This window comes from Ixodes scapularis, unplaced genomic scaffold (assembly GCF_016920785.2).
Source record: "Ixodes scapularis isolate PalLabHiFi unplaced genomic scaffold, ASM1692078v2 PGA_scaffold0__279_contigs__length_252992795, whole genome shotgun sequence".
Lineage (NCBI taxonomy): Eukaryota > Metazoa > Arthropoda > Arachnida > Ixodida > Ixodidae > Ixodes > Ixodes scapularis.
The window spans coordinates 83241696-83385874 of NW_024609835.1; the positions used below are offsets into that span (position 1 = coordinate 83241696).

The 144179-nt window shown below is 45.4% G+C and overlaps 2 protein-coding genes and 2 pseudogenes across 2 annotated transcripts; all 4 read left to right on the forward strand.

Annotated features, from left to right (window-relative positions):
• The first annotated feature begins 23034 nt into the window (after positions 1 to 23034).
• On the forward strand, positions 23035 to 39304 carry LOC8042708 (putative ammonium transporter 3). The gene is made up of 9 exons (XM_029983096.3): positions 23035 to 23061; positions 23194 to 23440; positions 25489 to 25709; positions 26512 to 26834; positions 29860 to 29931; positions 30036 to 30095; positions 31360 to 31436; positions 35526 to 35842; positions 39113 to 39304. Exons 1-9 carry the CDS (start codon positions 23035 to 23037, stop codon positions 39302 to 39304), a joined length of 1536 nt encoding a protein of 511 aa, XP_029838956.2.
• An 11240-nt stretch (positions 39305 to 50544) lies between these two features.
• LOC8042707 lies at positions 50545 to 85973 on the forward strand (annotated as a pseudogene).
• A 1774-nt stretch (positions 85974 to 87747) lies between these two features.
• Positions 87748 to 106733, forward strand: LOC8042711 (annotated as a pseudogene).
• Positions 106734 to 117567: 10834 nt separating this feature from the next.
• On the forward strand, positions 117568 to 138222 carry LOC8042705 (putative ammonium transporter 3). Its single transcript, XM_029983095.3, has 7 exons — positions 117568 to 117652; positions 120286 to 120829; positions 123534 to 123605; positions 127894 to 127953; positions 128041 to 128114; positions 132750 to 133069; positions 137770 to 138222. The coding sequence occupies exons 1-7, from the start codon at positions 117568 to 117570 to the stop codon at positions 138220 to 138222; spliced, it is 1608 nt and encodes a 535-aa protein (XP_029838955.3).
• The last annotated feature ends 5957 nt before the right edge of the window (positions 138223 to 144179 follow it).

The window sequence follows — 144179 nt, forward strand, 5'->3', positions numbered from 1 at the left end:
TTGACCAAGTGAAGACCAAGCTTGACAGTGTAATTTCTGTCGAAGACTGGGAATGCGAAGATGTCTGGACAGAAAAGGCTGAAGAAACCAAGGCTGGGGACTGCATACTATATTATGTAAATGGGTTTTCGAGTGAAAAGGAAAAAAGCTACAGGCCACCTTGCATGCCGATCCGCTCTCAACATCGACAACAACACATCTGTTGAAGCAGCACTGACAAACGCGAAGAACAAAGAAAGCCTTATTGACCCAACACGAACCTTTTCCAGCTACTGAAGAAAGAAAACAGGTCTTTGTGAAAAATGAAAGTCACCAGACTGTTTACAGGGACTTAATAAACAGTGTTCTTGACGCATGCTGAATAACGTTTAACTTTTACATGCGCTGAACACAAAGAAAAAACAATTGCCGAGTTACTCCACAAATAAAAAAACAATTGCCTAATTGCTCCTCTACTGCATCAGCATGCTAATGCGACAACACCGTCGACGAACGGAACCGAGATCGAAGTCGACGAACGGGACCGAGAGAAGACAGCTTTCGTCACACCGGATGGGCTGTACGAGTTTAAGGTGACGCCCTTCGGACTATGCACGGCGCCAGCAACTTTCCAGCGTGTCATGGACACCGTACTGGCAGGACTGAAGTAGCAGAGCTGTCTCATCTCCCTCGACGACGTCGTAGTGTTTTCCAGCGACTTCGGCGAGCACTTGCGACGACTCCGAGCTGTTCTCCAAGCCATACGGACCGCCGGACTCAAACCTCAAGCCGTCAAAGTGTCGGTTCGCCTATGACGTGCTGAAGTTCCTAGGTCACGTGGTTAGTAACGAAGGCATTCGTCCAGACCCAGAGAAGACTTGCGCCGTCGCAGCATTTCCAGTGCCAAGAGACAAGAAGGCCGTGCACAGGTTCCTTGGGCTATGTGCCTACTATGGGCGCTTCGTTCAAGATTTCGCAAGGATTTCCGCACCGCTCACAAACCTCACGAAGGACGCCGAGAAGTTCGAATGGGCCGAGGAGCAGCAGCAGTCGTTCGACGCGCTGCAGCGAAGACTGCAGGCGCCTCCTATTCTTGGACATTTCGACCAGGATGCGGAAACCGAGATTCACACGGACGCAAGTAACGCAGGACTTAGCGCGGTACTGGTTCAAGTACAAGAAGGCACCGAGCGAGTCATCGCCTACGCAAATTGGACATTGTCTAAGGCGGAGCGAAATTACTCCACGACAAATAAAATGAATGCCTTGCGGTCGTCTGGGCGATCACAAAGTTTCGTCCGTACTTATACCGAAGCCCGTTCCGCGTAGTCACGGACCACTATTCGCTCTGCTGGCTTGCGAACATCAAGCACCTGTCAGGACGCCTTGCGCGATGGAGTCTCCGACTACAAGAGTTCAACATGACCGTAGTCTACAAGTCAGGCCGCAAGCACAGTAACGCCGACTGCCTGTCCAGAGCTTCCGTCGAAACACCTTACGACAGCAGCGACGACGATGACGACGAGTGTTTCCTCGGCGCAGTGAACACCGACGACATGGCCCGACGTCAACGAGACGATCCTGAGCTGCGCGCACTAATAGAGCACCTGGAAGGGCGTGGGAGTGCCATACCACGTGTTTTTTCACGAGCCCTGCCGACCTTCGCCATTAGACAAGGTGTTCTCTGCAAAGAGAACTTCGGCAACAAGAACTCGACGTGGCTGCTGGTAATACCGGCCGACCTTCGAGACAAGATCACCCAAGCCTGCCACGACGTCCCGACGTCCGGACACCCTGGTTACAGCCGGACACTGGCCCGTATTCGTGAAAATTATTACTGGCCCAAGCTCCCCAAAACCGGCCACCTATACACACGATCATGCCATGAATGCCAGCGACGAAAGAAACCTCAGACGAGGCCGGCCGAACTCTTGCAGTCAATTCTTCCGCCAACGGCACCCTTCCAGCAGATCGGAATGGATCTACTTGGCCCTTTTCCGCCGTCGACGTCGGGAAATCGCTGGATCAACGTCGCCACAGATTATCTCACGCGGTACGCCGAAACAAAAGCCCTTCCTTCCGGAACTGCTGTGGAAGTTGCAAGGTTTTTCATTGAATCCATCGTCCTCCGGCACGGCGCTCCCGAAGTCCTGATCTCAGACCGTGGATCCTCGTTCATGGCCCAGCTGACACAAGAAGTCCTTCGTCTCAGCCACACCAGCCATCGTCGCACCACAGCGTACCATGCTCAGACCGACGGGCTGACGGAAAGACTCAACAAGGCCATCGCCGACATGATTTCCATGTACATCGACGTGGAGCACAAGACATGGGACGAGGTGTTGCCGTACGTCACCTTTGCCTACAATACGGCCGTGCAAGAGACCACCGGGGTTACACCCTTTCAACTGGTTCATGGTCGCAAAGTGACGACAATGCTGGACGCAATGTTACCCCACGAACCGGCTGTCGACGGAAGCGACGACGCCCAGGTGGTTGCCCAACGGGCAGAAGAAGTTCGTCAGCTCGCCAGACTCCGGATTCAAGCCCAACAACGCATCGACACTGGCCGCTACAACCTTCGTCGCTGGGACGTCCTCTTCCAGCCCGGAGACAGGGTGTGGGTGTGGACACCGATCCGCCGCCGTGATCTCAGCGAGAAACCCCTGAAGCGCTACTTTGGACCCAACAAAGTGATTCATCGACTCGGGGATCTGAACTACGAGGTGATGCCCGACGGAACACGGACGTCATCACGCCGCCCTCCACGACCAGAAGTCGTCCACGTCGTGCGCATGAAGCTGTACTACGCTCGATAGGACAGTGGACCTTACGTATTTCAAATGACTCTTTAGTTTATTGGGTTTTTTTGTTTGCTTTGTTTTCTTTTGTGCTGCATCGGGGCGATTCACTTTTTAAAGGGGGGAGTAATGCCGCGCGCGCACCTGGCCAAGCAGGCAGCGCGCGCGTGGCCTAACAGTTATCGTGCCTGCCTCCCACGCGAAAAGCCAGGGTTCGATTCCTGGGAGCGCCGCATCTTTTGTTATTCCTGCAATTTAGTTTTCAGGTAGATTCTAGAATAATGTTGCGTATTCGAGGTCCGAATGTTCTACGCGTCGAACGTTCTGCGCCGATTATTCCAGAAGCTCACGCATGTACTATCGCGGACAATATGAGCTGAAACAGCGCTCCGGCCGGCGCACGGTACTACCTGCGCCGCCTGTCGCCATGCTCCGCACACATGACGCACCCTGAGTTCGACATAAATTCTCACTTGCACTCGCTGCGCACTGCGCTCTTCCGGCCATCTGCAAGCGAGACGGCGGGTGCGACAGCGGGCATGTGTGTGGTAGGGCGGCCGGGGGAACAAAACATTACACTTGTCGTTCCTCTTTTGGAATTGATTAACTTTACTCTATCACGCAGAATCCCGTACAAAAAACGCTGACTGGTGAAGAAAAAAGTATTGAAGTGTCTTAAATTTCAGCTGCGATTATCGTTTTTGAAAGTCACATCAAACGACGTTGGAGGTTGTTGTTCTTTGATTATAGGGGCATGCACAATGTAGGACATCGTAAAATATAGGCCAAAATGTGTATGCCGGATTTAGTCCGGCTCCAAGGTATTTACTTTTTTTCTCTTTTTCATTGATCACATATGTTTAAAAAAAATGGTAAGCGTACATGTTACTGAGAAGGGTTTGTAACCTTGATTGGTATGAAAAAGTTCAAAAATATAATTTCTTTATTCCTGGGCCCACTTGTTTGTTTCAAACAAAACAAGTTGCTGACAAGACACCAGTTTGTTTTGTTTACAAATTCCGAGTCTTAATAAAGTGGGACAAACAGTCATATATTTTCCCGAAGAAGGAGATATAAACTGAAACGAAAGAAATTTCCAGACGACAATGCAAGGTACAAAAGATTAATAACCGGCACGGAAGTTAAACTGCACTATAAAAGAAGATCGCGATCAAGGAGTCACCACAAAAAAAGTATGCGTGGTTAACGGCGTCAAAGAGTGTGTCGTAACCGTAGCATCAAGCTTTTTTCCTATCGGCAGAAGTACGGTTCAGGGAGTCCTGAGGCATAGTAAAACTCACAAAATAATTTAATATCGCGTCATTCTCCTTTGACCCGCGACCACGGCTCTCATCCTCTCTGGTAAGAAATCATAGAGCGCGGCTACGAAGTCTGGCTCAGCCCGACGCCACTCCTATTCACCTACGATTGCTTTCCACAATTTGTGGGCAGTGGCGGGGTGGAGGGGACGCCGTTACATGGATACCTTGATGCGCCTCCAAATGTTTTCGATGATATTCAGATCGGCTCCTTTTGGGGTCCAAGGCAGCTTCGTCAGGCAGCGCTCCTCGAGGAGATACGAGCGTGACAACGCATTTTCCACTTCGGCGCTTTCTTGAACTGCACTGAAATGCACGTTAGCTGAAAACGTAAACATTGGGCTACACGGCACATGCATCGTGATGGTGGTTCCGTCGGCCAATATTTTCGCTAGCAGACGGCCGGAAGAGCGCAACGGCCTAGTGAGCGCAAGTGAGAATCTCGCCCTCAGGGTGCGCCGTGTTTACGGAACGATGCGACAGGCGGCGCAGGTAGTACCGTGCACAGGCCGGAGCGCTGTTTCAGCTCATATTGTCCGCGACAGTACATAAGGGGCGCCGCGTGGTGAACCGGACTGAGTTTTCGCCTCAGCGTTCGATCCTGCTGCTTCACCGCTTACGACGCCCGCGACGCTCTGTTGTTATTTCCTTTTGCCTTTTATTCCTGGGCACAAGTTCGCCCCATTAAACGTTTCAGTTTTTTCAGTTATTTTGTTGTTTTGTCACCTTGTCATTCGTGACAATACTAACTTGAGTATGAACAAACAAGCTCAAGAAAAGAAATCAGCAAAGCAGTGCTCGTCTTAGTTTAGGAGCGTGTGCAAGAAACACAGTGTGTAACAAATGGCGTTCTTTGGTATAGCATGCAGTTAATTCAGCTTTTGTGTACATTTTAAAGAAAAAATATTTTTAGGGATTTTTTCTTAACTGTAAGACGGGGTGACACAATATTGTGAGTGTATAGATGAAAAGTGACTTGGGTCCTATAACCGCTACTACTGTTTGACTTTCAGACACTGTGTCATCATTTCAGTCAGTATGTAATCATACTGTGTCATCATTTCAGTCACTATATCAACACAAATAAAAATGTTTTCCATTGTATGTACCACAGTACCAGTTGACATCGTATGAATAAACATTTGTAGTGCTAATACCTTTCTGCACATGTAAAGAATTATTTTGGTCCCACTCTGTGACAATATTACAATTTATTTTTGCAATAAGAATGCAGGAGCAATCTAGAAAAAAATCCGCCGACCTCCTATAAAGCCACGAAATGTGTGTAAACAGTTTACGGAACTGTTACCAAACATGCTGTTGGACAAAACTTGCTAGCACGACCCAGCTCTTTAGCGGAATTATATTAAATTGCTCTAAATTAATGAAAGCCCAGTACATTGTGTCGGGAAGTTTTATGTTTATACGAGTACTTTCGTCACGTTGAGTCATCGTGGAAATGTTCTCGTTTAAAAAACAGTAAACGCACGGGGGAAAAGGCAATTAGTGCCAATGCGCCGACATAAATCCATCATTTCATCACACAGTACAGAGAGACCGCGTAAAGAATGCATAATTTCCTTCACAAGCCCTCTATACAAGCTATAGAAGCCTTCACAAGCCCATCTATAGACCAGTGTCTGCTCCGTTCCATGGGCGCCGCCATTTCCGTTTATGCTGACGTCATGACACAGAAGGGGGGCTGCGTTTTTGAAAGGCTCAGTTTCTTTTAGAAACCTTTGCCCATAACGTATACTTCGTTTCAGCCTAGGCCCGAGCGCGGCCGATGTTATGAGCCGAAGGGCCAATCAAACAACGAAAAAGGCACAACGTCATGGTGTGCTCTCTGCAGTTGATAGGAATAGCCGGTATTCGCCGTCCCTCTTTGCGTGCTCCTCTGGCGGCTAGTCCTATCAAGCGCAGGGAGCACGCCATGACGTTGCGCTTTTTGCGCTGTTTGATTGGCCCTTCGGCTCATAACATCGTCCGCGCTCGGACATAAGGTGAAACGAAGTATAGTGCAGGAAGGTAAGAAATGCACAGTCACGAAGCTCCAAAAACCGCACCGACGCCAAGAGCGTTGTAAAAAGCAAAAATATTGTTTTATGCGCAGCCCCCCCCCCCCCCCCCTCTTTACAAGAGCCTGCGTTTGAGATTATTATTTCCCATTTTTATCGCTGGGGGCTAGGATATCGGACACTGGTCTATACACTCCGTGCGACGCGACTGGCGCGCCGCCGCGCGGCCGGTACCGAAGGTGGGCAGTGAGAACTCCAGAGAAAACGAAACCGAAACCACGCCGCGTACGTTGGTACGCATTGAAGTCGGAGTGGTGGGGTTGCGCCGGGTTCACAGCATGAAGTGCTGCCTGTGCTGCGTCATTAAGTTCTTCAATAGTTATACGTTGTATCTCGTGGAGACAAAGTTTCACAGTTTTTCACCTCGCCGATGTTTTGTGGGGCAGCGATAACGATGGAGCCGTGCCGTACGACGCGAGAAATTTGGTGTCCCGATCATGTCTGCCACTTCGTCGGCACGGCTGACATATTCTATACTGCCGCTTTGCGCTTTGCGTTTGTTTTCGTACCAGTAACGCCTACATGTGTCAGCGCCGATGGGACGAACTGAAATGCCATCCCACACTCGCGGGTATGCAGTGAAAATTTCGTTGGAGGAACGCCCTCCAAACAAGTTTCGTCCCCATCGTACGTGTCGATGATATTTCCGGACAAGTATGGCACGCAATCTGCACTTCATCTAGAAAGATTCGAACAGTAAAAAAAGTGACAAATATAAATCTAAAGAAAACAACAATGAAACTCGGGATCACTGGAGAATCGGCGTTTGAATATGGAAGTTTATGTGGTGTGCTTTCTTTCTTGATCAGCCTCCTTCTGGATGTGGAAGCGCTGACACCCTGAGTTCTGTAGACAACATTTTTTTTCTCGGCTTTAGAGACACCTATCGCAAACTGGTTCGAACTGGAAGTACCGTCCACTGGTCCCTTCCTACCAGTAAAGTGTGCACCTCCCACGATGAGTGGTAATACTGACAGCCTTTGACGGTAAAAGCCAGTTCTCATTTAGTTACGCCGCCCAAACTAAATTTCCACCTGGTTTCGCTATGCCAACTATTTTTGTTATATTAAGTGTTGTGCCAAGTGACGGTCATGTCAAAGTACCTGTGCGCCGAAAATCAGCACCTCGCATAACCGGTTATTACACAACAGCTGACCGCAAAAGCCCTTGGCGGCCAAACCGTGTGTTGGCCGACAACTTTGTTTTCTCGGCTTTGGAACCACCTTTCATAAAGTTGTTTCAATTGGAAGTACAGTCCACTAGTCCCTTCCTACCTCTAAAGTATCCACCTGCCCCGACGAGTGGTATTCGCTTGACAGCCTTTTCATGGTCAAAACCGGTTCCCATTGATTTACGCCGCCCAAACCAAACTTTCACCTGGTTTCCCTATGGCACCTTTTTTGTGTAATAAGTGCTGTGTCATGTTACTGTCAAGTCCAAGCACCTGTGAAAATCTGCACTCTGCACAGCCCGCTATAACACAACATTTTGGGTTCAATATTGGATATACCGTACAGCTTTATTTCTTTATTCGTTAGAAAAATAACTTTCACACCTGCTGTGTATATGAAACTTGGCACACTTCGTGCACAAACTTAGTGAACATCTCACTCGCCTCCAATATTGCCGCGCGCAAGGCTGAGAAAGCAACGCTCGGTCACGGTCCTCCAGAAAGTTCCCGTTTATTCATGTACCGCACGTAACCTCTATCATTTAGCTCTGCTTTTGTTTTCTAGAAAGTGCGTGTTCATTCTCGCCCCGATCACGCGACGCTCGAACCGCTTTCGCCGAATCTTCGAGATAGCGGCGCACTCTAGATAAGAGGCCGCCCGCGACCTTGTCGAGTCAGTCTCGCCCTAGCGTTCGATTCTGCTGACACGCCGACTTCGACGCCCGCGACGCTCTGCTTTCTTCTGTTTCCTTCTTTATTTTCGGCACAAGTTCGCCACATTAAACGTTTATTTCTCCCTGTTTATTTCCTGTTTGCTTTTGGTCACCAACCGTGACATTTTGGTGGAGGTGCGGGGTACCGCATGCCCGTACAGCGTTCCCCTCCCGGGGCCCGCAGTGCAAGCCCGATTCCAAGCCCTGTGACAAGACCACTCAACGCGGAACCTGAAACTCGGACCAGTCGCCGAACCCAAGGTCTACACCCGGAATACGGACTTCTGCCACCCAGGACCAGGCAGCCTACGAGGCCGACGATGGATGACCAGCAATCGCAGTCCCCGACCGCCGCCGCCGTCGTCTACCTGCCTGTTGCCCAGCGAAACCCGACGACCTTCCATGGCGAGACCCACGAAGACTTAGAGGACTGGCTCCTGCACTACGAACGTGTAGCACGCCATAATGGATGGACCACTGAGCAGCGCCTCCAAAACCTCTACTTCTCCTTGGAGGGTACCGCGAGGCAGTGGTTCGAGAACCACGAGGCGTCATTTACGTCGTGGGACACCTGTACCGCTGGCCTGAAGGAGACATTCACGAACCAGACACGACGACAGCGAGCGGAAGACCTCCTTCAAGTACGAACTCAAGGGCCCAACGAAACGGTAACCAGCTTCGTTGAAGACGTCCTCCGCCTGAGCAGCCGCGCCGACCCTCAGTCCACCGAGGAAAAGAAGCTGCGTATCCTGATGCGCGGCGTGAAGGACGACAATTTCGGTGGCCTCGTACGCAACCCACCCACGACGATTCAAGAATTTGTAACCGAGGCGACGAACATTGAGCGTGCACTGCAATCCCGAGCCAGCCACTACCAGAGGCTACCCGGCGTCAGCGGGGTTCCGCCGTCCGCTTGTGACCTTGGCTCCAGCATCTCCAGCATTCGCCAGATCATCCGGGACGTCGTCCGGGAGGAAATTAAGAAGCTCCTGCCTGCTACCCACCAGCCGGCTTCGGTGTCAATAGCCGAAGTTGTCCGCGACGAGGTTCAGCGGGCAATTCAACTGGAGGCTCCTGCCAACGTAGCTGCACCCGAGGAGCCCACCGTGACCTACGCCGCAGTGGCCCGACGGCCACCGCCTCCTCCTTGCGCCTATGTCGTGCCGCCCCGACGCCAGTCTCCTGCGCCGCAGCACGACCGACGCCGCGACGACCAGCCCCAGTACGCCAGCCAGGAGCCCCGTGTACCCCGGAAGACCGATGTGTGGCGAACGGCCGACCGACGCCCGCTCTGCTACCACTGCGGGGAAGCCGACCATGTGTACCGCCGATGCCCATACCGACGACTCGGGCTGCGCGGATTCCACCCAAACGACCCGCGCCCCCGGTATGGTGAACGCCCTCGGGAGATCGACGAGTACCTGCGACGACCCCAGTCCCCCGAGCCTGCGTCCCGCCGAGAGTTCCGGTCGCCATCGCCCCGACGTCCAGCATCGCCGATGCACCGACCCCGACGTGAAAGCCTGTCACCCCTCGCTCCTCACCGGGGAAACTAGGCGCGGCAACCCCTGGAGGTGGAGTTGCCGAAGACAACCGACGTAAAGAGCCTCCAAGAACGACGGAGCGCTCCCACTCTCCCGACCCCAAGCATCACAACGACGCTCCTGCATCGGTGTCTAACAACCTGAACGTTGTGATCGACGGCCTCGACGCATCGGCACTCGTGGACACCGGAGCAGACTACTCAGTCTTGAGTGGGAGGCTCTCCCGCCGCCTTCGAAAAGTCATGACGCCGTGGGAAGGACCCCAAATACGAACCGCCGGAGGACATCTCATCACACCAGTCGGGAGATGCACTGCTCGCGTCGACATCCACGGTGAAACGTGCCCTGTCAAGTTCGTCGTTCTGCAAGACTGTTCGAGGGACGTTATCCTCGGAATGGACTTTCTCTGCGAGTATGGCGCCGTCATCGATCTCGGAACAAACCGGCTGACGCTACGAAAACCTGCTCCACCAGCGGAGGGACCCCAAGCGACGTCACCCACGGTCCGAGTCCTCGCAAACCACGTAAACCTACCACCGCGGTCGAGTGTTTTCGTACTTGTCGGGATCGATGAAGCTTCCTGTGGCGAAGTTCTTCTCGAGGGAAGCCTCCAATTGCTCCTGGGAAGAGGCATAGGCGTCGCAAGGGGAGTAGCTGAACTTCAGGACGGGCGGACTGTGGCCCTCGTGACGAACTTCCGAAACGAAACGCAACACCTCACAAAAGGTGCAGCCGTGGGCCACATCGAGAAACTCCGAAACCCCGCCGAAATCACCGCGATTACTGACGAATCCTCGCCGCCCCAGCAAGACAGTACGTCGCCAGCGCAGCTCGACATTGACCCTAAGCTTCCGGACCCTAAACGGCGTCAGCTGGCTAACCTCCTGGCCGAATACCGCGACTGCTTTGCGACGTCGTCGAAGATGCGCCAGACCGCGGTTGCCAAGCACCGCATCGTTACCGAGGACGACGCGCGCCCTGTGCATCGATCGCCGTACAGAGTCTCCGCTAAAGAAAGGGAGGTGATCCATCAGCAAGTTCAAGAGATGCTGAATGACGACATAATCCAACCTTCAAGCAGTCCATGGGCCTCTCCAGTCGTGCTGGTTAAGAAGAAGGACGGAACTCTTCGGTTCTGCGTGGACCACCGGCAGCTCAACACGGTTACGAAGAAAGACGTCTACCCACTCCCCCGCATCGACGACACTCTAGACCGGCTGCGCCACTCTCGATACTTTTCATCGATGGATCTGAAGAGCGGCTACTGGCAAATCGAGGTCGACGAACGGGACCGAGAGAAGACAGCCTTCGTCACGCCGGATGGACTGTACGAGTTCAAGGTGATGCCCTTCGGACTATGCACGGCGCCAGCAACTTTCCAGCGTGTCATGGACACCGTGCTGGCAGGGCTGAAGTGGCAGAGTTGTCTCGTCTACCTTGACGACGTCGTAGTATTTTCAGCTGACTTCGACGAGCACTTGAGACGACTCCGAGCTGTTCTTCAAGCCATTCAGACCGCCGGACTCACACTCAAGCCGTCAAAGTGCCGGTTCGCCTATGACGAACTGAAGTTCCTTGGCCACGTGGTTAGTAACGAAGGCGTCCGCCCAGACCCCGAGAAGACTCGCGCCGTCGCGGCATTTCCAGCGCCGACAGACAAGAAGGCCGTGCGAAGATTCCTTGGACTTTGTGCCTATTATCGACGCTTCGTTCGGGATTTCGCAAGGATTTCCGCACCACTTACGAATCTCACGAAGGACGCCGAGAAGTTCGAATGGGCCGAGGAGCAACAGCAGGCATTCGACGAACTGAAACAACGACTCCAGACTCCTCCTGTGCTTGGACATTTCGACCAGGATGCGGAAACAGAAATTCACACGGACGCAAGTAACGCGGGACTGGGCGCAGTACTAGTCCAAGTGCAAGAAGGCATCGAGCGAGTCATCGCCTACGCAAGTCGGACATTGTCCAAGGCGGAAAAAAATTACTCCACGACTGAGAAAGAATGCCTTGCGGTCGTCTGGGCAATAACGAAGTTTCGTCCGTACTTGTACGGGAGCCCGTTTCGTGTAGTCACGGACCACCACTCGCTCTGCTGGCTTGCGAACCTGAAGGACCCGTCAGGACGCCTCGCTCGATGGAGTCTTCGACTACAAGAGTTCAACATGACAGTGGTCTATAAGTCAGGCCGCAAGCACAGCGACGCCGACTGCCTGTCCAGAGCCCCCGTCGAAACCCCTTCCGGCTGCAGCGACGACAATGACGACGAGTGCTTCCTAGGAGCAGTGAACACCGACGATATGGCACGACGTCAACGGGACGATCCTGAGCTGCGCGCATTAATCGAGCACCTGGAAGGGGGCAGGAGTACCGTGCCACGTGTCTTCTCACGAGTACTGCCGACCTTCGCCATCCGACAAGGTGTACTCTACAAAGAGAACTTCGGGAACAACAACTCGCCGTGGCTGCTGGTAATCCCGACCGACCTTCGAGGGGAGATCTTCCAAGCATGTCACGACGACCCGACGTCCGGACACCTTGGATACAGCCGGACACTGGCCCGTATTCGTGAAAAGTATTACTGGCCCAAGCTCCCCAAGACCGTCCACCTGTACACACGATCATGCCACGAGTGCCAGCGACGCAAGAAACCTCCGACGAGGCCGGCCGGACTCCTGCAGCCTATTTCTCCTCCAACTGCACCCTTCCAGCGGATCGGAATGGATCTACTTGGTCCTTTTCCGCCTTCGACGTCGGGGAACCGCTGGATCATCGTCGCCACTGATTATCTCACGCGGTACGCCGAAACGAAAGCTCTTCCTTCGGGGACTGCTGTGGAAGTTGCCAAGTTTTTCATTGAGTCCATCGTCCTCCGGCACGGCGCTCCAGAAGTTCTGATTACAGATCGCGGATCATCGTTCATGGCACAACTGACCCAAGAAATCTTCCGACTCAGTCACACCAGCCATCGTCGTACAACTGCGTACCACCCGCAGACCAACGGGCTGACGGAGCGACTCAACAAGACAATCGCCGATATGATCTCTATGTACGTCGACGTAGAGCACAAGACGTGGGACGAGGTGCTGCCCTACGTCACGTTCGCCTACAATACGGCGGTTCAAGAGACCACTGGATTCACCCCTTTCCAGCTGGTACATGGTCGGAAGGTAACGACCATGCTGGACGCCATGCTGCCCCATGAGCCATCTGACAACGAGAGCGACGACGCCCAGGCGGTTGCTCAACGCGCCGAAGAAGTTCGCCAGCTCGCCCGACTCCTGATTCAAGACCAGCAACGCGTCGACGCCGGCCGCTACAACCTTCGTCGCAGGGACGTCCACTTCCAGCCCGGAGATAGGGTGTGGGTATGGACGCCCATCCGTCGCCGCGGCCTCAGTGAGAAACTGCTGAAACGGTACTTTGGACCATACAAGGTACTTCGTCGCCTCGGCGAGCTGAACTACGAGGTGATGCCCGACGGAACACGAACATCGTCACGCCGCCCACCACGACCTGAGGTCGTCCACGTCGTGCGCCTGAAGCCGTACTACGCTCGATAGGACTGTGGACCTTTTGTGCTCCAAAAGACTCTTTAGTTTATCGTTCTTTTTTATTTTGATTTGTTTTACACTGCATCGGGGCGATGCACTTTTAAAGGGGGGAGTAATGCCGCGCGCAAGGCTGAGAAAGCAACGCTCGGTCACGGTCCTCCAGAAAGTTCCCGTTTATTCATGTACCGCACGTAACTTCTATCATTTAGCTCTGCTTTTGTTTTCTAGAAAGTGCGTGTTCATTCTCGCCCCGATCACGCGACGCTCGAACCGCTTTCGCCGAATCTTCGAGATAGCGGCGCACCCTAGATAAGAGGCCGCCCGCGACCTTGTCGAGTCAGTCTCGCCCTAGCGCTCGATTCTGCTGACACGCCGACTTCGACGCCCGCGACGCTCTGCTTTCTTCTGTTTCCTTCTTTATTTTCGGCACAAGTTCGCCACATCAAACGTTTATTTCTCCCTGTTTATTTCCTGTTTTCTTTTGGTCACCAACCGTGAAAATATCATCGTTCCAGCAGTCCTACGTTTACAGCGACGAGCGAAATGAATTTCCCACTCAGAGCAATTATCGTGGCGGCCGTCTTGCTTTTCGGAAAATCGCTTCAACTCCATTTTTGGCTGCAACTAGAGAAATTACCCCCAATAACGGGGGTAATTTCTCTAGTTGCAGCTTTCTAAGTGGAGAACAGCTAAATGCCTTTCTTAGATCTGCCCTAGCACTCATGCAACGTCACCCTCAATATATCGGCTCAAAAAGCAAAAGTTTCGTCCGTGCGCGCTTCCGCCGCCACAGCTTGGCATGCGAAAAGGCGCCGCAGGCTGCTGAACGCGCCTCGCGGTCGAACGCCAGCTCCTCCGCTAGCGGCGCTGCGCGCGTTTTTCAAAGCGCCCCCTATAGTTCCCGCACACACGAGTGAAGCGCGCTCGGTGCGCCGAACATAATGAGGTCGCCGCGTCGGTCAGAGAGTCATCACCTAAATGTGTTTCTTCGTCCTACAAGGGGCCCAACTTTGGGTTCCACTAAGAAACTGGGACACCCAAGACAGTAAAGGTTGGCGTTGAAGGCCGATAGATTAGGGGTTTTGCAACATTGTGCAGCGCGCTCACGTTTGCCGCTTGCAGCGCCAATGCAGATAACGATCGTATTAATAAAAAAATAAGACGAATAAAAAATATAAAAAAATGTGCGCTTAGCAAGTACTTTTTGTTTACAAATAATGGTTAAGGTAAATCCCAATCAAGCCGGCTAAAACAAGAAGCAGTCTAAAATCAGTATAAATGTTGGCCATGTGTTGGCTGCATTCAGCCGAAACAATCCAGTGCATAGCGCTATAATTTGGCGCTCGTTCTCCGATTTTTTTGGGCGTTGCTGTGCGCTTTGACCGTCTGTCGCCGAAACTTAGGCCTTCAACTATGCCGAAACTGAGACGAACGTGAGCGAGCATACTCTGCGAGCAGCTGCTCTATTTAGATCTGAGCTGGAGCGACTTTTAAGCCTTGAAATACTAGTTTTCAAGCTGCAGGTATCGTGCCACGAACGAAACCTACTCAGAGCCATGGAGTAGCAATACGTTGCCATCTCAATGGTTACCGTGTCTCTTTAGGCTTAGGAACGGCCAGAATCGGGGACGATCCCTAAAATAAGGCAAACCCACCGGTTATTCCTTGTGACTCGTGCGAGGTAAAGCAAAGTGAAAGCCAGTTGCACCATTCATTTGCATTGAAATTTGCTAATGCTCTAGGGACCATGACGAATATGCTCCGAAGCGAGCGGGAAGGGCGCCTCCATGTTTGCCGACGCAACCCGGCCCCAAGCAAAAAGGGGCCCTAGGCTATTTCTGCAATTTCGCGTTGGGGGGACCGCCAACCCAAAACTCTAAAAGGAGTTTAGGTTCTGTGCATGCAGAGTGGTGAGCCCCTATTTCTTTGAGGCCTCCAAGCTTTGTGGCCTCCCATTCTAAAACTCTCTATTATGGTGAGCGATAATCAGCAAAAATTCAAAAAAAAAAAAAAGAAAACCTAACAAGACATTGAAAAGAAAGCCAAGAGTACTCGAAAGGTTATCTTTATTTTACGCGGATTTTCATACGTTGCTGATGAAATATTATTGTGAGCGATAATGAGCAAGCAATGATAAAAGCTACCAAAACGTGTGAAAACGATGGCCGAATATATCTTCAGAAGATTATTTTCTTTACACAAATTTCTTCTCGTCGCTAATGCAATCTTATTGCGAGTGATAATCAGCGAAAAATGTTCAAAGCTACAAAAAGACGTTGTAAAAGGTGGACGGCAGTATTCAAAGGTCATTTTTGTGCACATATTTGTTTTATTAATTTGTGATGTAATAATATTGCGAAATCAGAAAAGAAAATTATCAAAGATACCAAAAGACGTGAGCAAAGATGTTAAGCAGTGTTCAGAAGGTTATTTTCTACACAGCTTTTTTATTTGTTTTTAATGTAACATTATTGCCACTGATAATTGGCACCAAATGGTCCAATCTACCAAAAGAAGTCTCGCTAAACTTGTGGAACACAAATATTCTTTGCGTTATGAGGTAGCAGGGGAGTGGCCGGAAGAACGCGCAAAGTTTTACAGCAAAGCTGTTTAGGACTCACAGCTGGATTTTTCCGTGTCCGGCGACAGAAAATCCATACGCACGCCTTTCCACCGTTCGCGGACGCCTTATCATAGTTAAACTTGAGGATGAAACGAGAAAGGACGGTTGACACTTGTTTCAATAAGAAAGCCACAAAACAAATGTCAAAAGCACGTGATAACTGATGAGGCGCGCACGAACGATGATAAACACGTAGCGCTCCCCGCATGCGTTTTCCGGTCAAGATTGCTGCTGCATTAGCTGAAGCGGCAACGGCACAGTACGAAGGGTGGTGGGATGTCACTAGCCCCGCCAACCACGCGAAGCACTTAGCACTCCCGGCATGAGTTTCTCAGTAAAGATTGTTGTTGCGTAAGCAGCCGCGCCAACACCAGCCCTACGAAGTCTTTTATATATAAAAAAGTTTTGCTGCAGTGCATTTACTTATTTTAGAGCGCAGCTCTTAGGCGCTTGTTTCCGGCTTGAGCGGCGTCGGCGTCGACGTCGGCGTCGCCCCCCCCCCCCCCCCCCCCCTTAGCCGCGCGTTGCATTATGGGGCGTTTCCTATATTGACGTCACACGGGACGTCACATCTGGCGTCACGAGGGTCACGAGGTAGGCGAAGAAGAAGGAAGGAATTCTTTCCACTAAATTTGGAGGAAAAATTCCCCGCTAAACTTAGCGGGAAAATTCCCCGAGAAATTTAGCAGAACTATTTCCCCGCTAAAACTAACAAAACTTTTACCGCTAAATTAAGCAAGACATTTTTCCCGCTAAACTTAGCGGAAGGATTCCTCCGTTAAATTTAGCGGAAAAATTTCCCTGCTAAATTAACCAGAAAATTTTCCCGCTAATTATAGCTGGAACGCGTAATGCAGGTGTCACGAGAGAGTGCTCCGCAGCCATTCGCTTCCAAGGGCCACTCATTTCACTGCATCGGCAGCTTTTGCTTCCAAGAGCTGCACGAGGCATGTACCTTGTGCAGTGGCGCATTTGACGATGATTGCCAACAGAAACCCGTCAAGTGGCTTTAGCCGGAGGGGGTTTTGCACGCCGGCAATCTTGGAGATTACGACCCTAAGGTGTGCTAGTTAACATGTGCCGCATTCGGCGAAACGTGGTTAGTAAAATTCGATCGCGAATATCGCGTTGTAATTCTTTTAGAAATACACTGAAATTAAAAAAAAGAGTGCCTACACTCTAAAAAAAGTTTGTGCGTCTACTTTCACGCACAACCCTCGGAAAGCCAATCAGCGCAACTTTTGGAGGCAGCTCAGCGAATGACAATGCCGTAACATATGTTTAGACCAAAAAACGCAGACTGAGTTGTGACATTAAGCAATGCAAAACGTCACGCTTGCATTGCTTAATGTCACAACTCAGACTGCGTTTTTTGGTCTAAACATATGTTTCGGCATCGTCATTCGCTAAGCTGCCTCCGTAAGTTGCGGTGGTTGGCTCTCAGAGTGTTGTGCGGGAAAGCAGACGCTCGGGCTTTTTTTAGAGTGTAGATGGGACACATGCTAATATAAAATATGCTACGAAAGATAAAAAGTTTAGCAAGCAATATGTACCCCACCATACGCGGTATAGGTGGAAATCAGGACCGGCTCCAGGACCTTCCCACAAAACGGTGATGCCGCCCATTACAACTGGATTGGCTTGGCTGTTTGGCCGCACACGCTCGCAAGCGTGATATCTTTTGTCGCGACGTCCGGGGCGTCTAATGGGCTGTCTGACACCGGCTGTGAGTCGCGCGGGTATAGTGCCTGGAACGCGTGCTTAAATGGTGTGTATAACGGTCTATGGCGCCCATACATCAAATGTTCTGCCGAAGTGACAAGAAATGGTGTCACAGAAGCCGGGAGTGTCGTGTCATGCTGTTGAATTTCGCGATCCTGGTGGGTGGTCGTAGAAACTTTGGCGGAAAGTGCGAACGAACGCGGGTATAGCTGTCGACGAGGCGTCCCAGTTTGTTTTTTCCGTAACTTAAGTGGGCTGTCAATCTGGAGAGCGACCTGCAGCGGAACAGGGGTCTGTCTCATCCACTACCACTGTTATGACACAGCCAGTGCTGCGGTTGGCGACAGTATGACACTTTTATGGCTTCATCAGGCGCAAATTGAACAACCTGGCACCACAGGGGCAAACATACGCTCTGCAGGATACGTATCGTCTGCTATTAGAACCCACTTTACTAAAACCTGAAACGCCCGCGAGACGCGACCATAAAAGCGCCCCTCTAATGTGTGTGTGTTTTTTTTTTTTTTTTTTTTTTTTGCATGGCGTTTTGAGCAAGGTGGGCGAGCGTCATGACGCACAAGTAAACCGCGAGTTACAAAATATTCGCTTTCGCATGACAGGTGCACTGCAAAACTTTAGAGCTACAGGCATTCTGAAGCAAAATGACGGGAACATACATTGACAAACTTGACGGGAGGTGAAGGCCCGATTGTTTCCACCCAAATGACTCGCAAATTATTACCTATGAAGGTATCTTGTCAGTACCGAAACCATGGTTGCAATCACGAAGCTTGCACAATTCACTTATGCAGCGGAACCGCTTTTACGGGTACCGACATCTTCATTCTATCATCTACATGCGCACATGACCAAACAAAGTGAACTGAAGCAGAAAAGTGAACGTTGGATACTATGCACTTCGGCTAGTTGGTGATTATTATTTCTGAGGGTAAAAGCACTAAAAACAACGGTCAACTAAAAAAAAAAAAACGAGCACCACAGAGCGCTACTTGCAAGTGAAGTTTATTCTCGGAAAACATACATATATGTACACCGTGAAATCACGACATGTGCGACAGAAATGCGACATCATCCAATATGTGCTTGTCCTATCTGCTGTCTACTTTACAAAAGTATTTTTAAAACGCCACCTCAGAGCCAAACAGGGCTATCGATGGAGTGCTGACACACGTGCCTTCAACGCACTCCGTTATGAAAAACGCTTCGAACATCCCCCTTGCCTTTTTGTTTCGGTTTTGAGCTAAGATAATAGTGTTGTCAAATTTCGAGACACACCCACATCTGTCACAGGGCACAGTGCACAGCCTGATTTGCCGAGAGTGACGATTTGACTGACAGTGCATGCTTCCTGAGCCTATCATTTATACAACGTCCCGATTGGCCTATGTATACTTTGACACGTGATAAATAAATCTTGTAAACCAAGCCCTCACTACACTCCACATACCTGGTCTTATGTTTCTTCTGATAGACATTGACGCGTGTCTCCCCTCGCCCCACTTTTCCATATAATCTGCCCAATGTTTGAGGAGCTGAGAGTAATACAAGAAACCCTAGTGTTTGCCCTACTTTCTTTATATTGTTGCTCACCTTATGCACATAAGGTATTACAACTTGTCTACGCCTTGGCTTCTCTCTTACAACACCACATCCTCCACGAAGTTTCTTTATCAGGCCTTCTGCCACCCCCACGAGAAGTGTAGGCGGAAAGTTTCCTTCCTCTAGCTTCCCAACCTGGAACATAAAGTTGTCTTCTATCTTATGTGGGCAGGACTTTGTTCAGGAAGCCCTCAGGCCTGTAGACACAATGCCCATCTTAATTACCTTTGAGTGATTAGAATCAAATGTCAGTTAGATCGTCACCCTCGGGAATTCTGGTTGTGTACTGTGACAGATGTGGGTGTGTCCCGAAGTTTGACAACACCATTATCTTAGCACAAAACAAAATGACAAGCGTGATATCCGAAGCGTTTTTTATAACAGAGTGCCTTGAAGCGCACGTGTGTCAATGCTCCATCGATAGCCCTGTTTGACTCTGAGGTGGCGTTTTTTTAAATCGTTCGTAAAGTAGATAGAAGTTAGACAAGCACTGATTGGATGGTGTCGCATTTCTATTGTACATATCGTTATGTCACGGTTTATATATATGTATGTTTTCTGAGAATAAACTTCAATTGCAAGTACCGCTCTGTTTTGTTCATTTATTTTACTTGTCCGTTGTTTTTAACGCTCTTACCCTCGGAATTAACGTAGGATGCTAGGCTTATACGAAAGTCCAAGTACGAAAATAAGCACCCGCACAACGCCTCTGAAAGCGTGTACTTTTGACAGTTGTTTGCAGAAAACTTCGTCGGTTAACGGGATCTTTCTCTAAACAACTCGGTGAACATGAAACCACTCGTGCTCACAAAAATAAATAGAGACCTCAACGAGCTACGTGATGCATGAAAGCGCTCTGAGCAAACGCAGGCAGTCATGTTTGTTATCGTTTGAAACCGAAGCGGAAAAGGCAATCTCTGGATATTTTATTTTTTTTACACTAATAACCCCCTTTATATTATTTGCTTCTCAAACATAAAATGCTGTCTATTAAAATACTATTACACCAAGGAGAAACACTTTGAAAAAATACAGTTCACACGTCGATGATATATCCAGTGAATGAAAGGTATAAGAACTGCGTAACCACTTGGTGGGGCTAAATGGCCGTGACCTCCACCTTCACCACCTAAATTGCGTATGGCGCCGTACATATTGCGCCAAGAAAAAATATTTATTTTGAAGTTTTATGAAAATACGTAAGTACGTCCCATATACGCCCTCAAGAATGTTTTTCAGTGTATTCTTATTTGAATGAGGGGTATGGCCCCAAATAATGAAATAGGCTGTGGACAAAAAAATGTCTGAATGTACAGAAAAGTTTGCCCAACTAAAATATAACTAAGATATATGCTTTACTTAAAAATAAACATTAACATTTTTATACACTAATTACAAACGGGCAGACGCGTTACAGCCACTCGTGAGTCTTCACACGCGACTTGCTCATCCGCGCCGGCCCGCTGCCATTCTGCTTTCCGATTTAAAGAAGCACGACAGACAAGCACTGACTCTATGCAATCCGATCGATGGCAGAACTAAAACAAGATTAGCAGATTTCTCGGCCTCTGTGTTAAATTTTAAGGTTGACAGTTTACTCCTTACATCGAAATTTTTATTGACCCGTCTTCCTACTTTTGGGACCTGTGTTTTGCTTGTACGTTGACGTTCATTTTTTGATTGGGGAAGTCATTCAAAAATTTATACGTTAGGATCCACATTTAGACGTACCGTGAAACATGCCGGAGAGGTCTGCACTCTTGCTTAGCGAATGTAAACTTTCCCCGAAATGTATTCTAGTGCTCAGTTTTATTTTCTAATATACCAAAGGCGTTAATCTCTTCCAAAAAAGAGTAAAAACCAAATCATTCGACACTTGCACTTCGAACCCACCGATGCAAATGCCATGTGATCGATCGAGAGACGTGGCGTAATTTGAAGAACTCAGAAAATGTCGTAACTACCATAGTCAATAAAATTAAATATAGTATTCGCGTAATTCAACTTATCTCTGAAAGTAAATCTGTAAGAATAACAGTTTTGGAAAAGCGAACATCTAGAAGCAAACAGGCTACCGGCGCTTGTCTCGCCTGTATCGTAATTTTTTCTTTCGTATGGGTTGATGGATGGATCAACATGGCTCAGAGCCGTATATGTAGAGAGTTTCGCCATTCGTTGGGAAGTATAGGAGACAAATAAGCAGGCACCGTTGGCCGAAAGCGGGCTGGGCGTGTTCCAGGGCGTCTTCAGAAATTCAAATGTTACCAACCAGAAGCCGGAAATAATACCCTGGTGGTGGTCGCGAAAAACAAACCTGATAAGTTTATCGGAGTAACTCTCTGTGACTGAAAAAAGGGTACACGTTATATTTCAATCACGCTCATCCAAAATGATGGTGGAAGAGTGTGAGTAGCGGAACGATCGACATAATCCTTACGCCAAGCGCCGAGGGCCGGGAATCTGTCGTTCGAGCGGTCACACTCTGTCCGAGCGAAACAGAGTTGAGCGGCACATTCGTTTCTTACGTCTTTCTGCATGATCATGATCGAAACTTCACGTGCACTCTATTTTCAACCACGAAGAGTTGCTACACTCCACTTTTACGCGCTTATTAAAACTATGTACGAACATAAACCTTTGATCAGAACTGTTTCTCGCTACCACCGCTAGGGGATTCTTTTCGGCTTCTGGTTGGCCAAGAGAGCGTGCCAAGCCCTCTTTCCGAGTCTGGTGCACGCCCTGGCTCTGCCCGCGCCTCCCATTGACCGAACTCTCTATATACACGGCTCTGATATGGCTGAACCCTTTTAATCGAGCTCGTGATTGCATCATTTAGCTTTCACATGTGGAGCCACATCTCAACAGAAGCAAATATGGAAGTCCACCGTCTAGGTCTGTCAGACGTTGTAATGTTCAAAATCGCGTGGTCACGTTTTGCTGAAAGAAATTTGGGATGCAAAATACTGCGATAATATAAAGCTTTTGATAAAACATTTACGCCGCTTTAGCGCAGGTACCGTCTTGTCCGGATCACTCTACCGCGCATCCGAATGTCGATGCCCAGCTTATATAATTGAGAAAAAAAAAAGTGCTGTATATATTTGAGGGGAAGAAAGTGTGCTGAAAAGTATTGGCGCGTAGCTCCCGCATGGTTTTGTGCCCAGCAGAAGAACGACCATAGATGGCATGCCTATTTTTTGTCGAGCTGGTTGCTCAAATTATCTGTGTTTGACAACGTGGAACCCCTACCAGAGTGGGATGCTTGTTTGAAGATCTAACAGGCATGAAATATTTTTGAGAGTCCAAACGGCCATAACAAAGGGCATGTGATTAATTTTTAACCGATGTGTGACTTCTTCACAAAAAACAAAGTATTGCCATGTGCGTGTCCAAAAGCCCTTAGTTCTCCAGCAGAGGTATTGGGTTCGGGCCACGACGGCCAAGCATTTTAGTTTGCCATTCGTTGTTTTTTTGTAATCTTTAATTTCATTCTCTATAGTTTTCGTCTGTTTTAGTTAGAACCTTACTGAATATTGAACGTGCATAAAAGCAGCCATAGCGCGCTGCGTCGAGGCAGTCCCACTTCCGTCGTAGTTCCAGTATCTGGGTTTCCCCTTTTGTTGACGTAGAGGCACAAGTTGCCAATATTAAACGTAAACTTTCATCTGCACTTTTTTATTTGTGGTAATATATGGTTGCCTCTCACTGGAAGGGATGACAGTATTCTGTGGAAATATCGTTATGTGTAATCTTTTATAAAAGAAAGAGTATTATTAATATTAAACACGTCCTTACTGAACGGGTTCTCTCAAATCACTGGTGTCCTTATATTGAAAAGAGGGGGTGAACGACTAAAAAACAAAGTATAAATAAAAACGAAAGCTTTGGACATATTAGCGCACGATCAAGAATGGTGCAGGTGCATTTTAGCACGAAGGTTCGCAATTTTAATAGGTTAGGCTGATGACATCAATAAATGAAAAAAATCCCCACGAACGTCATTTGCCGAAAGCAAGTATCGTAACTATGGCGACCATAGACACAATCTTCCTTTCCCTTTCTCTCGCAGCCGGATTTTTTATCGTGTCTTTTCTGTCTCAACGAGAAAAAAATCAATCGGAGAAAACCCGTGGCTAAAGACATTCGCCTGGCTCTTACTTCGATAGAACTCTGCGCGACCCGCAAGAGGGAAGCCCATTTTGTTCTTGGTCAGCGAGACATGGAACGGAATGAGACCTTGTTTGACAACAAAGAAGATGCCAACGATGTCGTTTGGATACTGACCAGCTCCTTTCTTATCTTCACAATGCAGTCCGGTGAGAGATATCGTGAATCGCGCACTAAAAAATGCCTGCGCGTCTACTTACCGCCAAAACGCTCAAAGAGTGTTTTGCCGGTAAGTAGACGTAATGACGTGACGGTAAGGGATGAGGTGAACATCCGTTCAGACCTAAGAATAATGTCTGCGCTCTGGAATCACGTAACGCAAAGCGTCATGCTTGCATTGCGCAATGCCACCATACAAAATTTTGAAGTCAAAACAGACGTTCCGACTCCTCATTTGCTGAGCTGGTTTCGTAGATCGCAGAGATTGGCTCTTCGAGTGTTTTGCGGGTAAGTAGGTGCGCAGGTTGTTTTTGTTTTTTTTCAATTTAGCTTTCTTTTATTTACGAACTCAAAAGTTTAACGCTGATTCGCAGCGAAGGCGCTTTTTGTATAGTTCAGTATGGCGCCCGAAGTTTCTTTAGTGGCATACGCTTTTCTATCGTCTCACTCCCTGCAGTGTAGATTGCCGACAGTTATTAATGGATTGACCTGTTTCTTTCATAGACAGTTAGCTTTTGTATAATCTTAGGCATCCTTTGTGGTGCTAATACGGTGTTAGGATAAATATTGCCTAACTCCCGCACAAAACAAATATCACACCAGCATGAAAAAAGGGGTATTAAGTAAGGCTTGCGAATTCAAGCCGTAGTCATAAGACCAGAAATCTCATTATATCCTTGGCGACTGGAAACGCTATCTACATGGTATGAGTTGAAGTCTCTGAATATAAAAATTCACAAATTAGAGGGTTTTCTCAAGCGCTTCTCATTTGTAAAAAAAGTTCGTATTAATATAAGCTAATAAGTGGATTCTTATAAAACTTCCAGAAAAATGTCTTTACGAAGTGAATTTCTCCTACTCAAATTTTGTGATTATAACCTTCTAAGAAAAATGAAGAGAAGAAACACGTTTCTTTATGCACAGAGAAATGCTTGAAATTAAAATATATAGGGACAGAACGAGTGGGTTGGTATGGATAAGTAAACTTGAGGAAGAAAACGAGAAGGGACGGACAAACACAAACTTGTTTGTGTTTCTACGTCCCTTCTCGTTTTCTTTCTCAAGTTTAAAATATATGTTTGCGTTGCGACGGCACCACCTAGAAAAGAAACGTAAAAGCTTCTTTGAGATGAATACCTTAAAGCATATACAGCGAATTTGAGCGTATATGGTACTCTCTGTGCGTAACATTGTGACATTCTTACTTTCTTCCTGTACAAAAGACACTCATTTTTATCTCGCATATTTTTTTTCATAAACTCGCACTCACAAAATTTTTATCATAGTATATGCACCACCTGAATATATATTTAAAAACTTCAATCGTAATTTGCTCATTGGCGTATTCATAGACTTTTTTTACAGCTGAATTCGCTTTGTAAAAGAATGTGCATAAGAAAAGCCAGGCAGCGCATTCTCTACCCAGCAATACTTAAGGATATATGTGACTGTCGTGACCTCCGAGAGCCTCGGCGTGCAACTTTCTAATTTAATCAACATTATAAAATGTTATTTTTATGTAGACATTGGTGTTGCTTTTCTAGTTATTGCTCCTATTTTTCTCCTTGCTGTTCGTCTATAACTTCTTGTTGTTCTTGTCTTTTTTTTCGTTGTTCTTGTTGTTGCTGTTCTTTATGCTCCTTGTTCAGTTTGATGTTGTTCTTGATGTTATTTTTGGTGTTCTTCTTGATGTTCTTTTTGAGGTTCTACTCATTGTTTTTATGTTTTTTGTATGTTCTTCTTGTTCTTATTATACTTGTTATTCTAGTTGTTGTTGTTCTTCGTCTTGTTCTTCTTGTAGTTGTTGTCTGTTGATTTTGTTGTTGCTGCTGCTGTTGGTGCGATTGTTGTTGCTGCAGTTGTTGTTGTCTCTTGTTGTCATCGTCGTCGTCGGTGTCGTTGTTGTTGTTGTGAAGATTTTAACACAAAAACTGAACAGAGTTCCCTGCGTGTTCGCAAATAGTAAAAAAGTGAGTGTAAAAATGAAAAGTAAAAGGTGTAAAAAGAACTCGGCTCAGTTTATTTTCCAAATTTGCAGGTTACGGCCTCCTGGAGTCGGGGTTTGTGTCCCGCAAGAACGAAGTCAACATCTTAGTGAAGAATGCAACCACTGTTTTGTTCGGGGGACTTGTATTCTGGGCATTCGGTTACGGTATCGGCTTTGACGACATGAAAAATCCTTACTTTAGCTTCGGTGAGTTTTTCACTAGCGCCGACGAGAGCCACATGGGACAGCGCTATTCCCGATTTGTCTTTCAGGTATGTTTTAATTTCACTGTAGCATTCTATAAAGCATCAAAAGAACTTGCGTTCTGACATAAATGCTCTGACATTAATAATCTGTAGTAAAAACTGTGCTCTGTCTGTGCTTAGAGAGCTGAAAATTAGTCCCAGTGAAATTCTGGTGCTTCCGCTCTGAGATGAGAAATGTTGCGAGTGCAGTATCACTGCTAGCCTGGGGTCTTTAGCGCGCATTATGTAACAGTGCACACCACCGCACACCGCTATGGTGCGGAAAGGCGTGCGTATTAAACCCAGGATCCTTGTGTTCTGCAGAACGAGCTTCGGCTCCACGTGCTCCGAGCTGCGGTGCGCTAACAATCCGCCATGGGTCAACCATGCACAAGCGCAAACGGTCCGCCGATGCAGCCGGATGGGACAACAGTGTGCACCCAATTGATGCATCCACTAAATAACCTTATAAAACTCTTCGACTTATAGGAGGCCGCCAGGTCCACGTGAAATGAAAAGTGCTGGACACGATGATTACGACGCGTGTTTGCTTTATAAAAAATAGATTGATTTTGCTTTATTTTTTTTTATTCACCTAAATGTGCGCATCATCGACAAGTTTGATGTTTAGGTCACAAATCATACGCAGCATAGTAAATTTTAAAGTTTGAAGAAGACAATGTACGTACAAATATAGAGGGGTGTATTCAGTGAGTAAAGGTGCATATGGCCGGTGATGTTATGACGTGTGCATAATGAGTCTGCACATTATTAACGTTCCTACGTCGCGGCACAACCTATTTTATTCCTGCGACATGCTTCGATGCAGCTGGCTTACGCCACCACCTCGACAACGCTGGTCTCCGGGGCAATGGCGGAGAGAACCAAGTTCACGGCGTACTGCCTCTTCTCCGTGCTGAACACGGCCATGTACTGCGTTCCTGCGGGGTGGATCTGGAACCCCGGAGGATTTCTGGCCCGCATGGGCGCTGTAGACATCGGTGGCTCCGGCGTTGTTCACCTGCTCGGGGGATGCGTGGGGCTCGTGTCAGCCATCGTTCTGGGGCCGAGGCTAGGCCGGTATGACCTCGGCACAGCGCCACTGCCGCTAGGAAACCCAACCAACGCTCTCTTGGGACTCTTCATGCTCTGGTATGTACAAGCAGCAGGAGTCCAACGTAATTTGTCTGTTAGAGCAGCACCGTTTTTGTTTAGAATATGCTTGTCGCAGTAGACACTCTCTTTCACAACGCATCTGTAAACTGCCGGCTTAGGAAGCGAAAAAAATATTATAGTATTTCTCTTTTATTAATTCCTTTATATGCTTCAAACAATCATATATTAAACAATGGGTATTGGTTCCAAAAGTTATATATATACAGGGTGACCCTAGTCATCAGGCTCGATCTAAAATGGACCGTAAAAATCGAAGCCTGCACGTAGCGGTTTTTTCTTGTAAAATTACAAAGCGTAGCTCCCTTTCCGTAAAAAACTGGACCAAAAAACTTGCCAGGGTAAACGGCGGGTGGCGACGCAGACGGTCAAGTCGAGTTTCGGAACGCGTTTGGCGCGCGTATTAATAGATGGCGTCGGGAGCAGCGTCAGAAGATGTAGCTGACCAGCGAAAGAAAGCAGACGACACGAAGACAGAATCCGTTGTCAACAAAAGCGCCGTCATTATGCAAATGCTTTTTTTTAAGTTTTGATTTTATTGTTTGCATTTTTTAACCAAAGCCATTACAACCAAGCCATTTAAAAATTACAAAAAAGATTATGTTCATCTTAATAAACCACGGTGGTCGCGAGCAGTCTCGCCACGCTACTCGACTTGGCCGTCTGCGTCGCCGCCCGCCGTTGACCCTGGCAAGTTTCCTGGCCCTATTTTTTACATAAAGGGAGCTAATCTTTGTACTTTTACAAGAAAAAACCGACCTGTGAAATACAGCTCTGACGATAACTTTGGATTCCTACTTGCTGGCGTCGATATTTGCGGTCCATTTTAGATCAAGCTTAGGGACTAGGCAGACCGTACATATATTTATATATATCAGGACTTCAATTTTAATTCGAATAGATTTATTCCAAAACATTCGTAAAAGGTAAATCATACCATTTGTGTAGGTGAGTTATGCTGTCAGGGGGTCATTATGTGGGTGTCTAATCTTTGAATTAAGTCGGCTTATTAATAAAAATGTGTCAATTAACTTTTGTAGTTAGTGAAAAAAGAGATCCGCGTTCCGCAACTGCTAGCTTTGCGCCTGCTGCACGAGTGTTAACTTTGGTGCGCCCTCGAGTTTCCCATGGGCTTCAAGTCGTTCGAAAAAGAGTTGATTTGGTGGTTTTAGATGATGCTCTCTAAGTTTCCATTTGGAACCATTTATCCGTTTTCACTAATTAGAAAAGTTAATTAACAAATTTTATTTAATTAGCCCACTTATCGCAGAAGTTAGCCACCCACATAATGTCCCCCTGGCGGTATAACTCACCTGCACAAACCATATTAGTGGATATTTTACGAATGTTTTGCAATAAAATGGAACACCCTGTATACATACAGGGCGTTTCACGAAAGGGGGACAAATTCTATATTTTGAAAGCTACGCGTCGGAACAAACAAAATCTTGTGTCGTTTTGGTCCTGGGCCAGGGACCTATTTAGGAAAGTTATACAAGTTCAAGATTATTAAGTTGTTAATTATTTTCGCGTAATTAACTTTTTAATATTGTGTTTAAGGGCATGGTTTCAATTAGAAAATTGCTCAGCATCATCAAAAAACACTAAATCAACAAATTGCCGAACGATAGAAGGCACGCGAAGCATTTCACAGCTTTCTGAAAAAACGCACAAATTCGACTTGGTTTTAAGTTTCGGTTTGCAATCGGAGCGCATCTCGGCCCCGCGGCACCGCGCCCCGTGAAGACATAGTACAACTAGCATCTGCTGCGCTGTCATCGCGCGACGCAGCAGAGGCTGGTTGCACTATTTCTCCACGGGGCGCGGTGCCTCTAGGGCCGAGATGCGCTCCTATAGCAAACCGAAACTTTAAAACCCGTCGTATTTGTGCGGTTTTTTAGAAAGCCGTAAAATGCTTCGCGTGCGTTCTATCATTCAGCAATTTGTTGATTTAGTGTTTTTCGATGATGCTGAGCAATCTTCCAATTAGAACCATGCCTGTAAACACAATGTTCAAAAAGTTAATTACGCAAAACTAATTAACAATCTAATTATCCCGGACTTTAATGACTTTCCTAAATAGGCCCCTGGCGTAAAACCAAAGCGACACAAGTCTTTTTTTTGTTGTGACGCCTAGTTTTCGAAATATCGAATTTGTCCACTATCGTGAAACACCCTGCATACAGTTATCTCTCGTTAACGTGTACCCCGTTAATATAGACACTCCCGTAATGGACACCATTTTTGGTGACAAACTAAGAATATACATGCAATTTTGTGTCTTTATTGAGGACGGCTCACATTATGGACGATTTTTCGGGAGAAAGGGGGTTACCATACTAACGACACATCAGCTAGTGTATATATATGTATATATATATATATATATATATAGCGCAATTTTCTTTTGTTGTTTGCTTTAGAACGTCGAATAATACAATCGTAAGAATTCCTGTGCCGTACGGGGCTGATAATAAAATCCACCTAAGCCACCCCTCCCCCCCTCTCCGCCCTTTTCTGAATGATACAGCAAAACACTCCAGCCGAATGCGACTCAGGACAGCGATAGCGCAAGTTTGCACTGGATATTCGGGGAAAACGCGCACTCGTCACGCACGTAACTGCTAAGGTAATAACCAAGTCCACGGGGTATAAAAACGACACGAATCATTTGCACTAACGTTCAAAAGTTGACTTCTGCATTGCCATTCGTTTTTTTCGGCGCCCACTTTTGCCGTAATCTCCATCGACACGCGCATGTTTCTTCATTTCATGGTGACTATATAGTCATTAGCAGCTGAAGAAACGCAAGGCGTGGCTTATTAACTCCCCCCCCCCTTTCTTTCGTAAATTGGTATTCGACGGTATTATTGGCTCACGCCACAATCGCATTGACGGCGGAACAATAATAAGATGCCGGGGCCTCGCCGCGCTTCGTGTTTATTCAGCTGTCAATCCAATTTTGTGATTAATTGCTCACAATTTATTCGTGGACACATTGTAGGTGGGGCTGGCTAGGATTCAGCGCCGGAAGTACGATGGGAATCGTACGAAATAAATGGAAGTATTCTGCTAGGTAAGACTAAATTGCAATCTTTTATATTTTTTTTAACACAGCAACTTCCGCGTCAATATGCATTACACGTAACCATTTCGCTCTTGTTTTATGTTCTACTATAGAGCTTCGGTGACAACCATACTGGCATCGATGACTGGTGGGTTTGTTGGAATGTCCATGAGGTAAAGGGCGAGCTTTCTTAAAACTTATTTGAAGTTCACGAACACATCAATATTTGTACGCATTGCACTCGCGATGGCTAACGGGCTTCTTCGGAACAAACCCAGTACCGAACTGAGCGCCGTATCAAGCTAAAGAAGTTAAATTCGAAGATGCTCGTCAATTACTATTTCAGCTGGGAAATGTGGAATTGGTGGATTTTATGCATTTTTGTAAACGACCTAAAGGGACGCATGTAAACAAAATTTCTGCTAAAAGGATTTGTATTTAGCATCCTCAATACCACGCGAACTTGTTGTCAGGGTCATAAAGCGAAGCTCTGGTGCATTGGCCAATGTTTATGAAGTTATGTGGTACTAGAGCAAAATATTCTGAGGTAAAATAACGGTATTCATCTATGCAGATTGTTAAACTGGTTTGGCAGAGGCTTACAAGTATTTCTTGCCTTACCATTAATATTCTACGAACGATTTTCTAGACACACTTAACCAGTTGTTTTGGATTAAAATTTTATGTCACTAAAATATTATATTTGGAGCCAAATTTATTTTTGATATAACATTTCTTTTTCTAGCAGTCTGTTTTTCGCAAGAGTCACTGTAACAAAATCAGATTAATTTTTAAACACTTAAGCGCGTTTTGTCTTCGGTAGTTTGCTGCTTTTCCCTGACTTCATTAACTAACGCAATACGATATATGCAAGATAATTATTGGGACAGATGGCTACGCAACATAGACAATAATCAGAAATTTCTTTGGTAATGATATGTTCTACGCAATAAATAAATTTGGTCTACGAAGATTGCAGTGATTTTCGTCTTTCGTCAGTAAGGTTGTAATTTGGTTCAGTTGGTATATCTTGAGCATGACGAAAACGAGCACAAAAGGAAACAAGGAAAACTTCTATGAAAACAAATTACACACGTCAGATAATTGGGACTTTGTGTTTTGCTTTTCCTTAAAAAAGAATTGCACATTTATTGCATAGCTCCATTTTGAAACGATGCTTCGCTCACTGCCAACGAGAGGTTCCACTATGCTGACATGAGCAAATTTAGAAAACACCACTCAGTAAATACGAAAAAAAAAAGAAATGAGCACGATTATCTAAAGTCTTCGTCCATATTGCTTTGTTTTCTTTCTGTGACAGTCTTCGCTTGATAGTTCTTTAAACAGTAAACTGCAACTAGTCATTTTTTCTCGAAATCACAACTTTGGCTTGGTGCTTGAAGCAAAAATGTGCATTCCGTCCTGCTTTGTTTTCAGTTTCATTCTCAAGAAGGGGCAGCATGATGTTTCTTGGCTCATGAACACAGTCATGGGCTCCCTTGTGGCAATATCTGGTAAGCGTCCGTTAACCATCCCTTCAATGTATCCTGACTAAGAATTCGCAGTTTTAAGTCGGAGCTCGATTTCTTCTTCCCCCTTTACTGGTCCGCTGTCTCAATTGACTCTTGGATTCTTTCCAGTGAAGCCTCCACATAGGTTTTTAGTCCTCTGTGTAGGATCAAAAGGCTGCAGAGCTGAGGATCATTTCACTAGAGCCTCTTTAGCTCATATGCCGGGGGGGTACGTGCTGTACGTACCTGGACGCAGGTTTGTAAGTTACCTAGGTACAAGTAAGTGCACATCTGTAACTGCGTACTTTTGATGTACCTAAGGTGCAAACCTAGGCACTTTTATTTTTTTGTAGCTATACTTGTAGCTTTCGTAGATTTTCGATTAAATTTTAACTTAGTGAAGTTACATTTTTGAGGTACATTTTGTTCGCTTTAGTCCAATTATACAAACTGAGAACAGGGAAGTATTGACGCGTTAAAGTGGAGCTGAAGGGCACACTTAGTCAGAGATAACAAACATCAAGATAAATTCAAGTGGTCTCATGTGCTTGCCCTGCCCCCAAAATTAATACATTAATTTTGCCAGCAGGAGACGACATACGATCGTTAAGAGCGCACTGCGTTGTAGGCGAAAAGAAGTAATAAGATATCTTCCACGTTACTTGCAAGTAAAGGTTCTTAGAAATTCGACAAGAAAAGAGCTTGCTAATTGCTGTCATCTGTCACTTAAAATTTAAGATCGCGTGGATAAACAAAGAAGGTGGAATGCAAGCGCGAATGGGACTATCTTAAAAGTGATCTCATGCGAGTTCGAGTATGGAAAAAGCCCCTCACGCGAGCAAAGTTGTAAAGAAAAAAAAACCTACCAGCATTTTCTTTTTTTAATTTCAAAATGTTTGATTTTATGTGCTCTATGGAAGAAAAAGTTCATTAAACGCACTCAAATTGTTCCAACAAGAAATATGAAATGCCGCAAGCACACGCGACTGCTAAGAAGCGTGTTCTTAAAATTCAACACAGGCCTTCCGAGCAGGGCGGCACTGGTGAGCGTTTTTAGCGTGAGAGGAATAATCGCCACTCTGCGATCGAAAACGTCGGGGCAAACCTTCCGAGGAGGTACTGCTTCTAAAGCCGAATAGTGCAGCGAACTGAAAAAAATATAACAGACAAATATTCCGAGGAGCCGGTGGCTCTAAAAAAATAGAGCAGCGAAATGATAAAAAAAAATATAACATGCTGCCAAGGTTCCATGACTGACTGCTGTCTTTATTTCTGACGGGGACTCACCAATAAAGCAGTTATTTCGAACTTGTGATGCTGTACTTTCTTATTAAAGAAATAGGCCCGATTCAGAATATTTTATTATTATTTTGAGAAGATACATTTGGACATGGATAGACAGTGATACCATGCCATCAACTTTTATGACTTTTAGCAGCGATGGTATTTTTTTATGATTTTTAACAATCCGTTTATTTTTTGCAAATATTGCTCAGAGTTGGCATGCATTTACGTTGCTTGGCACGTCGGGGGCGGGGGGGGGGGGGGGGGGGGGGGATTTTCTCAAATAAAAAAGGCTTTCTGCTTTCCCCATTTTTGCTTTATTTCCTTTAAATGCGACCTTTGCGTTTAAAGGGCAACTCCGCTTCTTTTCCAGAAGTGCAAAACTATACAGTTCTCTTTATTATCATCTACAAAACCCCCATGGCAAATATTACGACGGAATTCCGCCTAGAAGTCATTAAAATCGCTGTCAAAGTTTGACAAGCACGAATCCGCTGGTTTTGGATGAGACGTGCGGGCCAGACAACACTGCCCGGCTGCATTTCCGCTTCCTACAAATTCCTTCTCCCGGCACGTCCCGTGACGTCATCAAGCATGTAGAGCTTTTTTTTCTTTTTTCAGTTTTGTTTTTCTTCTCGGGGAGAGCACGGGGTGGCGCCAGCGCCGTGAGAGACGTGAGTGACGCGCTCGGCCGGCCCGGCGCTCGACTAGACGCGCTCGGCCGTCCCGGCGCTCGGACTATTGATACTACTGATAGGCCCATCGCCTCGTTGAGCGCGGCTTGTGTGTTCAGTGCGCATACTTTTTGAACACCAAGTAAAAGGAGGAGAGGGAAGCTGCTTTTGTAAGAATTTTGATTGACAGGTTAATCTTCTATAATCTTCTGGGAGGAGAATAGCGACGCCAGTGCTAATCCAGGAGGCACAAAGGAGGATCCTGATAAGAGGGGAGCTCCTTCTTCCCCTTGTATATCACGTGGGTGTACATGCTTAGTGATGCCGAATATACAATGTTGTCCGGCTTTGCCACCGTTTCGGTTTTGGTTTGTGATCATGGCTAGAGTAGAATTACACGAAAAATATTTTATTTCTCGCGAAACAAAGGATTGGGGATTGTTTTTGAGTGCTTCAAAAAGCAAAATCAGCCACTATCTCAAAATTTTTGAAATTAAGCGGAGTTGCCCTTTAAAGGAACACAGGTTATTCATGCTCGCTAAGGTATTGTTCGTAAATGACATATAAGAGCCCGACTACCCAGAACACAATTTCCGGCTCGTAAATCGTTTTCTTTCCGCCCGAAAACCACCAATAGATCGCCTGGCAAAACCTAAAAAATTTTTGGAGGGCGTCAGTGTCCTTTTAAATGACCATTGTCTTTCTCTCTCTCTCTCTTTCTATCTATTGTGTATTATCCGTATTTTTGCACATTTCACGATGACTCTTTTAAACCAGTTTTGACTTTGTTTAATTCTATGATTAATCACGTGTTCATTTTTATTATCTCTAAAGCCGACAAAACGTTTTTTTTTTTTTTTTTTTTTTTTTTTTTTATCTACAAAACTTGAACTTGTACGCCATTGGAGTTTGCCATCAACGTTCCGCAAAACATTTTTGTTGGTCGAAGTGATCTTAACTTTCCTTTTTGCCGTTTTTATAAAAATAAAAGCATTTTTAAGTGACTGTATCTGTACTTCGGTGCATTCTTCAATGAATATCTGGATACGTCCCTCAGGTACAATTTTTCATGAGTAACTGTTCTGTATCTTAGGTATATTTCTTAATTTTACAACCTTTACGTGGAGGCATCGTCTTCCACGATGCTTTCTTTGGACATCGCACTAATAAGGACCTTCTACGCGAGAATTCTATTTGTACTCCCCTCCCCGCCCCTGCCCTGTAATGAGGTCTGCGGTAAAGCAGGATAATTCAAAACACCTATGTATTTACAACGCTCAAGTAACAAGTAGAACAAATAGTTAAAAATTTGTTCATATCATTTTCTACTTGCGATAAGAGTAAAAGAAAAGAAGAACTTAAGCATGCTGGTGAATTAACTTAACACGATAAACCCGAGACTCAAAACGAATAAAAAAAATCACATCTCCACGTGACGAATGATGTTGATAGGGGCGAAGCTCTGGTGGTGCTGATGATGCTGATTTTATTGTTCATAGGTAGTGCTGATATTTTTAATTGCTCATAGGTTGAGCTAAGTTCCGGGTTGCGTTTCGAATTCATTATTACTACTTTATGGCCGGTGAAACGCAGAGCCAGTGGTTCTTCTAGCGGATCAGCTTGGATCCGCTGCAAGCCGCAGGAATGCATCTCCACCGCTTAAATCAACGGTCCATGTCAGAAAGACGTGTGGTATGGGACTTGGTTATATACGCATTTGACCGCAGCGCCCTCTCGTCTATAAACGTTGAGCCAATGCATGCAAAGTTTAACGCGATTATATACGCATTTGACCGCAGCGCCCTCTCCTGTATAGACGCTGAGCGGCTACATGCAACGTTTCATCCATGACAGACAGATGGGATGGCAGTCGATGTGAGCACGAACGCTGGACGGATGGACAAGGAGCTTCGCCTCTAAGGAGCGTCACCCCTAAAAACGGACAACCACTCACTCCTTCCAGTGCACTAACCCTTTTCACACCGAAGGCAGATCTGAAAGTGCCGCGTATCCGGGTGTTCGGTTACAAGTAAAAAAAAACCTAGGTAGTCGAAATTACGTTCTCTGGGGCAGGCGATATGACCTTCGTTTTTTTTTGGCACGTGAAATTTCATTTGTGACTTTGACCCTGAAGGTGGCGCGCCCATCTTTCGTCCCTGGGCGGCGCTGACTGTGGGCGCAGTGGCAGCCCTCCTGGTGCTCATCGCCATTCCTATCCTGGACCGACTGCGGGTAGACGATCCAACCGAGACGTTCGCCTCGCACGGCATCTGCGGCCTCTGGGGATTGCTCGCCATCGGGCTCTTCCCCGAGCGTGACCATCTGCTCGACTACACCCGCGGACGCTCGGGCCTGTTCGTCGGCGGAGGTTGGGACCTCCTGGTCATCCAGAGCGTGACCGCGGGGTGTATCATCGCCTGGGCTATCCTCATGTCCGCTGTGCTCCTGGTTGTAAGGAATCCACGCCTTGCCTTGACGCTATAATATTTGTGGCCACATGTGGTGGCCTTGTTGCTGAGTGCACGCATTCTGAATCGCAGATTACACGCCACTGAATTTGTTCTTCTCGGCAACGACAGGTAGGAATGAGCACCACCATGGTGCGATGGCGTCACGTCCAAGCCACGTATACAGCGTCACCACGTTGCACCACGACGTCGAGTGTAGCAAAGGCGACGTAGTGCTGCGCACACAGATACTGATTAGTCGCAGATATCGAGTTTTTGCTTGCCGGCCAGTGAAACGCGCATTCCGTGCTAAGCTGCGTTCGCTGCGCTCAACGTCGGAGTATAACAAAGCATTTACTATATCTCCGGCTGTTGACAAAAAAGTGCGTGCAAGACAGACAGTACGATACTAATTCAATGAGGCAAATGAGCTAAGACAGCTTTTGGAGGTAATTTTAATACCTCTTTATTTTGGCTGCGGCCATATCGAATGATTAACTATGCAGCATCGAAAGTTTACGCGTTCTGTGGGCAGGATGTGGCGAAAAAAGCTATTGGCAATGGTTTTAAATACCCCTTAATTTTGGCTCCTGAAGTATGAAACACTGCAGATTTGACAGGCAGATCAGTACCTTATCTGTGCCGCGAGCCAAAATATGAAACAACCCGGGTGTGTATCAACGTAGAAAATAACACTTGGTTCGACCCTGAAATTTTGATTTGTGCCCAGATTTGTGTTCGTTACTTGAAAAATGCATTGAATTAAAATTAAAAATTACCGAGCCTCAAATGTAATGCATTACCATCACAAATTACTTTAGCTGAAAAATAACGGATTATTTCACTCGTTACGTTAAAATTACATTCACGTTACTTTTAAGTTTTTCCGTACACTTATCCAGGAAACAATGTAAACAATTTCGATAATTTTTAAAAACGTTCTGCTACACTACTTTTCATTTCTCATGCGCCCGTTTTGTGGTAGTTCCTGTAAAAATGAAATATTGTATTTAAAAGAAAGGGTGTGGGTGCGCTCCGTTCGCCTATACGCAGACAAGGCACCGAAAGCTGCCACTACACCCGCCATTCCGCTAGCTTACGGCCTCCAAAAATAATCCCTGGAATTGTACAGACAAAGCTAGTGGTGCGCATGCTCAGTAGCAGCGTCTACCTCCGCTACGAGATTCGGAGCTAAAAAAGCGATCTAGGAAAGCTCTGTTTTGACTCGGATGTTTCGCCTGTTATCCACAAGGAAAGAAAAACTTGGTTCTAACGTTAATATGTATAGCCAATGCATAATGCAGGTTACCCAGCTTACCTTGCTGTGTTTCAGTAGATAAGAGTTTGTTGTTCTTGCGGATGACAGTGCGTGTTTTTTGGCAAAAAAGTATGGACTCATACTCTAGGTTTCCGTTCTCCTTAATGCCCTGAATCTTGAACATTTCATTAAGAGATGGCCATGGAGACGATGAGCATTCCATGACCGAAAACTTGACCAGTCAGAGAAAAAGTGGCGTTTACGTTACGGGTTATCAATCTTTCTGCGGTTCTCACTTCCATACCCACATTCGTGGAGGCTAGGGGAGGGCAGGGCACATAGAGCGAGAGAAGCGGTCGCTATCGGTCTCACAAAACAATAGTATATCACACCACTTTTATGTGTTCTGTCTCTCTCTCCCTTTCTGTCAGCACTCCTTAGATGGCCTAACACCCCCCCCCCCCCCCCCCCTTTATGTTAACAGTCGACTGTAAAGTGAGTGGGCTCGACCACCGTGCCCAAACAAGTAAACCAAAAGAAGTATCGTCCGTACCTCGAAGACGATGCTGTTAGCCTCGCGCCGGGCGCTTTTCAGCCGTGCCTCAAGAGCGTGCTAGAATGCAGTACCGCACATCAAAGACAAAGGGAGTTGGACCCCGTCGCGCGAGGCTGCATCGTCTTTTACGCGAGTTGTGAACTCGCGAATCGAGCGGGTACGGACCCATGTTTGATGTCTGTGCGGGTGGCAGGAGACGTAGAAAAGTTGGAAAGGATGACACGGGGTAAAAGGCAAAAACAAATAAACACGAGAGCTTTTTGCTGCCCGGGAGAAGGAAAACATGATGGAAGGCGATGGAGAGCCTAGTCGGCGCTGTCTTGATCTTTGCCTTTCGTATATTTGTACATGCCTTGCCTGTTTTCCTAGTGGTTCTGCTGAGCGATCATTCTAAAGATTGTTTTCTTTTTAGCTATTCTCCCTTCCATATGTTTTCTATTTTGTGGAACTTCCTCTGCTGCTGAATGTTCTGCTCGTATTGCTCCAGTTGCTGTATTATGCTCAATTTTTTAAAAACTAACGAGTAATTAATGTACGACGAAAATAAACCTGGAGAAGGGGAACAAGAGGGACATAGGACAAACATAAATCTCCAAGCACAACTAGGTGACTGGTGCGCGACCGAAAAAATCCGCCTGGTACGGGAATCAAACCCGGGACCTCTTCATTACAGGTGGAGCGCTCGACAAACTGAGCTAACCAGGGGTTAGAAGTCAGTAGAGCAAACGGGTTTTATCAGCTGCCACCAGTCTAACACCAACAAGGGTGAAGCTTGTAATTTAAGGTAATAAGTATAATGCAATTAAATGCAAAGGTCCAGCCCGCTTGCACCTTTGCATTTAATTGCATTATAATATTTAAAGTAATGCGTTACCAATATTTGTAACGAAATGACATTACAAATTACTTTTAAAAAGTCACGGATTACTTCCCAAGTCTGTTTCTGCGCAACTCGAGACTCAGTGCTCATCCTAGACACCGTAAGCGCACCTCCAACCTTGATGAAACATTTACACGCGAGTTGTTCGAGTTTGTACGAGTCTTCAGGCCCTGAATTATTGGTAAGGAACCTATGCCGCAAGTTTTTTTTTTATCCCTTGAATGAACACCTGCACAACGAAAACCCTCCAGGACCTTAACTCTTCGAACGTGATTACTGAACTAAAAAAAGTTTTCTTTTTGTACTTGAGCATAAGGAAAGCTTAAGTGGGACAGGACAAGTGACATTGCCTATGAATAAGCGTCATCTGAGCAGCCGTGTAACAGAGTGTTCGCCTAATATAAAAGTGATTGTGTGCTCCCCTTCCCCCCCCCCCCCCCCCCCCCCCGCTCCCCGCCCTCGGCATTTTCTTAAAAACAATTGGACAAAAGATTGTCGCCAAGCTTAATGATGTTTTTTTTTCATGGCATTTTATATCGCGCACCCTTAAAAGCTGCTCTTGCTTATACTTGTACTGCAGATTATAAAGTACACGGTGGGACTACGGATGTCTCCAGAGCAAGAGATCCTTGGACCAGATTTGGTTGACCACGAGATTGAACACGACTACAACTCTCCTTTCCTCCAGGCCCTTCAGCAGCATTACTTCGACGTCGAAAAGACAAAGACCAGAGAAACTAAGGTTGACATCTTTAAAAGGGAGCGTCACTAAATGTTCAGATTTCATTTCAGTGTACTAATTGAACAATAAACGTATAACAAAAAATGCCCAATATATATCTAAGTTTTTGGCTTCGTACACCTACAATGTCGATTTGTTTTTGAACTTCTAAGTGATGCACCTTAAGTCACGTACATTGCCGTAACATGTGACAGCGTTTGATCAGACTTAAAAACAGCATGTTTTATAGGTTTACATTTATTAAAGGGAAGCTGGACATTTCCTTGAAGTTGGAAAACGACTTAGAGTTTAATGTAGGTACCTTGAATATTCTGGGTTATGTTTTCTATCAATCTTATTAGTTGGAGCGTCATAATTGCCAATTAACATTAGCACGTAGCCCCGCCCGTTGCGCCGATTTGAGTGCAGGAAAGCGCAAGAGCGGAGAGAGAAATTAGCAGAAGTGACGTCATCGACAGGGACAGGTGACCCTTACTCGCCACTAAACCAACGTTATTAGATTAGCTTTGCTACGGAGCTGCTCATAGACGCTGCATGCACGAGCAGTACCCCCCTCACTCACCACGACTCGCCTGGCGTCGGTCGACGCGCCGGACGGCTGCTTTGGTAATTGCAGTGTATTCTATAGGATAAGTACGTTTCAAAGCACGGCGTCTAGATGGCGCTTAAGCTCTGCTCTTTGGAACGCACAGTTATGAAACGAAAATCTAGATGGCGCTTCGAACGACGGCAGGCGGATTCAAGTGAGTAAAGGGGGGTTACACCCTTCCGCGGGAGTTCCACAACCGAGGTAATCTAGTAACGTTGCACTCAACTGACCCGGGGAAGTCGACAATGTCGTCACGACGCTTTTGACAGAAAACAGGCGGCCGGGAATTTCGCCACATGACCTGAGGAAATCGCTGCGCATACTTTTCAAAACAAATGCAGTTTACTTTTACTACTGCCTAATTCATGGGTGAAAACGCTAGACATGTCCGCTCAGCTTTCTCGAAAAGTGCTTCAGCTTCCCTTTGAGAAATTCGTAAAAGCTACACTAGTGCATTCTGGGCAAGTAAGTAATAAGGCCAGGGGGACATGATATTGCCGCCCGCAGAGCCGAGAAGGCAACCTTAATCACGGTCTTCTAGAAGATTCCCGGTCATTCACGCAGCAGACGTAACATTCCCTCTGCTTTGTTATTCTCGAAAGTGCCAGTTCATCCTCACCCCGAGCGCGCGACGCTCGAACCTTCTTTGCCGAACTTTCGAGATAGTGACGCACGGTAGATAAGCGGCTGCCCGCGACCTTGTCGAGTCAGTCTCAGTCTCGATCGCGCTCTCTGATTCGCCGCCGAATCGCCGCCTGCTTTTCTGCTACTTCGACGGTCTTTCGTTACTTATTTTTGGTTGGCACAAGTTCGCCCATTAAACCTCTCTTTTCAGTTCACCTTTCGCCTTCTCGTCGCCTTAATTCGTGACATTTCTGGTGGAGGTGCGGGGTACAAAACCCCTGCAGCGTACCCCTACAAGAACTCGATCAGCAAGCCCCATTTCCCGACGACCTTCCGTTGAAGACCCGAAACATCGTGCCAGCCGCCGTCTTCAAGGCCAAGCTCCGGAATTCGGACCACTCCCTGCGAGGACAAGGCAAGCGAAGACGACGATGGCCAACCAGTCACCGAACCCCGCCGCTCCTGCCGTCGTCTACCTGACCGTCGCTCCTCGTACGCCGACTCCCTTCCACGGCGAGATCCACGAGGACGTCGAAGACTGGTTGCAGCAATACGAACGGGTGGCGCTTCACAACCAATGGAGTCCCGAACAGCGTCTGCAAAACGTTTATTTTTCCCTCGAGGACACGGCGCGACACTGGTTCGAGAATCGTGAAACCTCGATTACGTCATGGGACCAGCTGAAAGGAGAGCTCCGGGGGACGTTCGCCAGTCATCACCGAATGGAGAGAGCCGGGGACCTCCTTCGGACGAGGACGCAAGGCCCCAACGAAAGCGTCACCAGCTTCGTTCAACACGTCCTGCGACTGAGCGCGCGTGCCGACCCACAAGCCACCGATGACAAGAAGCTGCGTGTCCTCATCCGCGGGGTGAGGGACGACATCTTTGGGGGCCTCGTCCGCTACCCGCCGACCACCGTCGAAGCGTTTGTCACGGAAGCAACGAACATGGAGCGCGCCCTCCAAGCACGCGCCTCCTACTACCAACGACATCCCGGCGTCGTTGGCTCCACGCTGCTTAATGACGACATCGGCGCCCGCACCCGCGACATCCGCGACGTTATCCGGGACGTTGTCCGAGAGGAGCTCCGAAAGCTGCTCCCCTCTGCTGAGCGTCCGGCGTCGCTGTCAGTCGCCGAGATCGTGCGCGATGAGGTACAGCGGGCCTTGCAGCCTGAAACTCCCGTCAACGTGCAAGCCCCTGAGGAACCGAGGCTGACCTACGCCGCCATGACCAGACGACCGCCGCAAGCTCCCTGCCAAGCTATGGGGCCACCACGACGTGAACCTCCAGTGCCACAGTACTCCCAACGTCGCGAAGAACGGCAGTACGTGCGCCCGGAAAACCCAGCACCCAGGAAAACCGACGTGTGGCGAACCGCCGACCGACGCCCGCTCTGCTACCATTGCGGGGAAGCCGACCATGTCTACCGCCTTTACCGGTACCGGCAGCTGGGGCTACGCGGCTTCCACCCCGACGACCCGCGACCGCGCTACGGACAGCGACCTAGGGACATGGACGAATACCTTACGCCGCTGCTGTCGTGGCGCGACCGCGCCACGACAGCAGCGGCGTAACGCTCGCTCGCCCGCTCGCTCGCCTCGCCTCGCCTCGGCTCGCTCGCTCGACACGGCCGGCATGGCTCCGCCAGCTACGCAGCAGGAGACAAGGCTTAGCGGACAGCCGCTCGACAGTCCCCACACGTCCCTGCCGTCGCCGCCTCCGTTCGACTTCGCGAACCCCAGCACTTGGGAACAATGGATTACAGTCTTCGAAGACTTCCGCTTCGCTTCGGGACTACACCACGCCGCCGACGAGGTCCAGGTACGGACTCTTCTCTACCTCATGGGTTCCTACGAGGCTCGGCGCGTACTTGAGACATTCGGCCTGTCTTCGGAAGCGCTACTGTCCTTCGACGCCGTCAAAGAAGCCTTCACACGCCACTTCGTGCATCCTACCAACGAGGTATACGCAAGCGTCGTGTTTCATCGTCGCATCCAAAAACCCGGCGAAAGCGTGGACGCGTTTTTCACGGGGCTCCGGTCGCTCGTCAAGAAATGCGGTTATGCGTCGACCGCAGTTGAAGACCGACTCGTAAGGGACCGCTTCGTCGTGGGGCTTCGCGACAAGGCACTCGTCGACAAACTCTGCCGAAGTCCCAAGCTATCGCTGGACGAAGCCCGCCTCCAGGCTCGTGTCCACGAGGACGCCGGACGTGCACGTGACACGCTCTTCGCAGAGTCTGTTCCTGGCCACGTGGTCGCCGAGACACGCAAGCACGACTCCGAGGGTCGACAACGCTCCGGGAAAAACCTACAGCGCAAGAACACACGCACTGGCAAGCACGCGGCCCGCGACAAGCACGACGGCGACAGCCCCTGCCGTTACTGCGGCCGCACCGCTCACCCCCGTGCGAACTGCCCGGCACGGGACGCCATATGCAGCCGCTGCAAGCGGAAAAGTCATTACGCAGCCGTTTGCGAACAGCGGGGCCGACTTGGCTCTCTTCAGCTGCACGCGGTGACGCCGCGCCCATTAGCCAAGTTCACGCAAGTCTCCGTCGACGGTCACTCCGTGAACTTCAAGATCGACACCGGCGCCGAAGTCACAGCCGTACCCGAGACTTTTCCAGGCCTCCCTCCACAACTTCAACCGGCAGAAGGCCAGCTCACGGGACCAGGAAACCACGTGTTGACCGTTTTGGGCACTCTCGACGCCACTCTCGCGTGGAAGGGAACGACCACAGTCCAGCGTATCTACGTGCTGCCAGCATCGACCACGCCATTACTTGGGTTCCCCGCAATCCAGGCCCTGGGCGTCGTCCGGTTCGCAGATGCTGTCACAAGCTCCGAAGGGCCACAGCAGCGCACGCCTCTTTCCCGAGACATCTTCGACGGGTTGGGCGAACTGCGAGAGGAGTACGTCATTCGTCTCCAACCCGGGACACAACCCTTTTCGTTGAGCACGCCAAGAAGGGTTCCCCTTCCACTCCATGCCGCTGTCCGGCGCGAACTCGCAAAGCTTGAAGCCGACGGGGTCATTCGCCGCGTTGACGGCCCCACAGAGTGGTGCTCCGGCATCGTCGTCGTTCCGAAGCAGTCTGGCGACTACCGAATTTGCGTCGACCTGACCCGCCTCAACCAGGTCGTCCTACGAGAGCGACACATCCTCCCCTCCGTCGAGCACGCCCTGGGACAACTTGGACAAGCCCAGGTCTTCTCCAAACTCGACGCAACGGCGAGCTTTCATCAGGTGAAGCTTGCAGAAAGCTGCCGAGAACTGACTACGTTCATCACCCCTTTCGGGCGGTTCTGTTTCCGACGCCTCCCCTTCGGCATCTGCTCGGCGCCGGAATACTTCCAGCGACAGATGAGCCGTGTCCTGGAAGGCCTCGAGGGTGTGGTAAACATGATCGACGACATATTGGTCTTCGGCAGCACTCAGGCTGAGCACGACCGTCGCCTGAACAACGTCTTGCAGCGTCTCCAGGCAGCCGGGGTCAAGCTCAACCTCTCCAAGTGCGTCTTTTCGGCGCGTGAAGTCAAGTTCCTGGGCGTCATGGTCAGCGACAGAGGCATCAGTCCCGATCCGGAGAAGATCAAAGCGCTCGCAGATCTCGAGGCTCCCTCAGACGTCAGTGGAGTGCGACGACTGCTGGGGATGGCCAATCACTTGGGACGTTTTCTTCCCCACTTGTCGGACACGACAGCACCCCTCCGGGCTCTTCTTCAGAAGTCCAGTACATGGGTTTGGGGTCCTGCACAGCAGCAAGCGTTCCAGAAACTGAAAGGGCTGCTCAGCTCAAACGCCTGCATGGCCCGGTACGACCCTACCTACCCCACGACTGTGTCCGCCGACGCCAGCTCCTACGGCCTCGGAGCAGTTCTCCTGCAGCAGCAACCTTCCGGAGAGCATCGTGCAGTGGCATTTGCAAGTCGTTCACTAACTCCGACGGAGTCCAGATACAGCCAAACCGAAAAAGAAGGCACTCGCCGTGGCATGGGCAGTTGAACGATTCGAACAGTTCGTGCGGGGTATCCAGTTCGACGTCCAGACTGATCACAGGCCCCTCGTCACACTTCTGGGCAACGCCGAGTTAGACCTCGTCCCTCCAAGAATTCAACGGCTGCGGATGAGGCTCCTTCGCTTCCAGTTCCGGGTGCTCTACGTCCCTGGGAAGCTTATCGCCACCGCCGATACCCTCTCCCGGGCTCCAGCCACTACGCAGGTTGCCAGTCTGGAAGTCGACTCAAGCGACGTAGAGCGCTTCGTAAACAACATCGTGAAGGGATGGCAAGACCTCACTGCTCCGGGTCTTGAGCAACTGCGCAAACACCAGGAGGAAGACGGAACCTGCATGGATCTGGCTCGTCTCTGCGAACGTGGGTGGCCGCGGCGAGCGTCGCAAGTTCCTGCCCATCTACGTTGCTTCTGGAGCACGAGGAGCAACATCACAGTCTGCGAGGGGCTGCTGCTCTACAACAACCGGATCCTGGTTCCTGCGGTGCTCCGACGTGACATGCTGACCAGACTGCACGAGGGCCACCAGGGGATTGGCCGTTGCAAGGCACGGGCGCGCGAGTCCGTATGGTGGCCGACACTGAACTCTGAACTGGAACAGCTGGTGGCCGGCTGTGAGACCTGCGCTCAGACTCGGGTACAGCGCCACGAGCCACTCATGGGTTCCCAGACTCCGAGCAGGCCCTGGTTTCGGGTGGGGGCCGATTTGTTTGAAGTAGGTGGACGTCACTACCTCCTCACGGTAGATTACTATTCGCGCTACCCGGAGGTGATTACCCTATCATCGACATCTTCCTCGGCTGTTATTGCAGCAATGAAGAGCATTTTTGCCCGCTTTGGCATTCCCACAGTGGTCGTCTCCGACAATGGGCCACAGTTCTCCTCAAGGGACTTCGCCTCCTTCGCTGCTTGTTACGGCTTCCATCACGTAACCAGCAGCCCCCGGTACACGCAGGCCAACGGAGAGGCTGAACGCATGGTGCGGACAGTGAAGGACCTGCTGGCCAAGACGAAGGATCCCTACCTGGCCCTGCTCGTCTATCGCGACACCCCGAGAGTAAGTGGATGGAGCCCAGCGCAACTCTTGATGGGGAGAAGACTGCAGACCACGGTGCCGAAGCTTGAGGAGGCCCTGATCCCTCGAACGCCTCCAAGGACTCTCTTCCACCAGCGAGACTCGTGTGCACGACGCCGACAGGCACAGGACTACAACAGGCGCCACGCCGCTCGTCCACTCCGTCCGCTGTCTCCGGGCGAAGATGTTTGGCTTGCAGATGTACCTGGAGCTGCGCGTGTCCTGGGGCCAGCAAGACGACCTCGCTCGTACGTTGTGCAGACGCCCACAGGCATACTTGATCGGAACCGTCGTCATCTGGTTCCATTTACACCATCTCAGCCTGCAGTGGAGTCTGCTAGTTCGCCGGTCTCCGACACTCCAGCTGCATCGACTCTACCTCGAGTGCCTCATGCTGCTTCGGCGCCTCCGCAACCCCTACAACGCTCCACTGGGTCTCCGCGGTCTCTGGCGGAATCCCCGTTGCTGGGTCACGCCGCAGTCACCAGTCTGCCCTCAGCAACCGGGCAGAGTTTCCCGCTTCGGGCGACGCATCAAGACGCCCGAGAGACTTAATTTATAAAGACAACAAGTTTGTGTCTTTTTCCCTGAAGGGGAGATGTAGAGGTCGCAAGTGGCGCCCCCTCACTCTGTCGCTCCTCCGTTGCGAGTCTATATAATCGGCGGCTTGAATAAAGCACTTCACTTGCCGACTGGAACCCGATGCGTCTGCGTGTCACTCAACTCCGCGACAGAACCCGGAACGCAATTACTCGACGACCGAGAAGGAATGTCTGGCCGTCGTCTGGGCCCCATCACGAAATTCCGCCCATACTTGTACGGGACTCCTTTTTGGGTGGTCACCGACCACCATTCGCTGTGTTGGTTAGCGAGCCTGAAGGACCCATCGGGTCCTTCAGGCTCGCTAACCTCGTCCCGAGCGCGCGACGCTCGAACCTTCTTTGCCGAACTTTCGAGATATTGACGCACGGTAGATAAGCAGCTGCCGCGACCTTGTCGAGTCAGTCTCAGTCTCGCTTGCGCTCTCTGATTCGCCGCCGAATCGCCGCCTGCTTTTCTGCTACTTCGACGCTTTTTCGTTACTTATTTTTGGTTGGCACAAGTTCGCCCATTAAACCTCTCTTTTCAGTTCACTTTTCGCCTTCTCGTCGCCTTAATTCGTGACAATATAGGAAGGGGATTGTCGCCACGAGTTGAAGAGTTAACGACAATGTTCTAATTAGCTTTTTTAATATGTCAAAATAAACATATGGTGTCAATTAGAAGCTTGCTGAGCATCATTAAGACAATAAATAAGTAATTTTTAAAAATATTTTCAGCGCGAGGGAAGCTCGGCGGTGCGCTGAAGTTCTCTCTCGTGCAACAGTCCCAATGCTGGCGATGCAAAAACACGGATGACGAGAGACGGAAAAACAGCGTGAACGCGTTTTCGCGAACTAGCCTTGCACCTGTTGTACGAGTGGTAACTTCAGCGCATCGCCGTGCTTCCCAAGAGCCCAATGTACATCTGCAATCTACTTATTTAGTAGTTTTCAATGACTCTCGCAGGTGTCTCATTTTTACCTTATATTTATTTTCATTCCTTAAAAGTTATTTAAAAAACAAATGAAAGACTTTTACTATTCTCTGTAATTCCGACTTAGAGCACAGCTCTTAAGGAGGGGTAAGGAGGGAGGGCATGCCATTCCTCCCCCACTGCACCTTCCGTTCCTCCTCTCCTGCTTCCCTCCCATTTAGCGGAAATATTTTGCTGAGTTTGTCGCTAAATTTAGTGAAAATTTCGCCGCTAAAAATAGCGGGTAAATATTCGCGCGAAATTTAGTGAGAAATTTACCAACATTTTCTTGCTAAATTTAGCGGGAGATTTAGCGAAAATATTCCCGCCAAATTTAGTGAGGAAACTGAATCGGTGGTGAGGTCATGTGATGTGTAATTTCCCCGCTAAATTCAGCGGAAATATTTTCTGCTCAATTTCCCATGACGTCACGTGTGAAGTCACGAGGGTAAAATTTTCTGGGTAAGTTTGGCGGAAAAATGTTATGCTAAATTTAGTGGGAATATTTTAACCTCGTGACGTCAAAGGATACGTCGCGTGTGACGTCACTATAGAACACGTCCCGAAAACGGGCGCCTGAGAGCTGCTGTTTAAAAGTTCTGTGAACTAACCGACTTACCGTGCCGAGAGCTTTCTGACTGGCAGCATTAGTGGACATACGTAGAACTAGCTGCTTTTGTCTCAAGTCACATTCGAACGCGTTCGAACTCTGAAGGCTCGCGTCTGGCTTTCGGCGTTCGCGTTCGGTCGCGTTTATAAAGTGAAAAGAGACAGAGGCCTTTGCGTCTGCCCTCTAATAATTCAAATCGGAGCTTGGCTCTCTGACCTCTCCGCGCGCTGTGATTAACTCGTCTCCCTCAGTTTCTGCCGGCATACGGGCTGCTTCGAACGGGGAGTTCTCTGAGCCCAACGATGGAAATTTCTGGAGCAAGGAACGGGACTGGGCCCTACAGACGGTATGAGAGTTGGTCTGCCTTTTGTGTTGTCTGAGCTTCGTTTCGATGATTAGTGGTGGCTTTGGGCCCAGCACCATTCATTGGGCGTGAGCTCCGCAAGAGTCAATTTCGTAATCATGGCGGCTGCACGACAACTTCATCGTGATGCTGGCTGCGAACCATTTATGAACCTGATACTCCGTTGTCCACGCATGCTCCTTGAGGTGTACTTTGTTTAATTTCGGCATGGTGTTTTTATGTGCCACAGAAGGTATACCTCAAAAGTATTTATTCGCACGTAAGTTGCAATCGTTGAAAACGTCTGAAGTTCCGGTCGCAATGAAAAAACAAAAGTAGAGTGTGTGGCACGCGTTATTGTATGGCACACGTTTCTATTTTATGGGCCTACGAGAATAAGCTTAAATATTGCGCGAGCAAGATATGCTACTAAAAATTATGTTTTTGTGTATAAATGACGTTTAGTGAACCACATAGAACTTCGGCAGGTAATTGGATATTTTCCCGTTCGGCATGCCACGCACATTCGAATGTTACATCTTTAGAAAACACTGTATTGTAATGGCGATCAAGTCTGTTTAAACTCTCGTAAAAATCAGTCTCCCTGGAACTCCGGTTTGTCCCTAACACTTCAAAACTGTGCCAGCATGTTAATCTATTCAGCGACTTCTAGTAGGCTGCCTGGTAATCAAAGTTGCATTCCTAGCAAGTGTAAAAAATTCACTAAAAGAGACAATTAGCACCTGACAATCGTTTGGACACCTCGCAATAAATTCTAAAAGCAACTACAAGATGGAAACAAAAAAACTGAAACAGAAATTAGAGGGGGAGGGACGGCGGGTGTGGCGTGTCTAAGACATGTCCCCCTCCCCCTCCTCCCCAAACGTTTTTCTCCTACCTCCCGTGCTGACATATTCTGTCAAAGACAAAAAAAAATTAGATCGCGCATGATTTTTTTTTTTTTGCGAGAAGTTTTTTGTATTGGAATATAGCGGATTTATTTACCCGCTAAATCTAGAGCGAAAATCCCGGCTCCGCTGCAAATGACATTGTCGCGTGACGTGCTACTGTGACGTCACATGACCCTGTGACATGACGTGACACTGGAAATTCACGTGACAAAGTGACGTCAGTAACAGTATGACGTAGCGCAGTACTGTGACGCCACGCGGTCAGACCGATGCGAGCAATGAAGGTCAGTTTCTGTTTCCCATATATGAATCTGTCTCTTTAAAAGCAGTGCAAACCGACGCATCCATGCGACGCAAACCACCTGCCAAGGGCAAAGGCTTGTAGTGTTGTTGCCTTGCGCCTTCGTACTTCCATTCCGAGACTAAACACAAGACGGCTCTCGCTACTAGACAGTATATCAATTGGAATACTCCTTAAAAGGAGTATCACAAGGCGAGGTGAGTCCCGGGTACCCTATTCAGAATAATATATAGCCGCGCCTCTACTTTCTCAAGCTGTTGGTAGACATCGTTTACAATTATTATCGCTGACGCTGAGAATCACAAGGCACTCCAAAGGTAGAGGATTAGTTCCCACCCCTCAGTTTCGGCAATGCAAAGATCTCACATGTGCAAATTGAAGCACATGATTCTGTCTCATATTACAGTTTTGATACCTAGTATATATGTGTTTGCGTCTGTGTGCGCTGTGTGTGAGGCTTTTTACTCGCTTTTCTACGGGGACAGCACCTTCGAACGAACTTGGAAAAGCATCGTGACATTTTGACCGCGACTAATCGCCAGACTGTATACCTATTAACACACTGCTTTTCCTGCTAATGCTTAAGGAGGATTTGTATGACGTGAGCCTCCGCTTCTAAATATCAAGCGAATGTCACGTGAACGCAAAAACAAGTCGAACGTATATTTATGAATAAGGTGCATCATAAGTAAAGAAATCGTTGACAAACTCCCTTAAAAAACAAAAAGGTTAAAGCTTTTTATTAAGCAACGTGGGATTACAATGTTCCCCGAATTCGTACCCGCATTCAGACGCACAATCGATCCCAACATTAAAAATTCTGCTCACAATGATGTCGTTGCAAACAGCATAAATTATTGAAACCTTTGATTCACGTCTGCGCAGATTCGCGACAAATATATCAAAACGAAACAAGAATCACACCACGCCCCAAAACAGCCTACGAAGAATATTCGGTCCAATGCAAACGATATTTGCGCCAAAAAAAAAATAAAACGGAAACAAGCAGGGCCCTACGACTTTTCGAAACACGACATCTAGAGTCACCGTGATCCAAGTTATCGCCTTTCCACGCCCCAATCGAACATGATCGATGTGCAGTTTCTACGTTTGCGTGGCTTTTTTTTTTTTAACTTGGCTGGAGTATACGGCCTGTTTTTTGTGCCAACGAAGTCGCCTTTATTTAACAGGGTCCCTCCCTTTTAACACTTACGGATTCGCGCTCCGTGGCCAGGACAAAAGATGGTGGCGAATCCTCCTGAGATGCACATGTCCGGGGACGCGGTAAAGGACTTCAGTTCAGCCGATGCCACATGGGTTCTGACGGCTTCTATCGTGGTTTTCACCATGCAGACTGGTAAGCGTTCCGATGTCCATACGTGATTTACTTTTTAAGACCATCGCTTAGTAAAGCAGAGCTTCGGTATGTTTCGCCTGCATTAAGATTACAGCGACAGCTGTTACGGGCTTTTTCCCCAACTCGAAAATATGCGGGGCGTCAGTCGTCGCTATTCTCAAGTGACAAAATTGCGTCAAAGAGTCAGAAGTGCGAGGCACACAAGAAACCGTTAGGGTCCGATAAGATACCGCAGCTATTGCTTCGAATGTACCGTGGATTCACACCGGATATCACATTTCGTTTTAAGGAATATACCACCATTAACGGTATAAGCTTCAACTATTACTAGGTACGAAACTTTCGGTACTCCAGAACCGCGCGTAGATAAAGGTTATGTCGAAACATATATATATATATATATATATATATATATGTGTGTGTGTTTAGTTTCATTTGAATTCGATCACCCTTTTCGGGGTGGGTCCTCAGAATTGTTAGTAAAAATAGATTTGAAATCCCAATCCCCGTGATGAACAAAACTGTATTTCAAAAAAGAAAAAAATGTAATATGTAGCTCGAGAGAAAAATTCATGAAACTCTGCCGGGTAGATTGCGTGAAAATCGCGATTCCATTATTGGTCAAGTTTATACGGTATTTGCGAAATAGTGACTTCTCAGGTAGTGATAATAACGTTTACACAATACGTAAGCAATGCGGGTTGTTTTCAGAGGCGGATTTATTTATTTTTCATTTTTGTTTATTTTTTCACAAAAACGAAAACATGCCACCCAGAGTAATTTTGACTAACAGTGGTATAGCAATATCAAACGAACGATAAAAAGCTATGTCATAAGACATATATCAATACGTAGCAATTTATCTAAGTTATCGATCGGCATATAATTATTCTTCATTAAACTTATTGGAAAATTTTGATTTCGCCCCAGATGTGCACAAAAAACAGAAATACGCAAAACTGTGAAATCCATTTCTGAAAATGCCATTCTTTTACTTTCTCTAAATTTTTTACTTGATATCTCATAGGGTGCAGAAACACTGTACATAAGTCTTGGATGTAATATTTGTATTGTATTTTGGTGGACAACTAGTTAAATAAGCCAATTTTAAGCCCGTCCCTCAATCCTTGGTTCAACTATGCTGGCTCCACCACAATGGTACTGGCGGCCTCATGAAAAACAGATGGTTTTAGAAGCCAGTTTGTCATGATGAGTTTGCTGTTATTTATGCTCATGACAACTACAGGAACATCTGAGGCACTTTACGGATGTCAAAATGATCCATTCAAGTTAACAGTAATGCCAACCGCAGTCTAGTGCGGGACGATCCAGACATGTGTCAAACTCTGTCAGGTAAACGTTCTTATCTCAGAAATGGTTGGCTCACAATGTGACATAAAAAAGTGTAATTTCAAAATGAATACAAAATAATCACTCATGAAGCAGCTCAGTATCTCTCTTCTGCGATAATAAAAATTATGCTTTCCACTTCTGAACGCAGGGACATTTGTTTGTACGAACTTGAACAGTTTGAACTATGTATATCATTTGAATTTGCTTATAAGCTCTCATACACAAGACAAATTTCAGCTGACGAAAAAAGAAAACACCAGCTGATAGCATATCACAAGAACACTTTATATAACTACTAATATATCCACGTTATTAGAACACACGGATGCATAGACGTTGATCATAGTGCACAACACTACCCCGTGTGTTCATGTAGAGGCTTTTACAAAAAGTCTGCCATTTGCCTAGATATTTAACAAAAATATACATTGTGAAACGCCATGTAGGCACTAAACTACCGATAAGGTACTTTGCTGAAGACGCACTTCACCTTTTCCAAGTCGCCCCACGTGTGAGATTCGGATGCATTTTTGAGTAGTTATGAATCCCCTTTCGGCTCTCTTAGTTTTCTGGAAATCACTCATATAGTATTTTTTTTAATTCAGGAGAGTGACGTTTTTTACACCCTCTCCCACCTTGTGCACTAAATCCAGTGATGCCTGCGTGGCCTCATCCGCAGACGAACGGAAGTTGTGCACCATCGCCTGATGCTTCAGTAGCCCCAATACTCCATCGCAGGCGTTCTTGTCGTGTCATGAGGCAGAAAATACCCACTTCTCCTTCGGAAGTCCGGCTCCATTGAACTCGTAGAGCTGAAATCTATTCTTAAAATGAGCTGGTGCACCGTCAGTCATATACGTTAATGAAGCATAAACTGGATTACTGGAATATAGTCATTCAGCCAGTTCTCAATGCACTTCAGAGCGAGCACCGCGTGGGGAGTGTCATGGCACAGGTCTTCACACACGACAACGAAACATTTGCGACCTTGCGAGGTCAACGTAACACATGTGAGCACGGAGATTTAAAGCTTGTGCCAGTGGTGCGCTTGTATTTTATGTGGCAGGATCGCCCATCCAGTTTTCCGCAAAATCAAAATGCATGACAATATGTCGTCTGGTCACCCTGCTGTTCTCAATCCGAACAGCTTCCCGTAGACTTCTACGGATGAAGTCGTAAATAGAAAATATTGTGGCCCATTTTTGCACCTTTTTCAAAAAGGCGTTCGAGTCCGCAGTCTTTATTCACCAAATTGCCGTTCTCCCACGTGCAAAATTAAATCTCCTTATCAGGAACCAATTTCAATTCTCATAAGGAGAGTCGAACAATGCTAGGCCATTTTTTGCATTCACCTCGTATAAAATTGGGCGCTGAGTTAGGACAAAGGCACAAAGCGACAATATCATCTGCTGTTATTTTTTCGTCCCGCGCGCTGCTAGAGCAGATAAGCAAAGATCAAAATTCGCGCAGCACACGTATGCACACACGGTTTGGTCGGGGTTCAGTCTAACCCATTTTGGTCGCAGCAAATGAAACATGGTCCATCTAAATTTGGAGTCCGGGTTAGCTTTCTTAAAGAGCTGGTAGGCTTCTCGGATGGGCCTGTCATGTAGCGCTTGACAACGGCTTGTTGTTCCCCATCTTTCATAATGTTCACAACATCCTTTTTGTTGGTGCTGTGCCGGGAACAGTCGAAATCATTTTCGGTATAAACCCGCATAGCTGACTGCACGATGTCTTCGCCTTTCTTAGCGCCTTGGTATACCTCGAGACACCCCCACACGCCAAAACGCTCACGGTCGCTTGGACTTTTTTAAACTATAGCTCTATGCCTCCAGGATTAAATGTGCGACGGAAGGTTCAGCGCCAGAGTTTGATTCGCTCGTTTCCTGGCAATGTGCTGTAGTCAACGTTTTACGTACCTGTCTGCTCTACGACACCTCGATTTCCCGCTGTTTTCTTACCGCATAGCAGTGACGGCTCCTAAATTTACGACCGACGGCCTTCGTGAGGGAGTTGTCTCAAGTCCTTTAGCATATCTTTCTTCGTTAGTGTAATCTACTACTTCATATTCTTCAATTAAGCATGCCGGAGAGCTTCAAGGTAGGTCACTCACCGCACAGTTTGACCGTTGCTCACCAGTGAGGCGAAATCAGTTGTGGCAGAGCATATTCGTCGGCAGCACAGTACCCAGGCAGCAGACAGTATTGCGCCAACATTGGCGGCGGATCGGAGAAATCGGGCCAATATAATTCTGATACTGCAAGTATTGGCGCTGAATCGTAAAGATCGGGCCAGTATTACTGCGATGTGGCTAACGTCGGCGGAACATCACTTGGGTCGGCCAACGCCACGCTGATATACAGTATCCAGCACCGTTTTCCGGTAATTTGTCGGGTCTGAACCGGCTATTTCGGCCGGTATTAGGGATTCTTGACCGCTTCAAAAACGATACTGAATCGGTCAATGGCGCCGGCCAATCGCGGCGGCCGCCGCTGTTGCCACGGGCCGCTCCGAGGTCGTGCCGGGCAATCAGCGGCTGGAACTGTTTTTTTCCGTACAAACAAACGGAAGAAAAACTATTTTTGTAGATGCCTTTATTGGAGATTAGTGCAAAACGGGGGGGGGGGGGGGGGGGGGGGGGAAGGGGGGGCACGTTATGTTTTCTAAAACATTTAGTTTGCAAGGTTTTGCAGTGCAATTAATATTGTTTTCATACAACCATGCCTCAGCGGTGATTTCAGGTAGCGCGTCCCGACCTAGGCGCATCCTAACTTCGGCAGTAATTCGCGGCGCGCCCGCTTGGGAGTCGGAGGTGGCACGCCCCTTCCACCGTACCTGCGTACCTGCTTCGGAGCCAAAATGGCCGATTAAAGCCAAAATAGAAGTCTCGTGCCGTTCCTCGAGTGGCCGGTGCGGGAGAAATGGCGGCGTTGCGGTCGCTATTAACTCGGTTCTCGAGTACGGATCGATGCCACTTTTTCAAAGCAGGCTCTATGGCAGTTTCCCAACTGATCGGTTCTAGTAACGTTGGCTTGGCCCAAGTCCACTGACACTGTAGCGGCCGCGACCATGTTAACCGATATTGGCCCATCTCTCCAGAACTCGAATGATATCGCCGATTTGGCCCATTTTTAGAACGATCGTTAACGGTATTGGCCCAATACTGAGCCATGGTGCAAAATATGAAACTGGGCCAATATTGCGAGCAATATTCCCCCGACGCTGGCCCAGTGTCGGCGTGCTGCCTGGGTAGCAGCTATGTACGGAGGCAGGATTCATTTCAATGCATTTACGTTCAGGTCGGTTACGGGCCAAAAATATCGGTTGCGGTATATCACTCGCTTATGTCTCTCAAAGTAGTCGGCTTAGTACTTCCCTTTAACGATGAAAACCGCCAGCCATGAGTGAAGCATGGATGTACCAAATACGAGTGACCACCTATACTCCCAAGTTCAAACCCGTCGGTTCTTCCTTGGCGAGTTCCTTTACCGTGTTCTTTATTTATCCCCTTCTATTTTCCCTTCTTATTTTTTTAGAATAAACGATTATATGAATTTCATCGCTTAAAGCATCAGCGAAAAAGAGCGCGCTCAATATCATTTCATTTAAATAAAACAAAAGAAAATAATAGAGAAAAAAGGACGATTATAGAATCAGGGAATACACGAGGACAACAAACTGTAGGGGACACGTACAAGATCAAATGGACGAACTTATATTAGATAGCCACCGACAAACATTTCCTTGGTGTGGTGCTTACATGCCGGAGACAGTGGTCTTGCTGGCAACTGTCAATAATCACAGCGGTTACTACTAGAGATACATTGCGACCCGTGTGTAAATAACGTCCCAGGCATTCATGAGATCGCCATGATAACGTCAAACGTCGGCTCTGTTTCTCTCCTCCTCTAGACAATCTTCACTAAACGGAGCCAGACAATTGTTTGCGCAGTGATGTCGTTTGGTGAGAGAAGGATAGTTGCGGAGAGCGAACCAGTCCGGTACACAGCCTCGGTCGGAGGCGCGAGGTCAACAAAGCTTATCGTAGGGCGCAGTCTCTGACCATAATTGCTTTTCCTCGCGCTGATCAAAAGAGACCGGCGTTTGTGGCAGCTCGATGAATAACAGAGTGCTACTTACAAGAGGAACGCATCTCCCACATAAATATAAGAAAAAAACTGTTTTATTATTTTTATTTTTGAAGATAACTCCCTTTGAAGAACGCTCTACGTGGCTGTCACAATTATTTTGTTTCTGATCTTTTAAACTACGTAAACAAATTACAAACAGATATTCAACTCTCTTCGTGAAACGTCGGCGGCCGCTTTCCGAAGCTCCACGTTATCCCCACCAGCTTCGCTCCTGTTCGTGTTTCCTAGAAAATGGGATGACAAGATGCTTCCTCTAGCCATGAAATTCTAAAACAAAATTGCAAAGCAGTAAGAAAATTGAAATTATTGTTCTTTCATTATTGTTCTTTCAAGCTATAACGGCTTTTGCAATACTAGAAAGGGGTTTTATTTCTCTCAGAAAACGTGATATCGTATATCCCATAGGTTGCATACGCAAGTTCACTTAATAGTAATCTGCTGCAATGATTTATTCGGTAAAAATAATTGCCCGCCAGATCTCAAAATATAATGTCTAGCTCGCCCCGCTCTCACACAACATGTGGCATTACTGTTAACATGGTTGATTCGTTTTGCCCTCCGTAACGTGCTTCGGATGTTTCTGGAGTTGCCATGACCATATATAACAGCCACCTGATCATCATAAACTGGTTTCTAAAACCATCTGATATTAATGAAGCCGCCAGTAACATTGTGGTGAAGCCAGCATAGTTAACCGACTTAAAATTGGCTTATTTAACTATACTCGTTTTCACCACAAGAACCGTAGTAACAATAGTCTGCCTCCTTGCGTAGAATTACTAATTTCCCTCTTTCTGTAAATAATTAAGATAATTAAGATATATAATTAATATTTCAACTAGACGTGTCTTACTTTATCAAGACGCATACGTTTCGAACGGCAAAAACATCGCTGTAACTCCGACAACCTCATCCTGTAAGGACTACTTAGCGCGGTGTTTGAACAATACGCAAATCTTTTTTTGTTGGGGTAAAAACGCGTATAGCTGTCTTCAATATACAACAAAAATATCGCACCGAAGACTTATATAAACTGTTTCTACAGCTTATGGGCAATGAAATAAAAACGTTACAAGAAAATAAGAAATAGCATTTTTGAGAAAATTTATACCAAAGTTTGCATATTTCCAATTTTGCACATATTTGGGGACAAATCAAATTTGTGCAATAAATTCGATGGGCAAGAAACATATACAAATCGTCGATAGCCTATATAAATAGTTACGTATCGATACAAGTCCAATTACATAGCTCCTTACGGTTCGTTTGATATAGCTATCCCAGTGTTAGTCCAATTTGCTCAGTGTGGCATGTTTATGATTTTATGTAAAAATAAATAAAAACATAAAATACAACAATTCTCCTCCGAAAACGGCCCGTATTGCATACTTGCAGTGTCAAAATTATTATATTTACTAAGAAGTTCATACTTAGGAAAGACACTAAACTTGAGAAAAAATCTAATCGTGATATTCAAGTATTCCAAGTAGCAGCGTTTATATTTTTTTTTTCTCTTGGACTACACATTTCTATTCTTTTTAAGGCAGTTTTGTTCCTCACCGGGATTGGGATTGCCCATAATTTTTGCAGATAATTCTGAGGATCTACCTCGACAAGGTTAGTCGAATTAAAAGGAAACCACAAGTATATATTCAAGAATGTAGACTGTTCAATAGTTCAGTGTTTACTAGCCATTACACTTTCGCGTGATACGCTTAGGTACAATTTTTACGGAAACCGTAACCATGGATAAACAGCTGCTACCGCGGTGAGATATAGAAGTTCGATCCCCGCTCGAGTCCCTTTCGATCTGGATAAGCGTCCTGCCGACGTGCAGTCGTGTAGTTACTACTGGGCGTTTTCAGATAAGATCGAACAGCCATGTCCGGTGACCGTTCTCAATTTTGATTAAAAAAAATATATATTTTTTCTGGCTTCATGCCAAGAAAAATAAAAACAATACTTGTTTCAGAAAAAAAAAAACTTGTCTTTGCGAAAACAATTGGTAAGCACCCTCTCAGTCACGTGCGCGTTTTGCGTGTCGCACGATGTTGGCTTTTCGGGCGGCTTCACCCAAACAAACTGTTCCGGCTACGGGTCTAGAAATATTTACCAACCCATTAGGCATAGGAATGATTGACAAAGAGTATTAACCACCGAGCATTATGGTTTTCATTTTGAGAAACGAAATCGCAAGTACGGCAGATTGAGCATTAACGCTCTCGATTAAAGACTTGTTTCTCCGTATCTAACAAAGATAAGGTCTTCAAACTTTGCTAGTGTGGAGCCCTGTATAAAGCTCATCTGTGGCTCAAATATCGTTGTCCTGGTCAGTGGGATAAATTTACAAGAATTCCTTACACTGGGAACTTAAATAAAAATGCATTATTTTGAAGATCATTAAAAAAGCCATCTTTAATTTTCTTTCAAATATCCAAAATTAACATTCATAATATCCTAACAAAATATGCAAGAACATAATGCAACATTTGTGTGATTTTTAAGTTATAAAGCAAGAAATATGGCCAAATTGACACTAACGTGGTTGCGATAAATGGGGCGTGATCATAACCATTCTGCACTATTTCATTACGATTAAAAAATGTCAGAATGCTACGTGGTTGTCAGGAAACAACAAATTAGCAGCGCAGAGGTGGACGGTAGTTTTGAAGGGAAAATTTCTAATATATTTTCGTACAACCCACCCAAAAATACCCATGGGCCGGAGCGATCGAGACTCGCCACCCTGTAACATGCTTCGAGGTGCCTGCCTTAATCGCCGGCGTGTAGCGTCCCCGTCTACGCGACATAAAGGAAGAAGACGGAGCGACTCTTCAAGAAGATCAGGCTACAACTTTGGCGCTAACGTGATATAGGAGGTAAGACGCGGCAGAACCTGAACCTGCGCCGGCTGTGAGCGCCAATAGATCCGCCGCCGCGAAGAGCCGCACAACGCCAAAGAAACAAAAATACTAAAACAAAAAATTCAATAGACTGAAATTGTCTGTTTTGGGCGTTTCTAGATAGGATCGAAAGACCATATTCGGTCGACATTTTTTTTTTTCCAAAAGATATATTTTACTTGTTGTGAAACCGCAAAAACATATTCGAACATTTTTTGAGTAAAATAATATTTATCATGAGGAACGAATATCACAAAGTCACTGTCGGTGTATGCGCAAGTTTTTGCGACTTGCGTAAAACCTTCCTTTTGGATATTTATTTAAAAAAAACTGTTGTCGACTTACGATTTATATTTATTTGTGCAGAGACCAAACATAATATAAAAAAGGTAAACATGCATTATCGATTACTAAGCAATTCAGAGCCTTATGGATCCGGATCTTAAAAGGTTGGAAATTCAAATTTTTTAATATGATACGGACTAGTTTGTTTAATATTCAGATAAGTTGCAATTGAAATTGAAAACGATACTTTTTTGAAAAAACAATACACTGAAATGTAGACAGGTTACCGATTTCGCAATAATTGAAAAATCAGTTTAAAATGAAGGCCGTCTTAATTTTTCTTCTACTTTTCACATATCAATGCTCATAATGTGTCCTATTAGGCCCTTCAAAAATGCTTTCCAATATATATATATATATATCAGTGTGTCGAACCGAAAAAAAATACGGGTTCGGTTACGGTTCAGGTTCAGGTAAATTAATTTTGTTCCGGTTCAGTTCCGGTTCGATTAATTCAATCCGCGAACCGGTTCGCGAACCGGTTCGGAAATTATAAATGACAAATTTTAACATCAAAATAAATTACAAATAAAACATCTGAAATCAGCACATACGAAACGGGATACATCGTAGTGTAAGGCTCAGGGATTTCTACCAGGAATAGTTTCTTTATGTGCATTCAAAGGTTACCTCACCGACGTTTACGCATTCGGACTTCATCTAATTGGGTCCGACGCAGTAGCTGTAAAATCCGCGACCTCCTTACAAACCCACTTACAAGTAGAACTCGCTAACTATCCCGCCACCTCGGCGTGTAAGCAATTGAAGGAACAGTGGGGAGAAAATACAGCTTTCTTTATTTGAACTAGCCTTCGGTAACTCAAATTAGACCCTTAAAGAAGTTTTCATTAAGCAAGATACGGAATATGAAAAACACTTCACCGAACTCAACGCCAGAAGGACGTAATAGGATAAATATTAAAATAGAAGAGTTCGCTGTCTCACAAATATGTTAGCTTCTAAGTGCCTATACGAAACCGGATGCCTTGTTATCAAACTCCACAGCCTTTTCTTTTCTCATTCCGATGGAAGCAAGCTTCAAGAACTCGCGCGTTCTAGAAACGTGTTATGAAATGAGCATACAGCAGCATTTAGGATTTACGAGATTGTAGAAAAATAAAATCCCGTGACGCGATTTTTTTTTTTTTTTTTTTTTTTGCACAGCCTTCCAATTTTTTTTTTTCCGTTCAAGCCGCGACCAGCGCAATACTGGTTCCTATGTCAAGATTCATGGATGCAGCGTTTGTCAAGATTCGTGGATGCAGCGTTTATATTCCTAAGATTGAGTGGAGAAGAAAAATATGTAAGCGAGGTGTGTGTCAGTTGACGGCACTTAAAAAACAAATGGCATTGATAGCACATTTATTGTCAACAACGCGTGGCCGAACCGTTTTGACATGAGCCGGTAACCGTTATTTTTTTTCCGGTTCAGTTCCGGTTCGGGTTCATCGCGATAACGATATAACGGTTCGGGTTCGGGTTCAGTTCCGGAAAAAATACCGGTTCGGTTCCGGTTTTCGGTTCGGTTCGGTTCCGGTTCGACACCCTGATATATATATATATATATACATATATATATATATATATATATATATATATATATATATATATATTTCTTTTTTTTCTCTCAGAGCGCGAAATATATGGAATTGCCGTAGCGGGAGTAGAGAAACATAGGACGTTGCCAATTTCAAACAGGGGCAAGGAAGTGGTCCAAGAATGTAGGAAGTCTGTGAAGAGAAAACACTGTAACAGGAGTTCGTGAAAAATAAGAATTCATACAAAAGATTACAGGTGAGTTTGAAGCCTGCACAAGCCAACAATTTAAATGCAGATTTCTCTAATCATTTAATTTCGGAGCCTACATTTCGTAGGAAGGCTGGCCTGCTGATGACCACGTTTCAATTCATAAGAAAGAACACATGTTTAAAGTGGTACAATTAAAACAAGTTTAATGAATCAAGGTCCTGTGCGCACATAAGGCGCTTGTAGCCTGCGTCATTTCTGCCGGAAAGTGACTTGAGTAGGCCCCAACGCTCTCCTGGCACTCCGTGGAGGAACATTTTTTTTCTCCCGTTTTTGCTGTAGGCGATCACTGTTCGTTTCTTCTCAGTGGCACCGCAAGCTCGCGACATCGATCTGCCTTTCGCAGCCGTAGGAGACTTTACTTTCAAAGACATATATTTTCTTCGTCTATTGTTCTTGCTAAAACAGCTGCGGTTTTCGAGATGTCGGACCGCAGACACTACCACAAGTGACAGGAATGAATTCCACGCACAGCAGAAACAGAGTCCTACTTTGCTTTCCTGTCCCTGAACGCTTTAACGTCAGCTTTCGGGAGGTGGCTTAGTTGCACGTTCGGCAGTTTAGTGTTCAGTGGCGAACCATTTCTGACGCCGACTTGATCGCCGACGTGGTGGGCGGTCGGAGGTTGTACAATGTTGCCTGGTGCTTGACACGACCCCCTGTCGCGCACTCTTGCCATGTCCAGTTGCGAAAAAAATCCACTTCGCTGACGTGTACTTGTTGCTCTGCAGGTCGTGTAGGGAGTATTTGTTCTTAAAGTGGCTTGCTGCACTATCAATAACGTAGGGTACATGAGCATACCCAAACTAGATTTCACGACTCATATCAATTAAGTTACAGGCAATCTCATTCAATCGCAATTAATTTTTTTTTTTTTTCGTTGTGCGGTTTTTTACGGCGGCGGATTTATTGGCGCTCACAGGCGGCACAGGTTCAAGTTCCGCCGCGCCCTACCTCCTATAACATGTTACCACCAAGGTTGTAAGCTGATCTGTTTGCGAACTCGCTCCGGTTGCTTCCTCAACGTCGCGTAGACGGAGACGATACGCGCCGTCTGTTGAAACAGGCACCTCGAAGCATGTTACAGGGAGGCGCCTCTCGATCGCTCCGGCTTATGGGCATTTTTGTGTCGGCTGTACAAAAATATATTGGGAATTTTCCCTTCAAAACTCCCGTCCACCTCTGCGCTGTCAGTTTGTATTTTCCTGGCCACCACGTAGCATATTTACGTTTTTTAATAATAATAAAATTGTGAAGAATGGGTATGTGTACACCCCATTTATGTCAACCGCGTTAGCGTCAATTTGGTCATATCGTCGCTTTATAACTTCAAATCCACACTAATATTGTATTAGGTTTTTGCAGCCTCTGTTAGTACAGATAATAAATGTCAATTGCAGAGAGTTTAAAGAAAATTAAAGATGGTGTTTTTTTAAAACGATTTTCAAAGCATTGCATTTTTAGTTAAATGCCCATGTGTGAGCAATTCTTGTAAATTTCTCCCGCCAACGAGGGCACCAATATTTTATGCATGGGTGAACTATATAAAGGGAAACACACTGGCAAAGTTTGAAAACCTTAGCCTCTGTGGATACGGAGAAAAACAATCTTTAATCCAGAGCGTTATTGCTCGATGTGATGTATTTGCTATTTTGTTTCTTGAAATAACGACCTTAAACTAGGTGGTTAATTATTTTTGTCAATCCTTCCTATGCCTAATTTGTTCGTAAATATTTCTAGACCCGTAACCAAAAAGTTTTTTTTTGTTTTTTGAGGGGGGTGGGCCCCCCCCCACCCCCCTCAAAAAACAAAAAAAAAATCTTTTTGTTTTTTTTTTTTGGTGGGGGAGGAAACCCGCCCGAAATGCCAACATCGCACGATATGCAAAACGCACACGTGACTGAGAGGGTATTTACCAGTTTTTGTTTTTTTATTCGCAAAGACAAATTTGTCCTCCAAGACAAGGATTGGTTTTATTCTTCTTAACATGAAGCCAGCAATACTTTTTTTTTATCAAAGTTAAAAATGGTTACCGGACATGGTTGTTTGATCTTTTCTGAAAACGCCCTACTCAGCATGGCCTGAAGTCCGTGTTTCTTCATTGTCCCCGTTTATTCGCGCTTTTAACCTTTTATTCACGTTAAATACTCCAAATTAGCAGCCCCAGTTCACTGGCCAAATGGCTAACCTTAACCTGACTGTAAAGTCAGGGTAGCTTAATGCTAGTGGTTGGGATCTTGTAACTTGGGCTCTGTAGTTTGAAATGGACACGCTTACAGAGCACAGTAGTGCCGGTGCAATTTGTTGGGAATGCGTAAACATGACTGGTTCTGCAGAAGCGATCACTCACTACTTATTATACGTAGAGTACCATGTTTTCAAGATAAAATTAATGCGGTTAAATATTTTGTCAGCTTGCATCTCTACAAAAGCTTTAAACATTCAATGTCAAGGTGATAAAAAATGAAAGACGTTTACAAATCTCTGTAACGCGAAATTAGAGCGCAACTCTTGAGGGGGAGGAGGAAATGTGCCCTTCCTCCTTTTCCGTACCCTCCCCTCCTCTGCTTTTCGTCCTCCCCTCCTTTCCTCCTCCCCTCCTCTCTCCTTCTCCTCCCCTCCTCCTCCTCCTCTCCTCCTCCTCCGTACCTTCCCCTCCCCTTCCCGCGTACCCTCCCCTGCTTCTCCCCCGTACCCTTCCCTCCTCCCCCTGCGTACCCTCCCATCCTCCTCCTCCGTTCCCTCCACTCCTCCTTCATACCCTTCCCGCCTCCCACAGTTTCTCCGCTAAATTTAGCTGAAAAATTTACGCCGAGTGACCTCAGTTTTCCCACTAAATCTTGTCGCGAAACTGAATTCGTTCATAGATGATGTCACATCGTCATGTGACGTCATTACCCCGCTAAATTGAGCGAGGACACTGAATTGGTGTTGAGGTCACGTGACATCAATTTTCCCGCTAAATTTTTCGACGCCGACGCCGCGAAACCCGGAACCGGGAACCTAAGAGCTGCTCTCTAAAATATTGGTCAACACTTCCGCTGCCCGTGAGGTGAAACATTGCGACAGCCGAGGTGTGACGTCGGAACCGTTAAGCTGTAATTTCGGAGCAGATGGACTGAATGAATGTTTAAGGTGCGAGCCCCACCCACCACATAGGCATTTCGTATTAAACCGAGTAACACACCGGACGAAACTTCCACAGCATTTTGGAACCGGCAAGGGTGTATTAAGTAGCGAGCACTTCGAGAACCTGCTAAACAATTTTGATTGGACAGAAACTGGGACTGGCTCGTGGTAAGTGAAAGACACTTCAAAAATCGCGCGCCCAAGTTAGAACTCGAGGAACGACAGAAGTGGATGTGTATGCATGAACCGTTCCCTGTCGTTGGTGTGGCTGCCCGAACATTTTATGCCATGTTATTGTACACGCACAAACACCGCCTTGTGGTTACTAAAGAACACTTCCAAAATAGCGCTATCAAGTTTCAAGCATATAGCTCCACCTAATTTCACGCCCGTGGTTTCGCCGCCTTAACACCCTTCTAGATATATTTCCTTTTATCGCCCGAGAACCTTTCTGGCATTATTAGCGAAAAAGCTTTGTTTTTATTGTTTCCATTATCAGCGGTCTCATGTTTATGTTTAAACCTTCCGTTATGACGTCACGTGACCTCTGGATGTCACGTACCCTCTCTTCCGCCACTGTACCCTACACTCCTCCCACAGTTTCCCCGCTAAATTTAGCTCCAAAATTGATGCCATGGTACCTGAACACCAATTCAATTTCCCCGCTATATTTAGCAGAAAAAAAGTAACGTCACATTACTTCATCTCACGTCACCTATGAACCAATTCAGTTTCTCCGCTATATTTAGCGGCGAAATGGACGTCACGTGACCTCGACACCAACTCACTTCCCCGCTAAATATAGCGGAGAAACTGATTTAGTATAGAGGTCATGTGACGTCAGTTTTAAGGCTAAATTTAGCGGGGAAACTGAATGCGCAGTGTTGCATTATAGGTCTCGCAGACCCACAAGCCAATTCAAATTCTCGCTAATTTTACCAAGGAATGGAATTAGTGCATAGGTCTGTGACGTCCATAATGCAACGCGCGCGGTTACGCCGACGGCGACGCCGCGAAACACGGGAACGAGAGCCTGAGAGCCGCGCTCTAAGAGCTCGTTAAACGGCAACTCCATTCAATTCCAAAAAATTTAGGCTTACATGTGATTCCATTTCCCCGAAGCACTACAAAGCAGCTTTACGCCTTCGGATTTGCGAAATATTAAATATTATTTGTGTAATCTTAGTTTAAACATCAGCAGATAGCGAAACCGACACATTGGTTGCGTCAGCCAACATTGGTTTCGTATCGTCAGAGTCATGTCCACGTCACCAGCGGCGTAGACCTTCCATTTTCCCGAGGGGAGCCGTGCAAGCGTACCGCCGGAACCACGGCGCATGCGCCGGCGAGCACAAATCTAACAAAATGCTTGTGCCAGCTGCGAAGTTGTGGGGGTAGAACAAATGCCCCTGTGCTTCTGAAGCAGTAATCCACTCGGCCACGAGTCTTTTCTTTTTAATGCATGAAAATAAAGCCTGCGGCTGCAGGATATAAGTCAAAAGCTCATTAACAAGACAACGCACAAAACAGTGTTCGAACTCAACAGGATCATGGCCCGGAAGGTCTCTGCCCCCCCCCCCCCCCCCCCCGGATCCCACCACGGGGGAGCACGAGCCCCGACACCCCCCCGTAGACTACCCCTATGCCTGACGTCACGTCAAACCACGTGGTCTTGTGACGTTCGTGGTGGCGAGATACGGGAAACGTGAAGCGGGCAGGCCGTTTTGGATGGCGTGAACGGTGACGGCCCAGGGGAGACTGGGAAGGGGAGAAGACGAAGGAGAAGGGGGGGGGGGGGGGTGAATAAACCGGGCATGGGGAACAATTTGGAACAGGTCGGCGAAGCCAGCCCGACCGGGAAGACACGCCGAGAAAAGTGCCAGGGAGCGTGCTGGAGAGAGCCCGGGAAACAACGCACCAGAGGAACACAGTGGAAAGACCCCCCCACTGCCGTCAGCACCCCAGGTCCCCGAACCCTGAGAAGCCTGAATTGCCTCAATCGCAAGGCCGCTCGCTAGCGTCAGCGCTCCAAGCCCTTGAACCCTATGAGCCCGACCAGAGAAGCACAACGGCCACCCGCTGGCGTCAGCGCCCAAAGCCCCTAAACAGGGATGAACAGTATTTCAAATACTTTGTGTATTTTGCGTTTCTATTTAATTAAAAATTGGGTATTGTATTGTATACTAAAACGTGGGTATTTCAAATACAATTGTAATTAAATACAAATTTGTGGGCGAAAATACATGCTTCAAATTTATTGTCACTGTCCAGAGCAGGAAGAAAACTACGTTCTGCACCGAATGCAGTGTCTCTCAATCAAGCACAAGCGTTTAGTGACTTTGTGATTATGGTGCCAGTACAGGGCAAGAATAGTGACAAAATCGACGGTCACAGGCAGACTGGCTAAATAAGTGCCTGTGACAACTTGTGATGCTTTCCAGCCTGATTTCCATCCATTTTTTGCCTGGAACATTCTAAATGCGCGGGTCGTCCAGATTTTTCGAAATGGTGCGAGTTGCAACAATAAAAAATTCTGTAGCTAGTGCTGCGCGTCTTGGTCGTCTCGGTTCTTTGTTGGTCTATATCAAAATGTAATCAACAAAAAAGCTGCTTGAAGCTCTGTGCTTTTTTTCTTTTATTATGTCCGAGCTAATTACATTTTTTTTGTTATTATATTTCTATTACGTTACTAGAGCCTCGCACACTAACTCCCGAGTGTGCGATGCAAAATTAAAATGAGATACCCAGATACCCGTTGCAGGTGCCCTGAAGTGGCTGACGCAAATTTTAAGGAATGTATTTGGAAAAGTATTTGGAGGGAGACCAAATACATTTGGTTGTATTTGTATCTTGAACTTAAATGCTTTTTTGGAAATGTAATCAGATTTGTAATTAAATACATTTTTAACGAAGTATTTAGTATTTGTATTTCGATACATATTTGCATGTATTTTGCCCATCCCTGCCCTTGACCCTTCGAGCCCCGGAGCCAACTCTCCCAAGCACCAGCGTAGTGACGGACAGTCCGGTACACCACCCCTTCAGAACGCCATGACGATCGGTGAGCTGCGGGCGGCACCAGCACCGACTCCTATTATTATTAAACAATGAATATTGCTCTCACCTCGTCTCTCCTCATCTCAGCGTGGGCACACACAGCGCGTCTGTGCCTCCACTACGAGGGTCGTCAGAGTCTGAAAGGTCACAGGATCCCATGTTCGACGGCGGACTAGCATAGAGCAAACTGCAAGTGTCGTCTGCTCCGCAATTTTCGCCAATGTACTTGGTGTATCAAGGAGTGTCCAGGTTCTTTAAATTGACCGCGAAATTCGGTTTCTTAACGTATCGTGCTACGACTTTGTGCAGCGTTGCCCACAAATGGTGCATTTTTTTCATAAAAGTTACAAACAGCGAACTTACCTGAGAGAAAGGTAAAGAAAGAAAAAGGCTTAGCTCCTATGGAAATGCGGCGAAGCCAAAGGTCTTCAAACAATACGGCGCCATTTCGCACGGGAGACAAGAGATGGTGCAAGCGGTCGCAATGCCAACTGCGCCAACGAATGAGCATACGGCGCCGAGAGCTGGCGTCTTTAGCAGATGATCTTTTCGACTCAAAAGCGGAGCGCGTTCCGCAGGCGGCAACAGTGGCAGTAACAAAAAGCAGGCGCGATAAAAACAGGAACTGCAAAGCAGACGACATCGGTACCCCGAAAAAACAGTACAAATATTCCGACAAACCGTTTTTCTAGTAGATTATGTGTCCATTCAATATGTTTTATCAGTAAGGATGATAAAGTAATGCATTGGCAACTGATATCAAAAAAGATCGCGCCGATTTTGAGTCGAAAAGATCGTCGGCAAAAGACGTCGGCTCTCGGCGCCGTATGCTCGTTCATTGGCGCAGTAGGCATCGCGGCCGCTTGCGCCATCTCTTGTCTCCCGTGCGAAACGGCGCCGTTTTGTTTGAAGGCCTTTGGCTTCGCCACAATTCCATAGGAGCTAAGCCTTTTTCTTTGTTAAATTTTTCCTCGGGTAAGTTCGCTCTTTGCAAATTTTACGAAAAAAATGCACCATCTGTGGGCAACGCTGCACAAAGTCGTAGCGCGACAGGTTAAGAAACCGAATTTTGCGGTCGATTTAAAGAGCCTGGCCACTCCTTGATGCACCGAGTAGTTTACTACAACATCGTGTGGAAACTTGCGGAAGACAACTCCCGGGCTGGTCAACTGATAATTTGAGCAGGCAGGAACACAACGTCGTGACCCTATAAATCTTTCGACATTCATTGCAGCTTAGGCATCGGAGATTTGGCCCTCGCTCGTATCATAAACAAACTGCTCGTAGCTCTCAGCTCTGAGAAGTGCACACAGCAGCGCTAGTTACGTGTTACGGTGATCACGTGGACACCGTTGAGCCAACACCGGGAAGAGAAACTCATGACGTCATCGTCCAATTTTGCTCTGAGAAGTAAAAACAAATAAAACGTGATAATGACGTAGACATGACCCTGACGTAGTGGTTCAATGTTGGCAGCTCCAAGTCCATAGCATTGGGCGCGTTAAGTTAACGCGCTCAAGCGCGCTCCAGCGGTCAGAGTGCACTCGAGCTAAACTAAACGACATCGTCTCACTTCCGGTGCACGCTGGCGGAGCGCGCTCCGCGAGCTCCGTCGTCGGAGCTGGTGCGCGAGAGCTCGAACAGGTCGATTTCCGGTGAGATGACGGCGTTTCCGCTGTCGCGGCCAGTCTCGCGGTTACTCGCGGTGGTTTTACGCGGTGGTCTCGCACGAGACGGAAGAAACATCAAGACCCAAGTGTTTTGGGCTCCGGGCCGGGGCGCCGGGCGGCTCTGGACCAGAGGAGTCGGGTGTGCGCAATCCCTGGCGAGCGAGTTCCCTTCCGAACACTCCGAGGATGCCACCGCGCTCGCCTCGCCAAACCTCGCCAATCGCGACCGCACCAACTGAACCCGGCGGCCGAAAGGCTCCGGCCTAGACAGGAACAGCACCAAGGTAGGCCCAGTCGTGGGTAGGAGCTGCTCGTTCTGCGCTACCATGTAGTGCTCGGAGCTCTCGGCGTCGTTCGTGCTTGCGCCAAAGCCTTTAGGGATTCCCTCGGACGCGCAAGTCGCACCTGCTTGGATGCGTGGATTCTTTGACGGCGATCGCTTGGCAGCTCGTGTAATCGTTCCGCCATCGTGTAAAATACAACAATAAAAAACATGGTGCTGGTGTAGAAAGGTATGCATACATCATTCAAATGCTTGTCGAAGTTCTTTATGTACCTTACCGCAATTTAAGGATCAGGCGAGCCAATGAATTCGGTCATTCAGTCGTCATTCTTTAAGGCTTTTGGGCATTCAGAAGGGGTTCGGCGTACCTTTAATCGCCGCACCAACAGCGTGCAGCACAAATACAAGCTCTTGCTGTTGCCGCCGTCTCCGCGCACTTATTTCATCGAAGTCATCGTCGAAGAAATACTATTTCGACGCGACGGGAGCCATGCTCACGCGCGCCGGAAAGCCAGAAGCAGAAACGTTAAAACAAATAGGCGTCAGATGGCGCCTCGGTACCAGAGTGCGCCGTTAAAGGACCCATGAAACGAATTTTGGGCTGGAGTAAATCAATTTATATTGGGATTTTACTAATAGCACATCGTTCAGTGGGCCAAAAGAACAAAGGTAGAAAGTCAGAAGCCTGACTTTCGCTACGAAAATTTGCAAAACATAGCGGACTATTTCGTACCTCCTTCCCTTCGTAAACTCTCCGCCTTTTCACTGTGATACATCCGCGGACCCCGCAGCGCGTCACCGGGCTACTAGCCACCATAACCGGGCCCCCGCAGCGCGTCACCAGGGCCCAAGCGCACGTCACGCGACACCGGACCTCACTTAATCCCTTTACCCCTAAGCTGACATTGCGGTGGAAGCTACGCGCTTGCCGGACCAATCAGCCGTCTCCCTTTCATCACCTGACCTCATTCTCTGCGGGTCGGTATACGCGAGAGAGCATGATCACGTGGAAAATGTGTGGCTGACCCAACGAGCACGTAGCTTCAACAGCACTGTCAGCTTCGGGGTGAAGGGGAGTGGGGAAAGCAACTAGTCGGAATTTTGAGCGACGGGCTAATCTTCTAGGGGGACAATGGCTGTGTCCGGCTACACGAGCCAGATTACGAGCAAGAGGGGACTCCCCCCCTTTCCGACTTCTTGAACTGCTTGGTACAATGCGCGATTTATGAGTTGAGGAGGAAAGCTAAACAGAAAAAAGTTGAAAAAGCGTTTCATGACTCCTTTAAAGGGACCATGAAATGACTTTTTTACTTTTTCCAGATAACTTTTACATTAAACCGTCAATGTTCACTGAATGCCGAACAGGCACCCCTTTTCGTCTCAGTTTATTAACTTCTACACAAAAAATTAATGAAATATCGACTTTTTCTTGACCGCAAAACAAGCCGTGACGTACGCTGCTTCCGGAACCGGAAGTTCTCTCGGCAGTTGGAGATGGGAGCGTTAGCGGCGACGAGTTGGGGTGTGCTGGTAGGTTTTACTGCGCCGATGTCACCGACGTATTTTCTGAATCGGCGCCTCTCATCGCCGCATCGCAGCTGAGCGAAATTCAATGAGATACGTTGCGCTACAGCGACAGCATGGGACTAGTCCCATACGCCGTTATGCCTGTTGGGAAGTGCAGCGAGTCTTCCGGTGAAGACTCCAGAAGTTAACCCAACTGTCATTGTTGGTAAAAGGCGGCCAGTGTCAGTCGTTTGCAAAGCGACGTAGATGGAAACAAATTGCCGCGGCGTTTTTCGCGGTCTCGGAGATGCAGGAGCGAGCCGACGTTAAAAAAGATACGTTTGAACTACGAGTGTCAGCAAGAGCCACGTAAATACCTGTTCACACTCGGAGCGGACGCGCGCGTTTGATGGAAGTGCTGTATTCGCGCTGTTGGTAAGCGCTTCGGGACCGATCTTTTACGATTGCAACTCGATATTGACGCGACACTCGTCAAAGAAAGGTTGGACCGGTATTGCGCGTATACCTCCCACGAACTGTTACAGCTCGACAGTGACGTGCAGTCTGTCAGAATAAAAATGGCATACCAATAACAAAGTGTACATACCGTGTTACGAAGGTAATCCATACAGCGTTTATTTCAGCTCTATATCACACAAAACAAGAAGAGAGAATTGACGAGGGTCCCTTTTCGACGAGTGTTCGTCAACCCTGCCTCGGAAAACAAGGGGAAGAGATTGACCTCACCTCTTAACCTAAAATTGAGGTCAGCGATCAAACTATAATACGGGAAGGGTCCACAAGGGTAGCGTGGGCATATTCCATTCAGCACGAGAGCCGGTCGTAGGCAGACAGACGGTCTTGCGACGAAGCAACGCTGCGCCGAGTCGGAGTGCCTGCTAGGCCTATATCCTGAGAGCTTCGTAGGAGCGGGATTCGCGGCTGTTGTCGCTCTTCTCGGGTGTTTGTGGATCCAGCGTTCTTGTTCGTCGTGGTCTGTTTTAAGTACATTTTTTTCTTGCTGCTTGAAGTCGGCACGCGCGAGATGAAGACGTAGAAAAATAAACGTTCAGTCAGTCAGAGTTCTGAGAGGAAGGAAACCAAAGGAAATCACCGTTCTGAACTCGGCCCTGCCCAACTGCGCACGCGCAGTGGTTGCTTCGTTTACCACACGATAGATGGCGCTTGGCTCTCAGCATTATCAAATTTGGCAATTTTCGCCACACATCTCTAATTATGCTACAAAATGTGGATCTGAATATTATTTAACAAAACTTTTAGGAAACATTCGCCGGCTATTTATTGTTTACGATCGCGGTGCTGGTGAGGTAGGCTCTTACCCAATAGGCGACCTGGATTTGGCTGACGTGCTCCATTTCCGCGGATGCATCGTAGTGAACAGGCGAAGGAAGGAAGGCGCAAAAGAGTCCAGTTTTCTTTTAAAAGTTCTATAGCAAATAATTTTTTTTGGCTCCCTAGTTTTGTGTTTTTGTGTTTCTTTTCACACCTTTTACGACGTGCGGTGGATGAAATTCGATTTTAAAATCATTTCATGGTCCCTTTAAGCTACGCTCCGAACCCGCGCGCTCGAGCGCAGATGTCCGGGGCATGGAGCTCACTCACTTAACGCGCCCATTGACGGCACTTTTGATTGCGGCTCACGTCGCACGTTAGAGTTAGTAAATTTCGGGGACTTGGCTCATTTGAAAGTTTGCTGGCCAGTTTATTTAATATATAGACGGAATTAGGTCGTAATATTTTACTTGTGGTCTTCCTAAATGATATTGACGAGGGCCGCATAGTTCTCTAAATATCAAAAATGAAGCGGAGTTGCCCTTTAAGTAATATTTAACCAATTACATCAAGCTCCAATTGACTTAAGGCAGCGTTAAACTCTTTGACGCGTACGGTCATACATGTTCTTGGAAATTTTTGCCCATAATTATTGTTTTTCTAATTATTGGAAGGAACTTTATTTGTTTCATTCGTAATTCTGGATAAAATAAACATAGTTATATATTCAACTTTCTTTAAGACAAGATTACGAAGATGCGAACAATTGAAAATTTTCTGGAGAGTAAGGCAATAAGTATTGAAATTTCCCTTAAAATTCACAGTGAAATGAATTCTAAGATTTCACCACCAAAGTAAGACTTGAAAACAGCGAACACTTAGCATAAGATACTTTTATGTTTGTGTCTATAAAAAGGCACCAACTTTTCCACCTGCAGAGCAACATCGTCAATAATCTCCACCTGCAGCAAATTTTCACCTGCAGAGCAACATAGAGACGATATATACAACGCTGTAATCTTGAAAAACTTTTTTTTTTTTTTTTAATTGTGTCGCGGCGCAGTCGTTTTTGAATTATTGATTGCGCTCTATCAGCATGCTTTTTCCTGATAACCTCACTTAGCCGCAAAGACAATGTCTCCTTAGAATATTGTAGACTTTCTGCAAGCACAATAATAACCATATACAATGTATTGGTATTTGAGACCGCAGATCTTAGGCGCCCGCTTCCGGATTCAGCGACGTCGCCGTCGGCATCGGTGTAACCGCGCGGTGCATTATAGGACACATCGCATAATACAACGCGCGGGTCTCACTCGTGACCAGCGCGTTGTACTGTAGACGTTTCCCACAAGTGACGTCACGTGGGTCCCGCGCCTTTCCAATAATGACGTCACGCCTGACGTCATAAGGGTCCCGCGCGTTGCATTGGGGGAAACGTCCCATGCTGCAACGCGCGGGCCACTGGTAACCTGCGCGTTGCATTATGTGATGTTTCTCACAATAACGTAACGCGTGGCATCACAATCACTAATGAAGGTCATGACAAAGGTATGCCTCCTCCTTCGTACCCTCCCCTCCTCCTGCTTAAGAACTGAGCTCTAATTCGGCATTGCAGAAAATTGTAAACGACTTTAATGTTTTTGTTTAACTATTAATTGGCTTCTTAAAATGCTAAGTGCTCCTACTTCAGGGGTTCTCTACCAGTCAATTTTCATGTACTTCCCAACCTCCAGGGTTCGGGCTTCTGGAGTCCGGCTGCGTCTCGCAGAAGAACGAGGTGAACATACTGATGAAGAACGCGGCCGACGTCATCTTGGGTGGCCTTAGTTATTGGGTGTTTGGCTTTGGCCTCCAGCATGGTGAGGACCGAGGCACCACCCTGTTCTCCGGAATCGGTTACTTTCTCGTTGATTCAAGCGGGACCGAGGATATGGGTCTTGTCTTCACGAAATTCATCTTCCAGCTGTCGTTTTCCACAACAGCCACTACAATCGTGTCCGGGGCCATGGCAGAGCGCACCAACTACAGCGCGTACTGCGTCTTCTCGATGCTAAACACTGTCGTGTACTGCATCCCCGCTGGCTGGCTATGGGCCGATCACGGCTTCCTGCGAAAGCTGGGGGCGCTAGACTTCGCTGGATCCGGCTGCGTGCACCTGCTCGGAGGTGTGTCTGCCCTGGTGGCAGCCATGTTTCTGGGCCCGCGGACCAACAGGTTCGAAACGAAGAGGGCTGTGCTTGGGAATCCGATCAACGTAGTCCAGGGGGCTTTCACGCTGTGGTGAGTATAGCTGCAAATACCCTATTTTTCAAGGTTTATTTTATTAGCAAGTAAACCTCTACACGCTGGGCCATCTACTTCGTTGAAAGAGTACACACTTTGCATGCGCAAAATGTTTGTAATCAGGATTTCAAAACATGTGGGCACACGTTGGAATCGACACGACACACCGGTGTTTACGGTTACGTGTTACTATAGTAACGGCATTGCCGGTAACGCGTTAGGTTTTTTCGGTAACGAGTGACGGTATTCGTAACTTTTTCCGAACAGTAAGGGGCAACTTATTTACGTTACTCACTTCGTGTAACGGTTAACGCAGTTACGTTGCTTATTAGATATTTTTCAATTCTTCACAATACTTAAAAAAATAATTACATCTCAATTTGTTTTGTGTTTTTTCGCTAGGCAAATGTTTTAATTTATTTTCTGCTTTTTTGCGTTTTTCCTTTTTGTATTTAGGCGAAATTGCAAAAGAGATAGGGAAATATGTTCACTTTCTGCATGGACATGTTGTTTCTTAAAAATGGCGTTTATGCATACCTGTAACATCAAAAGAGTAAAACATGTTAATTCATAAAGGAAAAAAATAACCGAAATGTAACGTGCGTTACTATTTATTGGTAACGGTAACGGCAATGCGTTCCTTTCATTTGGAGCTAACGTAGGTCCGTAAAGAGCTACATTTCTTTGGAATTAACGAGTAATGTGTTTTGTTAGTTTTGTTTTGATAAGACCAACAACACTGCGTCCACACAGCATCCGCCCAGACTTCGTCAAGAGTTGAGAGAACTATAGCACCCTTATTGCGCTACAAACGTTTTTCCAATAACCAGGCTTGAATGTGCGATTGCTTGTCAAATGCTCTCGGAAAGTAGCTTCTTTTCGAGCTCAACCCCAGACTGTTCCCCAAAACAAATTTGTTAGTGTGTTTTTACCGCAAAAATAAACTACGCATTACGCTCTTTCTCCGCCCGAAGCGCTAGAGGACCGAACCAGATTTTAATGTTTCAGTCCTTACCGGCAATTTATTCAAAAGTGATAAGTGATCTTCTGAAAATTTCAGAGGAGAAATGGTGGTCGACGGAGCTATCAAACACATAAAGTTTTAAGGCGCCAGAAACCGAAAACGGACGAAAATGAAGCCTATTTTCCTATTCACATTTTCAAATAAACACTTTTGACTTTTAAATAAAATATCGGTTTGTGCTGAAACTTTGGCATCTGGTCATAACAATAACACATTTAAGGGGCACTTAACTTGCTTTCTGGGGTCCTCGGTTTATGGTCATCGCTGAATCTACGAGCTCTAAGTATCCTAAAGTATCCAAAACAAAATTCACGCGTGGTTGATTTGCATATAAAAAGAGCAATCAACGATTGCGACAGTTACCGTTGTCGCAGCACGACAGGTGGCGCTACTGAATCTTGATGATTATAGTTAAACGACGGACGGCGCGTGTCAGCCATTCGCGAAAGTTAGGCTCACGCGTGACTGCGCAGCCGACCAATCACGCTCAGTCACGCTAGTGACTGAGTGCCGTCCGTCGTTCGACCATAATTAGCAAGGTTCGGTAGCGCCACCTGGCGTTCTGCGACAACGGTAAGGGTCGCAATCTTTGACCACGTTTTTAAGTGTGCAAATTGGGAACGCATAAATTATTTTTTTTTAAGCTGCTTATATTTTTTTAGTTTGACTTATGACTAGGGGTGTCGCGAACTTTTCTCAAACCTTGATTTTCACGTCGGTTCGACTGGTTCGCCGAACCTTCGACATTTCACTAAAGTTCGAAGAAGTTCGACTCATGGACAGTGTTTCCCGGCTTATACAGGAATGTTTCGAATTTCGGGAAACAAATAATTTAGAAGGTAGTTCCACGGGTAGTTCATTTTATATTTCATAAAATGGTTATCGATGTTTACATCATACAAAAACGAAAATATGCGCTTTTATTGCTCTCATTAATTAGTAATGTGAACCAGTGATGCAAATACACCTAATAAATACTGCAGTTTTCCTGCACCAGGTGAAGTCAAACGTTATCATTTCTTTTTTTTTGCGGATGCGCACAAAAGTCGAACTTTAGTCGAACTTTTGTCAAATACCACTTTGGAAGTTGGAAAAATTCGAACTTGGTCGAACTTTCACCTGAGTAGGTTCGCGACATTCCTAGTATGAGCATAAAACGTGGACTTCAAGAAGCAAATTAGTGCCTCTTGAAAAATGCCAGTAAGTTTGCGTGGATTAAATATTTACTAATATTAAAACACCGAGGAACCCGTATCGTAAGCGGTATGCGTCACGCGTATCACCGCTCGAATTATTTATGTAACGTATTCGACTTTAAATATAAGGCTGTTATATTTGCAGCAATTTGGCGAAACCATGGTATTCCTAAACTATTGTGTGCTGCGGTGTGGTTTCTGGCCAACGTAACACTATTTGTAAATAAATACACTCATGCGTCACACGAATAAGGTTGACAAATCAGATCAATGCACGTTAGAGAATTGTGTTCAAAGCCATTTCGAACGGGACTCACTCTCCGGCGAAAGTATCGAAATGTCGCCATCTCACTCAAAGTCTCGGTCCCACATAGATTAATAGCTGATAATAAATCAATAAATTAATATTAAAGCTATTAATATTGCTAAAACTTAATTCTACGAAGTTCCTACACTTTAAAAAAAGGGTATCACATTACACCCTTCTGTCCCATATAATACACCCCAAAATTTTATTTCGACGTTCAGCGCCTTATAGTCGAACAGACGGTACCGAATTTTACCAGGGGCTTGATAACGGTGCGATAAAACTTATTAAATTGCTAAAGTACGTATCAAAAACCAAAGAAAGAAAACACGGAGCTTTTGCAGTACGGCCAAGAAAACTCCGATAATCTTTTTTGCAGTCATTAATACGTACATCAGCTATCTTAATAAGTTGTACCACACGGCTATCAAGCCCCTCGTAAACTTTGGGGCCGCCTGTTCGATTATGGGGCACTGTACGTCGAATTGAAGTTTTGGGGTGTATTATATGGGACAAGGGGTGTTACACCCTTTTTTCTGAGAGTGTAGTAAAAGAACCGTGGCGACAGCATCTGTAGTGTTACGGCCCCAGGCCGTATTCTATATTTAGGGCAAGATGTTTCTCAGCGTGTTTTCTGTGGCCTGGAATGTTGTAATCTTGCAGGTGGGGATGGCTCGTGTTCAACTGCGGAAGCACCTTTGGAGTAACCAACAATAAATGGAAATACGCTTCAAGGTTTGAGAACCACTTTTCTTGGGCAAAATAATTTGTTCTTTCAGAACCAAGCGAGAAATGGGCGTTTTGTGCATGCGTGCCTGCCTGTATGCATGCAATAAAATTATTAAGAAAATATATTTACAGATTTTTATATATATTTCTGAAGCATAAAGCGCCAAAAAGAAATTCAATCAAGATCACTAAAACAAATTGATAACATTCACAGAGCTGCGGTGAACACTATCAACGCGTCACTTGGAGGTGGTTTTGTTGGTGTGGCGCACTCGTAAGTAATAGAATTCTGTTTTTTTTTTTGTATTTATTTTAGTGCTCGCGATGACAAACTTTACACTATGTTTCTGTTTCCATATTCAGTTACTTCATGCACCAGAAGGTCCTGATTCCAGAGTTTGTAAACGCTGTCCTCGCCGCGCTGGTTTCTGTCACTGGTAAGTTTATCACTCCTAGCTTTATGCAGGGCAATTCTTATAAGCCCCATTGGTAAAACGTGATTTCGATTACTTTATAGGCCATGTCAGGAATGGCCAAATGGGGCTCGCGAGCCTCATGCGACTCGTCGGGGACACAAATGAGGCAGCACGTGGCTCCCTACTTCACTTACGCACACACACAAGATTAAACAGAATGGCAGATAAGAGAAGGCAGCTTGCGTTTTATCATCTTTATGCCACCGTACATGTGTCGAAAAGGTCCTTGTACGAATGGGGACTCGCAATATAAAAAACATAATTAGCACTAGGTTTATGAGAGAAATTCGTCGTGACCAAATAAATTGGCAAGAAAAAAACGTTAGACGTTTACAATTTTCTGTAACGCCGAATTAGAGCGCAGCTCTTGAGGAGGAGAATGGGAGGGTAGGAAGGGGAGGGCATGCCCCTCTTTATTCCCCGCTAAATTTAGCAGAAAAGTTTTAACCTCGTGACGTCACACGTGACATCCCATGCGACATCACGCGTGTCGTCACACGCGACGTCACGAGGGTAAATTCAGCGAGAATATTTTTTGACAAATTTAGCGGAAACTTTTCCAGCTAAATTTAGCGGTAATGTTGGTTATGTTAGACGCGTGCGACGTGACATGACGTCACAGGTGACATCATACGTCACGTGACTTCTATAATGACGTCACGAGGGTAGCCCTCATGAAGGCAACCCTCGTGACCCTCTCAGGGTTGCCCTTATAACCCTCGTGAGCGTAATTCTCGTGACCCTCGTGAGGGTAACCCTCGTGACCCTCGGGAGGGTGACTCTCATAACCTTCGTGACCCTCGTGAGGGTAACACTCGTGACCCTCGTGAGGGCAACCATCGTAACCCTCGTGAAAATAACCCTCGTGATCCTCGTGAGGGTAACCCTCGCTACCCTGGTGATGGAACCCCCCCGACCGTTACGAGGGTAACCCTCGTGACGTCACATGTGATGTCACGTGTGAAGTCATTATGGGAGACGTCCCATAATGCAACGCGCGGGCACTCAAGTCGGAAACAAGCGCCAAAGAGCTGCGCTTTAAAAAAAATTTAAACATGGTTTAAAAGTTTTAGAGCGCCGCCCTTAGGCGCCCGTTCGCGGCTTGCGCGGCGTCGCCGTCGGCGTCGTCGTAACCGCGCGCGTTGCATAATGGGAACAATGTAAGCGGGTGTAACCGCGTGGTGCATTATGGGACAATTTCCACACTAAATTTAGCAGAAAAAGTTTAGCTAAATTTTCCGCTAATTTTAGAATAAAAATTGTCGCTATATTTCCCCGCTAAATTTTGGCGGTAACACTTCCCCGGTAAATTTAGCAGGAAAATTTATCTGCCTAATTTAGCGGAAATATTTCCCTACTGAATGCAGCTGGAAAATTTCCCCACTAAATTTAGCGGGAAAATTTCCTAGCTACATTTAGCGGGAAATTTGGGGGAAAAACATTTTCCGTTAAATTTAGTGGGCAAATTTCTCCGCTAAGTTTAGCAGGAAATTTTTACCGCTAACTTTAGCGGGAGATTTTCCCGCTAAATTCAACGGAAACTTTTTCCCCCTAAATTTAGCGGAGAAATTTTCGCTAAATTTGGCGAGAAATTTAGTGAAAATTTTCCGCTAAATGAGAGGGGAGCAGGAGGGGAGGAGGGGAGGGTACGGAGGAGGAGGAGAGGAAGAGGGGCATATCCTCCCTTCCGTATCCTCCCCTTCTCATGCCCAAAAGCTGCTCTCTAATCCGGCATTAAAGAGAATTGTAAACGTCTTTAATTTTTTTATTGCTGTTCTTTAGTGGAAATTTATATAAATATATATTGGTGATTTCATGTCAAACCGTGCAGGCAAAAACGTCCAAATTCTTAATTTCGCTAAAAGAATTATCTTATGGTCTATAACATTTTTTTTTCCAGCGAAACGACTTTATAAGCCTTATGGCGTCGTTTCTAAAATGCATGCACAGTGGCCATAAACCGCACGTTCTTCAGATTTTCTGCTCTCGGCTTAAGAAGCTTAATAGAGGCAGCGGCGGAAAGCAGTTTTTCACGTCCGTCGTGGGTCGTATGTCTCACTCAATCTCCCGGCAAGGGTTTTCAGTCTGCATTATATTACCTTTCTTGTAAACACCCTGTGAGTACAGTTGAAAGGCTCCGTGCCATGAAATATTTCAGGCGTTTTGGTTTTTCTCCCTAAAGATGTTGGTTGGGCGTCGATCCGCCTAACCGGAAGATTACATGACACCTAGTGCGTTGCAGCTTATCGTAAGATAATAGGGAGTTGTCGTAGACCGTTTCCGCAGTCCGCTAGGTACCCGGATAGCGCTCCGTAATCAGCCACGAAACCTGAACTATGCAGACAAGGCTGGCGGCGCGCATACGCAGCTGCGGCGTTTTCTTGACGGACAGCGTAACGGAGGGGAAAAACGATCCGCTACAACTCCATAAAAACAGAGTATAGTTTTTTTCTTCTGAACGGTATGCGGGCGTGAAAAACTTCGTATAAGTAAGCTAATGAACGTAATGGAGTTCATTTTTTTACAAAGGTATCCTTAGGTACTGCATTTACTTTACTCAAAATTCATCAGTTTACAATACTAAAAATGTATGATGCAAAAAAACTGTTATTTAATTTTTTTGGAAAGGAAAGCAGAAACAAAGCCATCCGGTTGACACTGCCACTTACGCTCGGATTCTTTGAACAAGCTTCAAGGCTCGCGTTTAAAAAAAGGGGTTTCCAGCTTTTGTCGTATGTTCTGCAACTCGTGGGTAGCATTTCTACCCAATAGGTATGTTTCTGTTTGCCATCTACACTCTAAAGAAAAAGGGTAACACCTTACACCCTTTTGTGTCATATAATACACCCCAAAACTTCATTTCGACGTGCTAAGCCCTACACTCGAGCAAACGGCCCCAAATTTTACGAGCGGCTTGATAATGGTGCGATATAACTTTTTAAATAGCTAAAGTATGTATCAAAGACCATATAAAGAAAACACCAAGTTTTTGCAGTAGGGCCAAGAATACCCCGATTATTTTTTATGTAGTCAGTAAAACGTACATTACCTATTTTAATAAGTTGTACCACACCGCTATCAAGCCCCCCGTAAAATTTGGGGCCGTCTGTTCGACTGTAGGGCGCTGGACGTCGAATTTAAATTTTGGGGTGTATTATATGGGACAAAGGGTGTAAGGATACACCCTTTTACACCCTTTTTTCTTGAGAGTGTAGAACCATAGGAATAACGATCTACTATGATCTTATGATCTTGGCTTAAATGTTTTTTTCCAGACACCTATATTTATGCAATTTGAGCATGGTAATTACCTAAGGCCACCTCCATTCAAGGTTTTATTCCACTCCGTTTATTGGTGTGGACCTTCTTTCGGCTCTACTATTCAGACGTTTATTCGCATAAAAACTGGGTGACAGCGGGCTCAGCGTTCCTGAGCACCTTCGAGGCCCTGTTTGTTGGCTTCCTGGGAGCCCTGTTGTCGGCCCGGGTGCCCGCTCTGCTGGACAGGATGCGCATCGACGATCCCGTGGGAGCCGTGGCCGTGCACGCCGTTGGCGGTGCCTGGGGACTCTTCTCCGTTGGGCTATTTATCGACACCAGTCCGGCATTGCCGTACTACGGAGACCGCAAGGGCCTTTTCAAGGGCGGAGGCGTGGGCCTGCTTGCCGTGCAGGGTCTTGCCTTTCTCTCCATCGTGCTTTGGAGCGGAGTCGTCACCTTCATCTTGCTATGCGTGAGTTTTAGTAGAATCCCAGCCAATCGAGAGATTAAGCTAAAGACGCGCACTGTCCAAGGCGACCACTAATTATCCAGAGATGATCGCTCGGGCCGCCAGACAAGTGGCCAGCTCTTAACGCGAAACGTGAATAGCCAGTCATAGGGTCCATGCTTTTTTTTTTTTTCAGTTTCACATGTATAATGCTTTAATAATCTGGTTTCGCCTAGAGCGCCTTGAAACGTTGTTACAAAAACATGATAACACGGACGTGCGACGATCCCATGGTTCGTGCTACTATGAGTCCCATGGCCACGTGACATTAGGGATCACGTAATACACGTAACGTAGTGTCACTTGACGTAACGTAACGTCATAGAATCACTGAAGCCGTGACGTCACGTGATGTTTTCACAGGCCTGGTATCATGTGACCCCATCACGCTGATGACAATGCTTTACCCCCGTCCGCTAAATTAAGCAGGAAAAAAATTATATATCGCCATATAAATCTCCCCGGTCACATTATATATATTTTGAACTTTATACATAGGATCAAGACGATGAATATTTTGGACTGCAAGGAATTTCCAATAATAAAGTTGTCGCGCATTCGCCACCTCATACCTGACGCCACAGCAGAGCTTGCATTCTTGAACTGGACTGGACAACTTCCAGTACAGTTTAAAAATATAAATATTTTTAGAGTTCTGAGGTCAGACGTAAGACATCCCTGTGTTCATGCGTGCTAGAAAGTATGATAAAAAAGGAACTGTTGGGCATTTTCTTGGGAACAGTATGGAAATAAAAAAAGACTATTGCAACTGAAGAGCCCTGGATGTGCACGATTCGTTCCTCAATGTAAGCTCAAATGCCAGGGCCGATATTTGACGATAAAGTTGACGATAGCCGTCGGAGAATCAGCTGTGTGCGCATTATAAATCGTACACCTGACGCTAATATTAAAACACCCAATTAAAACTACTTAGGTTGGGAAATTTTTATCTGAATACCCCTTGTTATTTTTGTGCAGTATCGGCTTGTCTCATTTCGACCCGGGTTTTATAATGCTTTAAATATTACAGCATTTGAATATCTAACATGATGGAAACATATATTATGCAAAGACGTTCACCTTTCTACGGTATAATAGCATATATAAAACTATCACGGAAGTCTGAGGCCGAAAAGTTATGTTTCAGAGAAAATATGGCGCGAGGAGATGCAATGCGTCTCTAACAAGACACTCCGGAAGGCAAATAAATAAAGAAAAACGCCGAGTGAATTTTATTGTAATACACTCATCTAGCCTCAGCGTTTTCGTATATGTTTAATATCTCTTTTAATGTTTACCAAGACCAATTTTGTGAAACCCCACCCAGAAATCTTGGGGCCACGGGACTAGATAAATATTGTAATAAATAATCGTCTGGTCTGATCAGTCGATCCGCAGGGCCCTCTAGCTGGGAGCCAGGCTCGAGCTACCTTCTCTTCATCCTCTTCATGCTGGTCACTTACTAAACAACCCCCCCCCCCCCCTCCCCACCCACGTAGAGCTAAAGCGTAGCGATTAATCAATTTTTTTTTCTTTTTAGGTTCCGAAAACAATGAAAAAGATTAAAAAACCGCAAATGATTTCCGCGGCACAGCTTGAAATAGGAACCGTGAGTGTCTTGGTATCGTGACGGAGGAGGGTGAACGGGCCGTCATGAGTCGCTTGTAGAAGCTTCTTGGCGCCACCGTGCCAGTGTTGTCAGTACCATACCTCGGCAAACCTCACTCATGAGGGCCCTCACTCACCCTCACTCACCCTCATCTTCACAGGTGAGGTGAGGGTGAGTGAGTTTCTGAACCAGGAAAATTCATGAGTGTGAGGGTGAGTGAGGGCCGTGAGGGTCGTGAGGGCCGTGAGGGCCGTGAGGGCGGTGAGGGCTGTGAGGGCGGTGAGGGCAGTGAGGGCGGTGAGGGCCGTGAGGGCGGTGAGGGCCGTGAGGGTCGTGAGGGCCATGAGGGCCATGAGTGCGTGAGGGGCGTGAGGGCGGTGAGTGGCGTGGGGGCCATGAGTGCGTGAGCGGTGTGAGGGCGGTGAGTGCGTGAGGGGTGTGAGGGCCATGAGCGCTTGAGGGCAGTGAGTGGCATGAGAGGCGTGAGGGCCGTGAGGGCGGTGAGTGCATGAGGTGGTGTGAGGGCCGTGAGGGCGGTGAGTGCGTGAGGCCCCCTTCATATCGAGCATCTTTCTCAGCAATTTTGGCGTTAACGGCGGGTTGTTCTCTAGGTTTCCCTAGATCGACACGAATTGCTGAGATCGGGTCCGGCTCGAAATAAGCAAGCAACTCGGAACAATTCGAATACGTTTGAAGCGGCTGCATCTAATCAGGGACGCAAAATTTTCACGTGATACCTCGTGCCGGTGGTGATGACACCAAAAGACTTGGTTCTCGTTTGAAATCGATCGTTTTTTGGAAATAAACTGTTTCAGAAAGGTGCATTAGTATTCTTAACGAGATTTAAATGCATAAAAAAACGTTTATAACGCGTAATTGTGTCTAAATAGTGCAAGAAAAATAAAATTTTATGATGACGATGGCAAATTGCAGCAATTGGTTGCTGCGTGTGATCGCGGGCGGCGCGTGTTGCTGGTGTTGGAACGTAAAGTTTCTGGGCGAAATTGCCCCATCTGAAGCTGGCCTGAGTGGCGTGAGGGCCATGAGTGCGTGAGTGGCGTGAGGGCGGTGAGTGGCGTGAGGGCGGTCAGTGGCGTGAGGGCGGTGAGTGGCGTGAGGGCCGTGAGGGCGGTGAGGACCATGAGGGTGGTGAGGGCGGTGAGGGCCGTAAGGGCGGTGAGGGCCGTGAGGGCGGTGAGTGGCGTGAGGGCGGTGAGTGGAGTGAGGGCTGTGAGTGCGTGAGGGCCCTGAGGGCGGTGAGGGCCGTGAAAACGGTGAGGGCTATGAGTGCGTGAGGGCCGTGAGGGCCGTGAGGGCGGTGAGGCCGGTGAGGGCCATGAGGGCGGTGAGGGCCGTGAGGGCGGTGAGTGGCGTGAGGGCCATGAGTGAGTGAGGGGCTTGAGGGGCGTGAGGGCCGTGAGGGGCATGAGGGCCGTGAGGGGCATGAGGGCCGTGAGGGCGGTGAGTGCGTGAGGGCCGTGAGGTTCAGTGAGGGTGAGTGAAGGGCTGAAGGTGAGTAGGACTGTGAGGGTGAGGGTGAGTGAGGGGCTGAACGTGAGTGTAGCTGTGAGGGTGAGGGTGAGTGAGGGGCTTAGGTGAATGTGGCTGTGAGGGTGAGGGTGAGTTAGGGCGACCTAAAATGCCGACCTCTGGTCAGTAACGCGTTCCAAGTAATGGCGTCACCGGTAATGCGTTACTTTTTTCCGGTACCTGGTAATATACTCGTTACATTTTCAAAGTGATAGCGGGTAAATGCTTCCGTTACTTATTGCGAGTAACATGTAATGTAGTTACGTGACTCGTTACATATTCTTGCCAAGTCTTAAAAAAATTACACTTCAATTTTTTTCGTGTTTCTAGGCGGCAAGCCATAAAAATGAGACTCCGAATGTGCATTCGGAGTCTCATTTTCTAGTAGTGTACTCGGATCATATTGCGCAATAAAGAAAAGTTCGAACGAGCTACCTACAATCTTAGTTTCTGGGAAACACCTTTCATTGAAAGCAGGGTGCGATGATTATTGTATTAATATTTTTTTGTTCTTTTCGCATGATTAAAAATATCAGTATTCATTTCCGTGCAGTTAATCAACAAGTTCCTGCCCATCCGAATGACGCTCGCGGAAGAGATGCTGGGTGCTGACTTCGTGGAACACGGCATCAGGCACGATAACTGTGACTATACAGTCACGCTGCAGTCTCTTAAGGAGAAGGGTATTGCCGTGGACAAGCTGCCTCGCACGGCCGACCGGGCAGTCTGGGACCAATACATCTGTGAACGATTCCTCGAATCAAATGAAGGTCTGCGATCGCTTCTGTCGCCGGACGACGAATCTTCTCTACTGGACGTTCTCAAAAAGAAGAAAGCCTTCAGTGACGATTTCCATCGCCAATGCGGTCGCGGATGTGTGATCTTGTAAGCACTTCAATAGAGTCAGTACACAATTTTACTCTATTTGAAAATCGGAATAAATTTCAACTGCACTATGCGTTGTAAATTTAGTACTAATGTGTAATCATTCGAATATAACTAAAAATTTGTGCCGTAAGCTTAACGTTATTTCAGTACAAAATCGCGAACCAATATATTAGAAAAGCTACAGTCGCAGCAGTATGATTTGTTGTCGAGCCAACTTTAATGCGGCTTGAAAATTAGATATGATTATGAGACAACATAGAAATAATAATACTAAATGTCAAGAAAATACAGCCTCACAAACCTGTATTTGGCTATTTTTAGTTACAAAATTAGGAAGAAATATAACTTTCAGAATCGTATTGATCCTTGGAGGAACCTGTGAATGTTTTTCTTTTCAGACAGCGTGTGCTACATAGGCTTATAATTTGAAGAACGAACCCGCAAGAACGCGAAAGAGCACGAATACAAGATTAAGATTTTGTAGCCAACCTGGCGATCCAAGAGGTTGGACCAGGTTGCCCGTATGTTAAATCGTTTCTCGTGATTTCTACCGCGAGGTGGCGAAGCGTAATTGGCCATGCGAGCGATGCTCCGCCGCTGATAAAAGGCCGCCGGAGAAGTATGCGAGGAGCTTTTCGGATCGTGGCGCGTGGCGATAAAGCCCCGTTTACACACTTGCGACTTCTTAGAACTCTGTGCCCTGAAACCTTTTAAAATCTATTATAATGAGAGGACACACTGGCACACCTATCGGGTAGCAGTGGAATGTTTGGCGGTCCCATATTTTTTTTTTACACATAATTTTTTTAGGCTTGAAACAATTGTGTTCATGTTATAAACGACCACTTAATCATAAGTAGTAAATGCATTTGACCTCTCAAATACCGAAAACCTTTCGTTCAAGTGAAGTGCTGTTCAACGATCACCGCATAGAATAGATGAAGCCAGCGCGCCAGTGTGTTCTTTCGTCGTGTGAGATTTTAAGAGCGTTTAATGCACTCGGTTCCAAGAAGTAATAAATGTATCAACCGAACTTACGAGTCAGTCAATGACTGCGTGTTGGCAAACCGGTGCGTTGTGTGATTCTCCAAGACAGGTAGCAGCAAGGGAAATCCCAGATTTTAACTACATGTGTTAAATTAGTAACAGCGCACGAAATGTATAAGGCACTCACTGTACACATCGGGGTGTGAGTGGAATGTAATTATTAAAAATGTAACTTCCGCAGCTTCCCATCAAACTTTAAAACCGATATGAGCGTGTGTGCATGCGTGTATCAGCCAATAAAAAAAGATCCGATTCATGGAACTTTTTCTAGGTTCAGTCGGCATTCCCCACATCTCCTACCGCGTAGCCACTTGTGTTTGCTGGGTAGGTCTCGGTAATTCGTGACCGAATGAAGGTTGTTGAATGCATCGATTAAAGGAATCGATCAGAGTAAAAAAAAAAGTAAATGCCGGGGTACCGTTACGGTCTATGTCTTTAGCGGTAAACTGGAGATCATTAAACCTGTCCACGAACTACGAAAACGATTTCAAGAACACAATTTAAGGAGAAACCTTAAATATTTAGCTGTGGCGTACATTTGCCAGTACCAAAACAAAAGCAAGAAGTATTGAAAGTAGGACGCCATGCGTCCCACAAAAGGTACCTTTACCATTTAATGCTGTCCAGGTGCGTAAGAAGAGCATCAAAAGAGCAGAAGCTTAAGATATTTTATGGGAAACTCAAAGCAGTCTCAGGGTTCATAGTTATACGGAGCAGCGTTCGTCGCTATGGCAAACAGCCTGGATGTCACGACGGTCAATCCGACATCCCTACCAGACGAGGAGGACTTCACCTACGATGACGCCACCTGGGTCCTCACTGCAGCCATCGTCATCTTTACCATGCAAACAGGTAACACTTGTGCCCCCAGAAACAGGTAAAAATTTATCAACACATATAGTCACGTGAGGTATTTACGGGAGCTTTAATCTCTTGTATTTAATACGGCGATAAATTTTTATGCTTGCACAAAATTGCCTAACTGCATACACAGCGAATCGTTTTGTTTTTCTTCTTTGTTTTAAAATAAATCTAGCGTTTGGCTACTTTTGTCTGTAGCGTAAGCAACTAGCAAAAAAATACGTAGGCACCGACGTTGATCATTTAAGGCAGAAATGTTTGATTCCTATGTTGTTACCGTTGTCTCATTGTCGTGAATAGAGTACACTAACTACCCTATTAAGACAGTATGTGAACTAAAAATCAATTTCCAATTTCCCATTTTCAAGGTAGTTTTAGCTGCACCTGAAGAGGCGGTCGCGCCTTTTCGGCTGCACAACTCTTGATACTAGCATAAGTATTTGGTTTTCAATTTTGCGTAAAGCAAAATTTTCGAACTCAGCAGCATGTGATTAGACGCTCGTAAATTCGAACCCTTATAGTTCGCCAAAACCGTGCACTTGCTATACTTATGTCTGCCAAAAATGTGAGCCCTGATGGCAGAAAAGACTAACCAGAAGCGTTTACTTTTTTAGTGTGCGACTGACTTCTACGAGATCAGGTATACATCTCAATCTATAAATAACATAACGATAATAAGGTCTATGTAATGTTTGGACTCCCACAAGGCTTGGTTCTGTGGTACTTTGTTTACGCTATAACTAAGCTTTTGTGTGTTTGTAGTTTATTTCTTCTACAATTCGGAGCGATCTTCGAGTTGTTATTTTTTTTTAACTCGGCGTTTATTGGAGTTGGTTTTCGTTAGTTGCTGCATTTTGAAAATTCTTTAAGGTTAACATTGCAAGTGTTCTTGTTTTTTTAAACTTCATGGTGCAAATGGATTATATCCGAAAAATAGACGTAGCGTAAATCGGTAAGAGCTCACCCGTTTTCAGGTTTCGGGCTTCTCGAATCCGGCTGCGTCTCCCAGAAAAACGAAGTGAACATCCTAATGAAGAACGCGGCCGACGTCATCTTGGGAGGTCTCACTTACTGGCTTTTCGGTTTCGGTCTTCAGTACGGCAATGGCCAGGGCACAGAGAACGCCTTTTGCGCTACGGGACACTTCCTCGTGGACGCAGAACCAGAAGAAATGGGCGTCGTGTTTTCCAACTTCATCTTCCAGCTCTCTTTCTCCACGACCGCTACAACTATCGTTTCGGGCGCCATGGCAGAGCGGGCAAACTACAACGCCTACTGCGTCTTCTCCCTACTTAACACCATCGTTTATTGCATTCCCGCCGGCTGGGTCTGGGGAAACCACGGGTTCCTCAAGAAGCTAGGTGCGTTGGACTTCGCCGGGTCTGGATGCGTGCATCTGCTCGGGGGAGCGTCCGCCCTAGTGGCGGCCATGTTGCTCGGCCCACGGCGCGGGAGGTACGATGGAACGTTCAACACCCAAATGAGTCGACCTACGAACGTGCTGCTGGGAATGTTCACACTCTGGTGAGAGTAAGGAAAAGGTATACTATGAATGAAGTTAATGTATATCCTTATTAATTGTCGCGCTGTATTCCTTTTTATTCATTGTTTAGGTGGGGATGGCTGGTGTTCAACTGTGGCAGTTCATTCGGAGTACGACATGACAAGTGGAAGTACGCTTCCAGGTAGTCAAGATTTTGCAATGTATCTTCTTGAAAATTTTGAGTCCTAATAAATTACGCTTCATATTTTGTTGTCCGTATTTAAAGCTTATATATACCATGACAGTTAGTGTTACCGTTCTATTTGACGCTGAAATGAAAATTCTATATACATTGTAATTAACGGTTTGTGATTGCTTATAGAGCTGCCGTGACAACAATCAATGCTTCATTGGGAGGAGGCGTTGTTGGAGTGTTATACTCGTAAGTATCTTTTGAAATAGTGCATTATATCGGTAGCTTACGATGATGTCGACCATTATACTAATAAAAGTGGCTATTCCCACACACGTTTTTCACTTTTGATTTGCAAATCAATTTGACTTTGCGTACAACATATGGTACTGATTTTTCTTACAGGTATTTCATAAACAAAAAGTTTTTGGTAGGGGACATTGTGAACGCCATTTTAACAGCCCTTGTCGCTGTCACAGGTAAATATTTCTTGTATTCACTCGTCTTTACCAACAAAAAAGGCAAACAAACGTCACATCTTTTTGTTTCCTTTGTTGACGGATCGTGTTCCACACAGAGAGATGATATAATATGCGGTAGTGTTTTGGAACACCGTTTTTTTTTACTTACAATATAGACCACCTCGTGTCTACAAATAAAAAGGCGGCTATACTGCAGGCACTTTGAAGGTTTCCATGTTGTGTATGTATGGAGCGATACGAGACACATCTCCAGTAATGGGCCTGTCTAAAGCAATCCCGTGTTTCTTCTGCATTGCTTTGCTGTACACGTGGCCAAAATGCACTTGAAGCGCCACAGCCGTGTAAGAGATATTTGTTGCTCAAAGCCTTTTTTTTTTTCTGTTACACACTCTTCCAAAGTCTGGCAGCTGCATAAATTTAAGAAATAACTTGATAGTAATATTTTCAACTGTACCATCTCATCTCATTATTCATATAAAATGTTGTATTTTATTAGTGCCACTCGCCTTACCAAATGCTCTTAACGAGGCAGTAAGGTATTGAGAATATATAAATAAACAAAACCGCATGCTCCCATGGGGCCATATAAGAGTACGTCGTAATGCATTCAACGCCTTGACATTCTGCTCTATCTATTCACCACGAGGTGGAGAGCAATGTTTACTTCGAACGGATGTTTAATTTCTCTCACTGGCGTCAAGCAATCAAAGCTCGTCGTTAAAGTAGCCGCAAATTTTGGTTTCCAAAGCTACTCCCTTTTGGGTGCAAGAAAATGCCATTTCAAACTATAATCACTGTCATCTTAAAGGAACACAGACTGGGTATGTATGCTCTCCGAGTTCTTTATTTCAACATGAGCTATAACAGCCCAACTACACAGAACGCAATTTACGGCTCGGAAAACGTTTTCTCTCCGCCCGAAAAGAGCCGGTCGAGAATTGGCCTGTTTCAGTCGTGCTCACTTTCTCTTCCATGGCTACGTGGCGTTGAAACTATGCGTACCAAATATATACAAAGTCTTGGATAAACTAAAACACACTTCCAATTAAAAAAAAAAATATATGTATATATATATATGTATGAGCCAGGATTTTGTGGCCTCCGAAAAACTGGAAATACGTTGGCCGCAAGAAAAAAAAAAATGTTGCACAGATTACACTAAGTAGTACATGTACTACGTCATTCTCAATATGGTGACGTATCGCGGGCTTAACGACGCGATGGCAGCGAACGACGGATTAACGTTGCGAAAGACGGGGGGCCGCTACCTCGGAACTGTCATTCTTGGTGCCGGCCAACCGATCTTCAAGCGCAAAACATCTAACGGAAGAAATATAAGTGCGAAACAATCACACGACAAACTGTGCACGCAACTTTGCAATCGTCGTCGTGTGCATAACACGCCGGAAAAGCAGAAGACAAAAAAGCGGGGCTGGGTGTAACCTCGTGTTTCCCGGCAACTATCTCCTCCTCTTCATTTCTCCCTTCGACTCGGTACACATCGTCCACATCAGTTCACATGTCACGGCCATAGGCTTCCGTGCTCATGTTTCGGTTTTGCTTTAACCCAGTTGAGATTTCGGCTTTATTAAAACATACCTGACTCTGTAGCAAAATATTCATTGGGTAGTCTCCTGACGCCATATTAATTCACCACAATGTAAGAAGAAACGAAAGCGATAGCTGTAGCACGGTTGCCTGATGCGGGTGGGATGGTACCGTCATGTTTACCTGAGGACGAAAGTGCGACGTGGTAATTCACATAGCCGTCGTGGCTGGCGTCGCGGATGCCACTGGCGGCCTCCACCAGTGCTCGGTGATTCGTGAAGTGGGTAAGCGCAGTAGAAGTTTCTAGGACCATCCAACATTGCGCGTAGCAACTGGATACTGCCAAAGTGGGATTTCGCATAACGCGAGTACTGTTTGAAAACAATTATTTTACGTAGACGACACGAAAGAATACATTCGTCGCGCCCTTATTGGCGGAAGGCCGGGGCGGCCGGCAGAAAAACCCGCCTTCCCTGGCCTCACGTCAAGAGCAGAAACAAGGGCTGGGAGATTGATCGATTAACCTTTAGATTAATCAATTAACGCTTTAATCGCGATTTTCGTTTTACTGCTTAATCGGTTGAACTTGAAACCGGGTGAACCAAACCAAAATAACGACATTCCGTTTTTTTTTTTTTTTTGTTACTTCAATGATTTTTATTAAAAGAAAGTTTCAGTAGATCGTTCCGATGACTCTAATAACGATACATGATACTTCGCTGCCGCATTTGTAGATACATTGTATCATTATCGGGGGTATGGGAGGTATCAAAACGATCTACTAAAACCCTTTTCTAAAACGGAAACATTAATCTGTTTGTCGACGGAAAGCTCACAAATAATACCATGCTTATCCCCAGCTGAAAATGCACATTGCAGTGCTCATCCCATGAAAAAAGCATAAAAGGAACAATATGCTTTTGATTTTCTAACGATATTACGCCTGGAAATTAACATGATCGATTAATCGAACAGTACACCTATTGCTATATTCCCCAAGCATCAAGGAGAATGCAGGGATGGGTGTTCTACGGGCCACACGCGCACGCCTTCCCAGTATAAAAGGTTCGAAGCAAATAACTAAGGCAAAACGTTGACGAACGCGCGTGCAAGATGCCATTTGTTTTAGGTATTTGCTTTAGAAAAGTTACTACTGCTGAGGCCAGCACGTGACGCCCGTGGAACACCAAACCCTGCATCCTCCCTGATGCTTTGGTAATATAGCTAGAGGTCTATCGATCGATTAAACGGCGCCCATTAATCGGGTTAGGAGTTTCAATCGACTCCCAGCCCTGGCCGTAGTGGCGACGACAAGGGGGACGAGGTCGAAATCTCTGCAAAATGTCACCCGTAAGACTATCGCTTTAAAAGAAAAAATGGTCGTGATTGGGGTGTCAGTCTTACTTTAAGAGCATGCTTTGCTTAATATATCTGCCACTTTAGGCAGGCACACTCGCCAAGCCAGGTATAGAAAACCTCAAATTCAAATATATTAATACGTGTAATAGAATTACTAAAATTTTTGGCGCTTTAAGAAGCGTACACGAAGCCACGCTCGCCAATAGACCGATGTCACCAGCCAGTTTTACTACGCCACCGCTGCCGCAGTGCATGGACGGAACTTCTGTCTTTCTGCACGTGCGACAAGCTCGCTAAAGCTTTGCGCGAGTAGAGCACGAGACGACCTGAGTCCTCTTGTGCACTGTCATCCGCCTCCTGTGAACTAAACGTATGGCGGCGTTACGCATGCGCCGAACGTTCAGTGAGATCGGTCTATTCTAGCCGGTTCCGGCTTCTACTCGGCCTACGAGAGCATCGTTGTGGGCGCCATGGGGGCGCTGCTGGCCTGCTGGGTGCCGTCGGCCATGGACTACGCCCGGATTGACGACCCCGTCGGCGCGGTAGCGGTGCATGGCGTCGGCGGGATCTGGGGCCTCCTGGCCGTTGGTGTCTTCATCGACGCCGACACCATCCTTGTCATGTCGTCGGGGAACAGCGGACTGCTGAAAGGTGGCGGCGTGTATCTGCTTGGCGTTCAGGCGCTTACCGCTCTCTGCATCACCGCCTGGAGCGTCGTGGTCAGCTACGTGCTACTCAAGGTGAGAGGCTGAGACAACGCCTTTAAAGGGGCATTAAAGACGTGCTTGAGATCGTGTGTTCTTGATGATCACTCATTCTACTGGATCTTAGCATACCAGGAATCGAAAAATTATTCTCGTACGACGTCTCTTTCCCTACTAAAAATGCGATTGAAATTTTCACTACGCCCCTTTCTCAACGGAAAAATCTGGAGCACGGAATCCAGCGGAGGTGCCGGTGGCGTGACGACGGGCGCGCGTCGGCCAATCGCAAGTGGAGGCGCCGGCAGCAGAGGCGTCGCAGCGCCTCCTCTGGATCTTGTGCTCCAGATTTGTTTGCTCAGAAAGGGGCGGGTTACAAACTTCTATTACATATTTAGTACAAAAATAGACGTCCCACGAGCAATATTTTTTTATTATTTCTTGGAAGTTAAGATCCCGTAGAATGATTTATCACCAAGAACAGACGATCTCAGAAACATCTTTAGTGCACATTTAAGTCTGTATTAAACATTAACATTTTTTTTTTTTTTAAAATCGCCCCTGGCCGGTTTTTTATCTTTTCAGTGTTCGTGCGTGTGGCGCGTCATTTGCTCAATTTCCGAGGGGACGAACATACGCCCTCTGGGCTGAGGAGATCGCACGCTGGGCTGAGGACTTGTATATATCGGAATGGTGTTTAGTCGCTCCCAGTAGTGTGCATCAATTTCCTTCTGTTTAGGTGGATGCCATCCTTAATATACTGTGTTCACACTTAAGCTGAGACTACAGTCAAAGCTTGAAGCGCAAGCTAGCCCGCGCTCCTGGCTTTGAGACATGCAGTGCGGGCGCGAGTGCTCGTTCTGAGGATGAACGCTTCAAAGCAGCAACCTCAAGCTCTAGTGCTTGTGACGATGGCTGAAATCTCAGCTTAAGGGTGATCGGAGCACCCGATTCCGACAGCACGCGCTCACGGGGAAAAATGGAAGAAAATCGCCGATCACAATATCTCGCCGTAGCACAGACTGCGGCACGAGCGCATGCAGGGACACGTTTTTGCACGCTCTTTAGAAGAAAACAAAACAAAAAAGCGCTCGAAACTGAATGGTCACATGTAATCACCTCAAGCAAAGCGCACATGAAGGCACCAGGCTGGTTAACCCTGCCCTCATTGTCTTGCGTTACGTTACGTTACCAGATATTACGTTGAAGTAAGCGAGGCTACCAGTTCAAGAAGAAAGCATGCCACGCAAACATTCCAGCCACGAATGTTTCGGCGACTTCTACGTAACATAATTTAACGTAAGAACATGGGGCAGTGTGGATGGGCTTTTACTCACAGGAGAAAAACAGCAGGGCGCTCGTTACATTTCGTCTTGCCATTGGTTGCATGTGCACGCTCAAAGATCATGATACGCAGAAGCGTTCTCCAAGGTAGGAAGCTCGCGCTGGAGCTGGGAGAACTTAGAGTCACTGAATGTTGCCAGATTATCGCGATAGGCCCGTAGTTCTTAAGTTTCGAGCAGCGCTCCAGGCGAGCAAAATAGAATATTTGTGGCTCGCGTTTCCAACATGCGTCCCCCCATTACGCTTTTCCACTACCTTTTCTTATATACTTCGTTTTGTAAGTGTCAGCGTAGCGGAGGCTAGAAGAGCAATCTCCAAGCTTGCAGTGTCCCTGCCAAGCACGCACGCACGTACAGTGCCAGCATTGTTCAAGGGAACATGGTTTTGCATCTAACTTCGGCTCCGCTATCACGCAAAGTGAAATATTCGTGATGACGGAGGGTATGAAAAAAACAATATGGAGTATTCGCTAGCGGCCATAGCTGTGTTCGCGATTGCTGAGCATGCGCTCTAAACAGCGCCCTTAAATATGGCGTCCAGTGAGTACCGGCTATACAAATAATAATGCATAAAGGAATGCTTCATGAAAAATTAAAACCACAAACTGCGGTTTTCTTTACATTTTTTTTATGGCGCATGGAAAGATGCTGACAGACGCTTGTATTCGAAGGTGGCTCGTGCATAATCGAACGTTATACAGCGCCTCTTTTATCGCCAGGATGGTGCAGCCAGCATAACATGGTCGCGTCTTTCGTAGTCTTTGGGACGGGTTCGTGCCTCCTTCCCGAGAGCAACGGGCCTATAGTGTCCGCTGGTTACTGTTCAATTTTAGCTTTGAACGGCCATTTTGGCGCCAATACATATACAGTGTATAAGGTGTTTCAGGGCGGCCACCAATTCCGTCTCTCAAGCGGACGCGCCGCGAATTACCATCAAATTTAGGACGCGGCGAGGTCCGGACGCGCTACCTGAAACTACCGGTGAGGCAGGTTTGTATAAAAACAATATTAATTGTGCCGCTAAGCCTTGTAAACTGAAAATGTTAAAAAAACATAACGCTCCTGTCACTTTGCACTAACTTCTAAAAACATTTCGTACGAAAAGAGTTTTTTTTTGCGTTTGTTTTTTTGCGGAAAATCGTGCTTCCTAAGCGCTTATGGTGACCACATTAAAGAAAGGGGGTTAGAGCCGCCATCGTGGTGTCTCGAGCCTGGGAGTTTCGGTATTCTGGGAGCATTCAGTAGCTCTAGGAGAACTGAAGGGCCTTTCTGATGTTCTCAGTCTATCAGTGACTCTGGGCATAATTAGGTTTATGCTCGGTGTCTCATGACGCATATCGCATCTCCGAGTCATTACGGGAACTCTGCATTCATTTCACATTTATCAGCATTATCTTCTGTAGTTTAGTACGCGGTGCTGTTGCCATAAGTCACTCGAAGATATGTTCGCGCCCTGACAGTAAAGAGACGCGCGACCAGTATTAGAGCTTTCTAACTTAAAGTTGACTGCTCCCTTAACGAAAACACAAAAACAAAAAAGACTTTCGGCCTTAGGGAGTAAGGTTTTACATAGCGGCATTTAAATTAAGGCGTAACGTAGAAAGACGTTTTGAATATGAATTTGCCATTAGAGGGTTTCTTATTCAATCAATGTAGGTTTTTATTCTTCAAAATTGTAGACCAACAGTGAGCTTCTTGTCGCTTCATCATGGCTATCAACTCTGCCTTTCTGTGACTCTGGAAGTGACATCAGTCTATATCCTAGGTAACAGTCAAACAAGTTTGAATATATCCCAACACATTACTGCACTTTAAGTAAAAACGGAGACGACGCGCGAGCCGAATAGTACAATCAAGCAACACCAGCAGCGCAACGTCACGGCCTTTGTCGTACTTTCATGCTCGTGTTATCGCCGACAAATCTAATCAAATGCAGAGAGAGCGCCCTGACCTTTGGCTTTTTGTCTGCGTGTATGTGTCATCGTCATCTAGACTTTGACAGCGCTCTGACTTAAGGTGAGACAAATTACAGTGGAATTTGACCGAGGACACGTCTTTCTGGCTCTTCTGTCCAGGCCATCGACTACGTGATTCCGATTCGAATGAGCGAGCTTGAAGAGGAGGTCGGCGCAGACCTGATGGAGCATTCGCTTCGCTACCCCGAGTACGACTACGACCTCATCCTCTCTCGGTTTCGCAGCCGCGGCATTCAGACCAGTCACGTGCCCAATCCCCACCACAGGAGCGGCTGGGATCGCTACATCCTGAACCGGTACCTGCTGAATAAAGAAAGCGATGCAGCGGAGCTTAAGGCGAGCTCACACGTACAGCGTTTTGTCACAAGCCTCGCCACCAAAAACGCATCAGTGGTGATTCGTTTACAGAAATGCGTTCTTCTCTGAGACTGATCTACAAAGCGGCGAGCACTTCAATGAGCCAGGAGCAGTTTCTGAAATTAACAAAAACTATATTTACCGTAAAATCCCGAAAAATGACCACCCCCCCAAAAGGTGGCCCACCCTTATTTTTAGCTTAATTTGTTCGTTTTCTTTTTTTTTTCTTCTTTTTTTTTACATCGAAAGATAGCTTATTTCTTTTAATCGCAGTGCTCGGATCAATCATGACCTAGGCATAAATGCTTCCAGTTAGCTGGAGGCGCAGAGCAGCGCGCGGCGCTGCTTAGCATCTCCACTTTGCTGGATTACAGTCGAGGGTAGCCTGAAGAGGCTAGTATCCGTTGCTCTGCGCACGTGAGCGCGTGCTTTTTCTGCGTATAACATCACTTGACCACGACGCTTGACATCGATGGTTACATCAAAGAGGCACTCAACAACTGGCCGTTTTGGTGTACTTCTGCGCATCCCCACGCAAGTCGAGCACGCGGCCGTCGACGGGAATCGCCTTCCACGAGTTACCGGTGACAAGGATACGGAACGACCGGCTAAAGAAAAATTCTCGCCAAGCAGAAGGTGGATCAATAATGCCAGCTATCACGTCATAGCGAATGGCATGACGGAGACCTATGTCAAAAGGAAAATAATAAAAAATAATAAAAAAGCCAGTGTGAATGAAAGTCTTCAAAATATGAATTATGATAGGGAACTTAAATAAAAGTGGTCCATTTTATTTTCTTTTGAGATGGAATAGTTAGTGACTTTGCTCAGTAAATAACGCACACTGACCTTCTGCTGGCTAAGCATCCCCATATCAAAATTGACTTGACTTGTAAACTGAGTACATGGATATTTGATTTTTTTTAATATTTGATAATCATTTATTTTAGTTGATTATTATCTAATTGATTTTTTATTATTTGATTAAAATGTCATCTAAAAAGAAATCGACATTTAAAAAATTTCTACAATGTATATGCCACTCTAATTAGCCATGTGTTTCTGACTCATAACCGAGTGTTGTTTGCGGTTTGTTAATCGTCAGGTAATATTGTTACTTTTACATTGGGCATGCTACATTGTAAACATGTATTTTTTACGGTCGTTGTTTGCGGTGCAATGTTTTTTGTTTTGTTTTTATCATTGATGTCGCTGTACAACATTCTTAATAGTGTTTTTATTCTCCATGTGCTACTGAATTGTGTATCACGTCCCCCAAAGATATGGCTAGGTTTGCTTATTGTTTTATCCTTCTGGTTTTTATAACAATGAGTCTATGACTTCTCTGCAACTGGTTTTCACACTTTGCGTCTACCTGTATTCTTTTACAAACATTCTGGGGATGAGTTAAAATGTGAGACTGCATTGATGTTTTTATTTCACACAGATATGTTGACCCTTTTTCAATTTGTGTGTTGTACTATCAGTAGATCATTAACAAAGCAATTTATTCTTTGAGCGCTACTACTCAAAATAAAGAAATAATAGAAATATCTTCAGCTTGCCTCCATGTCTCATTATCATTAGTACAAATAGTCAAAGTAATGTCTCATAACTTTAATATTTGTAACACACTCAGAATGTTTCCCCTTCTGCATCAAATTAAAATGAGAAAAGCATGTGTTAAGGTCAACATTAATAACTTCGCACAACTAATAATATTAATTTTTATTCTCAAAAGTTCAGGTACTCTGGGTCGCCCGCAAGGATGGGCTTGGGCCCGTTGGCATGAACGTCTGCTAGCCAGGGTGCTTGAAGAAAATGCCGCACAGATTAAATAGTACGGTTATGGAATAGGCTATCACTTATAATAATAATAATAGTGTTTATTTCCACCATAAGATGATGGGGGCGATCAGGAAAAAAAGCTGTATGTAGTCGCCGATACTAAGAGTTATAATGAATCTTACTCGCACGGGCCCAACAAGGCACCTGCCGGCGTGCCACGGTTGCGCCATCAGACCGCGCGGTTTGGGGATTGTACGAGGTGGTGGCGCCTGGCAGATTTTCTGGTCCCCGGATATGGTCACACATGGCCTCCGAGATGACCATAGCCGAGGACCCACTAGTTAATTTTCACCCAACTTTCTTTTCTTTTTCGGTGGGCTATCTTCGGGTATATTACGTAATTTATAGGGGGTATGCGCATTAATGAAAACAAAATGGCAGACCTATTTGTCATTAGGACATGCGAGTAAGGGGGAAAACAAACGTACGGAAATATACTTTATTCAATATTCGCGACTGGTGCACGTGATATTTCAACCGTACCAATGCTTTGCTTCTAGCGTTTTTTAGTCTCATGTTAGTGAAAAAAAAATCTTTATGCTCCGGACAGCTTAAGGAACGCAGAGCGTGGCGAATCCAGAGCATTACATAATGCGGAGTGCAAGTTGGTCTCCTTCTTGCACAGGGGCTGCGATGATGTCAGAACTCCAAGCTCTTATTGGTTGATCGAAAAATATATTAAAAGAACTCAAGCAGGGTTGTAAAAGTTACTTCAAAAATGTACCTAAGATACAGTTACAGTTACTCATACGAAAATGTACCTAGGTGCGTATCTAGCTGCTCACTTAAAAATGTACCTAGGTACAGGTACAGTTACTTCAAATGTACTTTTTATTTTCACGTCAAGTATTTTTCTCAAATTCGTCACATTATTATTGGAATTAAATCCTTTGTATACTGGGATGTAAACAAAAACAAGTTTGATAAACGTGCTTTATTGGTGTCAATGGGAGAAATAAGGCAAAACGCTCACCACAGCATTCGAAGACTGTCTTTTTCACTTGAGTGCTCGATTTTACCTCAGAATCAGGGCTTCTTCGAAATGTTCATCCGACATCTTCGATCGCAGTTTGGTAATAGCAATTGTTCCTCCTATGCTAAAAACGCGCTCCACCGCCGCACCGCTTAGAAGCCCTGTGTTGAACTTTAAGAACACGCTTTTTAGCAGCAGCATGTGCTTGAAACAGTCCAGACTTCTTGTCGGAGCAAGTTTGGTGTACTATACAGTCGGCGAGAAACAGCCACTGGAGGAGCCTCCAACTCAGTAGAAGTTGGCAAATGGCAAAACAGAAGGGCGCGCGGGGGGGGGGGGGGGGGGGGGCAATAAGGTCACTGGAGCGAGGCACGTGACAGCGCTGCACAGATGTCCACATCGGAGTTGAGTCCTCACGTGCCTTACTCTCACGCTCCAATTGGCTCAGCGCGGACACAGCTTCCACTGTTCAAGACGCCCCGCTCAAACTCGCTTGTTGACGTGGCTTGCCCTTCAGCACCAGCACTGGCATCGAAGCCATCGGCGGGCCCTGAAGACGTCGGCCGCATGGAGAAACGAAGAGTCGAGTGCATACGCACCTAACCTTCGCAACGCAACGACGCTTGAAAGCCTTCAAGCGCGCAAGTTTTTTCCTTCGTTTTTAGAAAGTAATAGAATATTGTAACGCGAGTGCGTTTAGGAGCTCGTGTCACAGAAAATACGTCGGATGTCGGAGGTGTCAGTGGCGTGGCGGGAAATTCCTGAATGGTCGATAGGGTCATGACGTCACAGCCACATGACTTCGAGCAGGAATTTCAAACAACCCACAACGCTCACGTCAAACGTGACGTCACGCGTGGAACGAAGGTGGTTAAAGACATACGAATTAATGGTCGCCGCATGTTTCAAATGATCCCACTTAATAAACTGATTATTTTGCCTTAAATAAAAATTTTTAAGAATTTACGCAGGATTGCACCCACGACCCTTCGGCTGCGAGCCAGACATGATACCGATTAGGCAACGGAGGGCTTGGGAATGGCACTGCGATCCTGCCGTCATTAGAGTGCCTCGATGTCTGTTTGTGTCAGGGTAAAGGCATTATCGCATCGAGTGTTGTTAGCGCGTGCCGAGCAAACACATAAATAAACCTTGCGGGGTAAAATCGCATCAAAGCACTGGCAAAAGCTCCTCGATCGCTTCGGGCGTGTTGTATTATAAGAACTAGGTCGTTGTGGGACTCAAGTGCATGAGAAGCGATTGAGAAGGCCATGCGAACGGGACCCGATAACCCTATCGCCTTCAACTCTTAAAGGCGAAGGTTAATCGTCCTCCCAGTTTTTTTGTTTTTTTTTCTTCACAAAATTTTTAGTTTTGTAAAGTGCAAAATTTGAGTTTGATTTATTGAATGGGAACACTCCGTGATGTTTAATTGCTTTACGACTGCAATTATTATTTATTTTCAGTTATATGTTATATTGTATTTTCTACGATTTTGACGAAGTGAATAGAAAAGTACGTGTAAAAAGCAACTTCATTTAGTTACAAATTACTGGAAAATGTACCTAAGATACAGATACAGATACTGAGAAATGAAAGTACATAAGTTTGTACCTCAGGTACAACAAAAGTACCTAGATACCGATTTGCAGTTACTTGTACCTAGGTACTTTACAACCCTGAACTCAAGGCATCTAGCATCGAGGTCCACCCACTATCCTTAATATCAAGACCAATCAAAGCTCGGCGTCGTTCTGACGTCACAGCAACTCCGGCGCAAAAAGCAGACGACTTGCTTTTCGCATAGCTCCGAGGCCAGTGAAATGGTGCATAGTCTCCTCTATACTCGCAAAGCCTGGCAGTTCGACGACGGAGCCATAGAGTGCACGGTCGCGGGTTCGGAGCGCGAGGATCTGGTAGCACAGAGCATTTCTCTGGGAACCTGTAGTCAGCTCGCAGTTTTTGCGGCGGCGAGGACCCGAAACATGGTTTTCAAACCCGACGAGAAAAGAAGCGGTAACGCGAGGAGCACGAGCGGACATTCCATCGCTCGGGAGAAGTGTGTTTCGGCGCTTCGCCGCAGCGGGGCGTCCGTTATGTGACTTTCCTCTCATCCCCTGTCTGTCGCTTTACCTTTTCACTTTCGGCGGCCGCGTCTCGTGGCGATCTGCCAGGCTTTGCCAATAAAGAGGAGGCTATGGATGGTGGCATTAGAAAATAAGAATACCAAAGAGCGAATTTTGAAGAAAAAAGGCTCGAGGTACACCTAAGCACTTCTTATGGATTGTGAATGCGAAAGCATGCGCGCCGTTCTTTCGCATCCGTGCTTCGTTTGTGACGTATTTACGTCAGACGTGCGAGCGCTCTCCCAGCTGTCCTCGCAGCTCTGACTTTGGACACTTCGTGCTAAGGCGCGCTCGCGGCGCGGGCACGCAGCTCCATGGGGCGGCGGTCGTTGAAACTGACCCGCACATCGGCCAGTGGGAACCTCGTCCACGCGCACCAGCCAATGGGATCAAAGGCGAAATCAATCAGCTTTACTCCGCTCCTTTGGGATCGGGTAAACTAGGTGCCGTTGTCTAGGCTTTTCGTGTGGTTCCATAGCTGGGGGAGCTGGCTTCACTTGGAAAAATAATTTAAGGTGTCGTTTGGCGAGCTTCAAAATGATGACGTCGGCTCGCTCCATGGAACAGTTAATGCTTTCGCATTAAAATTGTCACAAATGCATCATGCCCTCTGTTTCTTAAGTTTTCGGTGACAGCAGCGCAACGTCTCATAACCTCTCGATATGCTAACTTCCACAAAAAAAAAACGATATTTAGTTTGTTAACATTTTTTGACTAAAGCCCTGTCGCTTTAGCCATCCCATTGTTTACGTTGGATCCTTACAACTTTGAAATAAGATACTCACACAATATTCAGGTACGAAAATTAGGGTAGTTGCGAAAGGCAGGGGGGTGCTGCCGCTTTTGCGGAAGAGACCTTTTCCAAAGTACTGGCAGTTAAGCATTCAGAATAACTGTTACTTGATGTACAAGTAAACACTTCCTATTCCTTGGTTTAGCGGTAGGGCATACCAAAGACGAACAAGGGAGAGGTGGGTGTGATTCACACTCCCTCCTCTGAAAGCTCCGTGTTTTGTGTACTACGTTGTAGTAGTAAAACAGTGCGTTAAAACTAAAGTGGTTGACCCATATTTCCCTCATTAAAGTTTCTGAAACGCTCCTTTGCTAAAGTTATTTTGGAATTAAAGTAGGCTTTTTTTTTACTTTACGAATTCTATACCAAAATATAAAATTAGCCTAAAAAGTTATTAGTTATAAGTAATATACGACTGGATCTAGTAGCTTATTCCTTTCACCTCAGAAAACAGCAACCAAATTGATAAGTGCGCAGATATGCTCACTAGACACAGGTGTTAAGCTAAAGATTCGGCATACATTAAAAATAAAGCAAATGGTTTTAATGTGGTAAAAGTACACGCTCTTATACCGATGTAGTTGGAAGATAGTATATATAAAAACGAAAGCAACATATTTCATCCACCATACTGTTCATATTATATAGGGTGTTCGTGAAAAAAACGTACCCGGCTTTTCGCACTGCAAAAGTAAACTAGAAATTGCAGGGAGCTCCAACTTCGTCAGAACGTAGCCCCAGCCATTCGAGCAAGATGCCAAAGTTTCAGCACCAACCGTTATCTTTTTCCATAGTTGTAAGTGAATTGTTTTGAAATTTTCAATTTGAAAAGATGGGTTCTAGCTATTTTCACCCGTTTTCAATTTCTGACGCGATAGAGCTCCGTGTATTCAAAAGCTCCGTCGGCCGCCATTTTTTTGTTGAAATTTTCAGAAAATCGCTTATAACTTTTGAATAAGATAACGGTTGGTGCTAAAATTTTGGAATCTTTCCTGAACGGCTGGGGCTACGTTTTGTCGAAGTTGGAGCTCCCCTCAATGTCTAGTTTAATTTTGCGGTGCGAAAAGCCGACGTTGGATTTCTCACAAACACCCGGTACTTCGTATATTGTATGCGCTTCATTACCTACCTAATGCCCGGCGTATGACCGTGAAAGGTCCAGCTGACCTCAACCGTGAAAAGTGACCTCAACGATGGGACGTCGTTTCTGAACTCGAACGGAGATCCTCAGAGGAAGAAGAAACTGTCAAGTATCTATTTTATGATGACTGTAGGAACATTTCTGATTTATTTCACAACAAATAAAATTGATTTCATATTCTGTAATTACTACACTCTAAGGAATGACTGCGCTTCTACTTATCCGCAAAACATTCAAAGAGCCAATCCCAGCGATCTGTGAAATCAGTTCAGTGAATGATGAGGCGGAACATCCGTTTAGGCCAAAAAATGAAGTCTGCGAGTGGAGTTACGTAATGCAAAGCGTAATGCTTGCATTGCGTAATGCCACAGTGCACACTTAATTTTGAGGTATATACAGATGTTCCGCCCCATCATTCGCTGAGCTGATTTCGTAGATCGCAGATATTGGCTCTTCGAGTGTTTTGCGGGTAAGAAGACGCGCAGGCATTTCTTAGAGTGTAGAGCTGGCATTCCCGTCAGATATGAGAAACCCTGAATCTTTTAGGAATTCAAAGATTGATTTGATATTTTATTATACACACCGGCATAATCGTCGGCGTTTTACTAAACGAAGGATAGTGACAGGTGAAATGAAGGTTGGACATTGTAATCGCCCGCGGTAAGCCGGTTTCAAAAGCACAGAAACCCTCTATGTCCCTCCCGTTCAATAAATGAACCCTATCCAATTACGTCGCCAGGAGGTGCAAACTTTGAAACAATTTATTGGAACTCTCATTAAATATTTCAAATGCTATTGTCGTAGAATGAAGACCGGCGACGAAATATGGGTCGCTGAAGTTCACCAAATCACACCAAAAGTCCCCTAATGGCGCCATTCTATTGAAACTAGGCCCAGTAAACCAGAACAGATCGCCACAAAACAAACTTGCAGCCCCCGAAAGTACAAGACGCGGCGCTGCACTTAAGCAACAATTCGAAAAAAAAAAGGCAATTGCGAGCAATTTTCTTTTCATTTTATTGTCGTTTGTCTCGCTCAACAATAAAAGGCGACACTCTACGACAAGTTGTTTACCCCGAAGCGTGTTTGCGCACTTCGACATATTTGTTTTTGGGGATTTTACGAGCGAGAGGCAGTTTCGCACCAGTCGCCTTGCCTTTCTTCAAGTGCGTGTGCACGTGTAGTAAAAGAAATCGTCGTTGTTACCCGATCAAGAGAAGCGTGTCGGTGCCATACACGACTTCCGGTGATGACCTGTTCAATGTTGTTCTTTAACCTGCTTTCTTTTCGCTTGTTATGAAGTGGGCCAGCGACGTGGCTCATGCGGGTTCGCTTTGCCATCGTGACGTAATAGACGCGAACGCACACGTGACGAGGTTTCTGCCTTGTATAAATACGCGCTTGGCCAAGCTGTGGACATCACATCGAGATTGCTTCTAGTTCCAGCTGGCTTCAACCGAAAACATGGTGAGTTGGGCGAGTCCTATTCTGTTTTAATTATTTTATAGGGTCATAAAGCTTAAGTAACTTAGTTTCCTTGTGTTGAATGCTAAATGTATAGGCAATGGCAACTCGCACATAACAAAAGAAGCAAAGTAGTTAGTCAATGTATGTCACACTGTAAAGAATTGCATAAAATGTAACGTCTGCATATACTAAGAATATAGCGGAACTGGTAAATAATGTTTATTATAATTGTAATCAAGTATGTTCTTGGACTGCCCTCATGCAAGAGTGACCCCTCACAAAAAGATGGTGCACTTTGAATTCTGCATAACCCACAAATAATACGGTAACGCAAATTTTAATTTACTCTAAACGATCCACTTTGGAGTTGAAACGCGCCTGTAGAAAACTGCCTCACACACGCCTTTGGGTACTATGTAAGCCAAATGTTTGGCATTGCTTACACCCCCTTTCTCGTTTTGTGGTTTGCTCATCAATATTCCTGCCAGTCGAGTAGCCATTTGCGTCTCTAAAACTGCCAGTTATCATTCCTACCTGTACTGAATCCCAATTAATATAGTCTTTTAAATGTTTACATGATCAAAATATTCATTTGAGCAGGGACTTTGATGCAGCCACGCTACTGTGGCACAGGGACTGCTGTCATCTACGAATAATGATAATGGCTTGAGAAAATGTATACTTCTAAAGATTTAAATCAGATAAGCCGTTATTATACCATATAGCTGCCCTCGAAATTATCTCGGCGAGGGCATTTTTTATTTCTATGATAAAATAAAGTTCGGGTTCCCAGAGGTAAATGTTTAAGGTATGTGACATGAATACCAAAAGCATATCTCTAGTTCAATTTTTGTTGCAGCGTTTTCTCGCTCTCGCCCTGGTCCTTGCCATGATTGTTGCCACCGCCTTGGCCGGCTACGGTCACGGTGGCTATGGAGGCTACGGGCGTGGCCACGGAGGCTATGGGGGCTACGGCCACGGCGGCGGACACGGAGGCTACGGTGGCTATGGCGGACACGGTCACGGAGGCTACGGAGGATATGGAGGATACGGCAGGCGGTGAAAAGAACCGTCTTGGCTGGCGTACGGCCTTTCATCTACATCATAAAAATCAGAGTAATAAATTGAGACAATAATACAATTCCAGATTTTTTATTGTTTTCATCATTGTTATTTCAATGGCCTGACAATAGCCACTGAACGTCTGGTCAACTATCGGATCCCTTCTATACAGAACAAATCAGACGGAAGAGTAGATACGTGATCTATTAACCGCGCTGACATCAGTGGCGGATCCAAGGGGGGGGGGGGGGGTGCGGTGGGGCGATCGCTCCCCCCCCAAACGCCTCGCCAGGCAACCCCCCCCCCCCCCCCCCCCCCCCGGGGTTCTTCGTCAGCTCGAAGAAAAAACGAAGGCAATCGACGTGAGAAACAAAAGATTAAAACAGCGGTGGATGGACGCGCCTGCTGGGCGCTTCCATAGTGGGGTTCATCTCCGTCAAGGTCACGGTACGTCTTTCCGACAGGGACGGCGCTAGGAGTTTCGAAGTGGAGAGACAGTGGGGAGGCGCACTAAATATCAGGGTCCTCGGCTGCAGGCACACTTCCAAACAAGGCCAGCACGTCGAGCACGGGGGAAAAATACCTTTCTCTCTCTCTCTCTCTCTCTGTTTCCCTCTCTCTCTTTAGGGGTTGCCTGCGAAAAAATTGTGCGCTGAAAGCTCCCAAACGCAGACGCCAAGCAGCCTCCCTCAAGGGTAGCGGATTATCCTTCCTCTCTGGCGGCCGCCTTTTCATCACTTTTCGTTTGATGGTTTCTTCGTGGTTCTGGGCTTGTCTTTTGGCATGTCTTGTTTGGCTTGCTTGGAGATGCTGTCGCCGACGGGCTCACTAAAGGTATCTTATTGGCACGGTGTGCTCATTGCCAAGGGAAGGGCGGAGGGGATGTACCGGGAGGAGACGTTCCAAGGGGGGGGGGGGGGGGGGGGGGGTGCAGCTTGTACAACCAGGTGACCAATTGCTTTTCTTCTCAACTGATCAACTAAGAGAGGACGCAAATGCTCTGGGTACAGTGTAGTCTGGGTCTGAGCTTCTCCTGAAGACGCTCCAGACTTCCCCATGACCTTGCCTTAAACATAAGCCCGCTTTCGTCCTCGCCTCCATCCCTCACTGGGGATCAGCGCCGCAGCGCGGAATACAGAAAGAAGCCGACGAGCGCCAGAATGGGGAGATGTTTCCTCTAATGGGCTTCATACTGCCTGCGGTACGACTTCTCGTGGCGGGAAGCTAATAAAAGAAAGATAAACGGTACGAGCACTCTAAAGGCTGGAGGCTGCTTACATGGGGTCCTCAAGCCGACGCCGTAGGCATTTATTTGTATTCGCAACTCCAACGCCCTATAGACCTTTCCAAAAAGAGCGCTCTGGCCGCCGCCATTTTGCGAATCGAGCGACCCCTATCAGCCAGAAATTTCTGGCACCCGCCTGAGCTGGGGAAACCCGGTCAGCGTGGACTCCCCGCCTGCATTTTGCATTCGGAGTTCGGCGGCTTTTCTTTGAAGTTTTTTTTTTTTTTTTTTTTATTCGCCTGTTTAGGATGCTTACCCTTTGTATGTTACCTTCCACTGTGAGAACCAGGGAATACCAGGGCTCGCAGCCCGCTCGGCCTTCGCAGGAAACGAACGAAGAGAGCGAACGTCAAGCAGCCCGCGACGCAGGCAGTTCGACGTGCTTGGAGGATTATTTCCGTCGAGATAATCTCCAAAAAGCCGGCTGTGTTCCGGGTCTTCGAAAAAACTAGCTGATAGGGTCGGGTCCGGGGTGTGGCGACGGAATAAGCACGTTCGTTCATTTGCTATGAAGCTGTGCAAAAAAAGGAGCTCTCTTCTACATGTTCCCCAAAACACGCCGGATTCTGTCCGATCGTCGTGAAGTGACCATCGTCGACACTGTATATTGGATACGCTGTGTTATTTGAGACCTTTCTCAAATCCTGTTCGGATAACGCTGCACCGAGGGGTATGTACAATATATTTTTTGTTCCATTGATGAGACTCATTGAATGTTATGTTGTGGGCGGGGAATATTCATGCAGTACGGATATCCTGTGTGGTCAAATATTTTGGCCTTTATAGATTGAGACGGCTGAGTGTACGGTGCCGTAAAACGATGAACATAAAATGAAACAAACATTCCAGTTGCATTTGTTCTGTCGCGCACGGACTCACCAAAACAGCTTTCATTTCTTTGTTTTTGTTCCCAAAACTAGAGCACTGCTTTCTTAAAGACCTCTATAAATTATGCTCGCCACAGAACACAAGATAAAAAAGAAACGGGGCAGTTCAGCTGCCACCAGCGTCCGGAATTACGCCAACGCAGGCTGCCACAGACCACTGACGAGAAACTCCACAGCTCAGCGCAGTCGGGCAACACTGACGTACACTCTCAAAACCAAAAACACGCACGGTGAATCACTTCGTTCGAGACTGCCGCTGGAAAGGTCTATAGGTGGCGGGGCGGTAGTTCCAAGATGGCGGAAGAGACGGGGATAGATTCTCCAGGATATCCCGTGCGCCTGCTCGCGCTGACGCTGTTCAGCGCGCTTAAAATGCTTTATTTGTCCACAAATGCGAAGCGGTTAGGGAGGGATCATATTACAGGTGACGGAGATGCCAATGCACGTTAGGAAAATGAGCATGTTATTATTTAAAAGTCGCAGAAACCTCAAATTGCGAAGCTTTGTGGTGAGCGAGCGCGTTTTAGGCACCGGCCACGTTACTGTTTGTGGCAGAATATTTTTGAGGGTGATGAAGTTATGTTTGCGCTTTGCCTGGCCATTAGTGCTCTAAAAGGAGAGCCGCGAACGGTGACCGTCAAGCTTCGGAAGAGCAGCGTTCACTGTATTTGTGTTTTCGCGTCACAGCCTCACAACTCGCTGCTCAGCGTCTCGGTTTTAGTGTATTAGAACACGTAATCAAACTGCTCTATGGTTATTGATAGAAAGTTTGTTACCGCAGGGCTATAGCCTGTGGTAACAAAATGGTACACCGCACGCTATACCGTGCGGTGTACCATTACAACCGCAAGCTCGCGCTGCGCCTTTGAAACACTATTTTCAGTGCGCTCCAGGAGCGTTGCCGTGCTCATCGCTCTAAAAGAAAAAAATGTTGTAGTTTTTACACCCCTTGTCACATATTCGACACCTCAGAACTTCAGGTCGCCGTGCAGCCCACTGACGTCAAACTGACGGCCCCAACTTTTACGGGAAGCTTGACGACGGCGCAATGTAATATATTAAACAGCTAAAGTACGCATCAAAGAGTACAAAAAAAAAAAAAAAGGAAACACCGAGGTTCTGCAGTAGGGCAAAAAAAAACCTATTACTTTTTTTTTTTTTTTGCGGTCATTTACACTTATTTAAGCTATTTTAATAAGTTGCACAACTCGGCTATCAAGCAGCTCGTGAAAGCTGGTAGCGCCGGTTGAACGTCAGTGCGCTGTACGTCCAACTGAAGTTTAGGGGTGTCGTACGCTATGCGAATACTGCCTATTAACATAATCGGCGTGGTAAGGGTTTTTATTTGTTTCTCTATCAGAAATAAATATTTTAATATACTGTTCATTTTTTTGTACCGTGTTATTGGCAACATTGCGGTCCCTTTGGCCAAAACTGAGCGTTCTAAGCTCTCGTCACGAATGACTGGCTAACACAGACGCACTTAAAATGCTTCGAGCATTTCTTTATTTGCTTTGTAGTTACCTGAAAGCAAGTACGAGTATTCTGCCTTTTTAAAGTGCTTGGAATAAATAGTCATGTTCCTTGTAACGGCCTTAAAACACGAACCCATTCCCGATTTGTGTTGCTCGACATACCGTTGCGCGACGAGTTTTCTCCTACTTATGGCAAACAATAGACTTTCCGTAGACCGTACTAAAGAGTTATTCTTCATTAGCGGGAGCGTCTTCCGTCACGTTGAGCACAGATTGAGCTGGCGGCCATGCACAAGACCAGAAATCCGCAGCGTATGCGATACACGAAAAGTCCCTAAAGGAATTAGACATCCCGGTCCTTCGTGCAACGCTGTTTCAAGGCGGAGCACAAGAATTCCTTTTTTAACGCGCTCACTTTTGTTCGTTAAAACGGCTTCGCGCATCAAGGCCGACAGTCCCTGCCACCGTTTCCGCGCCGCCGCCGCCGCTGCCGTCCCCGGTCCTCTGGTTCTCCGTTCGTCCGCGGGAGGGCGAGCGGCGCGCTGGAGTTGCGAATACAATGCCGTTTCAACTTAGGGTGGCGGGACATATTTTAGAAAAGACGCCCGCTATTCCTTGTCTCCCCTTGGCGCCGTCTTTTCCAGTTAAACGCGGCTTCTGTGGATTGACGGCAGAGCTTTCGCGCGGCTTTGCAGGAGCGAATATGTATGTGTCGAACGGACTTGGGGAAAACGAGCCCTTTCAAAGATGCGAGTATACATAAATTAAATAAACAGTGCCTGTGCCCGTTCGAGTGAACACCGACTCCCAAACATCCATGCTGCAGTCGTGATCGGCCTTTAGCCCAGTTGAGATTCGCCGAAATTACAACCGCTCTGCCCTATCATATCTCTGCACCTGTCCTCTCGACCCTGACGAATGAGCTAACTACCCAGAAACAAGTAAGTGTTCCTTTGATACAGAAAATATCCAGACGAAGTGCCATTAAATATAATTTGGAAGGATCCATTGCTGGTTTAAGGTCTTGTCTAAGTTCAAAAGTTATAGTTGCCGAACTGCAACATGCTTTCAAAAATATTCAACAATTATTCGCTTTCGTTCTCTCAAGTTGCATCCAGAACACGTGAAAACACGAGTTTGGGTTGACAATGCCGCATGTGCTGCGCTCTGGACATTCCAAATATACGGCGAACAACCGACGAACTTGCTTGGCAGCGTTCGTTTCGCTGGCTGCGTCAACAGTGTTTTGACGCCGCGAGCAGCGTCGAAGCCGCCGGGCCATTTTTGTCACTTGTTTGCAACGTACTCGCTCCGCTGATTTAAGCCGCTCTTCCCGTTGCCGCAGCAGTTGAGCACTAGCTCCAAAAAGAATGTCTGTCAAGACAATGTCTTTAAGCTGCCCTAAATCGACTGCTCACGTAGTGTCGGTCTGAAACCCATGTTTCAGAAAGGATAGTGTCACCACAATTTTCGAGATACTTACCTCTAGCGTGGTCACCCGAAAGGTTTTAATTCAGAGTTCATCCATGACAGGTAAACCGATACAAAAGCTTTCAAGATCTATATTATGTTATCCGAGTTTAGTAAAAACGATAACTCCTCAAAAAAATATAAACACTCCCCCCCCCCCCCCCCCCCCCCGCCGTTTTACACCGAGGAACCGCCCCCCTAAAATGGAGGTCTGGATCCGCCCCTGGTTGACATTCGGCGGCTTACGTCCCCGATTATCATCGTACGCCTTTTTTGTTGGCTGCTTTGTCTTCAAGACCTTCAGAACTCCTACCATATTCATTCTACACGTCCCCAAAGAGCATTCGCCACTTCCGCGTTCGCTCGGCCTAGAAACCGAGTAGAAACAGGGACCTTATGGCAATCGTTGATCTGGCTTTTTCGACTGAAAACCAATATTTTCTTGTAAAGACTATCCAAAAAAAAAGTAGCGATTTTAATTGCGAAAGACTGCAGCGTTACTCGAATCAAAATTTAAACAGTGGGTTTAACTTAACTCAATGTAAGGTTGTTTGCCAACCGCCCTTGTTTCGCCGCACAGTGTAATGTGGGGCAGACCCATTTTGACGAGTGCAACGCAGTTTTGAGTGCGATGCAACTTTGACAATACAGCCGCAAACGGAACGAAAATTCCCCTCCCAGTAATAAATAAGGTATACTTGCTGTCCCCTAAAAAGCATCAAGTGTTGCGCATTAGTTGTTGCGATGGGCAAAGCTGCTCTTAGAAAATTCAGTATGATGATTTTCGCGTTTGAAACGTGTACTTTTTAATAAAATAAAAATTAGCTGATCTTAAATACCCCTACAAATACATGGCTAAATAAAAATAAAAAGAAGAGTTTATAATTTTATTTAAAGAACTATATAAAAGGCAGAAACGTTTTCGGCACAGGTTCAAAGTTAGAAGTATCATGGTCCTGGAGGCTCTTTGAATTTAACCTGAGCACCATACATAGCGTGACGTACATCAAAACAACAGTCCATTTAATGCAACACATGAGTCAACTGGCCCCTATTTTTTTTAATCTACAGATGCAATAATTTGATGTTTAAGGTCTTGAAAAGTAGCCGGCATACACTCTTTGAACCTTTCTTTAACCAGTGATGTGCAGAATGTGTTCCTGCTTTTTGAGATTGTTTGTAATAAAAGTATGAAATTTACTTACGTTTTAATAGACCCCCAACCGTAGCGTTAAGCTGACAATTCAATATTTTTACTTATTTCGCACTTGGGTTCCAGTATTACAACTATGAGCAAATTTAAGTGTTAGTGTATGGTTTCGTGTATTCTCTCCCAAAACTGGCTGTGTAAAATAAAACTATAATCACTGACCGCTTAAAGGCGCAGGCCTGGGCAATCATGATTAAGCTTCTTAAATTGTGATTCGTTCTCCGGTCTTATATCAGCTGATTACGCTATTTTATTGGCTGTAGAGACGTAATAATGAACTCGGGACTCGTCGTGTAATGTGTTTTCTGAGTTGTCAGTAGTATAATACCCTACCTTTTACGACTTTTTTAACAGAACGTTCAGGCGTCAATATTACGGCTAAGATCACAAACAACAAGCCCATAAAATTTCGAAAAGAAAAAGAAGGTCGTTAATATTTAAAACAAGTTTGCAGAAAGTGTCAGTATGTACTAAGAAAGATACAATGTTCCATACTCTCATAATCCAAGCGAAGTTTGCACGTTAATATCTACAGTACTTCGGACATTGTCCCGCCAGCTACAGAATTGGGCAGAAATTATACCCTAAAATGTATGTCGGAACAATAAAACTGGGATATAGGGCAAAGGCTTCTGAAATACTGAGAGTATAATACATCTGTAAAGTAGCCCGATATGTATCAAACACACGTTTAAATATAAGAAAGCATTTTAAAATACAACTGTAGAAATACATTTTGCTCTGACAGAAATATATATACTGACAACATTTTTTTAACTACTATATTTGGTGTTGTACTTCGTAGTACTGGTGGTGTGCGCCCGCTAATGTATACGAAAAACAAAAACAAAAACATATGTGATCCACAATCCTTTAAATAATTATATTAAATTTTCTTTCAAATCAACAAATGATTACTCGCTCTAAGATCTAGCCTGAATTTCGACGTTGACGTTTTTGCGCTTTAAATGAATTTCTCGCAAATTTAACAAGCGGGATTTTGTGTAGTCATAGGGGAAGTGAGCAGTAGTTCTAATAGTTTGAAAACCACTTTCCATCAGAGCTGCAGTGCAATTAGTATCGGCATTTCTAGTCCTTCTAAAGGAAAATACCAGAAAACTCTGCCATGTTTTAGACCACCTGAGACTGGGCGGAAGACACAAGACGATGTATTGAGACTGATGAAAATAATCCCTGGAGAAGAGGAACAAGAGGGACAAAGGACAAACACAAATCTTCAAACACAGCTAGGTGACTGGTGCGCGACCAAAACAATCCGCCTGGTCCGGGTATCGAACCCGGGATCTCTCCATTACAGGTAGAGCGCTCTACCAATCGAGCCAACCAGGGGTTAGACGTCAGTAGAGCAAACGGGTTTTATCAGTTGCCACCAGTCTAACACCAACACGTCGTCTTGTGCCTTCCACCCAGTCTCAGGTGGTCTAAAAAATGGTAAACCTACACCATCTCGCCTGCGCCCTAACTGTTTTTTTTAAACTAGTGAGTTCACAAATAAGCCCAAGATGTCACCATGCCCTTGTTCAACCTGGGCACCACTTTCAGAGCAATGTTATGGTGTCGAGGTAGAATAAAACAGTATTCTGTTAACTGTTGGTTCGACGTGCAGGCAGCGCCAACAATTTTGGAATTAACAAGAACAGTCGACGATTAACTTCGGGGCAACATTTGTTCTCTTTGCAAAATAAAGAAGTGGGTTAGTATAGTTGGGGAGAAGTTTGCAAAATAACAAAACCTCAGTGTGCCCTTCACACCGCCCTCTACTTTCTCAAGACAAAGAAAAGTTATCTTGAGTTTTTGTTTGGAAGATGATGGTTTGTCAAAAATTCTAACGAGATACAACGGCCCCTAATGTATCGCAATATTAGAAATACACCGGAAAATGTATTTCAATGCATAAATACAAAATACGCTTGAAAATGTGTATCGCAATACAGAAATATAAATACAAAATGCATTTCTTAATGCTATAGCGATACTGCTCATCCCTTATCTGTATGCACAAAGGGAAGATAAAAAAGTTGAGACTTTTTTACTTCAATGTAACCTTACACACACAACAAATTGTATATTGTTCTGACGTCCAAAACTCTAAAACAATCTCAAATCTATATTAAGAAATTGAAAATTATTATATTACACCGGAGCGATTTTTTTTCTTTCTTTTCCAAGGTGCGTTGGATAAACAACTGCCACGGTTGGAAATCAACCGCCTCTCGCTGCAGTCTGCCCGCGAACCTCATTTCCTCGAAAAGTGTTCGGACGGTGAGGTTTCATTTCCTCCAGCTCACATTAAAACAACCCAAGCAAACAATGACGCTTAAACTGATGACGTTTGGCCCATGGGTTCGTTCTTTGGACAATTTTTGGGGCCATTAAGGGTTGACCAGATACTTCAACTGCAGTGTCGACTTAATGAAAAAAAGTTTCACTTCTTTATGGAGTGCTCTGTATTCTCTCAAAACGTTCCAGGACTACGTACTAAGGCCAAAACATGTTATAAATATGTAGCTGTGAGTGATTACGGCATAATTTCATTAGGGTGAACAGCTCTTTTAGAGCGCAGCTCTTCGGCTCCCGTTTCCGGCTTGAGTGGAGTCGGTGTCGCCGTTGCCGTCGGCGTAACCGCGCGGTGCATTATGGGATATGTCTCATAACGCACCGCGCGGGTGCATTATGGGACATTTCCTATGATGCAACGCGCGGGGAGAAGAAGAGGGAGGAGGAGGGGGAGGAGGACGAGGGGTGCGGGGAGGACGAGCTGAGCGGGAGGAAAAGGAAAGGGGAGGAGGAAGGCAGGGAGAAGGGAAAGAGGGAGGAGGGGAGGAGCTTGAAGCATGAGGGGAGGAGGAGGTGAAGGAGGAGGAGAGGAGAAGGACGTGGAGGAAGAAAAAGAGGAGAAATTAGGGGAGAAGGAGTAGCAGGGAGGAAAGGAGTGAGGAGGAGGCAGGAGGGGTATATCCTCTCCTGAATACCCTTCCCTCCTCCTCAAGAGCTGCGCTCTAATTTCGCATTACAGGGTGCTGTAAACGTCTCTCAGTTTTTGATCCCCTGATTACTTTCCTCCAGCATATACTGTATTTCGTAGAAATCGTAATTATGATGGCATGTCGACGAACTTCCGGTGTGGTGTACTTATTTCAGTTAAAAAAAAAACGTTTGCAGGTGGTACGGCGATTGACCTTGAATTTAGCGATGAATCTCCCTGGGAGGAATAACTTTTTCTGACTCCAAATTGCTCATTGGCAAGTTTTACTTCCCGCCAACCCTTGATGTCACCGGATTTTCGGAACAAATGAATCTTCTTTGTGATCAACCAGACGTAGAAAAATACCGTATACTTATTGTAGGAGATTTTAATATCCCCGATATAAACTGGAATTTAGAGTACCCCATCTCTACTTCTGGTTGTGTAAAATCTAAGGTGAACATGTTAAAGCTTTTAGGCGTTTAATGACTGATATTTAACCGTTGTCCATTTCTTGTTCCCCAATAATAGATATTATTTGTTGCAAGTGCCGTATATTTCTTGAGTGTGCTCCTTTTGACTATGTGAATCGTTAATTAGGCTACTCGCCATTCATTAGCACGGAAAATAAATGAATGAATGAATGAATGTATGTATGAATGAATGAAAGACTAACATACAAAGAAGGATCAATAATGAACTCAAAGCCCCGTTTTAACTTCACTCAGATGGAGCAAAGACTTACTTGCGTAACGCGGATAGTATATTAGTTAATACATTGTCACCCACCTGTCGTTTTATGTTCCAGCTACTTTCAGTTTAAGGCTTTTTTTCTATGCATGTACTTTGTTATAGGCCTCCAACCTAACCAAGCAGCACAGAAAGATCACATCCTCTATGAAAAAGCCCAAGAACGAGCGGCCTACCAGGGCGGCCGAGGTCTATACCTGCTGATCTGTCGACACGGTTTCGTTGCCACAGGACAGCGGTCCGAGATCTCAATGCCCCCTATTGGCCTCAGACACATTTTCGCTTATTCCCCCCGGTTTCTCCTCCTCTTTCCTACCCCACTTTCTCCTCTCTCCCACGCTCTTCCAGCCTCCCTCTCCCATCATCTCCCGAGTCGCTTCCTGCTCCAATGCGTCTGTGCATCAACTCTCACGGGAGCGTGGCTCTCCGAGCACGGCCGCAGCCAGCCAAACATTACGCGTCGGACGGCTCGAGTCAGTCGTCTCGGGACGGCGAGTCATTTCGCGCTCAGCGTGGCGACCGGAGTGTGGGGAAAACGGGATTGCATCTCGCGAATTGCGGATAGACGTCAAGATTTAGGGAGGAAGCTTAGAGGAAAAAAGGCCCCGAAAGGAGAAGGAAGGACGCGGAGGCTGCGAGGTCGCGGTGCTCTCGCGAACCAATTAGATCGCGGTCGGCACGCTAATTGGTGCTGCCTGCGCGCTTATTCGGACTTGCAACTTCCCGAAAGAGTCCGGACATCTGCACCAGGCCCGGAACAAAAGGCGACGAGATGATTGTGGACCCGCAGAGCATGAAGCCCGACGACGCCACGTGGGTTCTGACGTCATCGTTTGTCATCTTCACTATGCAGACGGGTGAGTCGTTTTAGTCGTGAATTTCGCTATGGCTGCCAAGTAATGAACGAACAACAAGTGGTATACTAAATCGTAATTATTTATATACATATATACATATATATATATACATATATATATATATATATATATATATATATATATATTACTTTGATAGCTCTTAAAAGCAGGGTTGAGAATAAAAATCACAATGACTCGAATTCTAACCTAAATCATGATCTAAATAGTGATTTCGATCAGACCAGTTTTACCATGGACATTTAAAGCAAGGCTTTCCATTAAAAATAATTCCGAAAATAGTCTTAAATTGCGCTTCTTTATCATTTAGTTTTTTTCATGTGCCGATAAGACTCCCTGAAGAAGGGGAACTGAGGGGACAAAGGACAAATACAAATTTCCAAACACAACTAGGTGACTGGTGCGCGACCGAAAAAATCCCCCTGGTTCAGGGATTCTTATCGTCATCCTTGTCCATTTCGATTGCTACTTTGCATTAATGGCATTATCATTATGATTCCCATGTGCATTTGTTTCTTATTAATACCAAAGAATCATCAAGCAAGAAACATTTATATCAGGATGAACAAGACTGAATAAAACTTCTCTCCAGGGCAAATCGGTCATTGAGCTTTCTTTCTCAGGAAATAAAGAAACCCCAACCAATCTCTACAACACTAGGGGTCCAACGCTTAAAAACCGATTACTTTTTCTTCAGGAGCGGCTATATTCTTTGAAGAGCAGTAACGTCTACGATTGTGTTGATCTTTTATGTTTTTGTTTTCCTTAGTTAAAGTTAAAGTTCTAGTTGAAACTATTCCTGTGACAGATGCTGTCACAGGAATAGTCACTGTTAGCACAGGATTTTGCCATTCTGTGCTAACAGTGAGCCACGTCGATGCCTAACAGTGTCTGACCTTACTTTTGCCGCCAATGTACCTTGTGGCTAGTACAAAGCTGACAGGTGTAAATTCGGTATTAAAACTGAGTGATAGATTTAAATGTCTATGAGTGAGGAACATTTAATGCTCTGTAATAAACACTCGCTGTGCACTCAACGACTTGCAGATAAGCTTGAGAAGACAAAATATTAAGGTACCAAAAAGAGACAAAACACCGAACCATAGCTTCAATTATGGCGCTTAAAAAGAAAACAGGTTGGTATACTCAACTTCGTTTGTATCAGTTTCTTTTTTATATTTGTTTAATTACATATACTTACATGATCCCTTTGAAGTTACTAACGCATATTATTGATAAAACAAATATAATCCCAATCATATTATAGTTCTGCTTGTAAGCTTCTCACTAAAATGTCATATTCTTGCATTCGCCTTTTTTTATAAGGAGGCATGACTACATATAACATGAGCGCTCAGGTTACTACACCACTTACCTCTGACATTGAAGTTGGATATTAAAATACAGCTACAAGGACATGATTCTATGGACGTCATATGTAGCACTACTTGCTTAATGTTGCTCCCCATAAACACACTGTAAAAATAATTTCAATGTCTTTATTATTACCCTCGTTACCATTTTTCACAAATATAGGTTATGTTCAGCGTTTTAAGGCATACTGTGCAATACCCTAGAAAAAATAATAAGAGCAATAATTACAAGAATAATGGTAACGACAACATTTATTTACCGCGTAAGTATGGTGGGAGCTGAGTATGAAAAGCTGACCGAGCAGCTTGACTGGTCCTCAGCCCCCTCAAGTACAAGGCAGGGCTACAGAAAGTAAAATAAAAGAACATGAGAAATTATACAGTAATACAAGGTACTTCCATCACATACAAGGTACTTCCATCACAAATTAATTAAAACCACACAAAAAAAAACGAAACGACGACAGTGACGTGTTCCTACACTAAGACACAGTGATTACATAGCAGAACATACAAAAAATTACCAAATTCATTTTAGCATAATTTAGTAGCCCAAAATATTACCTTTCTATGATTTTCTACATTGCGCCAAGTTTAGTGTACCTGCATGTGTATATATCAAAACTATCAAGGTGACCCAAGAAAACCTATCTGGAAAAATGTCCTTCAACAACAATCAACGAGGCTTCACTTTATCACTAATGGGAATTTCATACTCTTATCATGTGATGTGTATAGAAGCTCAACCATAATACATCACTATCCATCAGGAAACAAGGTATCGTGCATGAATAAATACATACATAATTTTATTAAAATGTGAAAACGAAGTGTGTATTCTCCTTACACAATCCTCAAAGAATCCAAGTGCTAAATTGATTACGAGCAAGCCGAACCAACAACAAACCTGAAATTTGTTCCGATGTGTATTTCCAATGTTCTAATGTTTGCAGTTCGCACGCCCGCTCTAATGGGAGACGAATATTGGTGTAGAATGGTTTGAACACTGCGCTAACGAACCGAGACAGAGAAAAAAAACAATACATTGCATATGACCCTCATTATGCGTTCTCTACTTTCAAATAGGCTCTGCTGCATACCGTGTTATTAAGTTGGGAAGAACACTGTGAACCTACTTGAGCTACTACCTAGGTAATCGCATAGCTACGGAATTAGTAACCTACGTTTTCACGCCCTCTCCACTTCTTACGTTACGTGTGACATTAGAACGTGCACCTCTAGGGTTTGGTCTCCTCGAGTCCGGGTGCGTATCCAAGATGAACGAAGTGAACATCCTGATGAAAAACGCCGTGGACGTGGTTTTGGGCGGCCTCACCTACTGGGCCGTGGGCTATGGCCTCCAGAACGGACGTGGTCCAGGCACCAATCCCTTCTGCGGCGTCGGCTCCTTCTTTCTCGACGCAAGCTCCGAAGTGATGGGTGAAGAATTCGCCATGTTCATCTTCCAGCTTTCCTTCGCCACCACGGCCACCACCATCGTCTCCGGTGCCATGGCCGAGAGGACCAACTTCCACGCGTACATGTTCTTCTCAGCGCTAAGCACGCTCATGTACTGCATTCCGGCGGGTTGGGTGTGGAGCAAGCATGGCTTCCTCAACAAGCTCGGCGTAATCGACTTCGCCGGTTCCGCCTGCGTGCACCTGCTGGGAGGCACGTCCGGTCTCATGTCGGCCATCATGCTAGGACCCAGACTCAAGTGGGACAGGGCCCGGAGGCCTAGGATGGGCAACCCTACAAACGCCATGATTGGAGCCTTCACGCTCTGGTATACGTCTTCACTTCCTGCTTTGTTTCCCATTCCAATGTGCTGACGCCGCTAGAAGGAATTTTGTTAATATCATTGTAAAGTAAACCCCGAAGGCTTGTTCACCCACTTGCGTTTGATTGCGCTCGGTTTCGTTACGTTACACTGTAAGCGTTTACGAGAAGATAAGACACTGTCACCATCTATTAGGTAGATTTGCGGTTCTGCCGGGCACGGTTAGTTTATTAGTAAGAATATGAAGTGAAAGATAAGTGCCTTTCTTTTGGCAGTTATCTTTCACTTCATATTCTTACAATTCGGTAGCCCTGGAACATACCCCATTTCCGTGTCGCTATACTGAAGGTTTTTGCAGTATTTATCAGCTCAAATCTACGCACCATCTATGAAAAATAGTTTCTTCACACACTGTCAGTATTATTTAAAGCAAGCGGTAAAAATATAATCCGTAAAAAGTGTTCAAATGTTCGCGCAGGTTGGAGATCTTTTACGGCCACCTAATTGATGGCGCCAGTGTGTTCTAACGTCGTAAGCAATTACAAGGGAAGATAACGCGCTTGATCGCACTCAGACGCCGATGTGTGAACAGGGCCACTTTCATCGGCTTTTTGCGTAGTATATAAGTTGCTAACGAGCATCTAAAACATAAAGGCGTGGGGTCGAGCTCAAAGCACCCCTTGTATTCTACTTCTTTGGTTGCCACGCAAAATCCATAAATTAATTTTTTTTTTTTTTCATTTTTGCATACGTTATTGTAATGAGCCCACCTAACAATTTGGTACGTTTGATTAGTGCCGAGGAAAGTGTAGCACTGGCAAAGGATCAGGTAAGTAGTGGGTCAGCTCGTCAGCGAGACGGGATTGTAAAGCTAGAATCGCTTTTCTGTCCCTTTCCTCTCACTCATTTATGGACCACAATATACTTCCCCCGGGTTAATATATTTTATATTTCTGTCTTCGTCCATGCTTTGTTTCACGGTAGGTGTAACAAGCTCGCCACTTAGCAGGCTATAATATAATATTTCAAATTAAAATTATCTAATGACCAGATCACCACCTAGTCCTTCGCATATAGTATTGCTTCTTCTGAGCAAGCAAAGTGATACTCAAATAAAGTATACCGTACGCTTAATGGTGCAAAAACCTAACCTGGCACGTATACGTTTCAGCCTCTTGCCAATTTGTGTAAGAGTACGTCCTATGGCGGAAGGAAATGAATGAGTGATTTGACGTGGCACACTTTGGGAGATAGATGTGGGCATTGCGATCGTAGTTTATTTTTCTTAATCTAGAAAACATCAAGGCATGACGATATTTCAATCTAAGGAAGCGCATATTTTAGACCTGCGCAAATAGTGCCTTGAATGAAGTTGCGCTTTTTATTTTGTATATTTTACTGTGCAAAATATGGTCAGACGAACTAGGCTGAACTTAGAGAGGAAACTGAGCCACGCAGGCTGTTGTTTTTTTGACGCAGATTTTTGTACTTAAAATCCAACATTTTATAAGCGGCAGCTTTTTTTTCCTGAATCGGCACCTATAGTAAATCGTAAAAACACATATTTCACCTAAACCTTGATGTTGTCACGTTTTTATCACCTGGAAACAGACACTCTTATTGGTATTCAGCCATTAAAACCATTGTTATGCTCACGGCAAGTAGCAAGTCTCATCAGGTTATCGACCATGCATGTTTGTGCTGCCAATCAACAAAGAGCAGATTTGCTGTCATTCGCTTTCAAAAATGCTTAAGGCGTCCTCAAACAACAAATGGGATTGCGCGGTTTATTGCCCACATTGTTCAGCAAAAGGCCGAAATATATACCCCCCCCCCCCCCCCCCCCCCCTTTGCTTAGCTAAAGCTGCAACGGTGAAATAAACATTCTATTCCAAAAAAAGTTCGGATCGAGCTCCTCGTCAACTTTAAAACGGGTTCAGTCTAAAATATTCCTGTCCCAAACGCGCGGTTTCGGGCTTTTACTCTGGTGGTGCACATTTTAACGCGACAGCGGTAAGGAGCACGTGTCGCAGAGAAGCCCATCTGGGTGGCGTTGCGACGGGAAAATCCTGACTGGTTGATAAGGTAATGACGTCACGGCCGCGTGACCTCGCGCAGGAATTAAAAAAAAAAACAATGCTCATGCGAAACATGACGTCACGCGTGGAATGAACGTGATTAAAAAATCATGACATGTAATGCGAATTATAGGCCTTCGCATGTGTAAATTGATTTTAATTCATAAAGTAATAAATTTCCATTAAAGCAAAATTTGGAGACTTTCAGGTGGGATTCGAACCCACGACAATTAGATTGCGAACCACTCACGCTACTGAGTAGATCACACAGAGACGCTGGCACGGCTTGGGAACGAGCGGGAGTTTTTATGTTTAGCTATCGCATTCCTCTCTTGAAGGCGAAGCCTAAACGTCATTCAAGTTTTTAACCCCTGTGCGATTCTTGCACGTTGGTCATTTCGTACTGACAGCTCTACTCCCGAAGCCGTTTTCTATTTTAATCATATGATGCTTTTCGTCACTGGAGTTACAGACAGAGTAAACTAAATTTAACCACACAGTACACGTAATCTTATGCACCACTTAATCGAATATTAAAAAAAAAAGCTTCACTGACAATTTCTAATAGCATGTAATGTTGTAGATAGCAGAGGGCACGTCTCTTTCATCAACTTTTGCTTCTGTCCACACAGGTGGGGCTCGTTGGTCTTCAATAGCGGCAGCACCTTCGGAATATCAGACGAGAAATGGCATTTCGCAGCCAGGTAAGGAGATACAATATTAGCTAAAACCCACATTTTACCTATTCATTACTAAAACATATGTGTATCTAGAGCCATTATCAGGAATAAAAAAAAAAAAAAGATGCACGCAAAACTATCACCTTTCACCAGATAGCGGGAATGACTTGGTTCCTGATGTCTGAAACAACAGTCAAAGCACAATGCGTTTCTACATCGAATCCAGCTTCTACTCATGGAAAAGGTAATTTTCCTGTTTAATACATAGCGCATGAAACCCAGATAGTAGCACGTAGCCTCAATAAAATCAATAATTGTACAATTTTAGCACAAATTGAAGTTCCGCAAAGGATGGTGTCTAGCTTGTAAGATTAAAGGATATATCACTAAATCCAAGCAACCACTTTTATATTAATGAGTGTGTCTCACTTTTAACTGCGTTGCTTGTCTTGCATTTTTCCCGTGTAAATGGGGAAATGGGTGTATTTTCACGCACTAGTGCGAACATGGGTGCCAGTAGGTGCATTTTTTCCTGGTACATTTAATGTATGTGTTCCTTGAGTGCGTCCAAGGTTTCAAACGTGCAACAACTAATCAATATCTATACCAAAAGCTATTGTTCAATATATAAGCTTATCAGCTTATTTCAGCCGTTCAATGTCAGCTACGCGATAGACCAGATAAATGCCTAGTTCACAGCCGTTTCCTGTAAAACAAAAAAGTTGAGTAAATTTTGCGTTTTAGTTGAATCTTGATACAACCCTTAAAACGGGAGAAGAGCTCATTTTAGAAGTGGAGTCAGTAATATATTGCTCGGGTGTATATAGCGCAGTAAAGAATGGCATGAGCTATTTGTCGGAATTGACCCACCTGTATGGGTCGATTCCGACAGATAGCTCATGCCATTCTTTGTTGCGCTATATACACCCCACGCCTAACATAAGGTGTGTGACAGTACCTTTTAGAAATTGGCAACTTGAGACCGCACGTGGCCATATTGGAACTCTAAGAAGATATAATAAAGGTTCAGTCGTCTAGAAAAAGCAAATGAAAACCGACGATTGTGCACTACCATTAAACTTGTCGCACGTTGAATCTGTGTAGCATCGTGCATATTGCCGCATGCAGACTTGTGTCTGTTATTTGAAAAATGTGACGGATTACAATTGCAAATTACCGATCCTCAAATGTAATGGATTACCGTTAAAAATTATTTTCACTCAAAAGTAACAGACTACTTTACTTCTTACTTTACAAATTACTTTCACATTACTTTTCCCGTACACTTCTCAAGACAGCAATTTTGATATTTTAAGAAATGTCCTGCAACCCAACTTTCCATTTACCCATGTAAAAATAAAATTCTTCATTTAAGAGAGGGAATGTAGAAGACACGGATAACAAGTAGTTGAAAAAATTCGTTACAATCATGTGTAACGAAATTACATTACAAAATTACTGACGCAAAAAAGTAGCCTGGCAATTACAAAATTACTTTAAAAAATAACAGATAACAAGTAATCCGTTACCTGTAACGAATTATCTTCCAAGTCTCGACGAAAGTACGTGTTTACGTGCAGAGAGAACAAGTGTGTACTTTATACCTTTGTGTGCGAGAACAGAAGGACATGCACGTGTCTGGCTGTTTGCCCGTCCTGGCTTCATCTTTTACATGTGTGTTCACAGATTCGTCTCTGCGTGAGCATATTATTTAGTGTGTAATCAGAAGTGCTTGGTCTGTACTGACATGTTCTCAATAATTGGTCTAATCAATTGAAAAGGAAGGCAGCAATATAGACAACAGCTTTTAGACAGCGTGAGGTCGGTCTGCTCTAGTACTGCAAAAAAAATATCAACGTTTTAATTAAGCGGTATTCACTCCAGCGCGCGCATGACGCTACGAAAATCTCAGGCTTTTACTATGCATCCCTATGACGTCAGCAACGCGGCGGAGGGGGGGAGGGACGCTCGGGCGGCATAAACAATTCTGGTTTGGCGGCGGATCAGTTTGTTTTCAACAACATTTTGTCGTTGAACTCTTTGGGGCCAAATTTAGAGTTTGCTAAATTCGTCTCCGGTGGTATGAAGTGTGGAAACCGCTGAATTTGACTGCAAACAGTGAAACTCCCTCCCCCCGGCACATCGTCAGAGCGAACGACGAAGCTGATGAGAAAATTGCGCCCGCTGTCGTCGTCCTCACACACCTACAAGGATTTCTCGGCCGTGTGAATACCGCTTTTGATAAGACATTTAGCCAGTGCAGTACAATTGATAGCCTGGGGGCATTTAACCCGCCTCATGCAGTAGTGATAACAAGACCGCGCGTCGCGCAATGTTCATTCAAATCGTAGCAGAAATGGAGAGAGTTCGAATCTAGGATCTCTGGATTTTGCAGCACAAATAATTGTGCCACATTCTTTGAGATGTGGTGCGCTAACTCCCCCCCCCCCCCCCTCCCTCTTGCTTTAAACGCTTGATTATACAAAATGTAGTGTTGAATTTTCAAACAATACAGGTTTGAATCGTGGAAAGAAAAATCCAAGAACACATTGGTATTCACGACATCATTCACGCCCATGTTTCAATCATTTACGTTTATCGAATCTGCTCTGCGCTCCGTTCGAACATAACTTGGCAATGGGTGAACGCTACAGTCCCAATCGACAAATCACAGCGTAAATAATTGGGTTGTGTGTATGCTTATTGAGCCGGATTCTAGTGTGCCTCAGTGGGCGTCTGGTGTCTCAGCTGAAGTTGAGCAATTTAGCCAGTGCGGCACAACCGCTAACCTGGGGTCTTTAACGTGCACCACGCAGTAGTGGTACACGACGACACGCCGGTACGATGCGCATCCAGATCGAAACGAGCAGGGATGGGGATTGAACCCAGGATACCTGGGTTCCGCAGCGCGAGCTTTCGCTCCACTGCTCCGTGCTGGTGTGTAAATCACAGCCCCTGCTTGAGGCACGTGACGCCGCTCCACTGGAATGCACTCTACATGTGAATAGCTGTATCGTGCTTCGCTCCGCCGCTTTAATTGGCTCACAAAGGTTAGTGCGTTCGCATTTTGTCAGTTTATGCCGAAACGAAGAATAAAGCAATTTAAATAGCCATAACAAATATGATTGTTTGTTAAAATCTGGGGCTCCGTAATTTAGTAAAGGGTGCTGAAGTAAGATAACAAGAGACTAGAGGGAAATGCAGGTACATAAAAGCCATTACCTACTTCTCCACGGAACCGAGGAAAACGCGAGGCGGGTACTGCCGTCTATGCAAATAACTAAACTACAGCGTTGCGAGAGACACATTCACAAGGTTTCGCTCATGAATGGCGGAGGATTTTCGAAGGCTTCCTAGAGATGGCGTGATGTGGAAGAAATGAAAGCAAATCACCGTACGAGGAAGCCCATAATATATGCAAAGAAAGGTATGACATCAACTAAAAAATTAGGTTCAGCCAGATTTCACCAAATAAATAATTTCACAAGCTCGACTTTTAAAATGCGTGAAAACGCAACTAAGATGAAAAATAAGCTCTCGGTACAGTTAATGAGCAATCGCTTAGTACTTCCAACCCAACAGAACACCAATTAGAGGTCATTTCGAAAATACATTTTCTTTGTCTTGCGTGTCTTTGTACTGATTTTGTCTTACACCGCTCAAGACGTGCAATAAAACTTCCAGCAAGGGCGGATCACGATTCAATTGAATTGTCTGTCTTCAATGTTCGTGTGGTGTACTCGTCTGTCCTCTCTTCTTTAACTGCGTTTATTGGCATTTTCTTTTTTCTTTATTCCCATATAGTGTTTTAACTATCGCAGTTTCTTTCACCTAAGAGGGACCGGAGCTCGTGCCCTCTGGGCCATTAGTGGCCGCTAAAAAAAATTCGGCTGGTCCAAAGTTTTTTTGGCGACCACCAGTCGCCTAGGGGACGCGAGCTGCTCTCCGTTAGAGGTGAAAACCAATTTCTTCAACGCGAATCAACTTCACCTTTAGTACTTCCCCTGAAACGCAATGTATAAATCACTAACCGAGTTAACGACGTAACAAAGCATGATGTCCGCATAAGAAACCTAATTACCAGTGTTCCATCACAGATTTTATTTGTTGATCAGACTAACTCTCGGTTTCAACATTCGCCGAGCTTCACTGCAAACTGCAGTGATCGGCGTCCTTCCTACTTGAGGGGACATTGGCGGGCGGGTGTACGGGAGACGACAAACTGATTACCATATTGCACCACACTCGCCATTCTCTGCAACTCGGAAAGGTAACGACGTCGGAATAATCACAGTGCGTGCCTTTGTTGCAGATCTGCTGTGTCAACCATCAACTCGTCCATTGGTGGCGGTCTTGTAGGCACCATCGCGACGTAAGGCACCACAAATCTATAGATGCTCGGTCATATTTACATTATGCGAAATTGATTACAATACTAATCATTCTTGTTTTTGTGCAGATATCTTGTGCACCGCAGCTTTGATGTTGAAGAGATCATCACGTCTATCCTTGGATCCCTAGTGTCAATAACCGGTATAAACCTGTTTTCAATTTTTACATAAACACTTTTAGAACTTTTGCCAAACTCCAGTTCAAATTATTTGTTTTGACAGTATGTTATTTTCAAGTGCTCCGTTGATGTCCCTATTATAGACAAAATATTTTTAATTTCTAAACGCTTATCAAAGGTTAACACTATTGTTTTTAAAAATATAATCGACCACGTACCCAGACATTCCTGCAGCTCACTACTTCCGCCAAGCACAGCAATTCACAGATGAAGCTCGTCGAGTGACAAAATCAAGCAACCATTTCGATTTATAAACGCAGTAAGTGCCGTAACATTCAGCATCACATCACCTTGTGAACGCGGGGCTGAATGTCACCGCGTCGCTTGATTTTATGGTGAAAAAGTATTATTTGTTTTCGGTCTCGTCATCTAGCTGAATTCATTGCGCAAATTCTAGTGGTTTGCTTTCTGAAAACTTTGTTAGAAAGAAAACCCACGGGCGTTTCTTGGAGTGCAATATTATAACTTCAAGTGGCTGTTTTCCGCCATGCCTTTCACCATAAGTAAGAACTCAGATTATACTGCAGAATTATGGGGCCCATTAGGCATTGCGACAAACCCAACGTTACGATGTTTGTCATCTTTCTGCTCCTGCGTTCTTTTTGGCAAATCAAGAACAGTAAAAGCGGCATGACCTTGCACTTTTAGTTTGTGACCATGTTTTTGCATATTTTCCCCCAAGTGTTCCCTATTTTACGAAGGGGCGAAGTGTAATACAATGCGGAGGATGATGATTTTTTTAAGGCGAAAGCCTTACTTGTCCCATTACGCGAGACACCGTCGGCGTTGTCCCTGAAAGATGGTCATAAAACTACGTCATCAAGCACGCGCCTTAGAAATAAAACCCCAAAAAAGCATAGCCACGCAGATGCTTCGTCACGGTAGGTGGCGGGGGGCTCAATTTCATAGCGGACGCGCCTCATAATTAAAATACGAAGAAAAGCGCAGCAACGCATATGATTGGTCACAGAAGCCGTCGTGAAACCGGCGGAGTTCGCCACGACTGCGCAGTGGGGGAGCGTGATGTCACCGCTGGAGCATTTGTGCGAAAGGAAGAAGTGGAGCGCTGCTCGTAAAAATGCGCTGCGTGTAGGAATGCTTTCGCATTCCTACATGTAAGCAGCCTTAAACGTCTTTGGCGACTTTTTCGGTGTGTCATTTAATTTCTTCATTTGATTTAAAGTATCTAAACACCTCAATTCGTCAGTATTATTTATTATAAAGCACGCTTTGCTTATTGGCTACTGAATAACTTATACATGTTTGAATATAAGCGAAATTCTAGCGTACACCTTTTTTTTTTTTCTTTTACTGATACAACAATGCTTACTATTTCTCGGGCCCAATCGGTCGTATAACTAGCATGCTCAATACCACGTATACAATATGCTATAATCTCTGGCAGAAACAACTGTGTGACAGGTTGTCATTTTTAACTGGTTTTACTCGCTTTACTTTACTAGAGTCAAGATATATTGAAAACGCTTCTACAGCTCGCAGAAATCGGTTTAACGGGAACCTAGCATCTCACACGTCTTTTCTTACGTGCCAAGTATCGACGCGGTTTGCTGCTGCTTTTTTACTACTTACATCTACATTACATAACAATATTTGATTCTGCACTTAGGATGACAGGGATGACATTTCTGGACTGAAGCCCTTCATTTGAAGAACGTTTCAGTTTTAATATTTTGTGCTTTGACATCGCGAATCTGTAACTCAGGGAGTCAAAAAAAATTATTGACAATGACTTGATTTATCTAATGTTTGCAGAAGCCAGACAGCAATAATTCGTCTTTAAACTAGCATATTTATAAACCGTGTTTCTTCCCCTTTTTCTGACCCAGATTTGGGCTGGGTATTTCATATAATTAATCGGCACGCCTGGGCTCATGCAGAGGGCATTTAATTATATATATATATATATATATATATATATATATATATATATATTACATGAATAAAACTAACCGATGTAAAAATAAGTTGCCGCGTGGCCATAAAGACAGGACAAGATTATCATAGCTAATTGCCATAGAAAGAGTTCAAATAGTTTTTTTTACCATATATTTGGTATCAACTCAATAGCTCAATAGTATTATAAAACTAGGTATTCAAAAGAGCTTCAATAAACGGACGTCAGAACTTCGACAGACGCAATAGTAAGTGATGCAGTAGTAAACGATATAAACATTATCAAGCTAGCCGAGAACCCCTCACACGCGTACAACATGACACTGTGGCCCGACCACCGCGAAACGAAAAACCAAGGAACTGGCACACGCCGCTAAGCTATCCGTTCTTTTCCGTAAGAAAAAGAACTCACTCGACTGACAAACCTCTACTCGCTCTCCTGGAACGTAAGAGTCGCTCCAGGGACGGCCGTGAGATTATCGATTGGCATTATTCTTATCCTCGACAGCCTGCACATCAGGCGAATAATTTATCAGGCTTAAGAAGTACGATATTTCGGATATACGTGAAAAGCAGATATGGCACTGTCGACCTTTTCAAGGGGCCAACTTTGGCTACACTGCAAAGGTACAATGGGCTCATAAATCACCTTATACTTCGTTTCACGTGAAGACCGAGCACAGCCAAAGCTATAGACCAACACAGTGTTTCCAAACAAGCTCGCTTTACCCACTCAAGGTGTAGGCACTGCGCGTGCGCAGAAACCAAACACGGAAGGAGTGAAGCATTTGCGCATGCGCAGTACCAACAGCAGTGCCACCGCAGTGGCGTGACGTCAGTGAGTTGAGCGGGTCTATGCGATCCGATGGAACGAATTAATCTGCGCCAAATGTGCTTCGTCATGAGTGGTTAAACTTACTACGCACAGGAAGAGCGTACGGTCATGCCGCAATAACTGTGCGTCATGGGTTCAGCCAATGGTACAAAGGAGACGAGTGTCATGATGAGACACTTTCGGCGCTACCTGATGTTAAACGGAGGTTTGTTCAATTGTGTATCACAAGTTCACAACCACATTCCACCGCCTGGTTCACTTTTCAAAAAATAATGCTTCGCTCTTTACGTTTGAAAACACCACGCGAAGCAAAACGTGAGATCATTTCTAACTTTCAATAAACCTTCTCTCAAACTCTTTTTTCTTTTTTGATCCAAACCTTTCATTATCCCACATATTGCTGGATTTCATTTTTTTTTTTTTTTTGTAGGAGGTAGGGAAAACCAAATTTTTGGGCGATGAGTGCTTCGCTCGTACAGGAAACCTAATCCTCTCTGCAACGCATTCAATGACCGGTTTGACCTTCTCGTACACATGTCGTAGCATCTCCAAATGTTAAAAACGCCACCTCTCCGTGTTTATTTTTCAGCTATTCCTTTAAAAAACAAAAATGCAAAAACAACTTTAAGGTAGGGTGGTATTGTACTAAATCATTGTGCAATACATGTACAAATAAGACTATTTTTAGTCACTGAAAATTCTTAAATGTTCATGATGGCAAATCCGCAACTATTTAATTATTTTTGTATTCAAGACAAAAAAGTATTATTGCCGTTGTCATTGGATTTCGTTCTTCTAACCTGTGGTAAGCTGTTTTTTGAATAACCAAAGGGAGCCTAGATGTTATAAGATATTTTGATAAGGTCCACTGCAAAGCACATGTTCAGGAGTAGTGCAGTTCAGTGAGAAAGTGTTTACCTGTCGAGGACACAGTGCTGAGTTAAAGTAGTAAAAGGAATGAATAACTAACATCACTCTTTCTTCTGTAAGTCTCACGAGGGGTATTTACGTGTTTTACGGTCGAAGACTCGTGAGTGAACTCTCGCTCATGTGATTTTTATAAAACTGCAACATTTCTTTGATTAACCTTATGTTCTTAACAAGGCGCTAAGTTAAGCAAGTTGGTTGATCATCTTTAAAAAAACTATTTTCTTACTTCGAATTTAGTACGGACATCAAAATAAACACGAGCATACGGATGAATTCCAAATCATATTTTAATAATTTTACAGCACAACCCGAAAACGGAACTCATTGAATCAACTCATGTTAAGGCACAGTAGCCATTCTTCGCCAAAAAGTCCAGCACATTGTTTTACGCGCATCTTCCCGTTATGCAAAAATACGCATCATGACCGCGTAACGTAAACTTTCTTGAATTTTTTTTAACATGTATAACCTGTGCAATGTACTAACTATAAACTCGAATTGCTATTTTTAACATACCGAAAACCGATCAAATGTCTAATGGCTGTCACGTTTATTAAACAGCAAACACGATGGTCAGATGTAAGTGAAGAATGCACCAGAAACTCCTTCCACGACCACATTAGTGCCAGCCACTGTTTCTTCGCGATGAGCAAATAGATCGACACCAAAAGGCACGTCAGGCTGGCGTCTCCTTCTGATAAGTCGTCAAGACTACTAGTTTTTCCTGGTTCGTTCGTGAAGCGATTCAATGCCTTGGCGGCCACTTGGGGGTGCTTTTATTTGCACGTTCTTCACTTATTTCCGACTGTAGTAGCCCGAACTATACTTTTATATTTAGTTAAGTACTTATGTTACAACTGTTTATAACTAGGATCTGTGCCTCAAAATGTCAACCGATTTCTTCAAATACAATTTTCAGCTGGATCAGCCTTCTACCGTTCTTGGGAGGCACTGTTGATCGGCGCTGTCGGGGGCCTGTGCACAACCCCGATCCCGTCCCTGCTTCGCCGCTGCTTCAGCGTCGACGACCCCGTGAACGCAGCCGCCATCCACGGAGTTGGTGGTCTCTGGGGCATGCTGGCCGTGGGGCTATTCCTGGATGCCACACGCTACCAGGGACTACGCTACCACCGCCGGGGGCTCTTCAAGGGAGGGGGCTATCAATTGCTGGGCATCCAGTTCGTCGCCTGCATCACCATCATTGTCTGGAGCTCGGGGGTGACGTTCATTGTCCTCAAGGTAGAGTTAGTCGCTCGCGTGTCATTTTTTTACCTTAGTATGCCTTGGATTTGAAGTCTCCAACTCAAAAGGGCACGATTAAAACAAAAAGCACTAGAGAACAGATAAGCTGCTTGTAAGCACCACCAATACTAAAAAGCAACAAAATAAACGTACTGTAAGCGGGTACTGACTCTAGTAGTGAAAGTCACCAAATGAATCAGCTGAAATCACCCGAACAGAGCGCCTTTAAGCGCGACAGCCTCATCCATTTTTGCCTAGAATCTCCCAAAGTGATGTGTAGTGAATGGTAGCATCTACTCTCTAAAAAAGTCCGTTATTGAAAGGTTCTTCCCATACACAAATGTCCTATGGTTTGCTATAGAAATTTCTTTCTATGGTCGGCTTTAGCTATTGGGCCCAATTAGCTAAAAACTTGTATATGGCGGTCTTTGGTATTTTTATGGTCGCCTTTATAGACCTCTTTAGCTTCGTCTATGGGCCTATCACTGTCTAGTCACAGCGCTCTTTAGTTTTTCTAATGGCTGGCTAAATACTTTTATATGGCTTATCCTTCAGCTTTCTTAAGCCAACATGTTATAAGTGTCTATTGCTTTTCCGTTGGCTGATTTAGCCACCTGAAGCTTCTTAGGTGTCCTGCTGAAGAAAGATCTGTGGGTCATCCTATGGCTCTCTTTATCCAGCATGCTATAGCTGCCTATGGCTTTTCCTTTGGCGTCTTTAGCCATTTTTATGGTCTGTCAAAGAAGGCTGAATGGGTTTTCGTGGGGCTTTCTTTAGCCAACACACTCTTTAAAAAAATTCAAATTTTCCCGATTTTTTAACGCCACAGGGTAGATACACATAAATTATTTTCCCCTGTCTTCCTTCTTTTACCAAGTTTCCCTGCTTTTACTGCAGTCTCGGGTTTTCTACATCATGATCACTGAACACACAGAATACAGAGAACACCAGCAGAACACAGAACTGAAATAAACGTCGCACGGATTATCTTTCGCTGTATGGTACGTACGCTTTATTTCAAGAGTATACGTTTCTCGCGCAGGTTGGGGGTAGGAACGTGGACACAGGTCGACTCGAATAGAGCAGACGTCTTGACAGCTATGTGATCACGCAAACAAAAGTCCAAGATTACGACGATTCATTTTTTCCGCACCCTACTTGTCAGTAAAGATAAGCAGTAGGCAGGCGAGCTGGTTAGTGATAGACATTGTTTCATGTCTTTCCGTCCTTCTTTTTTGTTCCCTGGCTCCAGGGTTACTATGTCTGCTTGTCATGTAGCAAGCAACGCGACGAAAGTGGTCGTATTTCCCATGCTTGTGATATGTCGCCACCTGTACTTACCGCAGCAGCAAGGTTTCATCCACAATAAACAAGCGCGATCTCGAAGTGGGCGCATACGTCGTGACTCTCGCGAGACACACGATGCGCTACGCGTCGCGCTTTTTAGCTATAGTAGGTTACAAGTCAAGAAGGTAGCGGCAAATGCCCCTCGAAGGGAATCATATATCCGTCCGCCACCTCCGCATCCAATAGCGTTCCATCGTTTCCGCGACGTCGCGGCCAACGCACGAGGAGAGTCTTGCCTTTCTGTACATATCTGCTTTATCTTTCAACTTTGACTGAGCATTGCGGAAGCCTCGAGAGGGAGATTAGAGTTTTCCCCCTCCGATGGAAACAAATACGACTTTCGAGGATCAGGTTCCCCCTCTGATGGATACAAAGGCTGCTTTCAGGGGCTCGGTTCCCCCTCGAATGAATACAAAGGTCGCTTTCTTAAAAACTGAATTGGAGACAAGTTGGCATCACTCTGTAGCCAATACCTATCCATAAAAGCGGAAGGAGCCTTTGCAGTGAACTATTCTTTCGACTGCGGAGGGATTTGAAACCGGCGCATCACGCTTGTGGGAGGAGCTCCTCCTACCTTCTTGACTGGGAAGTTGGAACCGACTATAGTCTTCACAGCTCTGCTTTTCCTCCGCTAGCACCGCGCATGTGCAGTGGTGGTATTGCTCTAGGTGACTGCAACCACGCCCTAAGTTGCCGTCACCGCCAGTAAAAATGTTCGCTGCGGCAGCGGCTGTTCGACAGCCGCTGCCGCCGCAAAACATGGGGGAGGAATTTTGTCCTTTTTTCAGGCGCCACCAGGTGGTGCTGCATGTGATCGGTAAAATGGAGGAACGGGAGCAATTTCCTCCCTTCCACTGGCGACAGGGAGGAACATCGCTTTTTCCTTCATTTCTCCTCCCCCTTTTTCTTTAAGTACATGCTGAAGCTGCCTACTGATTTTCCCTTGTGAAATTAGCCATTTATAGTTTTTTATATGGTTTGCTAAAGAATGCTGTATGGGTAATTATATGGCTCTTTTAAGTTAGCATGCTATAGCTTCCTATTGCTTTTCCGTTGGTTTCTTTAGCCATCTATAGCTTTTTACATGCTCTGCTAAAAATGTTATGTGTGTCATCCTATGGCTTCCTATAGCCTGCATGCATAGCTACCTATGGCTTTTCCTTTGGCGTCTTTAGCCATTTATAGCATCCTATATGGTTTTTACCATCGAAAACTCGCACTGCTTTCATATGCAATACCGATTCTACGCTGCAGTGCAAGACATTTATGGTGGTCCGCGTGCTGAACGACGAAAAGGACCTAATTTCTTCAGCCATTTTGACGGACCCGCGCGCCCTCTATATTTCGCTGGAGTCACGAATAGCCTAGGAGATAATTTTTTCTATAGGTGGCTAAAGAGAATTTAATGCTAACTGGTCTATAGCTTTTGAGGCATTCACTTATTTATGTCTGGCTAAATAAAAAATATTAGTTTAATAATCACAAACCTAGAGCCTAGGAGACTTCCGATTTTCTATAGCATGCTGAAGCACATTTACTGGTATTATCTTTAGACAGGGTTCCATAAGACGTTCTATGGGCGGGCAAAGAGAATTTATTGGTTCCTTGTCTTTAGTATTGGGCCATAAGATATTCTATAGGAGGGTAATAAAATGTATTAGTTTCGAGTCTTGACACTTGGGGACATAGTATTTTCTATTGCGGCTAAAGACAATTTATTGGCTCCCAGATTGGTGGCCATAGAATTTTCTATAGGTAGGTAAAGAAAATGTATTGGTTCCAAGTTTTTAGACGCAGGGCCACAGATTTTTCTATGGCTGGCTGTAGCTGTATGGATTTCTATGACCGACCATAAAGGGCCAAAGGAGGAGATAGTCTGCCATAGAATCTTTCATAGATGACCATAGACCATTTTTGTATGAGTTCAAAGACACAAGAACTCTTTCAGCCCCTGAAGAACGGTTTCGCCTGAAGCACTATCGCCCCCTGGCGCACTATAATGGCAACTGGGCGATGAAGAGCTAATTTGCATCAAAAAAGGAGCTTAAATGAACAACTCAGAGGTTTTTCACGGATAGCCTTTTTAGGAAATGCCCAAAAGAACGCTTTTAGGGTGCTAAATATGAACAAGCCGAAGACACCCTAAAAGTTCTTTACGAACAAAGTTTTTTTTTTCTTTTTATGGGTAGCGCTTTAGCGTGTTTGGCACTTGCTGGTATTTTGCTGAAACCTTTTTTTTATTGCGGATCACATTTATATAATTGCTTCGAAGTATCCACGTGAGATCTTCATTTGCCTCGTCTAGAAACCTGTTCAGGCATATGCGTTTCTCAACATTGCAAGGTATCATCTTAGATTTACGCGTACCACTCAAATATGCTGTGATACGTCGAAAAAAGGCGAGAGAGAAGGAGACGAGAGCACGCGGGGATGCCGGAACGCCGAGCTCTGATCGCAAAGAATTGTGGGTAGACCTAAAGAAATATGACTTTGTCTCCACTGCACTCGCCGAACGCGTTCGAAATCAAAAGCCAAACGCCGGACGCCGACTTTCCGCGTTCTAACGAATTCGACGGGTCCATAGGAGATAAAGGCAGCTACAGCTTTAAGTCTACCCATTAACCTTTCCAATCAGAGCTCGGCGTTCTGATGTACCTACTGGTTTTCGTCTCCTCCTCTCCCTCAATTTTTCGGTGCATATATGTACAAAAAAGCAGTCTGATTTATTAAACAATAACAACTTTCACATTCAGGCTTTTGGCAGTAATGCTTACTTTTGAAAGAAGATCGGTCACCTGCGCTTGAAAGATACGTGTGCGTCGACTTTTCCGCAGAGCACTTGGAGAGCTAATCTCTGCATTCTACAGAATGTGCTTGGGGAGTTATGAGGACTAATGTATTGTTGAGCATGAAAATAAAATCGATAAAACAATGGGCAGTTTGAAATACCGCACTCACTGTCCCATCGCAGACTTCGCTTTTAGGCGTAAACAAGAACCATATGCCTCCGATGGGTCCATAACACATGAGCGAATGACGTTATAGCGAACAGCGACATTTGAGCGAATCGACGTTTTATCGAATAACGGGGGCGCGCGTTAACCCATCCGCCGTGCTGCGCTTACGCCGCTTCGCGGCGACAGTCTGCGGAGGCTCATTACAAAAATGTGAACCCATTCGGCCCACCCGAAAACGCCGCTTCGCGGCGTCCGACTATTTGCTAGTGTCATTCGGTGAAACGTGGGCGTTCGCTAAAACGTCATTCGATCAAGTGAGCGCCTCCCGCCTCTGATAACAAGTAAAACCTTGCAAACGATTGTTCTTTGTTCTTGTTTTTTTTTTTTCCGCAGCTCATCAACAAAGTGACGCCACTTCGGATGAGCCCCGAGCACGAACTTCTGGGCGCCGACTTTGTTGAGCACGGCATCGAGCACCACGAGCTGTACCCTTACGAGGACAGCCTGTCGCAAAGCGAAATCCTTCGTATCCGAAACAATGCCGTGGCAACGGTCGAAACAAACGTTTCTGACGACCGTCCTCAGCACGAAGACGAGGTCAACGACGAAGCGTCCAACACCCAGGGGCCTCCCGAAGAAGCTCGGCTTACCAACGACCCGCCAGGAAGCGAAGACCCGACGTCTCCCACAAGGACGGCGTCCCCCGAATTCCATCGCGGTACTTCATTTTGGGAGGTCATGAATCAGGAAGCGGGCAGTAATGGCAAGATGGATGATGCATCTCCTCAGCAGGAAATGACCATACGACTCGTGGCTAACTACAGGAGTAGCTGTGTCATTGCTTGAAACCATGATAGAATAAAGCGTATGGGCATGGAAGCAAAAGGAAGTAGGGCCACGTGTGCCCTGTACTTGCTTCCGAAGGTAGGAAGTGAGAACGAAGCCTTTAATAATATATATTTCACGTTATATGCGAAATGTTGCCGTACAGTTAACATATACACATCCATTGGTCTGGAGCTTTATGTGGATCTACCTAGGCTGCTCTTAGCGCATTAAATGCCAGAGCGACTCATTTAAAGTATATATATCTGCTATTATTAATTATTTATTTTTTATATATTACTACAAGTAGCTCTATTTAAAATAACTCAATAAAATATCGGCGTTGTAACGCGGATCAAAGGCATCATTTAAGTTAAGTAGTTTCCATATATTCTGCATGTCAATATTTTATTACAATTGACATTTTTTTTAATCTTAAAACTTTTCTTGCTAACGTCGATGCATTATATTGTCCATTACGAGAGCAGATATTTACTATATGTCTTTAAACAATATACTACTGCGATGTCAATATATCCTCATGTAGTATTTCAGTTTTTTAAGTAATTATATATTTCTGCCGGTTAACAGCGACTATGATGTTTTAAATCACGTACAGTTTTATCTTCGTATTTCAACAGAACAAGGTGTTTATACGATTATTTCTGCGAAAAAGAAAAATTATTTTGATGATGATGGAGTTCGGTTGACAATCAATACCACAGATAAAATCCACTTCATTAATTACGAGATTGTGCCGGTAGGATTACATTCTAGAAACAAACTTGTCATGACATTTTAAAGATCGCTGAAGCAAAAAAAGAAAAGAAAGCTACTCACAGTAATCTGCTACCATGTTAATAGATTTCGCTAAAACCACTCCACGTTTATGGAAATATAGTGATGTTTGCTTATGAACTTTGGAATTGACGTGTGCTGCAAATATATACTCGCCGATGTGAATTTCAATTGTATACTTTTACCCATATCCGATCACTAATCAGGGAGGTGTTTCTCCAGATTCACCATTCCAAATAGTGCCAAATAAAAATTAAGAAATAAAGATGATCAAGAATGGTTATTTACAAACAATTGCGTCCCGGATGCATGAAGACTAGAGTTCCGACTCACATGCAATTTTATATAATATTCTTGATAATCCAATACTGTGTCATCAATATAAGCGAGTTTAAATGTGCTAGACGTGCCATATGTATTATTTTTTTAGTGCGCCTATACGATACATCGAATATTTTTTAACCTCTGATGCGTTCAGGCGAACATAAAGTGTGAGTTTTGACTTTTTTAGGCCTCGATGTTTTATGGACCATTGCGCTGGTGACATGGAGAAAGGAAAGAATTACTCACTGTTTCCTAGAACAATTCAATTAACATTCAGTTATTAATTTTTCACACTTTTAATAGAAACTTAGAATCCGAATCGACTGGTGCCAAGCATGGATCCAATCTTGATGATGCCTTTCAGAATCTATGCAAGAGATATATATTTCAAAACAGTTGCGTTGAACCAGTGATAATCAACAAATATATTCCATTGACGGGAAGGTGCCTGTTGACCAATTCAGTTACACACGGCACGTTATTTTATGTTTGAAGCAAATTCTGAGAGATTTTTTTCTTAAAACTTTCAAAAAATAGGCTGCTCACAGGAATGCGCTTTAGTATTGGTGGAGTAGGGACGGCGTTTTGGTTGTGCTCAGTTTAGAGTATTATAGTATCGTTTGCGTGTTCGACAATTAATATCCGCCTGTACTAAAGTAATTGTATACTTTTGTTCCCGCCCTTAGCCTAAATTATTCCTATGCCTTACCAACACTTGATTTATTTAAATACTACTTAGCTCGGCGTCATCGTACGTCATGTTCTTAGGCGAAGGTACAGTCCCAAACATTTCATTTTGTCGGCAGAAGGCATGTCGTTGTGAGTAGACACTGCCATTGCTATTGCTACCAATCTGTTAAGAATGAGAAATATCTGTAGCATATATAAATGACAGAAGTCTAGCGGTGACACAACCGAATCTGGCAGTGACGTGATGAAAAAGCTTATCTTCTTTGTTACTCCCACAACAGATATATATGGCGTCCTTTTATAAGACAAACTTAAACGTCGTACGCCGCTTCAGGCTGACTTTAAATATGATGAGTGCAAGACCCACCTGTCTTTCAAGCTTCCGGTTTAAACTCAACGTCGCTGCAGAAAGCGACGAAGTCTTATAGACAGTGTATCAAATGGCAAATATTGACTTTTGTCTTGGGACTACCTTTCAAGATTTGACATATCGTTATGTTGGTTAAACAAATTATGACGTATCTCTTTTAGGCAAGCATTCACCAAAGCAAAACAATAATATGTAAATAAATACCAGTCTGTGGCGGCCTAAATAAATTCCGCAGTACTACGGGTTCACAGGCATATTATGTTTTGCGGTCAATTTCTGACGCTCAAAAGTAAAGAAGGCTGTACAGAAGGTCCGCTTGTAAAATTTATGAACAATGTTCACTGTATATGCGTCTACTCGGCCTATGACAAGTGTTCTCCCTTGGCTCTAGTCAGATACAACATAAGAAAGACAGTGCGAGGGGGAGAAGAGCGCGCACGAGAAACGCCGTTGTGGGGTGGAGATCTCTCCACTCCACTTCAGCTTTCCTAGTTTCCGCACTTTTCCGCCTTCCGCTGTCTTGGTTAGATTGTATATGACTATATTAGCCCCCCAAGAAAAATAGCATGACCGCACTCAATACTTCCAGATAAGGACGGGCACATTTATGCATCGAGCAATGCTTGCAGCAATAGCAGCTTTGCTGGCCTCTGAAATTCGCTAATTTCGGAGTCCTCGTACTGCTGTTACTCGTGAATATTCGCTGAATTTACATTATCACATTCTTTTTCGTATTAAGGTGATCGCATCACTCGCTTAAGTCATTTATCAAACCTGGATGTTAAGTAATGGCTGATTCTAAATTCTGTTCCAGTGCGCTGAACAGGTGATCCGTAATTCTCTTGTGCCGCCGTGCTGTCTCGCGACTAATGACTGAAAATAAACTTGCAAATAATATTGTTGATATTATTTTATATACTTCTCTATAAATGATTACCTCTAGCTGTACCAAATAGTGTCCGTAGCAATTTGTAAATATAAGCTACGTTGGTGGAGTAAACAAAAACTGCTCCTACGACTGAAGACAAGTGGAAGGACTACACAAATACCGCGCTGTGTTTGTGTACTCCTTCCGCTTGTATTCCGTCTTTTGCACAATTTTATCACCCAAGCATGACCAACCAACGACAGCCAAACTTCACGCCTTGCTACAGTTCGTTAGACATTAAGCAGGTATAATTAAGATTTAAAAAAAGACCACTCCAGTATGACTGAACGCTAAAGATATTTTTTCTTTTTGAACAGTGCGCAACCCACCTCTCAGCGCGTTCTCTTTGTTGTGTATATATATATATATATATATATATATATATACATACAACAAAGAGAACGCGCTGAGAGGTGGGTTGCGCACTGTATATATATATATATATATATATATATAACTCACCTCCACAAGCGGCAGAATTGTTACTTTCACTGCTTTTTTTAAACCAATCTGTTAAGCTTAAAAAAAAAACACCCTGTATATATATATATATATATATACAGGGTATTTTTATATTATATTTGGCAATTATACTTGGGATCTATCATCGTACTCAAGCCGAAGCGAGGGAAGACAACATAGAAAATGCAAATAAAAGTGCATCGACACGGGAAGACTTCTGCTTCCCGAGTAAACTAGAATCATAAAGTTCGCAGTATCTACATCGAATAAGAGTTTAAGCAAGATGAGCTGGGAAGAAAAGGAAACATCCTACTAAGCACATGCATGTTTCGTGCACATTTTTTGTATGCACAGAGATTTCGCCAAAGAGCGGGGACGCGAAATCGTCCCTGATTGCTTTATAGGCGTAAGAGTCAACGAAAGGGTTATTCGCTAGTAAGTTATATTTCTCACTCCCTCTGAAGTGCTTTTTAACGTTCCAATGTCACAGTGATACACAGGTAGATCGACTCTCACTTTTTCTTGCTGCTAATATGTCGTCACTCGGCATTAGCTAATGGTACTGATAGTTGCCTGCGTTTTTATACGCGAAACGCCCCAATTCTACTTGCATTGGCAGTACAGCGGGAGCGATCGTCCAGCAGACGCGGTAGGCTTCATGTCACAAATTATGCGGACCAGACTGCAGTCGATAGTAAGAACGTGTTGTAATCATCGGTTTTGAGCTTTTGATACAATTTCCCTTGCAACCGCAGACGTACGCAATACGCACCTCAAGTAATCAGGATGGCAGTGATTTATAGCTAGTGTAATTCATCTTGAAATCGGTGTACTAATTTTGTTAGAACAATTATCTTTAGATTATTGTTGTTATTTTTAAAAAAAATTACTACAAATGCGGTCGACGATTTCAGAGCAAATAAAAGTTTTTGTTTCATACTTTTTTTTTATTTATTTATTTATGCATACTGCAGGCCCGTGCGCCGTGGCAGGGAGGAACAATATATAACAAAACAATACAGTTCATAACTCCAGTAAAAACCTTGAACAATACCGTATTTATAAAATTTGATGCAGGTCGCGCCCATAGCACAATGAAAATAAAAAAAGAAACTAACTTCACGTACAAAAAAGCGATAGTCACTTTAACAATAACAGTATGCATGATCACAATAAACATTCATAATCGAAGGCACGTGCCGCATACGTTCGAACCGATAACAAAGAAGACAATATAGAGAGACAACTTGAATACAACACTCAAAGAATGACGCGATATATACATATTTAACTTCAAAGACAGTGAAACAAGAAAAAATAACACCGAGGCGATATGCTTACGTTTTAAACACAACGCAGAAGTCTAACAGCATCCTCAAGCTTTGAAATATTTTTGCGATTTATAATATGCTCGGGAAGCTTATTCCAATCGTTTATCGTATTTGCAAAAAATGAACACTTGAAAACATCAATTCTAACCATATAAGACTGCAATGATTTAGAATGATTTAGTCTAGCTGCTATGTTGGTAATATTCCTAAAATAAATGTTGCGGTTGATCTTGGCCTAAGACCTTCAGTTTCGAGATATAAAATATATTTCGTACAAATAAAAAGTCATGTTATTTCCGAAACTACTATTAAACATCAGTCACGAAGCCTAGCTTCTACAGTTACTGGCGGTGAATGTAATCCAACTCACATCTAAAATAAAAGGACCAGATGACATAGTTAGCTATTTAAAAAAAAGGAAGTATTTAGTATCACCAGATGGCAGTCTGCCACATGCTGCAACCGGGACGATGCCGGGGCAGAGGTCTACCCGCCTAGGACTCTTCATTGTGTTCTCAATAAAGGAAAAAAAAACAGGACTAATTATTGACGAAGATAGGCTTGAGCCTTGCCCCGTAGAAGTACTAAAACGCAAAGAAGATAACTCACATTTTCATAGGAATTAATATATCAATTTCTTTTAGCATCACACATTCACGCAGTATGATCAAATTTTTTAGAGGAAGTAATTTTAAATTTATTCAACATTTATTAAAGCTTGAAGGCATGCAATCGGATTTGATATTATACGGCGAGAATGTGGACTTCCATCCAAACAGATCAGACAGCCAATGTTCCAAATGTCTGGGAAAGGCCTTTATAGCCACCTCGCAAAATGATAGCGGTGGACACAGGGGTGAGGTAAACAAATAATTCAGGGGCTCCATTGCGGGAGACGCCTCTCCCGACCATCCCGACCATCCTTGATACTCAATCAACGTCAGTGAAAATACGTCTCCGGTAACAACACGTCATCAACAATAACAGATCAGTCGGGCTTGACAACGAGAAAAACCGCGTGTCACTGCGCACCGCCGAAAAAAACAACATTTTGTTATGGTTGCAGACGGATTAG

Coding starts and splice junctions, on each gene's coding strand:
- LOC8042708 (XM_029983096.3), top strand. CDS start 23,035: ATGGTGCAGGTGCATTTTAGCACGAAG. Junction 23,062..23,193: donor AGGTGCATTTTAGCACGAAG/GTTCGCAATTTT, acceptor TTTCTCTCGCAG/CCGGATTTTTTATCGTGTCT. Junction 31,437..35,525: donor CTCCCTTGTGGCAATATCTG/GTAAGCGTCCGT, acceptor TTGACCCTGAAG/GTGGCGCGCCCATCTTTCGT.
- LOC8042705 (XM_029983095.3), top strand. CDS start 117,568: ATGATTGTGGACCCGCAGAGCATGAAGCCCGACGACGCCACGTGGGTT. Junction 123,606..127,893: donor AAATGGCATTTCGCAGCCAG/GTAAGGAGATAC, acceptor CCTTTGTTGCAG/ATCTGCTGTGTCAACCATCA. Junction 133,070..137,769: donor TGACGTTCATTGTCCTCAAG/GTAGAGTTAGTC, acceptor TTTTTTCCGCAG/CTCATCAACAAAGTGACGCC.